At 45.5% G+C, this 126,448-nt stretch overlaps 2 protein-coding genes and 1 long non-coding RNA gene across 20 annotated transcripts; 2 read left to right on the top strand and 1 right to left on the bottom strand.

The window, feature by feature from the left end:
- Window positions 1–5,809: 5,809 nt before the first annotated feature.
- Window positions 5,810–7,506, bottom strand: PCBP1 (poly(rC) binding protein 1). The gene has a single exon (XM_043468971.1). The coding sequence runs from the start codon at window positions 7,225–7,227 to the stop codon at window positions 6,157–6,159; it is 1,071 nt and encodes a 356-aa protein (XP_043324906.1). The 5' UTR covers window positions 7,228–7,506; the 3' UTR covers window positions 5,810–6,156.
- Window positions 7,507–7,639: 133 nt separating this feature from the next.
- LOC122441882 lies at window positions 7,640–104,242 on the top strand. Of its 18 annotated transcripts, none has more exons than XR_006269475.1 (10): window positions 7,956–8,796; window positions 9,550–9,640; window positions 11,472–11,601; window positions 22,874–22,938; window positions 25,395–25,575; window positions 34,948–35,052; window positions 52,054–52,202; window positions 64,864–65,094; window positions 70,394–70,466; window positions 72,717–74,229. It is a non-coding gene; the product is annotated as an uncharacterized LOC122441882 (long non-coding RNA). The 18 variants fall into 18 exon arrangements; XR_006269481.1 differs by lacking the exons at window positions 22,874–22,938; window positions 25,395–25,575 and adding an exon at window positions 75,471–79,596 and having other exon boundaries at window positions 7,957–8,796; window positions 72,717–72,923; window positions 73,277–73,346; XR_006269477.1 differs by lacking the exons at window positions 22,874–22,938; window positions 25,395–25,575 and adding an exon at window positions 75,471–79,596 and having other exon boundaries at window positions 7,954–8,796; window positions 72,717–73,346.
- A 4,874-nt stretch (window positions 104,243–109,116) lies between these two features.
- ASPRV1 (aspartic peptidase retroviral like 1) lies at window positions 109,117–110,706 on the top strand. Its single transcript, XM_043470480.1, has one exon. It carries the CDS (start codon window positions 109,324–109,326, stop codon window positions 110,089–110,091), a length of 768 nt encoding a protein of 255 aa, XP_043326415.1. The 5' UTR covers window positions 109,117–109,323; the 3' UTR covers window positions 110,092–110,706.
- The last annotated feature ends 15,742 nt before the right edge of the window (window positions 110,707–126,448 follow it).

Genomic DNA, 126,448 nt, shown 5'->3' on the forward strand with positions numbered 1-126,448 from the left:
TAATGGGACAACCCAAAATGGTGGTTAGGGGCTTTCCTGGTGGCTCAGAGGTAAAGAATCCACCTGCCAATGCAGGAGACACGGGTTTGATCTCTGATTCTGGAATATCCCACATGCCAAGGGGAAGTAAACCCATGTGCCACAACTACTGAGCCTGTGCTCTAGAGCCTGGGAGCCCAACTACTGAAGCCCTAATGCCCTAAAGCCCATGCTCTGCAACAAGAGAAGCCACCACAATGAGAAACCCGTGCATCACAACTAGAGAAAGCTGGAGCAGCAATCAAGACCCAGTATGGCCAGAAATAAACATTAAAAAAAAAAACAAACCAAAATGGTGGTTAGAAAGCAGTTTGAGAGCCACATTGTTTGTGCTCAAATACTGGTTCTGCCTCCCATTGGCTCTGTAGCCTTGGACAAGTCATCTCATTGCCACGTGCCTCAGTTTCCTCACCTGTAAAGTGGCATCAGAATATGTACCTCACAGGGCCCTGTGGATTCAAGGAGTTAATTCATTTAAAGTGCTTGGAGCAGTGCTTTGCACACACCAAGCTTTTTGATAAATGTTAGCCAGTCCTGGAGATGTTGCTGGCATGGCTCAGGTTGCAGGCTGGAGAATGACCACATCTGACCTCACTGACGTCCGGTCGGGAGCCAGTGGGAGAAGGTTCTCTTAAGGACCCACTGAACAAGCCCTGAAAATGCTTTCTGAAATAGACGTAAACTAACAAATGATGGCATGTGTTTTCATCTCCATGAAGGCAGGTTTAAGAAAGTGTATCTATCTCCCTGCTGTGGCTGCATGGCTCGGGGAAGAAGTGACTTGGGGTCTTCCACCACCTGAGTGACTAAGTGGGGAATGAGTTTGCTCTCACTGAAGCAGAGCTGCCTCAGTTCCCCACCAAGATGTGCTCAGCCTCGAGGCAGATGTCTGGAGTCTTATGAGGCTGCTGGGAGGAGAAGGGGACAGCTAGAGTTATCCTCTCCTTAGTGTCCAGGGGACACTCAGGGGAGCCATAGCCACTTCATAGAGCCCTCACTGCTAGGGCCTGAGAGCGGGGGAAGGAAGGTGTGGGGGCCTGGGTCTGCTGGTGGGATGGCTTACTCCGCCTGCCTGTGTGTAACCTTCCCTGGCACGGACCCATGTGCCTTCCCCTCTACTGCCCTTTCTGCTTCCCCATAAAGTCTAAAGGTGCCAGCACCTTCAGGGATGTTCAGAGCAAATGTCTCTGGTAGTTCCTTCCTTTCTGCTTTCTCCTCCATCAAGACCTGGTTGAACAGTTATCCAAAATGCCAAGATGGGCTTGTTGCTGCCAGGTTTTTGTTAACTTCCCTTTTTCTTAAGAATTTTTACAGAAGGCATGTGTGTCAAAAATCAGTCCTGTGGCAGGAAGAGAAGCAGAGGTAGGTGCCCACGAAAGCAGTATCATTTCCCAAGGCAGCCATGGATATTATCTTACCCAGTTATTTCAGATGAAGGATTGAAACCCAGAAAGGTGAGCAATTTGTCCAAAATCACCTAGAGTCAGGACTAGAACTCAGGTCTCTTGCTCATCAGTATAAATTTCCTTGCAGAATTTTCATGCTAAAAGAGCAGGAGCCCCAGAACTCAGGAAAGTAATGAAGAGGACAGCCAGGGACAGATTATGAAGAAACAAATGCTTTTCCAAATGCAAGGATGTCCAAACAGAATGACTCTGTAGAACTGTAAGAAGCTGGCAGGCTTTGCACTAGTGGGAACAGATCCCAAAGGGTCTGGAAACTCCACTGAATTTGGATTTTCTTTTGAAGACCATGGGTGAAGGTGGGACTTGAGGGCCTTTAAGCAAGGGAGTGATGTGGTCAGATTGGAATCTTCAGGTGGCCAGGCCAGGCAAGGTGGCCAGAGGACTCGGCAGTGGGCAGCTTCTCTGAAGGTGACTGCCTATTTATATGTTTGGCTGGGTGCTGTCTTTTTGGCAGGAGGTGACAGGCCCAGCAATGCCGGACCATATGTGGTTCACTACTTGGGGTAGCTGGGGGGTGGGGTGAGGGTGGTGGTGGTGACGTGGATTCAGCTCACAAACCTCAAGCTCTTGGCAAACAAGTGACAGAGAATAAGTAACTGCTCTAGGGGGTGAACCCTAAAATGGTGATGTACTACCCAATGGTTCAGCTGGCTGGGGTGGGGTATATGGTGGTGATATATGTGTGCAGAGTGGGGCAATGGAGGGCATAGGGGTTGGGGGAAGACTAGCCTTCTAAATACAGGGGACAACTTCAGGGGTATGACACAACAGGTGCTTGTCAGGCTGTTTAGCCTCCTCCAGACTGTGGCAGTGGCTGTGGCCTAACAGCTGGTGGTAGGAATGATGGGGCTGTGAGAAGAAACACAGCAACTGCAGAGGGTGTGCATCCATTTTCAGTCCTCAGGCCAGAAAAGAATGGGATGGGCTCAAGCTGCCCCAAAGAGAAAGGGGAGGACTCTTTAAGTGCGAGTGCCCGTAAGAGAGGGGACAAAGTGGATTCAACTGTAATAGTCAAACCTGGGGGACATCTGACAGTCACTGCCCCAATGCTCTATATTTAGTCTTCTTAAACCTGCAGCTTTCATTTTCAGCTTTCTACTGCCTCCTTATTACTTTGCCTTTAGTGAGGTTTCATTCAAAAACAACAACAACAAAAAAGAGACCTTTCCCCCAGTTTTCCTCCATCAAGTTATTGTCCTATTTCTTTTCCTCCTTTGTACCAAGCATTTGAGCCATCTACACTCCTGTCTTCACTGCCTTGGTCCCCAGGCCCTCCTCTCCTGTAGCAATCTGGCTTCTCTGCATCTCTCTTCTGAAATTCTGTTTCCTAAGGATACTCATGACATCGAAATTATCTTCTCCAGTGTCCACTTTAATCTCCAAAATGACTGGAGGAAAGGTGATAAAAAAAACTATTAGAAATTAGACTTCAGTTTATCTTATTGACATTTATGTTTTTATCTTTTCCAAGCCATATTTCGAATTATGCATGTGTATAGTTTATAAATAAGCATAATGACTACAGACACAATTTATTGATAAATGAGCATGTAATAAGGACTTTTTCTAAAAGGGGTACACTTTAAGAAAATATTTGGATGACTGGGTTTCAAGATAAAGCTCAAACCCTTATTTTGGCATTGAAAGCTGTTTATAATTTAGTCTCAAATGATTCCACAACTTTTCCACCTCCCCTTCCCTCCCTTACCAAGTACTGTGCTCTAACTACAATGGGCTATTACACATCTCCCAAGTGTACCAAAACTTAAAGAGTTTTAGTTCAAAGTATTTTTGCACCTAGATGTCCAATAAATCTTAAATCTTGCAATTACTGCCTTATTGTCACTCCACTGGCCTTGAAACTTTCCTCCTTGACCATTTTCAAGGGTGCTATTCTGGTTTTTCTCCTGCTGCCCTTATTTCTTCTTCTTTGGCTGCATCCTTCATATTCCTTCCAAAAATACTTATTGAGCCCTTGTTGTATGTCAGGTATGGTGACAGGCACTAGAAATATAGCGGTGAACAATTAGACTAGATCCCTTTACCTCCAGGTTATACCCCAAAGCTCAGTCTCTAGCCCCTTCCTCTCCTTGTCTCCCTGTAGCTGATTCCCTTTGTCTTTTTTTTCCAGTTTGTCTTCTATTTCAAGCTACTTGTTGAGTATTTCTGCCTGCAAATACTCTAATCACCAGGTCTGACCTCTCATTCCATACATCGTTTTTTCTCGCCTCCTCAAGCAGTTTCAATCTCTCTTGCATTGGCAGCCCCTTCTATATGAATTTCTATTGATAACTACTTCCCTACCAATATTAGAACCTGCTTACCTGAGGCATTTTGCTTACTGCTGTTCTTGCCTTTATTCTAAGCTGCCAGTCTTTCTATCCTATCCATTCTTGCTACCTAAATCATTCTACAAATTACTGTCAGCTTTGCCTTTGAAGCAATGGGAAGAAGGATGGTTTGAGGAAAACGAGGCCTACTTTTTAAAGGGCATTGGCACCATTCCCCCAGCAAGTTTCAGGGACATCTTACAAACCATTTAGCTTGGTATTTCAGGGTCCAACCTAATTATCCCCTCGTATTCTACACAGACAAGAGCTCATTATTTCTAGAAGACATTGAACCCATTTCTGGGTCTTTGCTAGGGTCTCCCTAACTTATCCTGGCCCAAGACAACTACCTTCTCTCAGCTTATCATTTAGTAAACATTGCTTTCTTTCAATATTTCTTTGTCCAAAGATATTGTGAGCAGAAATGGGCCTTTGGCTTTTCACAATCTATATTGAAGTTTACTGTCTTGTAAGCACTGTTCTGTTTCACATATGCTTTCCCCACCCTTCCCCCACCCCCAAACCCAGGAGATGCTAATTTCAACAGCTCCTTCTTATACAGAGCTTAAGTAATTCACCCATGGCCACAGTGGCAGAATGTAAATTTAAATTCAGGTTTGATTCCAGGATTTGTGCTCCTTGTGACCACCTGCCTGACTTCACAGTAGATATGAAGTACATAATAGACCCCAATCTTACCTCCAGGGGCCCTGGGAACCAGGTCTGTACCTCGGAAAAAAGATGCCCTGCAGAGAAGAAACCTCAACAGGCATTTATGGTGGCTAACACTCCCCTCCCACAAGGATTTCTCTGTGATCTCCCACATTGCCTGGTTTGAACTACACACTTTGGCACCTAATTGTTTTCCTCATCTGCTGTTTCTTGTGTGTTTTTGTCTAATAGTAGAAAAATTTCCTCTCATCAGGTTCAGCCTAGAACTACTGGCTGACACGAGGCTGTTAGGCCTTTACAGCAAAATCTTCCTTCTCCACCGGTGAAGAGAATTAGTGGCACTAACTCTGAACCTTTCAGAGTCTTGTTAAAAATGCGGTCTTCTGATGAGATTTGGGGTGGGACCCAGGAATCTGCATTTTTAACATTGAGGTCATTCTTCGGCGGTTGTCAGCGGATCAGCCTACATTCCTGCCAGTGTGGACTGCCCCATTTAGACAGAATTATTTCCTGGTACAATGATTTCTCTAAACATTGTACAGTTGAAGAATTATAAGCTAGGTCTCCTTTGTTTCTGGATACGCCACTTGGCAGGTGTAGTAACATCCTGACAGGCTGCTTGCCACAGGTGCTTATGCTCGACACGTGCGCCCCGCTGGTACCGTCCCCCTTCAGTCCTGCTGCCCAAAGACCACCCTCTACGCCTACCACCACCCTGCAGCACCTACCCTCTCCCAAGCCCTTAGACCCACCCTAGCCCCCTTCCCTTCCCTCCACCTCAGCCCCTCCCTTCACCCCCAGCCCAGCCCTCCCCTCCCCCACCTTGTCTCTGGGCCCCCCAAGCTCCTCCCACCTCAGAACATTTTTTTGTTCCTGGCTAAGAGTTTTGCACATGGGATTGGGGGTGGGGCTGGGGCCGGGGCCGGTTGGACTAGAGGACACACTACCATTCATCAGAGGTCCTACAGAATGGGCATACTCTTCCAATCTGAGAAAACCCTCATGTTTTTTCTACCAGAGAAATGGGCAGAGGCCTCTCTCTGGAACCTAGCTAGAGGGATGTCACTCTCCAAGAGAGCCTTCCATCTCTGCAAACACCCCAAAGCAGGCCCAGCCTGCCGGGTTCCTTTGTTGGGACGAGAGGGAATGGAATCTTACCAATAAGATGAAAAGGGCTGGAGAAAATACCAGGAACGGGCCCACCTTTCTTCCTACAAAGGCCTAACGCTAAAAGGGGAGGAAAAAAAAGGCACCAACAAAGAGTTTAAGATAGCAGTTCCCAGCTTTTTCAAATATGAAGCATTTTTTAACCAATCCATTTTTTAATTCTTAAATTCTTGACATTACAGAACTAAACTGAAATTTATTAACATTCCACTCTTACATTTCTTATCGACAAACAGAAATAAAATTCATGAGCCAAAAACCCAAAACAAAACTAAAAACAGGGAAAAGCTTATAAAACTAAATATGGATCCCAGCATTAACAGCTGAACAGAGAATGTGATTTTTAAATTCTTAGCGGATGATAAAGTTGTGGAGAAACTGAACACTTACAAATTATTTAAAACCTGGAATCACTGACCAGAAATTACACAGTTGGATCATGGGAAAACAGCAGAAAGGGTTATGAGAGAACCTACACTGTTCTAGCTGCACCCCATGCCCTTCTCAGAAGAAAGCCTGGCATTGATTAGATATTGGGCCAGACTAATACTGGCAGCAGAACCAGTGATAGTAACCTGCCTACCAGAAGAGCCTTCCACTGGGTTGGCAATTTTGATCTGGGCCCCGGACATCTGGCGGATCTCATTAATGTTGGCGCCTTGGCGCCCGATTATGCAGCCAATTAAGTTATTTGGAATGGTGAGTTCATGGGTGGTTTGAGTAGATGCATCCAAACTTGCCCAATAGCCTTTCACCTCTGGAGAGCTGGAGTCAATTCCGGCGAATCCGGTCCCGCCGTGCATCATGGCAAAGTGAGACTGTTGTCTTGCCACCTGGTTCAGCTTGGCCAGATCGAGCGGAGAAATGGTGTGTTGTCCTTGAATCGAGTAGGCATCTAGAGGTGGTCCCTCCAGGTCATGGGTGGCATGGGGGTACCCCGCAGCGTCGCTGCACCGATCTTGGCCGCCCGCGCAGATGACTGGAGAGCTGGCCGGCATGGGCTGGTACGGAATGGTCATGACTCTCCCTTGCGGAGACTGGGAGAGCGTCTCCAGCATGACCAGGCAGATCTGCTTGACACACTCGGTGACAGACTGCGGCACGCCAGCAATGGTGATGGCCCGCTCGGTGGAGTTGGGCAGCATATCCCCCGCCACCTGGACTTGGGCCCCGGTACTCTCGCGGATCTCTTTGATCTTACACCCGCCTTTCCCAATCAGGGAGCCGCACTGGGTGGCCGGCACCACCAGCCTCAGGGTGACCGGGGGCCTGCTGGCCGCCGTGCTGTTGGTCATGGAGCTGTTGATATCTTCTTCCAGCTTGTCGATGATCATAGCGAAGGCCTTAAAGATGGCATTGGTGGGGCCGGTCAGAGTGATGATTCTCTCCGGGCAATTCCCCTCCGAGATGTTGATCCGCGCGCCACTCTCCTCGCGGATCCTCTTAACCGACTCCCCTTTCTTCCCAATGATGCTTCCTACTTCCTTTCCGTGCATAAGCAGCCGAATGGTGAGAGTCACATTTAGTCCACTTTCAGTCACACCGGCATCCATGGCGAGCGGCGGGCGGCGTTCGGGGGAGTTGGGCTCGTTACGTGGTCAAGTCTTTGGTGGCTGGCGGGGGGAGGGGAGGTGTAGGCCCAAAACTGCCGGCGCGAGGCGAGCGAGGGCCGCGGGAGCGAGCGGGCGCGGGCGGGAGGCCGCGGCGTCGTCGCAGGGGCGGGCGGCGGCGGCGGAGGGGGCGAGCGGGGCCGGGAGCGGCGGGCGGGCGGGTGGGCGAGGGCGCGGCGGTGGCGACTCCGGCGGCAGCCTCGGCGGTCTGGGCGGGGCGGGAAGCCCGCTTTCAACCCCGCGTACCCTCTGACCCCGGAAGTGCTTGCTGCGCAGGACCCCTTGAAAAAAAAATGAGGACCCATCCTTTTTAGGTCACAAGATTGCGCCAACCCCAATAGAGTAGTTTTTCAAAAACCCTCTTAATAGGCTAGCATTGGAAATAAAGCCCCGGTGGGCAGAAGCTGTGATTCCGGCAAAATTTTAATATGAACATGTATTTTATTAACCCCAAGAAGGCGCCGGCAGACGTTCGGAAATGGCAGTGTTGTGCTTGAGAGCGACACATTATTTTCCCGCCGTACAAAAGCGGTTTGAGTGCGGAGCGACACGGGCAGCCCTAGCCATAACTGCAGGCGGCTGCTAGGACGCCGCGGGTTTAAAACGTGCGCGTGAGGAGACCAGAGCGCAGGCGCAAGGGTGTGGGGAGGACGGGAGGGGAAGCCGCGGTCTTCCGGGGGGGAGGGGAGGCGAGACGAGGCCTCTGGGGCGGGCGCCCGCTCGGGCGGGCACGTGGGGCCCCTTCGTCCTCAGCGTCCGGGCGCCCCGCGCCAGTCCCCACCCCCGCCCCGGCCCTGTGGCGGCGGCCGGTGGGGAGAAAGACCAAAACCTATCTCGCGCCGCCGCCATCAGAGTCGCGGCTGTGCTGATGGTTTCTGGGAAGTGCTAGAAACGGGGCCATAAAGAGAATGGCGTCCATTTACATAATGCTTTGTCTGCATTTTGCAACTCTTCGTTAAGCCCGCAGAAACCCCACCTCCTACGCTGGTGTCGTTTTAGTCGCTGCCACCTCGTCACACGTTTAAGACAATGGCGTGCATTTATCCGGGCTCTCAGGGGGGTCCTGCGGTTCCCCCGCGCGGGTTACGCTCCCGCTGCTGCCTTTCGGCCCCTTCCCGGCTCAGCGCAGCCATCGCGCCCGCGCTGTCCGGGGGCGGCCCCCAACTGGGCCCGCCATCTTGGAGGACCTTTCCTGAGGGTGTGGAGCCGAGCGGCCCTCCCGCTAAGGAAAGGTCGCTGGGGCCGTTGGTGCGCCAGTTGTGATTTCTGCCCGTTTCCTTTTCCTTGGCTTGAGCCAGACAGAACAGGCCGAGTGCGCGGCGTGGTTTAGGATCCCTTAGGGAAAGCGGCTAACGTGGCGGTCCCTCAGTCCCCCCCCCCGCCTTCCCCGTGGGGGTGGCCGCCATATTTGCTGAACACAAAATGGCGACACGTGTCCTGGATTCGTCGCCAACGAGAAATTGGGGTCGGCCTGAAAACTTTAGAATGCGCCCCCTTCCCACCCCACCCACGGTATGGGGCCTTCTCCGCGCAGCGAGTGCTGTGACCACAGTGGGTTGAAGCCGCGTAGGCTGGTCCTAACCTCAGCGGGGAATTTTTTTGTTTTTTAATATTTATTTGGCCGCGCCAGGTCTTAATTGCGCCATGTGGGATCGTCAGTCTTCATTGCAGCATACAGGACCTTGTAGTTGCAGCATGTGGACTCCTATTTCCCTGACCAGGGCTGGAACCGGGGGGCCCCCTGCTTTATGAGCACAGAGTCTTAGCCATTGGACCACCAGGGAAGTTCCATCAGCGGGCGAATTTTAATACATTTTTCTCATTAATTTGCAACAGGGCCGCGATTAATTGTAGAAAGTAGGCATCATATCCAGTCCCTAGCTCGTTATGTTTAATAATGAATGGATAAGTGGGGATGCAGTACCAAAACATTTAGCAATCATTAAGGAATGAGATGAGAAATTACTGCTTTCCTAGACTTAAAGATAGGCTGTTGTGCTGGAGAGATAAAGAAATGGTATTATAAAGTTTCTTTTTAAAAAAAAAGCAATTTCCATGAAGCGTCTAGGATACCTATGACCATTTTCATAGGCCAGCTTGGCCAGTGAACCTCAGTTTACCTCAACTGTTAACTTGTAGACTAGAAGGGAAGGACATTTCTTGTGTATTTACCAGTGCTAGATCCTCAGCTAACCGTTTTACTGCATACTGTCTTTAATTTTTACGATGATTCTCTGAAGTACGTGTTCTCTCTCTTTTTAACAGATGAATTCATTTAGGCCAAGAGAGATGAAGTGACTAATTGAAGGTCACACAGTGTCCAGGATGGATTCCAGACTTTCTGATACACTTATTGGTGAGCACATTTTCAAATTTTTCTCTAAGTCAGGGTTTTAGAATTTAAATACTATTTGGACGTTTAGGTGAGCTTGTCATTTAAAGGAGCCCCTCAGGTAACTTCTTGATGCGTAGTCATGCCCTGTTTGTATCTGTTTGGGAATTCCCAGTTTTTCCTAGTGTGAGCTATGCCTGTCAGGGGCTCAGATGCCTTTTCCTTTTTAAATGTGTCTGGATGAGACTAGAGAGAAGGAAGTGATTCAGCCCTGAATGAAGGCTCAAGTATCTGTCAGTCCGGCCTGGTCTGTGGCACATTTGAATTTACCTGGCTCTGTGGGAGCAAACAGTGTCTCTGTATGACTCATTTGCTTCCTTCAGCTACACATGGGCATGACTTCCCCCTTCCCCACCCCAACCTCCACCCAGGTGAAAATAAATAAACTTAACTCTGGCGCCAGGCCCCCATTTCTTCCCAGATATTGACTGAGCGTGACAGTGTTAGATAATTCGCTGTCTGTGGACTTTTCAGTTCATTGTAACAAATAACTTGTGGACCAAGCAACAGATATGTGCCTAAATAGGGCTGTGTTGTATGGGTGGAGAGAAGGGCTTTCTGCTTCTTTTCACTTACACCAATCTTGTGTATTAGACTCTCCGAAGGGCCTTCATATTACTTTAGATAGTCCCACAGACAACTTTAATAGATAGGTACGTAACAGTAACAATGACAGTTATAGCACTAAGTGGTTACTGTGTGCTGGGCACTATTTGAACTTTTATTTTGTTCGTTCTTTCAGTGGTTCTCACATTTTTAAAAGCAAACTACTATGAAAAATATGTTTTACATAATAACTGAAACATACACACGCATTTATATAAAGAAAAAAAATTTGCAAAAACTACTTATACTACGTGCAGTGTACTCTGGTAATTTCTGTTCTCTACTTTTAAAAGGAGATGCATGTCAAACTAAAGAGATGAAAACCTTGTTAAAACTTAGACAACAAAAGGAGTAAATTACAATTTACAAAGTAATTATAATCAAGAATTATCCTAAAAAAAAAAAAAAAGAATTAACCTGATTCAAAGCATTCTGGTCGTCTGCCACCTGTTTTCTTTTCCCTAAAGAAAATTTTATCCACTGGGTCTTTCTTCCCAAGACTGCCTAGTGAAGTGAAGTCGCTCAGTCATGTCTGACTCTCTGCGACCCCATGGACTGTAGCCTACCAGGTTCCTCCGTCCATGGGATTTTCCAGACAAGAGTATGGAGTTGGTTGCCATTTTCTCCTCCAGGAGGTCTTTCCAACTCGGATTGAATCTGGGTCTCCTGCATTGTAGGCAGGCGCTTTACTGTCTGAGCCACCAGGGAAGTCATAAACATTTTCTTCCAGATTTCTTTAATCTCTTTATGTCTGGGACTTTACTCACCTTCCCAACAAAGCCTTCCCTTTCCCAGCTCTCAGCACCGACCTCTTCAGAGTCTTATAGCCCTTCCCTTGGGTAGCCCACATTTAGCTGCTGATGAAATTGTAGTGTGTCTTGCTGTTGGTAATGCGTTCTAAGGGCCTCAGGTGTTTTGGGTGACCCTGAGATCAGGCAAAGAGGGCACTGGACTTGGGAATTGGTGGCTCTGACCCCTAGCTCCAGCTCTGCCACAGGCTAGCTTTTAGGCTTCTACAATCAAGTTCATTTATCTGAGCCTCAGTTTTCCCATCTGTAAAACAGGAGAGTAAATGCTCTCCAAGGCCCCTTCTAATTCTGTCCAGATGATCTGAGTTATTTATCCCTGGGAGGGAGGGTTGTGTAAATGTTTTACTCATGTACAGTAAATTCTCCACTTCATTCCTCAGACCTGGCACTATCTTGTGGATATGTGAGTGAATTCCACACCTCCCATTTTACCGATGAAGCCACTGAGATACAGAGTAACTGACTAAATAGTCACCACCCCACCCCTGGAGCCTCACATGACTCTTTCAGGTTGGTTAAAGGGTTTAACAAGGTTGGGAAGGTGATTCAGGCTTTCACTTTGGAAATTGAAACGTAGAATTTTTGCTTCCTTTGACCTCACATAGATATGTTATATAAAACTTTTCAAGGTGTTATTTAATCATCACAGTCAGTTTTGCCAGTGAAAGACCCATCTTTGGATCAGAGTAGTCAAGCGACTTGCCCAAGGTTACACAGCTTGTTAGGACTCAGCTGGGGCTCTTGACTCCTAATTGTGGATTGTTCCTTTTCTTGGCTTCTCATACTGTGTCACTGACTTTAACACATGGGATAACTGTCTAAAATTCAACAAAATGTTTTCTATCCAGTCATCATTTTTCTGTCCCAGAACATCCACTTCGTTTGTTAGATTACTGACACTTTTGGTTCAAGAGACTCTCCTCTCTCTGGTTCTCTAATGTTTACATTTGTGGATTGAATATAGTTCCCTGTGCTATATAGTAGGACCTTGTTGTTTATCCATTCTGTATATAATAGTTTGCATCTGCTAACCCCAAACTCTTTAATTCATTTCTCCCCTACCCTGCCTCCCTCTTGACAACCACAAGTCTGTCTTCTGTGTCTGTGAGTCTGTTTCTGTTTTGTAGATAGGTTTATTTTTGTCATATTTTAAATTCTACCTGTAAGTGATATCATATTGTGTTTGTGTTTCTCCTTCTGACTTACTTTACTTGTATGATAATCTCTTAAGTCCATCCATGTTGTTGCAAATGGCATTGTTTCATTCTGCTTTATGGCTGAGTAATATTCCATTGTATATGTGTACCACTTGTTCTTTATCCATTCAGCTATCAATGGACATTTAGGTTGATTCTATGTTTTGACTATTGTGAATAGTACTGCTGAGAAGTTAGGGATGTGTGTATCTTTTCAAATTACACTTTTGTCCAGATATATGCCCAGGAGTAGGATTGCTGCATCATATAGATGCCAATAATTTTTTTTTTCATTTATTTTTATTAGTTGGAGGCTAATTACTTTACAGTATTGTAGTGAGTTTTGTCATACATTGACATGAATCAGCCATGGAGTTACATGTATTCCCCATCCCGATCCCCCCTCCCACCTCCCTCTCTACCCGATTCCTCTGGGTCTTCCCAGTGCACCAGGCCCAAGCACTTGTCTCATGCATCCAACCTGGGCTGGTGATCTGTTTCACCATAGACAATATACATGTTTCGATGCTGTTCTCTCGAAACATCCCACCCTCACCCTCTCCCACAGAGTCCAAAAGTCTGTTCTGTACATCTGTGTCTCTTTTTCTGTTTTGCATGTAGGGTTATCGTTACCATCTTTCTAAATTCCATATATATGTGTTAGTATGCTGTAATGTTCTTTATCTTTCTGGCTTCACTCTGTATAATGGGCTCCAGTTTCATCCATCTCATTAGAACTGATTCAAATGAATTCTTTTTAATGGCTGAGTAATATTCCATGGTGCTTATGTACCACAGCTTCCTTATCCATTCGTCTGCTAATGGGTGATGCCAATAATTTTAATATTAGCCTCAGTTCACCTGGTTTACTAAGGAAATGTGCTACAAAATTATATAACATATTTGAGGTAAAATTTCATGTTCTTTCATTAGGCAAATACTTACTGGTTGCTTGATATGTCCCAAACACTGAGGCTGTAAAAATGAATGAGATATTGTCCCTGCCCTCAGGATGTTTGTGGCTTGAAGGGTTAGACGAGTAAACGGATTCACAGTGTAATGTCTTAAAAGTATTGGGATATGAGTAAGCTTTGGTGCTTACCACGCTATGGTGTTATGGGTTCAGAGGAGGGCCTTTGATTCAAGCCTTGGAGAGGGAATCTGGGAATGCAGCTTGGAGAAGTTGTCATTCACTCTGAGTCCCAAGTTGGTAAATTGCATAGTGAAGGGTAGGGAATGGTATTCCAGGCAGAGGGAGCAAGAGCCCAAAGGCATGGAGCTCAGTCCATTCAGAAGTTGTAACCATTTCACGGAGACATGAAAGATATTTGCATGATTCACTTTGTGGTGGTTATTGTTCTGCTGTTTCAGAAATGTAGATATTGAGACTTGCCTATGTTCACTAGAGCACAGTTAAAAATTCTTATTTTGTAGCAATAATTCTCTTTGAAGATGAAGACACTAGAAATCACATTTCCTATCTAGAGATTTTAAGGGCAAAATGTAGGTAAAGCAGAGCTTTTGAATTAGCAAATAATGATTAACCCTTGATACAATAAAAGAAAGCGGCTACAATGGACAACATATCCCTTTCTCATCCAACTTTTGTTGTTTTTTTGTTCCCTTTCTTTGTTTTTTGGTTTTTTTCCTTTTGTTTTTAAAGGGGGGTCTTTGTTTAGCTGCTTAGGATGTTTGGTTAGAAAGTAGAGAAACGAATTCAGGAATAATTGCTACTTACAGCAGAACAAAAGAAGTTTAAGTAGCTCATTTCTCTGATAACACCTACTGAGCACAAGCAAGACTTGGTTAATGACATTGTTTCAGAGAGACAGTTACTTCCACCAGATAAAACATTTGTTCACCATTATTCACTGTGTAAAGTGTGTAGCGTCCATACTAAGAGCATTGATTTTGTTTTTTGAGATGTGAATAAAGCTGCATTAAATAGAAACCTTATGTGAATCCATTGGGCAATACTGGGATTTAACATAGATTAAAAGAGAAAAAAAAAAAAAAAAGAAAAAAAACGTGTTATGTGTGGTTTGGGCTTCCCTAGTGGCTCAGATGGTAAAGCGTCTGTCTGCAATGCAGGAGACCCGGGTTCGATCCCTGGGTTGGGAAGATCCCCTGGAGAAGGAAATGTCAGCCCTCTTCAGTATTCTTGCCTGGAAAATCCCATGGACCATGGAGCCTGGTAGGCTACCATCCATGGGGTTGCAAAGAGTCGACTGAGCGACTTCACTATATCACTATATGTGTGGTTTAGAGAAGAATGCTTAGAATATAGTATGTATGTTTGTGGTCATTTCTCAGTTATCTTAATCTCTCGGTAGTATTTGACACTCCTTCCTCACTAGTTTCATTTTGCTTTTAGGATGCCACTCCCTTGGTTCTCTTTCTACCTCTCTAGCCCCTTCTTCTCACATTCCTGAGCAACACCACCCCCCCCCCCCCCCCCCCCCCCACACACACACTTTTTGGCTGATTTCTTTCTCATCTCCTCAGCCTCCAGTGATGGAGTACTCAGATCACTCCTTGGATCCCTTCTCTGTGTATACTCATTTCCTAGGTTCTTTCTTTTAGGAATTTAAATACCATTTATACCTTAAGAATTATAAAGTATTTATTACTAGCTTGAATGTCTTCCTGTGAACTCAAAGAGTCTAATGTCAGCTGCCTACAGGATAATAGCTTCTTGAACTTAACATATTCAAAACATTAACCCTGGAACTTCTCCTCTCAAACCTGTACCTATGGCAGTTTCTCCCCACCTCAGTTTCAGTTTTATAGAGGACTCTTCCTTGACTCTACTCTTTTTTCCCCCCTTTTTTTGGGGAGCTGTGTCACATGGCATTCAGGATCTTAGTTCCCCAACCCGGGATTGAACCCATACCCCTGCAGTGGAAGCATGGTGTCTTCACTACTGGACCACGAGGGAAGTCCCTCTTGACTCTGTTTTTTCTCTTTCTTTGAGCATCCAATCCACCAGCAGGTCCTGTGAGCTTTACCTTAAAATATATCCAGAGTTTGAACACTTCTCACCCCCTTCCTTGTTTCTATTGGAATATAGTCTTCCTCCTTTTGCCCTTGGTCCCCCAGTCTAATCTTAACAGTGACCAGAGTAACTTTGTTAAAGTGTATATCAAATCATGCCACTCTGCTGAATACTGTCCACTGAGTCCCACCCAGAATAAACACTGAAGTCCTTAAAGTGATCTACAGGGCCGCATGGGATCTTCAGTATCACCTCTCCCAGCTGCTCTGACTTCGTCTTCTATCACTTTCCCCTTCTGCTCTGGCCACACGGGTCTCTCTGCAGTTGCTCCAACATGCCAAGCCTTGGGACCATAGTAGTTTTTTTTTCTGGAACACTTCTTCCAGATGTCATGTGGCCTCCTCCCTTGCCTCCTTCAGGTTTCTGCTCAACTGTCACCTAATCTGTGTAGCTTTCCTTGGCCATGTTATTTAGAATAAAAACCATCTCTACCCTCTGCCTTTCTTGTTTCCCTTCCTGCTTTGTTTTCTTCCTTAGAACTTACTTCTGTTTGATATACTGTCCATGCATTCATTATTTAGATATTTTGAATGCTCCCTACTGTGTGTCAGGCACTGTTTCAGGAACTCTCTTCTATAGTTTAATATTTGCCACCCATGATTAGAATGTAAATTTCACCCACTTTTTTTGTTCTTTGCTGTATTCCCACTTTCTAGAATAGTACCTAGCACATAGCAGTTGAATGAATAAATTTATTCATTTTTAAACAGAAATGTATTGAATAAATATTAGTAGAAGGTTGTGTACTAGATAATGAGGGTAAGATCTGTATGAACAAGACATTGTTCCTGCCTCAAATTGCTCACTCTAAAAAATACTTATTTTGAACTGTGCTTTCTAGTGGGATAAAATGATACATCATTTTGGAATCGGGGTGGTAAGAATGGGTGTGCAGTGATATGGTTATCTTCAGAGCCTGCTTTGTTAGGCTTATCAATAATTTGCACTGTTTGGGGGAGGGTACGATTGATTATACCTCACTGCATGACTGCCTTTTGGGGTTACAACGTCTCTTTGATCTTGCCTTGTTAGAGCAAGAGTTTCTTAAAAATCATATTAATCAGACTTGGTTCTTTTTAGGTCCCTTCTAGGAACCTTTTATTGTAACTGCTTCCTCTCAGGATTAGAGAAGGAGTTTACTATCTTTACCTTCCTGCATGTCTGAAAATTCTTTTCCAGAGTCCTTGGCCAGACACTAGCTATATGGTTGTGAACGTCTCTGAACCTCAGTTTCTGTGCCTGTCAAATGGAGATAATGATAAATGACACTAATCTTCTTGTGAGGATTAAGTGACTAAATAATATACTAGTTTTGAGGACAGGAAAGTGGAAAGGGGAAGGATGTAGAGAACAACTGTTTTTAAAAGTAGATACTGTATATCTGTGCTTTATTTTGAAAAACTTAATAAGCATATGTTTCTTTTCTAATGAGAGTAGTGGAGATTTTATTTTTAAAAACAAAGGCTTCATTATATTGTTTTCATTTTTAAAAATAGAAAACTTTTAAAAATAATATTTATTTTTGGCTGTGCTACATCTTTGTTGCTTTGTGTAGGCCTTCTGTAGCTGCAGCAAGCAGGGGCTATTCTTTGTTAGGGTGTGAGGGCTTCTCATTGTGGTGGCTTCTCTTGTTTCGGAGCACAGGGGCTAGGCGTGCGGGCTTTAGTAGTTGTGGCTCTCAGGCTTAGTTGCTCCTTGGCATGTGTGATCTTTCTTTACCAGGAATTGAACCTGTGTCCCCTTCATTGGCAGGTGGATTGTTACCGTTAAAATAAGCCTTATCCAATCTTTCCTGTAACCCTTATCCGTATTTTATAGAAACAGAGAGATAGGAAACTTGCTTAAAGTCACACAGTGAGTGGTAGAGCTGGGATTTGAATAAGCAGTCTGGTCCCGGAGCCCCTGCTCGCAGCCTCTACAGTCTACTGCTTCTATTCCTCTTTTACCCGTTTAAAGTACGTAGTTGGAGAAGGAAATGGCAACCCACTCCAGTATTCTTGCCTGGAAAAGTCCATGGACAGAGGAGTCTAGCGGGCTGAAGTCCATGGGATTACATGACTGAGCATGTGTGCACAAGGGTGGAGGGAAATGGGTTGGTAGCAATAAAGTGGTAGAACTAAAAAAAAAAAAAAATAAATAAAGTACGTAGTGTGGGTCAGCAGTGTGGGACTTAGAAGGGCCAGTCCTACTGAAAAATGGGGCAATTTTAACTACTAGGCTAAGAATAAAGAGACCTGGGATCTTGTCTTGACTCTGTCATCAGCTTGCCACACCTAGAACTTTACTTTTCTCAGCTTGTTGTCCTATTTATTAAACAAAGGAGTCTCTCTGGAGGGTCTCTGAGATAGTCCTTCTAGCTCTGATGTTCTGTGCCTGGGCGTATGAAGTGAGGAGGGTAACACTTGCTCAGCTCCTTGATTTGGCACAGTGGTGTTTGTGAGCTTTGAGGGAGTTTGCTTTGTGCAAATGGAGATGCTAGATTTCAGGGCAAAGAATGAGCTGCCTTTCTGAGGAAGGTAGATCGGAGCTCTTTTTTTGAGGCTGGTTGCCAAGGGAACCTAGCCTCTGGCCAGCGACAACCAGGAATTCTTTGGTTGAGAGTGGGGAACAGATAACTAAAACAAGCAGCACATTTAGGTTTCACTTTCCACCCCTCCACCCCCATTCCCCACAGCTAGCTGCTAGTTTTATACAGTTTCTATGTTAGGCATTGTTTTAAGTACTTTATAAAGTATCAGATTATTTAATCTTCTTAGTAATCGTGTGAGATGGGTACTATTATTTGGGTTCTAAATTTATAGACATTAAGAGTGAAGCAAATAGAGTTAAATAATTTGTCCACTTTTACTTAAGTGAAAAGTGGTACCACATCCACAAAATTGTACTGGCTTCTTGGTTGGAGCTTGAAAAAAAAGCAAAGGAAAAATTGTTTAGTTGCTTATTAGTGGTTTTTGTTTTATTTGTTTGCTTTATTTAGAATGATAGACTCTTGGCATTGGAAAGGGCCTTTGAGGTAATATAGTCAGTCTCCTTATCTCCAGTCTGCCGTTCAGTTACAGGATTGCTTTCTATAGTCCCCTGACAGATGTGATCATTTAAATTATTTTTGAATAGTTATGTTGCTGGGAAGCTCATCACTTCTCAAGGAATCTAATTATATATGTATTTTTTTTCTTTTCCATTATAGTTATTACAGGATGTTGAGTATGTCCTGTGCTATACAGTAGGACCACATTGTTAATCTGTTTTATATATAGTTGTTTCTATCTGCTAGTCCCAAACTCTTTATTTATCCTTCCTCTACCTGTTTTCTCTTTTGGTAACTATAAGTTTGTTTTCTATGTGTGTGAGTCTGTTTTGTTAATAAATTCATTGGTATCATATTTTATATTCCACATGTTAAGTGATATCATGTGGTATTTGTGTTTTTCTTTCTGACTTCACTTAGTACGATAGTCTCTAGGTCCATCCATGTTGCTGCAAATGGCATTATTTCATTGTTTTTTAATGACTTGAGTAATATTTCACTGTATATATATTACTTACATATATTTGTCTATTGATGGGCATTTAGGTTGTTTCCGTGTCTTGGCTACTGTGAATAGTACTGCTGTGAACATTGAGGTGCCTGTATCTTTTTTTTTTCATTGTCCAGAGAAATTTAACACGTCTATTTATAATTGTTATAAAGTTGAACTGCTGAAACTTGTTCACTGAAACATTTTGACTTGCATTAATGCCTTTATGTCCCTGCATTTGTATTAAAAATTCACACAGAAATGAAAATGGAAAAACTGCCAATACCTGATTTCTGTACTCTATTTTTCCACTTGCAAACATATACTTAGGTACTTTTTGACCCCATGGAGGAAAAAAATCTAATGTTCAGAACTACCAATAGTAGGAAGAAGAGGAAAAAATATTTTTAAAGAATGAAATATTTCCCATCAGAGTGGATGCTTAAGCATGTTTTCCATGTATGTGGCGTGCTAGCTGGATGTCAATTGGCATAATTGTTGCATGTTTGGCATGGATAACACACAGGTTGGTGTCTTCAAAACAGCCAACCACAGGTAGATTTCACTTGCTTCTTTCAAAGGACCACTAGCTGCACTCTAGAAGTGCAGATCTGTTTTGAAGTCCTGAGCAACTTCCCACACTGGAAGGAAAGTTTGTGAATCAGGAGTTCAGTGGACTTCTGATAATTCTAATTTCATGGAGTGCTGCAATACCAGGCCTGTAATGATGAGATTTCTTCACCCTTGCAATGGAGGGCGTACTCTTTGTGAGAGGCTTTGTGGCCAGTTGCTTCCTTGGTGCTTTACCACAAGTGAATTTGCAGGCTGTCTGCTTTGAGCCATGGTATAGAGAGAGACCTTCTTACTTAACCTCATTCCACTTCAGCTGGAACTCAGTTGCCTGTATATTTTTGAATTAGAGTTTTCTCTGAATATATGCCCAAGAGTAGGATTGCTGAATAATACGGCAACTCTGTAGTTTTTTAAGGAACCTCCAATTGTTTTCTATTGTGGCTGCACCAATTTACATTCCCAGTCACAGTGTAGGAAGTTTCCCTTTTCTTCATACTCTCTCCAGCATTTGTTATTTGTAGACCTTTTTAGTGATGGCACATTTTGACCCATGTGAGGTAATTCTTCATCGTAGTTTTTAAGTAAAAGTATTGATTTCTTTGGCCGCACTGGGTCTTAGTTGGGGCATACATGATCTTTGCTGTGTCATGTGAGATCGTTTGGTGCGGTGTGTGGACTCTTCTAGTTGTGGTGTGTGGGCTCAGTAGCTGTGGCTCACAGGCTTTCTAGTTGCAGCACACAGGCTTAGTTTCTCTGGGGCATGTGGGATCTTAGTTCTCTGACCAGGGATTGAACTGGTTGGTGTCCCCTGCATAGCAAGGCAGATTCTTAACCACTGGACCACCAGGGAAGTCCCTTCATTGTTGTTTTGATTTGTATTTCTCTAATAATTGGGCTTCCCTTGTGGCTCAGTTTGTAAAGAATCCGCCTGCAATGTGGGAGACCTGGGTTTGATCCCTGGGTTGGGAAGATCCCCTGGAGAAGGGAAAGGCTACTCACTCCAGTATTCTGGCCTGGAGAATTCCGTGGACTGTATAGTTCATGGGGTTGCAAAGAGTATTTCTCTAATAATTAGCAGTGTTGAACATCTTTTCATATGCCTATTGGCCATCTGTATGTTTTCTTTGGACAAATGTCTGTTTAGGTCTGCCCATTTTTTGATTGGGTGGTTTGTTTTTTTGTCATTGAGTTGTGTGAGCTGTTTGTGTATTTTGCCAATAAAGCCCTTGTCGAGTGTGTTATTTGCAAATATTTTCTCCTATTCTATAGATTATCTTTTCATTTTGTTTGTGGTTTCCTCCATTATATTGTTGAATAGCTCTTTTTGGTAGAAAATTATTTCTTGTTTTGAATTGAAATCTAATTGCTATGTGTTCTCATCAGTTATAGCCTGTATCTTCCATATCCAATTGTGAGAATATTTGAAGACACTCTTCCTATTTATAAGGAATATTTGCAGTTTTCTCATAGCATCTAAGCTTGCTTTCAGTTCAGATTGGTCAGCACAAAAGCAATCTGCCTCTGTCACTGTTTGCAAGTGCAGCCTTGCACTTCTTATGATTAGTTAGCACAAAATGTGGGCCGTTCCCACATTCTTGGAGCACGAATGGATAGTGAACTGAATCTATTCAATTCGCTGTGAGTCTGGCAGGTTTGCAGTTCTCTGCTCAGAATCTCTAGGCCATCAGGCTGTGGCTCCCGTATATACTGCCAGAGATCACAAAATGTCGGGAAGTTTATCCGGGCACTTGATGAAACTGCATTTACTTCGTCAGGCCACTAGGTGATGAGCAACTCGCAGACCCGACTGTCAGGGAGGGTTGTGTATAGGACAGTTTCTGTTTGTACTTGGAAACACCATCAGAAAGAAGTCACCTAGTAAATTTCACTAAATGGTTTTGCTTGGGGGGAGGAGAAACATGTCTCACATATTCTTTGTTTTTCTCAGCTTTGATTCAATTTTAAATATTAGTTAGGGAGGAGGGCGGCTGCGCTGAACAGCATTCCTATATCAGGGATCAAATCTGTGCCCCCTGCAGTGGAAGCACGGAGTCTTAACCACTGGACCACCAGGGAAGAAGTTCCTTAAATATTAATTTGACTAGGACACTTCGAGCGATTTTTTTTTTTTTTTAAGAAAAGGGGCCTAGATGCTATTTTCAAGGTCCATTTATGTATTTACTTTGTGTGTGTGTGTATCTTGTATCTTCATGTGTGAATGGTGTTAGCTAGGTTTAAGATTCTTGAATACTAGTCCTAGTCTCTACGAAGTGTGGCTTCCCAGATGGTGCAGTGGTAAGGAATCTGCCTGCCAATGCAAGAGACATGGGTTCAACTTTTGGGTCAGGAATATGTTCTGGAGTAGGAAGTGGCAAGCCACTACAGTATTCTTGCCTGGAAAATTCCACGTGCAAAGGAGCATGGTGGGCTACAGGCCATGGGGTCGCAAAGGGTTGGATAAGACTGAGTAACCGAGCACACACACTACAAAGTATACAGCTTTCTATTGTCTAATTTCTAGTGATTGAGATTAAAAGTCCAGTGTCAATAGGATCCTTTTCCCTTTGTAAGTAATAGCCATTTCTCTTTGAAAGTTTAAGTTTTTTCTTTATGCTTAGTGTTTTATCATAATAGAGTTAGATATGATATTTAAAAAAAGAAACTCTGCTTGCTACTTGATGAACCTTTTAGACTTAAAAAACTGTTTTTTCTCAGTTAAGGGAAGTTTTATTGCTTTCCTTGTGTCTGTTTCCAACCCGCTTACTTTGTAGATGAAGAAACTGAGCCCAGAAAGGTTAAGTGACTTACCTAAGGGTCATTCAGGTAGTTAAAATGAACCTCAAGAAAATAAACTGACTCTTTCAATGAGGTACACTTTCATTGTATTGAATATTGCTGTAGTGAGAGAGCCATCATGAACTGATTGGTGATTTTTTAGTGGGACGAGTTTTTCCAAGGGTTCATGAGGAGATGAAGAAGGAAGAGGAGGTGATAGAATTCTTTACTGTTAAAATGTGGCCCATGTGAATGACTGCAGAATTCAGAAATCCCCCCAATACCCCAGCTGTTGGAGATACCCCAAAGCTCTAAAATTTAATAAAGCCAAGAAATTTTCTGAATACTTGGAGAATTATCTGTTTAGTTGTCAGAAGTAGGATTATCATGGTCATTCTCTGTTGTAAATATTGGAAAATGTATAAATGACATCTGAAGGCTTGGAGACAGACATTATAAACTGCCTTATCAGTGGCCTGGTTTCTGTTTTGAATTCCAGCATGGTACCCTTTTCTGCTGGGAACCACCTGTTCTTGGACTCTGTTGATCTTTGGATTTCCCCAGCCCTTCAGTCCCTTTCAGTTTTGAAATGAAACCTACCCCAGAGGGTGAGGTCAGGTACCGAGAGGACTTTGACAGCTCACACCAGATTGTTTTCTTTTCAGAGCTGTCCGGTATGTGACTATGTGATGCGTGAGGCACAGCAGGCTGTGATAGAGACTAATTGATGGTGAGTCAGCTATTGGGTAAGACCTAGGCAGTGTCATCTCTTTGGGTAGCCAGGAAAACATGTAGACCAAATACATCGTATTTCATCCTTAGGAAGTTAAGAGCACAATCACCAGAGATCTATCATGATTTCTCTGCCTGTGGTTTATTGAAGAAGGAAAGGCTTTATTTCAGTGTCCTTACTCCTCATTTGTAGAACCGTCTTTCTTTTCAGGAAGGAGCCAAGTCCCTGGTCTCTTTCTGCTGTTCCAGAAATTTTCTGAACTTTCACGCTGTGCCTCCTGGAATTGCTGCTTTGATCTGCAGTGACTCCTCTAGATATGCCTAGACAACCTTTCACCATGCCCCAGCCCCTTCATAGAATGCAGCTTCCCCTCTTCCTTTTGCTGTGAATGTGGTTTCCATCATATTGTCGCACTTCGCTTGGTACCTTCATGAGTGGAACTGACGATCTCTTCAGCTTATCCCACACCAGCAAAATCAGCATCCCCTGATTTTGTCTTACTGTCCCCCAGTCTCATCCCCCAGCACTGCAGAGCTGCTTCCAGATCTTCAGGTACCTTTTCTGTTTTGAGATTGTTGCTGGCCGGCACGGCCACCCGATCCCTGTCTTTGAAGCTGGCATCTTCACACTCATTCTCTCATATTTGTTTAGAACTTAGGCGTTTCACCCTCCTCCAGGGGTTCTGGCCCAGTCTAGGGGATCTGTGGCCAGACTTGGTCTGGGGCCAAGGATTCAGGCTAGAGCATGGAATTACGGGGCTTGGTGTTAACTTCTCAAGACATGGAGAGATGGCAAGCCGGGAAGATTTAAACATCAAGGCCAGTCGAGGGTGGAAGAAACAGAAAGTTTAGTATTTGAAGTAAAGGATGTCCTTTGTAGGCTTCCTCTTTTCCAGCATTTCAAAACTGTGTTATTTTTTTTAGATCAGTTTTAGGTTCATAGCAAAATTGAGAAGAAGGTACAGGAATTCCCATTATTTTTTGAAAAATTGATCTTTACTTTTATAGACAATATAATAATATAGTCTAAAAAAATCAAAACGTGTAGATTTTTAAAAAAGTTTTTGAAAGTATTTTTACTTGAGATTGGAAAATGAACAGCTTCCACACTGTTCATTGGAAGATACACAGTATTCATGAATACAATGCTGGTCATTTGAGGAAAGGTACAGACTCAATTTCTCCTTCACACTTTTCTTTTAGAAAGATACTATAGCAAAAAGAAACTTCACCAGCACAAGGAAAACTATTTTCCCAATAAGTTTATGAAAACCTAAGTTACCCAGTGGAATCAAAATTATCCTCCTGCTGCCACCACCTTATAACTTCATGCTTATTAGAACACTAATAGCTGCACCAAAACAAAGAGTACATTTACTTTCAACAGTGAGGGTGATTCTTTAAAAAATGTAACAAAGATCTCTGTAAGTAGTGTCTGAAATAGACAGCTAATACTGGATTTAATATTATTTTATAAATAATTGTTCTCTTAGCAGTAAATTTAAGTCTACACATTCAGAGTAGTGTTAGAAAATAAATACTATGATTACGTACTATATGTTATGACAGACTAGTTTCAAAAAACAAAAACTCAACATCTTGATAAAAATTCTCATCAGATGGAGAAGGAAATGGCAACCCACTCCAGTACCCGTGCCTGGAAAATCCCATGGACAGAGGAGCCTGGTAGGCTATAGTCCATGGGGTCGCAAAGAGTCAGACACAACTGAGCGACTTCACTTTCTTTCCTTTAAAAAAAAAAAAAATTCTCATCAGAATAAAATGTGACTAAAATTTAAAACATTGTCAAAATAATACCACATTTAAAATCTTCCACGATTTACAGAAGTATGAATTTCCAGTTTTGGAGCACCTTTTTCTTTTGTGAATTAAAATATGAATATATTGAAAACTGTTAATTTCAAAACATTATAGGTATTTTAAATACTCCTGCTCCCCTATTTCAATTATTTCTATATTCCCAGAGGCAACCTGTTAAGTTTAGAATGTACCTCCCAGACTTTGTGTTTTCATACATATGTATGAACCCAGAAAAAATTTAAAGTGCTATTTTTGTGTCTTATTTACTTACACAAATGGGGTCACATTTTATGTATCATTCATGTATTTCTTTGATTCAGTAATGTGCCTTGACAGTATTCCATATTGGTACATGAAGATAGGTCTCATTCTTTTTGGCTGCCGTATAGTATTTCATAGACTAGATGTATTATGTTTTATTTACCTTTTTTCCTATTGAGGGACATTAAGGTATTTCTAATTTTCTCTTGTCAGTAATTCTTTTTGTGCTTTTTAAAACTTTTTTGGGTTTTTCTTTTTTCTTATGTAGTTTAAAATTTTTTATTTTTTTATTTTTTATTGAACTTTTTGTGGTTTAAAAGTCAGCATTCTGTTTCTAGGCCCTTTTTTTCCTTTTCTTCCTATACCCCCTAGGTGGTCTCAGCCTCTCTGACCATTTCAGTTACCATCTGCACATGGATGATGCCCAGATCTCTCTCCAGACCAGACTATCCAATTGTTCACACGGACAACTTCACTGGGACGTTTTGAAGACTCGGCAGAATGCAGCTCCTGCTCTTCCCCTCTTGCTCCTCCTCCAATGTCCTGTCACATGGTAAATAGCACCACCACCCATGCAGTTGCTGGGCCCAAAGCCTAGTAGTCATTCTAGGTCCTCCCTCCCCTTCCCATAGCTGACAGCCAGCCTGTCGTAGGACTTGTCCTCCCCAGTATTTCTTGGATCCAGTTGCTTTCTTCATCCTTGCCGCTGCCCTGTACTTTAGTTTTCTAATTTATAAAATATAGTATTTGTGAGGATTTATATGAATTAATGTATGTAAAATGCTTAGAACAGTGGATAGGCACCTAGAATGTGTTGTGTGAGTATTAGCTGTTATCATCATTGTTACTGTCCGCTGCTTCTTCCTCTTAATGTATCCACTTTCATTTCTGTCTCCAGTCTTGATTTTATTCTCCTCTACCTCCATTCCATTCTCCACACTGCAGCCAGAGTGATCTTTATAAAATGTAAGAATGATCATGATCTAACTCCTCTGCATGTATGTACTGTTACCACACTTAGAATGCTTTTTCCCTTGATTTTTGAATGGCTCATTCCTTTTTATTTAGATACACATACTTTTATTTTTTTATTATTTAAAAAATTTTTTGACTGTGCCATGTGGCATATGGGATCTTAGTTCCTCAACTAGGTATTGAACCTGCACCCCTGCACTGAAAGTGCAGAGTGTTAACCACTGGACCACCTGGAAGTCCCTGGATACCTACTTCTAAATGTCATTTCCTCAGAGAGGCTTTCCCCTGACCTCCTAATGATTATGAAATAGTCACTTATATACGTACATTCCAGCACATCACCTATTTATTTCTTTACATAGCACTTGCTAATAAGTGATATTTTTCTAGTTTAGTCACATATTTGTTTATAGTTGCCACCAATTGGAATGTCAGTTCTCTGAGAATAGGGATATTGTCTGTTTTATTTACAGCAGTAAAACAGGACAGTGCCTGGCACATTGTAAGCACTCAGTGAATACTTGTTAAGAGAATGATAAAACAGCTTCATATGTCTTCATACGTCTTCAAGACCGTCCTTGGTCTCTCCAGCATCATCTGCCATAGTGTACTCTCTACCTTGACCTCCCCAGCTCATCCCCTTCCCTAAAGGGGAAAGAAAAGTACACTTTGTTGCTGTAGGGACATTACATAGGCTGTTTAATCTGCCTAGAACATGCTTCCTTAAATGCCCTGCCACTGCTTGGGTATCTCCTATCGATCCTTGGCCATGGCCAAGGGGACTTGGCCATGAAGGGGGCATGAGTACCTAGGATCAAGGTTGAGGATCTGAATAGGTGGATTATTTGAATGTTTGATGGCAGAATAGCTGAGAGTGGAGTGCAGTCCTAAGCAAGCAAGGAAGGAAGCAAAAGGCTTTAGGGATAATAAGATGAGGCAAGGATGAAGTTGAAAGCTGAATCATTAGGTGAAAAACTTAGAGAATCTGGATCATGGGTGGAGTGTAAGAAGGGACAGGGCAAGCAGTTCAGGATTAAAGCCATAAATAATCTTTGGGATTACTAAAATTATCTTCTAGCATTGTTACTTCTTTAGTGTAAAACCAGCTGTTGGATTATAGGAAGGATCAGGTAGTTAACACATAAAAGTTTGAACTAAATTTTGTATTGCTTTGTGTTTTATATACTATATGGCTGATTCATATCAAAAAAAGAATATAAAAAAAAAAAATAAAGTCAAATCCCCAGAAATCCTATCTTATCTCACCCTGCCCCTGCTTTAATTTCTGCTCCCAGGAGCTTACCTTCCCTCCTTTTAAATGTATTAGGCTCAACTCGCTCATATTTTTAATAAGTTTCCTGTACAGAAGACTTTAGCAATCTCAGTGCTCCCTTCTGGTAGGCTGAGGGTACTCCCTTCAGGTATGGTGAGCACTCCTTCAGGCTACCTCCTCCCTTCAAGTTAAGCATAGGAGTTCAGGACTTCCTGCCTAACCTGAATCTGTGGAATTTCTCTCTGAAGTTTGAGGAGGGACATGGGAGTGTAGAATATAGGGTGGGACTCTCTTGGTGAGGCCTAGTAAAGAGTAGTGAAAGGCTGGCTGGGTGTGCATGGATGGTAAGATCTGAAGGTTGAAGGCAGTGGGCTTCAAAGTTTCTTACCTGGATTTGTCCTAGAGTTTATGGCAATGTTAGAGGGCTCTGATGTGCCAAGTAAGGAATCTTGGTGAGTAGGGCTAGTCATTACCCTTTAGAGGTGTTCTGTTTGTTTTTCTGTGTAGCCTGATGCTCTTCTACAGCCTGACCAATAGCTGGCATCGTGGTGGATGCTGAAGGGGAATCACTGGGATAGAAACAGTACTTACTGATTAGGGGTGTTGTCCCCTTTATGATGGTTGAATGGAGTGATTGTATGCACATACATCCAAGGCCCAGGCAGCTGGTCTGTGTGAGATGAATCCTCTGCACTCCCCTCCTAGTGCTTCCTGGGAAAACCCAGCCTAAGGCAGCTGGAGATCATGGCCATCGTCAGTGATTGCCCCAAGAGTGCTACCTGTCTTTGACTCCTCTGCTTTCTAATCCCCATGCTCTGATGTCCTGCCTTCTATTTTCTGCTTTCAGTTCAGTTCAGTTCACTCGCTCAGTCGTGTCCGACTCTGCGACGCCATGAATCGCAGCACGCCATGTCTCCCTGTCCGTCACAAACTCCCGGAGTTTACTCAAACTCAGGTCCATCGAGTTGGCGATGCCATCCAGCCATCTCATCCTCTGTCGTCCCCTTCTCCTCCTGCCCCCAATACCTCCCAGCATCAGGGTCTTTTCCAATGAGTCAACTTTTCGCATGAGGTGGCCCAAGTATTGGAGTTTCAGCTTCAGCATTAGTCCTTCCAATGAACACCCAGGACTGATCTCCTTTAGGATGGACTGGTTGGATCTCCTTGCAGTCCAAGGGATTCTTAAGAGTCTTCTCCAACACCACTTTGGGGGCCTTCAAATTTCATAAGCCCTTCTGACTCCTTTTTTACTTTATTTCCTGCCCAGCTCGAGTGTTGGCTGTATGCAGTCCCTTGGTTTTGACATTGCCAGTCAGCTTTCCTCCATTAGCCCTATTCCTAGAGCTATGGTTTTGAGTCTTTAATATATCAGAATTATCCATGGAGGCAAGTGTTGAGGAGTTGGATACTTACTTAAAATGCTGATTCCTGGGAGAATGGACACATGGATATGTACGGCTGAGTCACTCTCTTGTGCGCCCGGAACTGTCACAACATTGTTAATCAGCTGGCTATACTCCAGTATAAAATAAAAAAGGCAAATTCCTGGTCTTTACTCCTGCTATCCTGATTAAATTGGTATGGGTGGTAACCAGGAATCTGCATTTTGATTGGCCTTGTAGGTGACTCTGACACCATTCATCATCTACAGACCATATTTGGAGAAACTCTGACTTAGAGGACTCTTTTGACCACCTTCCCCTTACCCCTTCCCTAAAGGGGAAAGAAAAGGATTTGAACTCTTTACTTGGATCCTGAGGTCCCAGGAACCTTAGACTGTCACCTGTCATCCAGTGGGGACAGTGGATAACTGTCTCTGTGTACCTCATCTTCTCATTGCTGGTGGTAGGCACACATTCCCAGTGAGGCAGACTCTACCTGGTAAAAGGGCCTTAATGACCCGGTAGACTGCAGGTCAGTAGCTCTGGAATATACTGGGGACTTAGGCTTTGGACTGAGAAAGCAGGATGGAACATAGAGTTTGAAGGCTGCCAACTGCACTTCAGATTTGCCTCTGGGATGCTTCTTTCTCTGTACACAGTGACCGTGCCCTAATGTAGGCTGTCTTTTGGTCTCCAAGCTGTTGTCACTCCCTCTTGCAGCCATCCTCTGAAAAGCTTCTACTGTCCTCCTATAAAACAACCCAGCCTTGTCTCTCCTTTTAAAATCCCTTGTTGCATTCGTGTTACCTATACAGTCAAGTCCAGATGTCTCAGGTTGGAATAAAGTCTTGCATTTTGACTCAAATTGTGGCCTACAAGGCCTAGTAAGATCTGGTCCCTCCCTGTATTTCAAGTCTCATTTCAAGCCCTTCTTCCCCTTACCTCCTGCATGCATCATCACCTGCTTTCAGTTCTCTGTCTTCAGGGCCTTTGCCTAGAAAACTGTTTACCCTGTTCTTCACCTCATTATCCTTTGCCTTTAAGTTTCAGTTGAGCATTATCTCATTTTGGAGGTCTTTTTTGGCCTCTCTGTGTAAAGCAACACAACATCATTATTGCACCCTGTTTGCTTCCACTGGACCACTTATTGCTTTTTACTCGTTTTTCTTTCTTTCTTACTACACTGTAAGCTCCATGAGGGCAAGGACCTTCTTGCTCATGATTCTGTCTTCAGTGCATAGTGTGTAGAGGTACTCTATAAGGACTTGTTGACTAAATTGCCTTTCACCTTCTTATTAGTACCTGCATTGGTACTTTGTGGCTCTGCACAGTTCTTACCCTTGGCATGTGTGTTATTACCTCTGCCAGAGGCACCCTTTCTCTCATTGACTGATCATTGCTTCTTGTTGTTTACTGCTTCTCTGAGCAATTCCTGGACTTCCCCAGGCAGTTCTAATTCAATAGAGAAAGTACTTTGGTCCTCTTGAATGGATTTTTCACCCTGTATGATTTTCCTTATGTGGGAGATACATGGCATTGCCCTTGGTCTACAGATGACAAGCTAGAGGCTCTGAGAAGTGGATTAATTTGGAATAACCGAGATTCAAACCCTGTGAGTCTGTAGAGCCCTCAGTCATTCTGTCTCACTGTGCTTTCTCTAAAAGACACCAAATAGCAGACTCAGAGACCCTGAAGTGAAGGAGGTGTTTTTATTTTTTTATTTTAATTTTTTATTTATTTTTATTTTTTAAATACTTTTATTTATTTATTTGGCTGTGCTGGGTCTTAGTTGCAGCCTCAGGATCTTCCATATTCGTTGTGGCATATGGGAGTTTTTTTTGTTACAGTGTGTGGGATCTCGTTCCCTGGTCAGGTGCCGAACCTGGACCTCCTGCATTGGGAGCTCGGAGTCTTACCCATTGGACCACCAGGGAAGTCCCAAAGGAGGTGTTTTCAGAAAAAATTACTTAAGTAATGAGTGTGTGTGTGTATGTATGTATGTATATTTTTAATTTTCTGATCATTAAACACAGTAAAGGGTAGAAGTAGTTTCCCCTTATCAGAGGTTTTGCTTTTTGCAGTTTCAGTTACTTCAAGTCTGAAAATATTAAATGGAAAATTCCAGGAATAAACAATTCATAAGTTTTTAGTTGCATGTTGTTCTGAGTAATGTGATGAAATCTTGTGCCATCCTTCTCCTTCCTGTCCAGGATGTGAATCACCCTTTAGTTCAGCATACCTACGCTGTGCATGCCATAGGAAAAAACAGTCTATGTAGGGTTCGGTACTGTCCATGGTTCCAAGATTTGGAATGTATCCCACACGGATAAGGAAGGACTGCTGTATCATTGACAGACCATTTGTAAAGATAGGTGATAGAATGAAGGATGAACAAATTATTCAGAGGATGGTGTGTGTATTCCATTTGTTCATCAGTCATATCTTTGGTGATTCCTTGTGACAACCATAACATACAACCTAGTAGAGATGAGCCTAAGTGAAGCACTGTTAAATTCAAACTAAAGCAAATGTCAGTTATCATTCATAGTTGGGTTTCCCAGGTGGCACTAGTAGTAAAGAACCTGATTGCCAATGCAGGAGACATAAGAGATGTGGGTTCAATCCCTGGGTTGGAAAGATCCCCTGGAGGAGGGAGTGGCAAGCCACTCGCAGTATTCTTGCCCAGAGAATCCTGTGGACAGAGGAGCCTGGCGGGCTACAGTCCCTAGCGTCGTACAGTGTTGGACATGACTGAAGCGACAGCACACAGCACAGTTTCTTGGAAGTATTATGAAGGGTGAAATCTGAACATTGTTGTTGAGGGGGAAAATGTGCAAAAACTGGTGTGCAAAGCCTTGTAACACATTATGATAAAAAATACCTTACTGTATGTTGATAAGGGACTAGTTGATATGGTGGATGGCACCATATTATGTAGCAGTTAGAAAGATATACCCACCTTCTCACACACACACGTGCACACACAGACATACAGAGGTATGGAGCAATCTCTGAGGTCTTGTTAAGAGAAAACTAAATCTAGCAAGATAAGAGTTTATGGCATGCTAGGTATTTGTATGAAAAAAGGAGAGGACTCTACTTGCTATAAACAGACTACCTCTGGAGGTTTGTTTCTGTGTTTTTTAATCTTACTGTGTTGCTGAAATTTTTAACCCCTATATACATTGCCTTTTTAAAAAAATGTGATAAAAACACATAAAATTTACTATCTTATCTGTCTTAAACTTTACAGCAAAGAAATCCTTTTTTCTAGTGAATGATTCCCAATTTTATATCTTGGATTTTTGTATTTCAGATTTTTCTTGAAGTGAGACACATTTCTACTAAGAATAGGATAAAAAAAGAGGAGATTGTGCTCGAAATTGAAGATACCTATGTGTACCTTTTGTCTAACATCATTTACCCCTCCATTTGTTTACTTGCACCACTATTGCCCTGGAGATCTTAGTGCTCCTCCCCTCTTTGTTAAAGTGTAGTTGGTTTACAACATTATATAATGTCAGGTGTACAGCATAGTGATTCAGTATTTTTGCAAATTATACTCCATTTTAAGATAGCTATTATAATGGCTGTAATTCCTTGTGCCATGCACTGTATCCTTTTTACTTATCTACTTTATGCATAGTAGTTTGTAACCCCTAATTTGTCCCTCTCCTCTTTGGTAACCACTAGTTTGTCTTCTGTGTCTGCCAGTCTGCTTCAGTTTTACATATACATTGGAGTTGCCTTTTTCAATGACAGGTTTCTTGTGTGTTGATTTTGTCTTTCTAAATAGAGTAAATTCTTGCAAGCAGGAGGCATGTCTTATGATTATATCCTTTAGCGGTAAGCATAATAGAAGCTGCTCAATAACTGCATATTCAGGAAAGACTAGAGAGAGGTAGATAAAGAGAGAAAGAGACTCTTCCGCTGAAGAGATGATTGCTTTGGTTTTTCTCTGATTCACCTTATACTCTTCACTAGTGAAGAATTTCTTCCACTTGCAGACTAAATGTGTTTAAGATTTGTGTGTGTGTGTGTGTGATGTTACCTTCTGAAACCCCAGGAGAGGGAGCAGAAGCTGGAATGGGGCCTTGAGGCTGTGGCCTGATAGTAGTAATATAGTGATTCTTCTGTGTTGTAGCCTGGAGGAGAGTCTCAAATTTTTACCCTCAAACTAATTTCAAGTGTGGATATTCAGCTGTCACCTGGGTAGTTGGACCTGTATGTCCCTTAAGTGTCTAAATTTAGTAGCATATAATAGGAATGTTTGATAAAAGTAATTTGTCATTTTTGGTTTAAGTATATGAAAGCTCTTAACATAGGGCCTCGCATAGAGTAGGTATCCAAGAGGTGACAGATAGTGTTTGAGAAATGTTTTGAAATAGTCAGATCTTTCCCTGGGTCCCCTATTTCTATTCATGTGCCTCCATGGTTACCCTCAGGCTAAAGAAATAGGGAATAGCAACATGGATTCCACCTTTAGGAAGTTGCCTGTTTCTTGTTTGTGGCTTTATGCTCAAACCAGAAGTATATTCTGCTTCCACATATTTGAGAGCAAAATATCTGGACCTATGGATATACTCGAAACTGCATCCCAGTTGAAAATGTTCCTATCACACTGGCATGGCTGGTTACCTCGGGCAGCTTTCTTGGTGGAGACCTGGCCTGAGAATCTCAGTGGGGAAGTCTTTATCTCTAGGGTGTCACGGCATAGCCAGGGTAGCTTGTTGGGTCCAGGCATGGAGGGAGGGATAAGTAGGGGGCAAAAAGGGCTCAGCTCTGTGTCATTTTCTGTTCCAAGGAAGATGTGGGCACTGGTATGCCAGGGGCAGTGTTCTGGCCTGCTGTGGCTTGTCAGCGCCCTATGAATGAGTCAGTCTTGCTCTTGGCTGCCCTGCAAGGCATTTGGGGTATAGTAGGAGCGGGACTAGAGAATCTAAATCAGATAGACTTGCTTCAAATCCTAGAGATTTGCAGGGAGGAAATACACCTCCCGGGATGTTTCCCGTGTGCTGAGGTAGAGGAATCTGAATCTCTGGGGGTTTCCCTCCATCCGTGTTATGACCTCTCAGCTTTTCTTCATCTTAAGCTTTTATTCCTTTCACACTAACAGTGTCCTGGCTTCTGGGAAGAGCAGGAGGACGGGGAGAGATAATGAACTTGTGGGGCTCTGTGGATCTGCTGTCCTTATAATCCTTTCTGGATCAAAACGTAGGTGTGCAGAGGAGGGTGAATGAGTAGGTGGGAGAACAAACATATGCTGCCTGTACCACTTATCTGTCACTCAACCTAGACCCTTGCTTGTATTATCAACCTCTTTCTGTGTTGTTTTCTTTCCCATTTAGAGCATAACTATGTTGCCACATGTATTAATAATTTCACATGAATGGATCCATACCTTAATACTGTTTTTCTTCTTTAAAACTGTTCTGTAATCCTTTTCTCCTTTTTTCCCTAGTTTCATTGAGATGTAATTGATATATAACATTGTGTATGTTTAAGGTGTGCAGTGTGATGATTTGATATGATTACCACAATATGGTTAACACATTCATTACCTTACATAGTTACCTATTTTTTGTGTATAGTGAGAATCTTTTTTTGTTGGATTGTGTGTTATAGACCTCTTTTCATGTCAGTAAACATAGAATTAATGGCTGAATTATATTTCCACATATGGATATACCATAATGCATATTACTTAGTATTTAATCTGTTTATCTCATCTCTAATCAGCAGAGCCTTCCCTAATGCTCTTCAAGTTGTAACAATCCCCCTTCCTTTACCTTCTCCCTTCTCTCCTTTACTTTTCTTTATAGAGTTTAGCCCAACATGCTATACTACTTTTTTTTCTTGTTTATTGCCTAACACCCTTCATTAGAATATAGGCTCCATGAAAATAGGGATTTTTTTTTTTTAATCTACTTTTTCTATACCTATAGCTTAGTACCAGCTCCAGGTATACAGGTGGTGCTCAATAAATATTTGTTGAATGAATTTGTTGGATTTTTGGTATGCCCATTGAGGTTTTTATTTGTAATATTTGTGATATTATATACATTCTTTAGAAAATACTTTGGTACGTAATCTTTATATTCTTGTCTATGTATCTCCTTCGGATAAATTTCAAGAAATGGAATGACTGAGTTAAAGGATACACACAGGTAAAATGTTGGTTCATGGAGCCAAACTACACTTAAGAATGTTAACACCAGCAGTGCATGGGATTGCCTGTTTCTCCATATCATCAGTAACTCTGGCTTGTGTGTTTTTTGCTTTCCTCACCTGACAGATGACATGTGGTCTTGTCACTGTAATGTGGTAGTTGAGGCTGTGACTCTGGAGCTAGCCTGATGGGGACTGAATTCTCACTCAGCCACTTCTTATATGACCTTGGGTAAGTCATTTAACTTCTCTGTCCCCCTTTCATCTTTGGTAAAGTAGGGTTAATGATGGCACCTGTTTCATGAGAAATAAATCAGTTAGTCCAAGTAAAATGCTTTGAATAGTAACTGAGACATGGCAATAAATATGATTTAGTATACATTTCTGTGAATATTAAAGATTAAACATCTTTTATAAATACAAATCCAGTATCTTTTGGGCAGATGTATATGTTTTTTAAATCACTCATTCATGTCATGTCCTTTGCACATTTTCCTACTAGTATTTTTTTAAATAATTTGTAAGAGCTAAAGTGTTCACAGTTGTATATCGTGCAGATATTGTTCCCAGTTTGTCTTTCATTTTTCACCTTTGTGTATTTTTTATCTGTTTGTAAGAGTGTGATGTTTTCAGGTAGTCAAAGATAATCTTTTCCCTTATAATATATTTGCTGCTAGACCAATGTTTAGAAAAGGCATTCTTTCCGACTTCAAAATTATAAAAACGGTTATTGTCTTTGAGTACTTTGTGTGGATATATATTTTTAAATCTTTCAATCTTTGATCTGTCTGCAGTTTATTTTGATATGAAGATAGCAGTTGATCTGGCTCTGTTTTCTTTTCAGTAGTGTCCCAAACCCCTTTACTGAAGGAGTAAGAACAGGAACCTTTTATCTATTCTCCCCTCCCCTAATTTGAAAGTAAGGTATCCTAGCTATAGCAAATAGCAAACCTCCATTTTATTTTGTTTTGTTTCAGCTCGTTTCACTTTGGTTCGTTGTATATCATTTCAGCCACACCACATGCCATGCATGGGATCTCAATTCCCTGACCAGGGGTTGAAGCCATGCCCCTTGCAATAGAGGCACAGAGTCTTAAGCACTGGACTGCCAGGGAAGTTCCCGGATCTGCGTTCCTCTGGGATGAATTTGCTGTATAAAGCAGTTTGGGATCAGAACTCGGTTGACTATGTGATGAAGCTGCTGGGCTCACTGGTGTAGCATCTCTCCTGGTTCTGGAAGCTCCTACTAAGTGGATCCTTATTTGGAGACTGCTTTGATAGGGCTATTGTTAATTTGGAATGATAAGTTCTGTTAAAAAAACATGTAACTGTAGCAGGTGTTTCCTCTGTCCAGCCTAGGTATATTGATAGGGTATTAGTTGAGGAGCTGTTGAGTGGTAGTACACCCATCATGTTCTAGCTCTGTCCTCATCTTTTTGGGACCCTCGTCCCATCCAGTTTCTTGCCTCTGACTCAAAATGGAAGGAGGGTGATTCATACACAACAGAGCATCCACATATTTCATGGCAGCTACTATCTGCCGGAGATAATGACAAAAGGTAGCTAATTCATACATGGCATATACCAGGAACTGCTCTAAGCACCTTAACATTTATAAATTCTTGATGTGGTAGGTGCTCTGTACTGGGTTGCATGGTGTTCCCCTAAAAATTGTATCCACCCAGAATGTGATTTTATTTGGAAATAGAGTCTTTGTAAGATATAATCAAGTTATGAAGCCATTCCTCGATTGGGCCATAATCCAGTGCCTGGTGTTATTACAGTAAGTGGGAGACAACACAGACAGAAGACAACCATGTTGAGATGTAGGCAGGGTTTACTGGCACCTATTGGAAGCCGGAAGAGGCAAGGAAGGAGCCTTTAGAGGGAGTGTGGCCCTGCTGACACCTATATTTTGGACTTCTAGCCTCTAGAACTGTGAGAGGATAAATTTGTATTGTTTAAAGCCACCCAGTTTGTAGTATTTGTTACGACAACTCTAGGAAACCAATGCATGCTCTTACTGTCATCTCTGTTTTCAGATAAGGAAGCTGAGGCCTGGAGAGGTCAAATACTTGGAAACTCTTTAGGCCACTGCTCTGATCCCTGGGCATTCACTGCATCTTGTGCTGTTGTTCTTATCAGCTCTGCACCTTCACTACAGCCTTCTGCTTATGGTAGTGCTGGGGCTGAGCTGCTCAGAGGGCTCCTTTCTGTAACATAGCAGGCTGCGGCATTTCCCCCTCCTCGCCCTCTTCCTACTGTAAAGCAGAAATGCATACCTCTCAGGAGGCTTTTGGTTGAAGCCTGATGGTTTCAGCAGGTCTCTTTGTGGCCATACCCCTGCAGGTGAAATCAGACTTTCCTTTTCATTTCCTTGCAATGTCAGGGAAGTATCAGTGACAGGTCAGGGGAGGGTCACCAAGCTTCTTCTGGCAAGTGTTTTTATGCTTCCCATTTGTGGCCTGCTGTATTTCATAGAATTCCTGCCAGTAGACAGCTCAAGTCTTGTTTTTCTTTGGCACTTTCAGGATCTCACACATAGTTTACATGCCACGTCTCACAGTCTATGGCCATGAGCAGAGAAGGAGCAACTTCTTGGTAGCACTGTGAGGACCCTGGTCACTTGTTCTTGATTAACTCGACCCACTGCAGTGGCTCTCTGCCTTGATAAAAGGAATGGGAGGATAAGGGCATTGTTTGACCCAGCTCATCTCCCTGAACAGCACCTCGTCTGCCGTGGTCTCTTCTGTCGGCGTTCCAGAAGAGGTTTCCTCCCTTTGTCCCAGTGCTGGCCACAGAATCCTGCCTGTTTTCTCGTATAGACCTTTTCCTTTGGATCCTAATCTTATTCTTATTCTCAGCTCCTCTTACTAGACTGTGTATCTGTTTTGTTTGCTGCTGTATCCCAGGACTGAGTAAAGACTTGGCACTTATTAGCCCATCAAGAAATATTTATTGAATGAAGGAGTGAATATTGACCACAAAGTTTTGGAATCCTGCTTTTTCTTGCTTCATACTGAAGCCAGGCACTGGATTTAGAACTTTAGAGGTCTAAGCAATGGGAAGATTATAGTTGGTACTGTTGTTGTTGTTCAGTTGCTAGTCATGTCTGATTCTTTGGGACCCCATGGACTGCAGCATGCCAGTCTTCCCTGTCTTTTCACTTTCTCTTGGAGTTTGCTCAGATTCATGTTCATTGGAAGATTATGATGTTCCTTATAATTTCAGCCTTGAGTATATATTTCAGAAACAGTATTAAGCACAAAATAAGCATAAGGAAGTTTAGCAAAGTATAAGGGAAATCCAGCAAAATTTTGATATTTACCATAATGACTACCTGGATGAATAGAAAATAATTTAAAACATTCGCTATTGTTGTTTCTGCTTTCCCAGTTCCCTGAGCGTGTGCTGTCAGGTAATACTGCCTGAACCAGCCCTTCCCTGGCCTTGAATTTCACATTCATTTCCTCATAATTCCATCTGCTGAACCTGCCAGCCAGCCCTTTTCATCGCCCAGTGGTGTCCAGACCACTGAGAGTCCAGCCTGAGCTAGTGCTCTGGGTTCCCTGGGGCCTTGCCAAGAAAGTCACATAGAACGTGTACACTGCTGCAGGGCTCCTCACAGTGAGAATTTCCATGCTGAATTGGGATTTAGAGTCAGCATAGCATTTTAAAAGTTCTATTTATTTTATTTTTGGTTGCACTGGGTCTTTGTTGCTGCACATGGGCTTTCTTTAGTTGTGGTGAGTGGGCTGTCTCTTTGTTGCAGTGCCTAGGCTTCTCGTGGTGGTGGTCTCTCTTTGTGTGGAGCACAGGCTCTAGGGTGCAAGGGCTTTGGTAGTTGTGGGCTCAGTAGTTGTGGTTCACAGGCCTTAGAGTGCATGGGTTTCAGTAGTTGTGGCTTGCAGGCTCTAGAGCGATGGCTCAGAAGGTGTGGTCCACAGGCTTCGTTGCTCTGTGGCATGTAGAATCTTCCCAGACCAGGGATTGAACTCATGTCCCCTGCATTGGCAGGCAGTTTCTTATCCATTGCACTATCAGGGAAGTCCTTAGCTTAGCATTCTGTGCCAAGTGATTACACTTAGACTGTTTTTCATTGTAGTAAATTAGAAATATCAATAACCTCAGATATGCAGATGACACCACCCTTATGGCAGAAAGTGAAGAAGAACTAAAGAGCCTCTTGATGAAAGTGAAAGAGGAGAGTGAAAAAGTTGGCTTAAAGCTCAACATTCAGAAAACTAAGATCATGGCATCTGCTCCCATCACTTTATGGCAGATGGGGAAACAGTGGAAACAGTGGCTGACTTTATTTTTCTGGGCTCCAAAATCACTGCAGATGGTGACTGTAGCCCATGAAATTAAAAGACACTTACTCCTTGGAAGGAAAGTTATGACCAACCTAGACAGCATATTAAAAAGCAGAGACATTACTTTGTCCACAAGGTCTGTCTAGTCAAGGCTATGGTTTTTCCAGTGGTCATGTATGGATGTGAGAGTTGGACTATAAAGAAAGCTGAGCGCCGAAGAATAGATGCTTTTGAACTGTGGTGTTGGAGAAGACTCTTGAGAGTCCCTTGGACTGCAAGGAGATCCAACCAGTCCATCCTAAAGGAGATCAGTCCTGGATGTTCATTGGAAGGACTGATATTGTAGCTGAAACTCCAATACTTTGGCCACCTGATACGAAGAGCTGACTCGTTGGAAAAGACCCTGATGCTGGGAAAGATTGAGGGCAGGAAGAGAAAGGGACAACAGAGGATGAGATGGCTGGATGGCATCATTGACTCGATGGACATGGGTTTGGGTGGACTCCGGGAGTTGGTGATGGACAGGGAGGCCTGGCGTGCTGTGGTTTATGGGGTTGCGAGGAGTCGGACACGACTGAATGACTGAACTGAACTGAAATCTGTAATAAATGAAATGAAATCTGCTTCCATGATTCTGGATGTAGAAAGTCTGGAAATTTCCCTTTGTTCTTCCTTCCTAGATCACTGAGAAAGAAGTTAAAACGCAGGCCCACCTTGCCCCTATATTAATATGGGCCTTGTTGAGACCATTTGGAGTGGAGCTCAGGCCTCAAATAGGCTGTTTCAAGGCTATAAATGTAATCACATCCTGTTACTGCTTGATTCTGTAGAGTTTAAAATAGCATTGGAAACCTCCTAGGAAAAAAAGCTCCCCCGTAACTTCTTGGCTAAGGAAGTAGTATGTGCTGGCCAGAGCAGAAGGAGTAGCCAGGGCTCCCAAGTTCTATTCTGGACCTGTTGATGTGAGGTGTGATGTTCAGCAATCTGAGATGGTGTTCTGTAGCTCTAAGGTTTCTCATCCTTAGCACAGAGTTTGTGCTTTCAGGGAAAGAGGCCAACACACTGGTTTCCTGTCCTCTAGGAGAGTCTCATTATTAGAAGTCCTCCCTTTCATTTGAATTTCCATGTCCCTACTTTTTTTTAAATGAAGAAACATCCCCCACAGAGTTAATATAGGAACCCCAGCAGTATCATCCATGTTTTACTTGACTTCATTTTATCAGAATTGCTTTCCTTTTAGCAGTATGATTTAGATCAGCTCTTGTGAGGAATGGAAACTTTGATGGGGTTTAGGAAAAGGAAGGGAAAGTTTGTGTGGGGCACACACCTTGGACAACCAGAAAGGAACATGAAGGGACCAGGTACGTACTGAGCCAGATTGGGAAGAACAAACGTATCTCTGGAGAGCCAGATGTAAATTAGATGTTTTTGTGTATTTTCTCATTTAGTTATCATAATGCAAATCAGTGAAATATTATCTCCATTTTTGCACATGGGCAAACTGAAAGTCAAAGAAGTTAGGTAACTTGCCCAAGGTCAGACAGCTAATAAAAGGCTGAGTTAGGATTTATTCTCCTCAGGTCTGTCCAGTTCCAAAGCCCACGCTGTTTTCATAGAGCTCTTCTGTCTCTGACAAGATTTGAGAAAGGAGGGTGGGGAAAGAAGAGAAGATGGGGAGATGCCACCTTTCTTTACGTCATAGTTCTGCTTGTTTAGACGTGTTTAGCCAGAGCACCCTGTTTGTAGAATAGGACTAGGTTCTGTATGTAGATGTGCTGCAGCAACTTATGTGGGAAAATCACCAGTTGACTATAGGGAAGGATTAAAAAAAGCCTTTGTTCTTTACGTTTAGGTCTTCATTGTAGTGTAACTTACACTGTCAAAACACCACTGGTAACTCTGGTGTACAGTTTAAGAGGGCCTTCCTATCATCCAAATAAAATCTGTTGATGTGTTCTAGGGAATAAGCCATGATGGCGGCAGAGATGAGGGTGTGGTGTGGCCTTACTGCATGTATTGGGAGTTGGTGGCACCTGTTACATGACTATTACAGTGAATTATTACTGAGTAAACAAGAGGTGTCTCTCTTTTGCCTTTCCAAGGGAGACCAGATGGCGGTGAGTGTTGGCCCAGATCCAGGGGAGCCTGGCCTCTGGGCTGGCAGAGGAGACAGCTTTAGTGTCAGGTGATGAAATAAGAAGAGACAGGGCTGGTCTGTCAAGTGATATAATTTCAGGGGGCACCAAGAATACATCTTGCCCCTCAAAGACTTTTCTCAACTATTTGTTATTGCTTGGAATTCTACCAGTGACATTTTTTCCCCTTGATGTAAGCTTTTTGAGATCCTATTAAAAATGAAAAGACTCCAGGAAAGGGTTTGATTATGAAACATCTTGGTCATGTAAGTGGAAGTATGAATGAGTTCTTAAGATTGATTTCTGAGAACTAGACTAAGGCAGGGGCAGAAGGGAGAAAGCATTGTGCCCCTAGTCATAGTGATAGGAAGGATTCACCATTGAGATTGAGATTAAGGCCCTGAAAGGAGAAGTTGGGTCCCCAAGAACCATTTTGTGTTCTTTACAGTTTTGCCTGAGGAAAGACAAGATGCTGAGAGTGTTGAGAATGGAGGCTCTTGTGCTTATTGTGCTCAAGGAGGGGCTGGGTTTGAGCTTTCCCCACCAGTATGCTGGCTGTGCAGTCATGGTGTTGTCTGGAGAACAGCTGACGAGCAGAATGTGACAAGGAGTGTAGGGCCTTTGAGTCTGTGGTTTTCTCTGATGTCCTCAGACAAGGCCATCACAGATCTTAGGAAGCAGGAAGCAGCTTCCCAGAAATGGTGTAAAATGGTGGCGCAAAAGAAGCCACTGATGATGACATGGGTAGGGCGCTTCCTCTGTGGCCGCTGGTCATAGTCACCTTCTGGTCTTGATTTCCCAATGAGCTGTGCTGAGATCGGGCTTTACCAGGAAGTAAAATAATCCACGTCCAAAGCAGTGACAAAGCATTTGGGGTGTCAATACAAAGGTGCAGTTCTCCCTTGTTCACTGATTTGTGGAGCCAAAATAACTAAGTCAGAGATGCCAGCATAGCACCTATGAGTCACATCTTTAACTGTTTTGGATTGAATTCACTCCTGGTTGACTGTTCATTTTTCATTTACCATTTACAAAGGCTCTCAAAATGCCTTTGTGATTGGAATCCACACATCCCAGGGAGTCTTTGACAGACAGCTCAAATCTCAGTGCTTTTCTCAACTCTTCACAATTGAATTCATGGATGCCATTCACTCTCAGGCTTCACCTTTACTCTGTCCACATTTCTACCCACATTTCCAGAGCATTTTCTTTGGATTAGACTTTTGGCTTCATTCAGGCCTCTGAGGTTCTTTCTTCTTTTGGCACATTTCCCTAGAGGACCACCTAAAGAGTAGTCTCCACCCTTCACCTTCTAAAGTTTGATATAGTATGGATCATGTTCCTTGCTGGAATCAGCACAACTTTTTGGAAATTTCTGGTTATATCATACGTCTACCTCTCTCTCCAACCACCTCAGCCTCACATGCAAGATCTAGTCATGTAGTTGGATCTGCTGACCTTGAAAATTTTGAAGCCAGTGCCCCCCTAGGGAGGGACTCCTGGGCTTATTCCCTGAGTGACAGGTCTGGTCTACTAGTCTCTGCCTCTCTTCCGTTTGACCTGTATTTTGGCTTTTCCCCGGAGGAGCCCCTAGCCCTGTCCAGGACTATAACGCAGGGACTGTGGCCTTTGCTTTCCAGCCTCTTTCAGGCCGGGTCCCTTCTCCTTTTCTTACGGGTAGGCTTTGGCAGGTAGAGTTCTGCCCATGCAATGTTCTCCTCGTGTTGACTACTCTGAACTTTGTCTGCTGCTCTTTGGGCTGATTGGACGTCTTGCTGGTCTGTTTAGGTGTGCTTTTGGAACTAAGCTCTTAGGCGTGGCCAAGCCCTTGTCCTGAGTTTCATGTTAGCTCTCCAGCTGCCTCTGCCTCAGGAAGAGCTTTTAATATGCATTTATAAAGCTCAAAAAGGGAGATAGAGAATACAGCATTTTCTAGACTGACTTAACTAAAGAACCTTTTTTTTTCTTTGACTGAAGGAATGTTTGTTAAAATCTGGCAGAATGTGGTGGTTGGTGGGGCACAGTTTCGGAAAGTACAAGGCTTTATCCCAAACCAGTGGATGTCAAATGAAGGAATTCTAGGTGAAGGTAATGTGACAATGAGAAAAATTCTCTTGGGTAGGGAAGCCTCTCCTGGGGCTCCTCATTCAACAGATGTCCTCTGAGCACCTGCTACTCATCCGTCTCTCTGCTGGAATCACATCATGTGTTTGATTGCTTACTGTGTGTCTGCATAAGGCCAGCTCTGATCTGGAGTGGAGCCCCAGGTGGAGAAGAAGGTAGGGATGCTACATTATTTCTCCCACTTTTACATCCTCTTCTTTCGTCCAGTTGAAATGGGTGATGCCATCATGGCCACAGAAACCATTGGCTTCTAGATCCAAGGAAGGAGGGCTTCTTTGAGGCTTTTTCCCTGGCTTTGACCTCTTCCGGGATTTCTGTAGCACTTTTGAGCACCCCATCTCTCCCACTCTGGGACTAGTTCATCTCCGCACTAGTCTCCAGTCTCGCTGCTAGTTCAGGATTTTACTTTACATATGGGCATCAGTGCTAAGTGGGACGGAGCTCATTCTTATGGAATAGATATGACATTATAAATTTTCTACTTTGCCTGTGAAATCCCTCTTCTTTTATAGCTCATGGGCAGTCCAGACTACAATAATTTTTTTCACCCCTTCAGTGAAGATAAACCCATGTTCTGGGCAGGGCAGTCTTGCAGGTGAAGACTCATTTAAATCTGCTAGGGTGGGTGACTGAGTGCAAAGGACATAGCTGGAAAGGGAAGCCAGTTACTCCCTCTGAATATTATTCTCAGCCAGGATAGGAAAAGACCACTTGAAGCAGATAGAAGTCACTAAGACTCCTGATTCAGGCCTTTTGAGACCCTGGTATATATGTCTTTACTGTCATCAGTGAGATCTTTGTTTGGCTGGCCTTATTAACTCAGTTGGCTGAGCTAATCATAAACTAGATGGAAAGGCTCAGTGTTGAACCTTCCCTTAAGTTTGGTGTTCTCTGAACAGCAACAGATAGTATCCTCCACCCACAAAGCCCCACCTTAGAGGCCTTGAAGGCCTGTTGTCACTTGTCCATTTCTGCCACGTCCTGTGAAAGACCATGGTTTTAACTGTGAAGATCAGGGAGTGAGTTCACTTGCAGGAAGGGGGAAAGGGCTTGTAATGGACATTTAGAGATCTTAAATAGAGTCAGTCATTTGGTCAGTCTGTCAGTTCAGTTCAGTCACTCAGTTGTGTCCGACTCTTTGCAACCCCATGTATTGCAGCATGCCAGGCCTCCCTGTCCATCACCAACTCCCGGAGTTTACCCAAACTCATGTCCATCGAGTCGGTGATGCCATCCAGCCATCTCATCCTCTGTCATCCCCTTCTCCTCCTGCCCCAAACCCTCCCAGCATCAGGGTCTTCTCCAATGAGTCAGCTCTTCGCATGAGGTGGCCAAAGTATTGGAGTTTCAGCTTCAACATCAGTCCTTCCAATGAACATCCAGGACTGATCTCCTTTAGGATGGACTGGTTGGATCTCCTTGCAGTCCAAGGGACTCTCAAGAGTCTTCTCCAACATCACAGTTCAAAAGCATCAATTCTTCAGCGTTCAGCTTTGTTCACAGTCCAGCTCTCACATCCATACATGACCACTGGAAAAACCATAGCCTTGACTAGACGAACCTTTGCTGGCAAAGTAATGTCTCTGCTTTTTAATATGCTGTCTAGGTTGGTCATAACTTTCCTTCCAAGGAGTAAGCGTCTTTTAATTTCATGGCTGCAGTCACCATCTGCAGTGATTTTGGAGCCCAGAAAAATAAAGTCAGCCACTGTTTTCCCATCTATTTCCCCATCTATTCCCCATGAAGTGATGGGAGCGGATGCCATGGTCTTAGTTTTCTGAATGTTGAGCTTTAAGCCAACTTTTTCACTCTCCTCTTTCACTTTCATCAAGAGGCTTCTTAGTTCCTCTTCACTTTCTGCCATAAGGGTGGTGTCATCTGCATATCTGAGGTTATTGATATTTCTCCCCACATCTTGATTCCAGCTTGTGCTTCTTCCAGCCCAGCATTTCTTATGATGTACTCTGCATATAAGTTAAATAAGCAGGGTGACAATATACTGCCTTGACGTACTCCTTTTCCTATTTGGAACCAGTCTGTTGTTCCATGTCCAGTTGTAACTGTTGCTTCCTGACCTCCATATAGGTCAGTCTATAGGTATTTATAGTTATTAGTTGGTCTGTAATTGCAAAAGGCTTACTTTCCCCAACTAGTCTTTTCCTGTGATGAAGACATTTCCTAAGATTGTTTCCTTGGTCCCTTTCTCTGTTCCCTTCTTAAACTATCCCCGGTTAATGTCATCTATGCTTATCAAAAACTTTCAGATCTCTTATCTCCAACAGAAGTCTCTTTTCTTAGTTCCTGACTCATGATGACCAAACACTGTTGATACCATAACCTGGATGGCTCTTAGGCTTTTTAAACTCTACATGTCCCAAGCCAAATTACATTGTTTATCAAAGCATCCTCTTTTACCTATTCCCTCATTTCTTCTTATGCCTATTCCTTTTCCTTTGTTCCTTGATTTAGGAGCATCGCCATCCAGGGTGATGAGTAAACTTGCTTCTGAATCATTGTTTTGTGCTGGTCCCCCACCAGGAATTTAATAGGCTCTGAGTATAATGTAAGATGTTTAGGATGTGTCTAGATGGTTTGTTTATTTTTTCTTTTCCTTTTCTTAAATTTCTTGCCTGCAAGACATGTATAGTTGAATTCCATAGAGAAGTTAACAGAAAAAATAATTAAAGGTTAATGTGAGGTTTAGATTTGAAGTAAAATGGAAGCTCTGGAAAGGAAGCATCCAAGGGCTACAAACCTTTGAGAGGAGGCGTCGTGGAAGAGGTGAGAGTTGACTAAGGACACCTGAGGTGGGATAGGGACTGGAATACCTCTTTAGAAGCGCGTGCAACGGTGAAGGGATGTGGCTTGTTTCTTGTGCAGGTTGAGTAATCATCACCTCCCCCATGAGCTGCTTCTGCTCGGCACTAATATACCTTGTGCAGTTTGATTCTGTTTGAAAGGTTCTGAGGACTTGAGTATCCTAGTGTAATCTGTTAGTTAGCCTGGAACTGTCTTTTCCTTTAAAATTTTGGCTCAAAGCGTCGTCCTGCAACTTGTGGGAGCTCTGATTCCTTCACCCAGAATTCACCATGTTCCTGGGAACTCTTGTATTTATGGTCACTCTGATTTTGAGTTCTTGCTTCCATTAAATTCGTTCAGATTGTAGATGGTCTTAGTGTCTCAAATTGCTGTTCCTGTTTCCATCCACATTGACTCAGATGGTAGAACTCAGATATCTCCCAGCTCAAAGCCTTTGTTTGTGTGTGTAGCAGACTTTGTTAAAGTTTGGCGTAGTGGAGAGTATTTTACGTTGCCCCAAAGTAAGCAACTTGAATTCTAATACTGGCTCTCCCTGTCCCTTAAAGTGTTTTGTCCACCTTTGCATTAAAGATCCATCACTATTACTGTATGTGGCCTTGGTGTCTCTTACAATCTTCTCTCTCTTTCCTTTGCAAACTGTCCTTACTGTTACTACTAAGCACTGCAGATACTTATTACTCCTATTATGCAAAGCAGTTGAACTCTTAATTCTCTCTCCCAAATTCACCTCGTATAGCCAAGATCCACTAAAGGACTCCACTGAATAAAAAGCTCATCTACTTAGCCACACAAAGGATTTGTAGAACCTCTTATATGTACATTATCTTCTCTCTTTTGGAAGTATTTCTTGTTTTAAATACTACTTCTTAACCCAGAAATGGTTTTGCTTTGAAGGATCTGTGCAGAGGAGGTGTAAGAGAAAAGGGCAACATTGTGAATATAAGCAGGAACCTACATAAAACCTATTGTGGGCAATGAAAGAACTTGTCTAACTGGAAAGAAGAATTCTTGTTAGGGAGTAGTGCTCAGCATAGATTAGGAAGTCCAGAAATGGACCTATGTTCAGTGGGAAAGGATAGTGTTGAGGACAAATATCTAATCATTTAAAAGAAAATGTCTGTCACCTTCTTCTAAAATAAATTCTAGATAAATACTTTTATTTATTTTTATTTCTTGTTATTGAGTTGGCCAAAAAGTTTGTTCATAAACCCAAAAGAACTTTTTGGCCAACCTGATAATTATTTTTAAAAGTAATTTTTATTGTTGATTTGCAGTGTTGTGTTAATCTAAAGATTTTTACATAAAGTGATAAGTGTACTTGAAAATAGTTTTTTTAGTGTGGTACCAAAAGCAGAAACCATAAAGGAAAAAATGTGGTGGATTAGTTTTTTAAAAAATCACAACAAAATACCATAAGCAAAATAAAAAGTAGATGTCAGTTGGTTAAAAAGAGTTTTCAGCATATCTCTAATGTGTGCAAAATTCTTAATTTGTAAACTCTTATAAATTAATAGGAAAAAAACACAAGAAAGTGAGAAAAGTCATAGAAAAATAAGTATAAGTGATTAATAAAGAATATAGAAAAAGGCTGTTTCATTTATAATCCAGAGAACACAAACGGTAATGAGGTATCATTTTTCAATATCAGGCTGTATTTAGACTGATACATTTAAAAGGGAGAAAATATTTATTGCTGGTGAGGGCTGGAGGAAAGAAGAACTTATACTCTGTTGCTGGGAATGAATATTAATACATTTTCTCTAAAGTTCAGTTTGGTGACATGTATCATATTTAAGGTACACATGGTCTTAAACTAGCAATTCAACTTCTAGGTATTCATCCCAGTGGTAAATGTACAGAGATACATACTTGAGGATATTTACTGTTATAGAGTTTATAAAGCAATCAAAATAGCCATTGGTAAGGGACTGGTCAAATCAATTGTGGTATGTCCATACAATGATACATGAAGTAAATCTTTAATTATTGACACAGAAAGATGGCTGTAACAGATGCATGAAAAAATATATAGCATATGAACCTATTTCACTTGAGCTATAGCCATAATTAGGTAGATATATTTTAAAAATCATGCAACACATTAACAGAAATTATCTTTTGTGATTCAGAAAAAAAATAGCCACTTTAAAAAAAATAGGAAATAACGAGTTGAGAGAGTAGCATTGAAACATATACATTACCGTATGTAAAATAGGTAACTAGTGGTAAGCTGCAGTATAACACAGGGAACTCAACCTGGCTCTGTGACAGCCTAGAGGGTGGGGTGGGAGGGTGGGGGGAGGTTCAGAAGAGAGGGGACATAAGTATATTTATGGCTGATTCATGTTGTTTTATGGCAGAGACCAATGCAACATTGTAAAGCAATTATCCTCCAATTAAAAATAAATTTAAAAAATAGAACAATTATAACAATATCTGAAATTAAATAAATAGTAAATAGATTCTGACGAGGGTGATGGATGGGCTGAATCCAGGCAATTTTTTTTTAAAAAACCTTGTTGAGCTAGGTAATGATAGTGGTGATAAAAGAAAGTTTTATAGCGTGAATGTATGAAATGAATGAAGTGAAAAATTAGGTTAGGGAAACAAGTTAGGAAGCTATAGTGGCAGTGCAGGCCTGAAATATGAAATAATAAGGCATCAACTGGGGTAAGCAGTAGGATTATAAGGAAAAGAACTAATCTGAAGGGCACTTCATAGAAGAAACCACTGATCTGATCGTCTCTCAGGCAGGAAGAGGATAAAGAAGAAAAAATAAGTCACTGATAATGCCAAGGTGTCTGTCTACCCTGTGAAGTTGGACAACTACTCATCGTGACAGATATAGGGGTAACTGGAAAGGAGAAGCACTCTTTCTAGAAGAGGAGACAAACTTGTTTCTTGGGGTTGAACTTGAAGGGCTAGAGGTACATCTGAAAGGAAATGTTCTTTAGGCTGGGGATTCCCATTTAAAGAAAAAGTTACATGTAAAAAGAGAGGTAATAGGTGAAAGTGGGGGCTCTAAATTTGATGTCCTTAAATTCTTAGGGATGGGGTGGGTCATACTTGGTTCTCCCTTTGCTGTTAGCGGTCTTGACAGACTCTGGAGAGGAATGTGGCGTTGGTCTCATTTGGAACCTGAGAGCAGATCTTGAGGAGAGGTAGGATTGGGCAGTCATCATCATTATTTTAAAACCTCTCTGCCGTTTACAAAGGCCATTATGTGCAGCAGTTTATTTAACACAATCCTGTATACTATGTGTTATTTTTTTTTTTTTTTACTCCTCTATAGAACTGAAGTTCCGTTAGTAAAATTAGGACTCAAACTAAAGTATGCATGTGTGCTCAGACACTTTACTTGTGTCTGACTCTTTGTGACCTTATGGCTCCTCCTTTCTGTCAGGCTCCTCTGGCATGGGGATTCTCCAGGCAGGAATACTGGAGTGGGTTGCTATACCCTCCTTCAGAAGATCTTCCTGACCTTGGGGTTGAACCCATGGGGGTTGAACCCATGTCTCTTATTTCTCTTGCATTGGCAAACAGGTTCTTTATCACTGGCACCACCTGTAAAGCCCAAACTAAGGTAAGTGAAGTGAAAGTCGCTCAGATGTGTCCAACTCTTTGCGACCCCATGGACTATACGATCCATGAAATTCTCCAGGCCAGAGTCCTGGAGTGGGTAGCCTTTCCCTTCTCCATGGGATCTTGCCAACCTAGGGATCGAACCCAGCTCTCCCGCATTGCAGGTTGATTTTTTACCAACTGAGCTATCATTGAAGCCCAAAGATCTAGTATGTGTTTGCTCACTCATATCTGACTCTTTGCAACCTTTGGATGTAGCCAGCCAGGCTCCTCTTAACCGTGGGATTTTTCAGGCAAGAATACTGGAGTGGGTTGCCATTTCCTCCTCCAGGGGATCTTCCTGACTCAGGGATCAAACCTGCATCTCCTGTGTCTCCTGCATTGCAGGCAGATTCTTTACCCACTGAGCCATAGGATACAGGCCTCAAATTCTGTTTTTCATGTCTTCACTCTCTGTCACTTAGAGATGAATTTTCCAAAGAGGGAAAAACTAGAGCAAAAGCTGTAGCCTGGATATAGCGGTACCTACAATTAAGAGGTGGGAGGAAGATGAAAGCCAGGGAAGACACCATGGCACTCACAGTCACTGCCCTGTCCCCTATCCCTTGTAGGCCCTGACATTCCTCTAACCAGAGAATGTTGAATGTTCCATTGAATTCAAGGGGGAAAAGTCCTAATCTATTCATAAATAGCTTGAAGTATTTTAAGTAAGGTTGGAAAGTTTGGTTACAGCAGAGTTTGTGTGGTAACTTGGTAGTTCATGAGATTCTGGCTTCATTCTTTTGAGAGCATTACAATAAAAGTGTATTTACTTAGACCCATGAAGGAAGCGCTTAACTAGTAACATGAAAAAAGGGTTTCTTTGTGTGTGTGTGACGTCATTAGGTTTGTTTACTTTTGGAATGACATGGTAACTTACTTGTGTATGCACTAGCTGGTAGAGAGCCAAAGAAGACTGGCTTCAATGAGTAGAAAATCAGACATCTCTTAAGTCACTTCAGTTTCCCAATTGACAGTCATATTTATGGGATGAAATTGTTTAACTAAGTGGTCCTGATAGCACAGACACAAAAAGCAGTTGTCTCCTGTCAGAAGTTCTGGGTCACCAGGGTCCACTTTCGAGATGTTCTTGGGCAGTTGACAAACTGCTGTCTGCTAAGAGTCCTGTAGGGCATCCTTGCACCTGAGTGCTTGGAGCATAGTGGGCAGTCATAGTGCTTGGAAACAGTGGGTGATTGAGTGGGTGAGTGAGTGAGAGAGCGATCATGTGAAGGACTGAAGGAATCTTTCACCCAAGGCATGCTGAGTTGTATAAAGCATTCTTCTCACAGCCTCCCATTATTACTTGGCTAGGTGGTTTGGGAACAAGTCTTAAGACTCAAGATTTTGTAGCAGGGAGGGAAGAAGTGGCACCATGGGAAGTTTCTGCTCTGAGCTGGTGTCTCCACAGAGAGGGGACATTTCCAAAGCCAGTGTGCTAGTGTGACTTGAGTCACAGTCACATGATCTCTCCTCCTAAAGAAAATCAGGCTGCTGAGATGGTCTGTGGGGCAAGTGAGAGGCCCACGGAGGTAGGAGAGTTCCTGTTGGCAACCTGGATCTTTCTCAAAGAAGGCAGCTACTTTGTAAGTCGTCTGTAGGAGGCTCTCCACCATCCTTCCTCCTCACTGCTTGGATTCTAAATCAGGAGCCTTTCAGGCTCATCCCTGGTTTTTGCTTACCCAGCCTGGCCCTGCCCTCTGGCTGTGTGCCCCTGGTGATTTTTAGCCTGGCTGGAAATTATGCCCTCTACAAGGTTAAAGCAAATTGGGAGGTTCTGGCTCTGGCTCCAGGGGGGCCGGGGCCTGTCACCTGGCCCTGTCCTGTGTTTCCTGGCATGCTTTCCTGGCCACCTTTTTACCTTTACACAGTCCTCCAAGCCCCTATTTCTGCCTGGGTGAGGATTAAAGCCTGGCTTCTTCAGAGGAACTGTGGGCGCAGGAATGTCAGTACTTTAGAAGTATCTGATGCCAGTCCCTGTGTTGTGATTTAGGAGAATTACCAATTTCATATAGATGCTATCATGTTGAGGGTGGTTGGGAGACAAGGACATGGAGATTTTTCATATTCACAAAAGGATTTACCACTGTTTTTTTTTTTTTTTAAAGCATTAAACCTGCTTTTCAAAATCAGATTTAATTTTCATGCTTTAAATAATGTGCAGTTATTTGCATCAGAAAAAAACTTTGGAGATTTTCTAGACAAATTTCCTTGTTTCAGAAATGAACAAAACTACGGGAGGTCTAGGAATGGTGAAGCGGCGCCTGTGCTTTTGAGTGCTCAGATTATGTGAAAGGAATTGAAGCAGACACTGCGCGAGGGGAAGTCTCAGTCCCTCCTTGAGGAGCATCTCTTGGGCCATTTTTCAGGTAAGGGAGGGGAAAATGTGTTCTTTCCCCTGGAATGCTCTGCTCACATCCCTCAGATTGGGTAATTCCTGCCCCCATTGACTTTTACCTTAGTCTTTTCAGTCTGAACACCAAATGACACGGTAATGTCTTAGTATTTGATATTCTTAAGGCGGGTTTAAATAAGTAAAAACCTTTATTACAGGTTGTGAATGACTGAATGCAACTTTACTAAGTTAGCAAAATGTCATGGAGGATCTTCACAGATCCTGAGTTAATTGGTTGAGTAGATTGATTTATTGTTAAAATTATCCAGTCTGTAATAGGTACTTGTAAAGTCTATGCATTTATCAATTACTTATTAACTGTAGAGTTATGTGATAATTTGATATAAAGTGATAGTGTATGACAGGTATAAGACTAATGCTGTGGGAACTCAGAGAGGAAAGATTATTTTTAGCTTTTGGATCTAGAGAATCAGGGAAGTTTTGTGAAAACCTGTTTGTCTAACACTTGAAACAAACTTGCTTGTACCCTAGTCAGAGGTAGTGTTGATTACAAAGGGAAATCTATTCTCCTCATTCATGTTATTAAAATTTGGAATTAATAGCAACACAGTGTATTTCTTTTCACTGTTTCTTTGCTAATCTCTAAAAGTTTTCCAAAGAACAGACCTTTGGTAAATAAGAGGAGTCCACTCTCTTTTATTAGATAGTATCTCTGCAGCTGGCAGCTGGGGGCAAGGGCGGACTCAGTTAGGGAGGCTGCTCTTTCAAGAAGCTTGTTTGAAGAGAGGAGTGTTAGTGAAGGGGGGACACAGGATCTAGGGAGGTCTATTTATTATTTGAGACCCAAGCATGATCTTGCACTGTGGGGAAAAAGTTAGTAGAGAAGGAGAAGTTGAAGCTAGAAAAGAGAATAACAATTGTTGAGCAAGTCTCCTGGGGAGAAAGGTCTGCTGTATCCAGAGTGCAGGTAGAGGGATTAAACTTGAACTGAACAAAAAAATAATAAAAAATAAAAAGAATAAACTTGAACTGAACAAAAGCCAAGGCTGTCGCTGATTTTAAGTGTATCACCACCGCACCACCATCTATTGCTTTCCTACCTTTTGCTAGCACTCTGTTAAGCACTGTCAAGTCTCATGTGATCAGGGTGAGGGGCATGGTGTCGGGGCGAGGGGTGTGATGGGCAGAATGGTTTGGTAAGATTTTGGAGAGACATTTTCCTTCTGTTGGGCTAGGTGTTCTCTGGGCAGCAGAAATTGAGGTCATCTGCCAGGAGCAGGTGGGAGAGTGGGGATAGCAGCATGGTTTTTAAAAGCTGTCATGCTCATGGAGTGATCAGAAGACACGTGGGAGGATAACTGAACAGTGCTGAAGACCCAACTGATACTGGAAGCAGCAACTTTCTGGAGGGAGTAGCCCTCATGACTAATGATTGCTTTAGCGGTGCCCACTCAGCAACTTGGGGGTTAAAGCAGAGTATATTCATATTCAGATAGGAGCTGTGTTCTGTGGGCAAATGGAAGACTTGGAGTAGAAGGAATCTGGGATATTAGCAGCAGAGTGGTCATCTAGTTGACTAGAGAAAGAAGTGAATCGAGGAGAGGACTGATAGGCAGCCAAGTGATGAGGGAGGTGGGTATCGGGAGTCTGGAAACCTCAGTGGAGTTGAAGAAGCAGCTGTAGGTGAGATGAGGAGAGGTCCTTTGTATAGGAGAACATAGGAGATCGTCAGCAGGCAGGTCTGACTTGAAGTGGAAAGGCAGACTGATCAAGGAGGCAAAGTCCTTGATGAGCGAGAGGTTATTAACTTACAGCAATGAGGAGGAGGAGCATAGTAGTTTGGTATAGACCTCGGCCAAGGGAGGGTTTTTATTTTTGTTTTTTTTTTAAGGTTATAGGAATAAAACAGCACTGAGACAGACCATCTGTTTCTCCTTTGGAAACCACTGGGTACTGAAGGATGATTTTATGGCAGAATCCTTATTGTCCAGAAACCAAGTTCCTTAAGGAGTGTCAGGTTTCAACCAAGGAAAAGATGTCTAGAAGCATCTTTAGTCCTGCCTTCTGCACAGCTGGTTGAATACCATAGAGTTTTAGCACTGGGGAGGCAGGCAGTTCTGGCCAAATGGGACAACCTCCACAGAGTACTGGGTCTGTAGGCAGAGTTTGCAGCAACAAGGACTAAGTACTCTTGCAGGGAAAATCCCATTTGGCCACTAGGGTTTTCTTTCTTTTTCCCCACTGGGGCTTTTTAACTGTTCAGGATCAGAGTGGGGCCAATGCTTATCTTCTGTGTAAGGCTGACGGGAAACTTTAACAGTTTCTTGCTTTGAAATACTAGGAGTTATTGGACTCTTGAGCTTTCTATTCATGTCGGGTTTGGAATGTATTTTTTCCCTCCGCAGTGACAGCAAATAATGCCCTAAAGCCCACAATTTGAAAGGGTCTGGAAATACTCAGATTATTGTTTATAAAGATGTTTTTGGATTTTCAGTGGCTCAGGATTTCTTTGACATTGTTAGTACATTACTCAAACATTTAAGAAAGAAGCCTCCTAATAGATGAAAACGAGCAATCAAGTAAAATTTTCACATTTCTTTTGCTTTTTTCTTGATTAATATACACCACCACCACGGCTGTAAAACCAGATATGAACAGCTCAGAAAATGATTGCTTACTCAGCCATTTCACCACAGGAACCTGCTAAGCACAGCTCTGTGGTCCCCAGCAGAAGAGGCTGTGTGGCTGAGAGCTTCAAGTGCATTGCACCCATGATGGTACTTTATAAATTGTTCATAATTGCTTTTGCCACATAAAAATGAGAAACTGCTGTGTGACATAGCCAACATAAACAAAGATAGGAGACAGTCAACAGACTGGGAGAAGATTTTTGGGATGTATGTGATAGTGGATTAATTTCTGTAATACATAAAGGGTTTCTAAAAATCAGTAACGATAAGACAACAGACTGTAGAAAATGGGCAAAGAATACAAGTAGACAAGTCACAGCGGGGCAAACTAAATTTCATTTAAAGAAGTGCTTATTCTTAGCACAGTGTTCTCTGGATGAGAATGTTCATTGCATTGGTAAATATCCATGAGTAGGGATTGTGAAATGCTGTGTGGCCATGAAAACATTACAATAGCTTCTGTATCAGTGAAAAAAGCAAGTATACCCCACAGGACTGTGAAAATAGGGGTCAGTGAAAGTAGGGGTCCAGAGTTTTCTGGGGATAATTCCAGCTTTGTTTTTAGTTGATACATTTTATTAAATTTGTCACAAAATGTGACTTTTATACCAGTGTAAGGCCTGAATGTAAATAAATTAATATCTACCCCCCTAAAAAAGAAAAAAGCAAGTACAGAGCAATATGACCAGAATGTTGCTATTTATGTTTTTATTTTTTAAAAGGTCTGTTTACTTATTTTGCTTTTTGGCTGTGGTGGGTCTGTTTGCAGCACACAGGTTTCCTTGAGTTGCAGCGAGCAGGCCGCTCTTGATTGCAGTGCGTGGACTTCTCATTGTGGTACATGGGCTCTAGGCGTGTGGGCTCAATAGTTGCAGTGTATGGGCTCAACGGTTGTAGCTCTTAGGCTTAGTTGCCCCACAGTATGTGGGATCATCCCAAACCAGGGTTTGAATCAGTATCCCTTGCATTGCAAAGTGGATTCTTAACCACTGGACTGCCAGGGAAGACCCCTACTTATTTATTTATTTTTTTAATGTTTTCATTTATTTGATTTGGAATGTATTCATCTTGTCTTAAGTTTTATTAGAGGATTCATTTAGGTTGAACAATATTTAAGGCTGTCTTCTTTTTTTAAAACTGTATTTATTTATTTATTTTTGGCTTTGCTGAGTCTTCATTGCTCCACATGGGCTATTCTTTGTTGAGGGACATGGGCTTCTCAATGTGATGGCTTCTCTAGTTGCTCAGTTGAGTCCGACTCTATGCGACCCCATGGACTGCAGCAGGCCAGGCTTTCCTGTCCTTCACCATCTCCTGGAGCTTGCTCAAACTCATGTCCATTGAGTTGGTGATGCCATCAAACCATCTCATCCTCTGTCATCCCCTTCTCCTGTCCTCAATCTTTCCCAGCATCCAGGTCTTTTCTAATGAATTGGCTCTTTGCATCAGGTGGCCAAAATACTGGAGCTTCAGTTCAGCATTAGTCCTTCCAATGAGGGTTGATTTCCTTTTGGATTGACTAATTTGATCTCCTTGCTGTCCATGGGACTCTCAAGAGTCTTCTCCAACACCACAGTTCAAAAGCATCAGTTCTTCAGCACTCAGCTTTCTTTATGGTCCAGCTCTCACATCCGTACATGACTACTGGAAAAACCATAGCTTTGACTAGACGGACCTTTGTTGGCAAAGTAATGTCTCTGCATGTTAATATGCTGTCTAGGTTTGTCATAGCTTTCTTCCAAGAAGCAAGTGTCTTTTTAATTTCATGGCTGCAGTCACCATCTGCAGTGATTTCAGAGCCCATGAAGGGGAAAAAAAAGCATTAGCTGCTGGGAATTTGTAAAAATTATGGGAGGGTATTGGATAGGGGAGTCCAGGCAGCTTTTATAAGGACATGGACAGGGTGGTTGCAGCTGACATATGATTGCTGTAGTGCTGTGTAACTCGTAGAATGTTTGACAGTGATCCACTCCCTACCTGAAGATCTTTTCTATGGAGGTCTATTGGTTGGATGCTCCAGGAACTATCCTGATACTCCCCTTCCTGCCCAGTGGAAGCCGTTTTCAATTCAGACTCCAGAAGGGAAGCAAAACTTCCCAACAAAGGGCTGGTCATTCCTTTTCTTTCATGTAATTTACACAGACTCTGAGGACACTTCTCAAAGCCAAAGAGAGCTGTGGCCTTCACAGCCCTGCCAGCACTGAGTAGGGAATGAAGGGAGGAGAAGGAGAAGTTTTTCACAAGGTGTGAGACTTGAAGACTGCTCTGAGCAAGTACCTCAACGAATATTAAGACTCCAGTGAGTGCCCTAAAGATGCCAAGGTCTCCATGTAGCTGGATTGGGAACAGGGCAGATCCAGCCAGTGCCACACTAAATAAGCACTCTTGCTCATTCCTCAGGAAGAAAGACCCAGTTGATGGAAGAACCTGTTGTTTCTTCTTAACATCCACTTAATTACAAACTTTGAGGACAGTAGAGATCGTGGGCTTTGACTGCCCAGCATCATTCTCCCTTCTTAGATAAGAGCACCTTGATTTTCCTTTGAGGGATCACCTCCTTCTTATTCTCAGATCACTTATGGTGGAGTTAAGTCCATTCTTTGGCTCTAGGTGGAGGACACCTAACTGTGCCAGTCAGAGAATGGCATGGTCTCAAAATTCAGACCAGTTGGGACTCTGGATTTTCATTGAAACTGTTAAATGAATTCTCATTTCTTTTCCAACTAGGTTGCTAAGCCTCTAGAATGTATGTAATCCTGAGGTTGTTGGTGACCATCTTGCTACCTCGGGGGGGAAATTCTGAAGACAACACAGGTGAAAGCTGAGCTGTGAGATTGAGTAACGGAGACTAATGACATCTTTTGAGCACCAGAGATCTAATCATGCCTGAAGCTAGTCTAAGTCTGGATGTCTCATTTACATGGGTCTAGACTTCCCCCTACCCCCTTTTTTTTTCATTTTGAAAGTTTGATTTTGATTTTTGACACCTGTAGCCAGTTGAGTCTTAATTTGTGTTATGAATTATGTATAGTTCTCATTGTAAAGTGTGGTTTGGTTTTTCTTAACATGACCTTTTGTCTTACAGTGCTAAATTTTTAGTTTGCTATGTGAATCAAGTGAGACCATAAGGAACCTAGCATTATCTTCTCTATATGGAAAAAACAGGAAGGAGGGAGGAAATGGGAAGATGGGATGCTGAATTTAAAGAACCCTGAAGTCCCTGCTGCTAAGTTGCTTCAGTCGTGTCCGACTCTGTGCAGCCGCATAGACAGAAGCCTTCCAGGCAAGAACACTGGAGTGGGTTGCCATTTCCTTCTCCAATGCATGAAAGTGAAAAGTGAAAGTGAAATCACTCAGTTGTGTCCGACTCATAGCGACCCCATGGACAGCAGCCTACCAGGCTCCTCCATCCTTGGGATTTTCCAGGCAAGAGTACTGGAGTAGGGTGCCAGTGCCTTCTCCGTGAAGTCCCTAGGTACCTAGGAACCCTCAGGCCCTATCTGGTCCTTCTGTTCTAAGTGACCCTAGTGTTCTATGCTTTTCCCTTATAATACATCATCATAGTTAGTAATGATGTGTAATATTTTGATTAATCATGTAATAGTTTGATTAATGTCTCTGTCTCCCTCATTGACCTGGTAGTTCCATGAAGGCAACGATTTTACTAAAGGTTTTATCCCCAAACAACTAGTCCAGCATATGGCATTCAGCAAATGTTTATGGAATGAATTGCCATGAATAGTTATACGGATTGGACTGATCCTCCTTGATTATTGGGGTTAGGATTGTGGCAGAATTGGCAAAAGCAGGGAAAGCTGTCCCTATCCCCTTTGTATTTCCTACACTACCCACACCCCCAACACACAGAGGATTTTTGTCTTTTTTTTTTTTTTTTTAATATTTATTTATTTTATTTATTTATTTGGCTGTTCCCAGCCTTAGCTGCAGCATGTGGGATCAAGTTCCCTGACCAGGGATTGAACCCTGGCCCCCTGCATTGGGAGCACAGAGTCTTAGCCTCTAGACCACCAGGGAAGTCCCGGATTTTTGTCTTAAATGAGATAGTTAATTTCAATTTGGTTGGGAAAGCCTTTATCAAACCTTTAGTGCTTATGTTGTTATTAGAGCATTTTACTGAGGAATTAAATAGTGTGGTGGTTGACTTAATCAGTGGAAAGCCTTGCAGAGGAGTGGGTCAGATCTGTGTGATTAACAAGCAGTCTTGCTTGCTCCTTTGTCTTTATGAAATCATCTATTTAACTGGGATAGTCCACCCTCACTCAGGTTTGCCCAGAAATGTGTTGGAGACTGTAGGAAGGCCCAGGCAGTCAATGAGGAAGTTGGGGATGTTGGAGACTTGACTGTCTTAACCAGAAACAAATGCAGTAAAAGGTGGCCCTGGGAGGAGGGGACGGGTATCCTGAAGCTCACTCCTTCCTCCCTCCCCTCTGGACCGGGCCCAGCAGGAGCTCCAGGGCACGGTCCCACCCCCTGCCTCGCCACACAAAGCCTCCCCCTCCCAGCCGAGGCTGCGTTTCTTCCCTTCCCCCAGCCTGCTTTCCCTGAGATGAGGAGAGTGTTTCCCAAGGCCCATGTGACTTCTACTGGCAAGTGACGACTACAGACGGTTTACCAGTCAGTAAAACTGCCTTTTGTGCTGTAATAATCCTTTTCCTGTTTAAAACTCGGGGGATTTTCTACTGTTGCCAGTACTTTTTCAAGTCAGCAATTACAGTGTGGATTATGTAATGGCTAGGTATTAAAAATAGAAAAGACCAGAGTTTGCATCTATTTTAACCAAGTGAAAACAGAGCAGAGGGAGGGGAAAGGAGGAGGGGGAGAGATCAGAGGAGGAGGGGGACAGAAATTACACGACAGGAAGCAATGAGAGCTCATCACGTGACCAGACAGTCCACAGTTTACTCTGCCCTTCTGCCTTTTCTTGGCCTGGGTCCGCACTCCTGTTCAAGGCCTCCTCCAGGGAGGGGACCCTGCAGAGAATTCTGAGGACTCAGGACCCTCTTGGGTATTTCTCAGCTGAGCCTTGGGGTGTTTGCCTGCCTCTGACAAGCAAAGTGACCAAGAGGGGGAGGGATTGAATTTGGTGTTCTCTTCCAACCGCACCCCTGCCCCCAAGTCCAGGACTCCTGTGTCTTGATTTCCTTGGTCTTAGAGCTCTGCTTGTTTCTCTTGTTGCAGTGTTAGCATCATGGTATGGTTTATGGAGGAGTCTTGAGCATCCCAGGTCTCTATCAGTCCCACTCGCCAAAGCCACCCACCCATATATATATAAATATATATATTTATATATAAATATATAATGTAATCAAAACCCCTATATTCACTATGAAAAATGACTTCAGACCCTCCAGCCCTCCTGCTTCCCCACCCCAACTCCTCTTCCCACACTGGATTGCTACCTCTAAACCCTTCAGGTGGTGCATAGTAATTCAGAGGCTACCACTGATTTGTTCTTATGTGACTTCTCCTTGCTAATCCCCCACCCCTACCCTGAATCAGGAAATCTTTTTGTTTTCCAAGAGACCTACTGAATTACTTTTAAGTACCTCTAATGGTGAAATTTTCGGTGCCAGGTAGGTCTGGAGCAAGGAGGATATTTTTGGAAGGAGGACTTCTAAGAGTCTGACAGATCACGTCAAAATACACCAGGCTTTCTACTATGTCACCATTTATACAGAGGAACCCACAGAGGGAGGTTTTGAGTTAATCACTACTACATGGTCTTTGAGCCTACATAGAGCCTATCCTGAAAGTATCCTACCTCGTAGGTCTTGGGTGGCAGGGAGTGATGGGTACTTTGAAGAAGCAGCTCACTGTTTCCAAAGAGGGAACCCAGATGTGTTTGGTGGGGTTAGGGAGAGAGACCTAAAAGTCTAGATTGTCAATAGAGTCAGTTGTAGGCATTATTAGAAAGTTACTTCCTCATCATTACTTCTGTCTACTCTTGCACCTGCCCCATCACACTTCATTCTCAGAGCCTTCATCTGCACTGGGGGTGGAAGAGAGTGTCAGCAACTCAGAATAACACTGGTCCCAGCTCCTTCCAACTCCACCCAGCCCTGCCCAAAGTAGAGGGAGTGCAGTGAAAGGAAGAGGGGTCTAATTTGTAAATTTTAGGCATTATTTCATTAGATAGGAAGGGGAACCTGGGGACCTTCCTTAGGGCCTTTCAAATCATAATACCAACCTGGACTGGGAAATGTCCATGGGGTGGCATGTCTTTTGTTGGTTTTTAGGTCTTTGATTCTGGATTCCTGTTCACATTCTCACTAGAGGCTGACTTTGGTAAGGACTGCCAAACATCTGATATGGTCCAGATTTTAATTTTGCAACCCACTGTGTCCATTAATGCACTTGAACATGCCTGATCAAGTTCCTGGCCTTGGGTGTGGTTAGGGTCAGTGCTGCATCAGTCATCTGTTATCTGGACAGGCTGGTCACTCCTGACCAGGCAGTCAGCAGAAGTTGGAGGTTACAGTGAGTATCTGCCTTCCACAACCCATCCCACTCCTGAGATTTTAGCAAGGTAAGGAGTCCACTGAAGAGCCTGCCTTAGGGGCTGCCAGGTGCTTGAGTCAGTCAAGGACTAACTCATTAGCAGGTTCACAAAGGAGCCCTTTCTGCCTAAACTCAACTCTGTGCTGTGGCCTTTTTCCCATTCCCACCCCCATGGATAAGACCATAAGGAGACATCGTAACTTGGCCACAGCACCTGCCCCATCACACTTCATTCTTAGAGACTTCATCTGCACTGGGGGTGGAAGAGAGTGTCAGCAACTCAGAATAACACTAGTCCCAGCTAATTGGGTACACTGGTCATCCCTATCCTTTTTCTGAAAGGGGTCACCTTTTCTCTCATTAAAATACCCAAGGTATTTTCACCCCTCCACACACAAACACACACAGACACGTGTGCACACATAGAGGTGGTGCTTCTAGTGTCTGTTGCTTAAGATAGTGCTAGTTCACAAGCTGGTATGGACTGGGTAACACTTCAGTACAATTTAGTCGCTCAGTCATATCCGACTTTTTGTGACCCCATGGACTGCAGCATGCCAGGCTTCCCTGTCCATCATCAACTCCCGGAGCTTGCTCAAACTCATATCCATTGAGTTGGTGATGCCATCCAACCATCTCATCCTCTGTTGTCCCCTTCTCCTGCCTTCAGTCTTTCCCAGCATCAGGGTCTATTCCAGTGAGTCAGTTCTTTGCATCAGGTGGTCAAAGTATTGGAGCTTCAGCTTCAGCATCAGTCCTTCCAATAAATATTCAGGACTGATTCCCTTTAGGATTGACTGGTTTGATCTCCTTGCCGTCCAAGGGGCTCTCAAGAGTCTTCTCCAACACCACAGTTCAGAAGTATCAATTCTTCAGTGCTCAGCTTTCTTTATGGTTCAACTCTCACACCCATAGCTTTTGATTATATGGACCTTTGTTGGCAAAGTAATGTCTCTGCTTTTTAATACACTGCCTAGGTTTGTCATAGCTTTTCTTCCAAGGAGCAAGTGTCTTTTAATTTCATGGCTGCAGTCACAAGCCAGGGGGAGCGTTTAAATAGATTTAATTTTTATTTATCTGGCTGCATTGACAAATTTGAGACACAGTAGTGCTTCTGTAATATGGGACACTCATATGGGCCACAGAGCAAGGTATAAATGGTGGATCTCTTGCAGTAACTCCATGACCGGGGTCAGAGCTCGACAACTATCTCCCTTTACCGCACATAGTACCACACCCCTCAGACCTCTTCTTGGTCTGATTCTGACGTCAGATTCAGAAATAAGTTTGGGACATGAGCCAAGACAGGCTGAGGGTTGGGCCTCAGGACTCCACCTATTTGTCACAACTCCTCTGGCTGGAAGTACCAGGAGGTGGGAGTGAGGAGAGCTGGTGTAGCACCTGATATGCCTGCAGCCATACCTTGAGCTACTCTGTCATCCAGCAGAATATGGGGGTGGGGGGAGGGAGAGGAGAGAGGGAGGGAGAGGAGGAGAAAGGAGAGAGGGAGAAGTGAGGAGGGGAGGGAAGGGGAAAAGGATGAGGGGCTTGTAGCCAGGGCCTTGGAGCTGGGCAGAGCCAGATTGACAGGGATGTCTCTGTTTCCTTCTGGGACTGAGATTCAAGTGTTTAAGGTTCTAGTCTTGGGAAAATCAGCAGGGGATGTGCTAGCAGCCAGCTTTGGCCTTGGGATAATCTGAGTCCAGGCTGACCAGGGTCGCTAAACACAGAGCCGTGCCAGCCCTTCCTCTGTACCCTCTTTCCTTCCAACCAGACAGACAGGCCTGGGCTCCAGAAACTCTTGTTTTGTCACAAAAAGAAAGGTGAGGAACAACTCACTAGCACTTCCTGCCCTGAGGGGTTTGCATTTTAATTTTTTTTTTTTTTAAGTTTTTGTTTAATTATCTGGCTGCACTGGGTCGTAGTTGTGGCAGGTGGGATAAAGTTCCCTGACCAGGGATCAAACCCAGGGCCCCTGCATTGGGAGCATGGCATCTTAGCCACTGGACCACCAGGGAAGTCCCAGGGGTTTGCATTTTAAAAGGATACTTTCAGAGTATTATTAGTATCACTAAAAATGTTAACTTCTCCTCTAGTCAGTTTTGGTCATTTAAAATTTTTTATAAAAAGTAAAAACCTTAAAATTACTAGCATAAAATTTTCAGTCTTTTTTCCATATATACTGTATTTAATCTTCTTTTCTTCATTCCCAGAATTTTTTTTTTTTTTTGGCCACGATGTGCCCTGTATGGGATCTTAGTTTCTCAACCAGAGATGGAACTTAACACCCCCTGCAGTGGAAGCGTGAAACTTAACCACTGGACTGCCAGGGAAGTCCCTCATGCCTTTTGTTTATGATTAGTTTTGTTAGAGGTCCATTTTCTAATAACCAGCTTTTGTGTTATCTCTATTTTTTTTGTCTTCTATTTCATTGTTTTACTTTTTAATCAGTTTTAAACTAGTTTTGTAGTTGAAAAATAAAGGATCATTTTCATCTTATTAAGAAGGCCAGTTACCCAAAAGAATGGACAAAAGATTAAAAAAGAATTTTATGTGACTTATAAGACCTTATTTAACAGGTAAAATAATGCATTTTAGTGACGGACCTCTGGCCTTGAGTGGGGATGGGAGACATCTTAAAGTGAGTGCCGCCTGGAGGGAAACCTGGATTGCAATCTGGAGGCTGCTGCTCCCATCTGTGATTTAGTTACTGGTATTAGTCAAGGTATAGACCTCTGCTTCCTCCCCTGTAAATCGTGACTAATAAAAAACGGCCCCACCTGTCTTAATCATTCGCTGTATCAATTCAGGTACTGAGTGTGAGGGAGATAAAACACCTGAACTTGCTCTCTTCCCTCTGCCCCTAGTCTGTCTGCTACCGCAGGTGGCAGGGAGGGGTTGTGGGTGAACCCAGCCTCGCCTGGGAGAACTGCCTTACCAGGCTCTGGTGTGTAACCTTAAAGGAACATTATATTGAAGGGAAGGAAAGTATCTTATTCTCTCTTTAGCTCATTGTGCTTGCTCCCTTATCTCTTCTTCAGCTAGGTGTTGTTTTTGATTTTATTTTTAGGTGTTTTATAATTCTTTTTCTGTGGAGAAGTGAGTGGGAGGGATAGGTGTGCTGGAAACAAGCCCAAAGAACTGGGAGTCAGGAACCAGGTGTTCTGTATCTACAGTTCTCAAATGTTTCGGTCTTGGGACCCTTATTATGCTCATAAAAATTACTGAGGACTTTAAATACTTTTATTTATGTGGATTGTAGCTATAGATATTTACCATAGTACAAATATGAAAAAAACTTAAAAACTTAGGCTTTAAAATTAGTTGTTTATTATTTTAAAATAACAGTAACAAATTTTTTACATGTTAGCATACTTCTTATAAAAATATATTTTCTAAAAGAAAAAAGAACAGTTGTATTGTTTATAGTTTTGCAAATCTCTCTCTTTTTTTTTTTCTCTCCAGGCTGCTCCGTGTAGCATGTGGGATCTTAGTTTCTAGACCAGGGATTGAACCCACGCCCCCTTCGTTGGAAGCATCACTGGACCACCAAGGAAGTCCCAGCAAATCTCTTTAATGAATAGCTTAATAGAAGACAGCCGGATTCTCATGCCTGCTTTTGTATTCAATAATATATTGCTTTCCTTGGAGTAGATGAATGAAATTCAGCTTCATGTAGATTCGTATTTGGAAAAAGTAAGAGTATTTTAAGAGTCTTTTCAGATAATTGTGGATATCTTTTAATTTGAAGTCATAATATTTTGATAAAGACCTTTATTTGCTTTACACAGCAGTAAAAATTATATATTATACATTGTGTGTGTGTGGGCTCAGTCACTGACTCATGTCCGACTCTTTTGTGACCCCCTGGACTATAGTCTGCCAGGTTCCTCCGCCCATGTAATTTTCCAGGTAAGAATACTGAAGTGGGTTGCCATTTCCTACTCCGTGGATATGTTTTTTGATATGTCATCAGAATTGGACAGATGGCATTTTCTGAAAGGTTAGTTGCAGTGTGAGATCTGAAACCATATCAGTGAATTTCTCATACTCAGTTATATTAGGGCTTCCTTGTGGCTCAGCGGTAAAGTGAGCTAATGTGGTAAAGTAATGAGCTAAAGGTAAAGTAATGTGGCTCCTGCAGTGCAGGAGACATGAGTTCGATCCCTGGGTCAGGAGGATGCCCTGGAGAAGGAAATGACAGTCCATTCCACTGTTTTGCCTGGAAAATCCCATGGACAGAGGAGCCTGGCAGGCTACAGTTCATAGGATCACAAAGAGTCAAACACTTCTTGGTGACTAAACAGCAGCTATAGTAAAGTCTGTTGGTCTGTCTTGTGTGTTGAATGGGTCTTTTATTCATGCCTGATTTTCTAACATCATGCATTGGTCATTGGAAAATAATGGCTCAGTGATTTAGGCAAATCTTCTGAATGTAGACACATTTCAGTTCAAAATACCACATTTGTTATTATTACCACTAATTTCATCACCAAGTGTAGATATTGGGAAGCTGTCAAGCTCATTCTTTCAACAGTTTTCACTTGACAGCTCAAATTCTATCGGAAAAAAATACTAGCGGTTTCTTGATTTGACAAGTTCACTTCATTTTTGAGAACCCGTCTTCCAATACCCAAGTCTGAATTATCAAAGTTTGTCAATTGTTCTTTCTAATAAAAATGATGTTCCCCCCCAGAAGCAGGTAGTTTAGCTAGCTATGCAAACAATAACATAAATGCGTCCAGTACTTCAGCCCAAGTGATTTGTGCACAGGCTCATAACAAGATGTGTACTCAAGGGTCATGTTTTAATAAGATTAATAATTATTGCTCCATTATAGACATTCTTAGGTGAAATTGACCTTTTTATTAAAACATAAGTGCTTGGGAATGAAGAATATGACTTTGTTGATTTGTGTTAAGGCCCCAGCAGTTTCATCTCTTGTTGCTTTAGTGTTAGTACAAATGTCAACAAAGTGAACACTACAAAAAAGTCTTGGTATTATTATGGACTCCCCCCGCCCCCACCTCCGCCGCCACCCCGCTGCCCACAGGAGTCCAGAGATCATAATACAATAGCCACTGATCTGTGTGATCATGGGCAGTGATGGCTTGCGGGCTCCAACACCTCAGTCAGCCTTCCTGGGTCTCAGTTTCTTCAACTGCATGAGGGGCCTGGTTGGGTTGTTAGTTTCTCCATACTGTTGGACCCTATTTGCTAGTCCTTGGAGACACTTCTCCCCCAATAGCTGTGCTACAACTCTGTTATCTCTCCCTCTCTCATGTCTGATTTTCTCTCCATAGTTCCCCCTCAGCCCACCTCTTATAGTTGGGTGTCCTTGTTTCATGTGCTCCTTCACTCTCTGGGTGATCTTATCCCTTCCCTGGTCTTTAGCCATCACCTGCAGGCTAACAGCTTCCAAGTCTCTGTCTAGTCCAGCTATCCGTCCTGGGCTCCAGTTCTATGAGTCTAGCTTCCCTTTGTACCTCTTCACCAGTATGCTTATAGGCATGTCACTGGCAGATCTCATCATTTTCCTCCACACATTGCCTTCTCTTCCAGAATAGCCAGTCTTGGTTAATCCTTCATCCACCTAACCACTTAAACCAGAAGCCCAGGAGCTCTTCTCCCGCTTATCCAGTTCCCTTACTTCCATCGTCTAATCACCCAGGCCTGTCGGTTCTGCTCCCTAAGTATTTCCCCAGTCACTCGCTGCTCTCCAGTTCTTCCACTACTGCCTTGGACAGGCCCTCATCATTTCTTAAACTGTTGCAAGAACCCTCTCTCTGGTCCCCTCTCCTCCCTTTCAAACCTATACTCCAGCTTAGGCTGGAAACCATAACAGTTTTTGTTTTCCCATTAAATTCATATTGTGTACTTACGTGTCAGGCATTGTGCCGGATCCTGGGGATACAACATAGAAAAGACACCCAGAAGGCACAGTCCCTTGCCTTCAGCACTCCCAGTATATGAGGGGAGAGAAAATATAGAGGACACAGGAGAGCATGACACAGTGTTAGAGATTGGGGGGTGCTTGGGAACCCCTAGAAGCTTTAATTGAGGGTTAGCTAAGTTCAAGGGCTGGCCAAAGAACAACTTCCTGGAGGAAGCAACACTCAGACTGCACAACTGGGTGGGAATTAGCTAGGAGTGGTGGGAGTGTGGCAGTGAAAAAGCTTTCCTAGTGATTTGATCATCCCAATTTCCCTGCTTAAAGTGCCCTTCTGAGTGTCACCACTGCCTGTAGGATAAAGTTCAAATTCCTTACCATGGAACACAAACTTTGTGGCCTCTTAACCATTACCCTGTATTCGCCCTGAGCTACTTTCAGTTCCCCTAAACCCCGGCTCACTCCCTCACAGTTCTGGCCTTTGCATACAGGGTTCCTCACATCCTCCACCCTTCCCACCCACTCTGAGTTACCTGTGTCAGCTGACTCAGGAGACCTTCCCTGACCTCTCCCGTATAGACACTGTGGCTCCATCGCCTGTGCTCCCCACCTGTGCACACACCTGGACTTTATCTGTCACGTCATTAGAGCCCAGCCGAATGTCTCTGACTCTTGCTCCTACTTGCCAGTGCGAGATCCTAGGTCCTGCCTGGTTCCCACTTGCTCACCCCATGATCATTTTGGGGATCCTCAGGGTGTGTGTTTCCCATGTGCTGATGGATAAGGTTAGTTTAACCCCCTACCCCCACTCCCACTATCTTTTCCCTTTTTCCAGCTCTGCAACCTCCCTTTGCCCCTGCCACACCCCATGGAGCTATCAGATCTGCTGGACATTAACACACCCATCAGGCACACTGCACCTGCTAGGAGCCACTGACAGTCCTGTTGGCATGAAGTCAGCCAGCTCTCTAGTATCAGAGCAGGGCCATGGGGCTTCTGGTACCCCTATTGCCTTACAGAGCCATCAGTTTCAACTCCACAGGTACATCTATAAATCACAACTACCATCCTAGCTTAGAATTACCTCCTCCATTCCACAGAGCAAAGCTTTTGTCTCTGGGTCAGCTCATTGTACCTATCTCCTCCTCCCTTTAGAAAGAGTTCAGGCACCTCAACCCATCATGCAAATTTAGCTTCCCAAGGCACCAGTGTGCCAGACAGGTGTCACCTTCATCACCTTCTATCCCCAGGCTGAAGGTAAAAAATGTATGGATATTATTTATTTAAAATAATGGATTATATAAGCAATACTGAATATAGCTTAATCATTAGAAATCCAAGCAGGTTAGAGATTCATAGACTAATACTGATAAAGCTCCTCTTCCATCCCTACCCGTGTCTTAAAAGTTTACATTCCTGGTAGGTATTGATGGGCTAATTAATTGCTGGAAATGTTCAGACTTTCTATTTTGCATTTACACATATGTGTGGCTTGCATGAAACTTAAGAAAGGAATCTCTTTTTTTCTTCCCTGAATTTTCCCCCTTTCTACTCTCATATTCATGGAGCTGATTCTCTCTTGAGTCAGCTCTTCAGATTAGAAAAAGGAATCATCCTTCGGATGTCTCTGGCTTTTGTGTGTCAAAAGCTTGCACACTTAGGGAAACTTTAGGATGTGTAGACTAGCTCATGGAAGAAAAAGGATTCTCTTCCTCAGGATGAATGCTTTGACTGGAAACAAGATAGAAGAATGATTTCACCTAGGTGGCAAGACCCCAACTCTTTGCAGCCTTACCCTCTGCAGACCGGATGGGGGCAGAAGACAGAGGGGAGAAAGATCTGAGGTGTCTGGAGCCCTGCCCGGCCTTCTAGCAGTTCACCTGGGCAGGCAGGAGTGAGGTCCCAGAGAGTGATGGCCACATGGTGGGGCCAAGCTGGGGGGACCCAGGCAGCCTGGTCCAGGATCCCTGGCTGCCCACAGCGACCAAGAGCAGCAGAGGTTACTAGATCTGACCTCAGCCCACTTCACAACTGCCTCCAGTGTCCCATGTCTGGCACTTCTCAGTGTGCAGACATACCTAGCATTAAGCTTCCTGTTGGCAGGATGGAAACGCACCATAAACACTGTGTTGAGTTATAGAAACTAAAGTTTGATTTCTTGCACATCTGAATTTGTGAACTGAGATTTGTTCCTGTGGCTTGTACCATTCATATTTTGCCACTTGTGAAAATGATTTCATAATATATCTTGAAAATGTTTCCACAGAAGTGGATATATATTTATCTTTTTTTTAAAATAAAAAACTATTATTTTTTTTAAATACAGGCTCATAGTAGGAAATTCTAACAATACTGCAGGAGAAAGCAAAAATTCTCTAGTCATCTATTCCCACTCCCTAGACAACTATTGCTAACAGCTTCTTGAATGTTCTAGAAATTTCCCACGAAGATAAAGACGTGTCCGTTTCTATATAGCTCTTTTTATATATAAATAATCTCAAGCTACAGGTACTTATCTGCAACTCTTTTGATTATTTAACAATTTGACCTTTATTGTTAAATAAGTTCTATTATTTAAATAGATACAGTTCAACTTTCTTTCAGTGATGCCCAGTATTCCATAGAATGGATGTGCCACATGGTTTTAAATTTCCAGATTTTTAGCTGTTACTGATCAAGGGCACAATGAATATCACAATAGCTAGCATTTATTTATTTATTTTTTTAGCTAGCATTTATTGATCACAGATATTGTTCTTAGCATATGGAAAGTCATAACCCTTATATCAGCCGATTGAGGTATAGGCCCTTGTTATTGCCCCTGCTTCACAAATAAAAGGACTAAGCCACAGAAGAGGTCAGTAACTTTCCCTTGGTCACATATCTGGTGGTGCTGCGTCTGGAATTTGAACCAGGCATCAGGTCCCAAGCCTAAACTTGAGTACACCACAGCCCCGTGTGAATGCTGTACACCTGGGCTAATATCTCCATAGATGGGTTTGTAGCAGTTGCAAATGTTGGGTCAAAATAAATGCACGATAAACTTTAACAGTGCTAAGCGGTTAGAAGCCTATTTTATGAAGAGAGCTATGTTCTTCTTTTCAGAATCAAGTACAGAGGCCACTTGTTTCCTGAGAAGAGGTGGGGCTACACCTCTTGTGCCCAGAGACCTCACTAGGTAAGGCTGTTTTCTCTGCCATGGTGAGGGCTTCAGTTCTGCTTCCTATCTGGCCGCCTCTCTGGGCTAGACTGTGTTCCCAGGAGCCTCAGTAGCCATGCCTATGCCCTTTCACTAAGGCCACAGCCACAGGCTGCCAGCGAAGTCAGCCCCTGGACTCCTGTCCTCCCTGCGCCCTCTTGTCTCTCAAGGGCGAGGGTACCTCCCAGCTAGGAGATGGCCCAGACTCCAGTTTCCTGTTTATCTGAAAGAAGAGAAGCGGGTAGCCATCTAGAGAAACAAGTTGGCCACTGTTTACTTCCCCACCCGAAGCTCCTACATCTGACTGCAAGGGGCGTCAATGAGGGGCTTCCAGGTCTAGACCCACACTGGAACCTGCACAGAGGTGTGAGGTCAGAGTATGTGGTACAGCTTCTCCTTGGCAGTGGTTTTTATAGGACTGTGTCATGAGTGTTTAGTCACTCGGTCATGTCTGACTCCACAGCACCATGGACTGTAGCCCACCAGCCTTCTCTGTCCATGGGATTTCCCAGGCAAGAATACTGGAGTGGATTGCCATTTCCTACTCCAGGTGATCTTCCTGACCCAGGGATTGAACCTGAGTCTCCAGAATCCAGGTGGATTCTTTACCGCTGAGCCACCAGGGAAGCCCTAGGACTATGTCAGTGGTTCTCAAATGGGGGCCATTTTGCCCTCACTGGCACCAGCAGGGGGTATTTACCAATGTTTGGGGATGTTTTTCATTGTCACAACTTAGGGGCTGGGGTGGGGTGTGCTGCTGGCATCCAGTGGATAGAGGGAGGACACGGATGCTGCTAAACATCCTCTCAATGAAGGCACAGGACAGCTGTTCACGACAAGAGTTATCCAGCCCAAAATGTCAGCAGTGTTGAGAAATCCTGGGCTACAGAAGGGCAGACAGTGCTCAGCACATGGCTGTCACCGTGACATTATCAGTGGCAAACACTTAACATCTTGTTTACCTCTAGCTTGCCACTGTTTTAAAGTAGTTTATACACATGAACTCATTTAATCCCCACAACAAGTCTATGAAACAAGTTCCACTATTATCGTCCCATTTACAGATGAGGAACTGAGGCATGGGGCTGTAAACTACTAGCTCAAGGTTCCCATGGTGGCATCTAAGCTTGGCCTCTCTCAAGTGCTCATTGCAAGTGCTCCAGGACTTTCCTTCTCTCTCCGCTTCTTCCAGAACCTTGGATTGTTTATATCTGTACAAAGAGAAGAAAAGCAGTCAACTGGTCCTCTCTTTGACACCTCTGTTTCCAGTGGCATTTGTATTTTCTTTTCTCCAGAGAGTTTAACTGAAATGAGTACTGAGGGCAAAAATTATGGACAACCATGAAAATTTACTTGTTGAGTTTACACGAAAAAAATTCCTCATGTCACTCCTACAGTGGTCTCTTAGAACTCTTTCAGCCTCTGGGCTTACAGGCTGGGCTGCTTGGGAAGTAGATTTGCTTAAACACGAGAGCAAACGTTATCCTTTAGGAGGACAAGGAGGAGCTGGTGAGTCAGGTTAGGGACACCAGGGATGCCAGGCTGTTCTGACAAGGCCCATAGTTTGGATAAAGGGGGTGCTTCTCCAGATGAGGCCTCCAACGGCCAAGATGGGAAGTTGTAAATAGGATGAGGATGGCGGAAGGAGTGGGAAGGGATCTGTTGGATCAAAGCCAACTTTTCACCATAAGGAATACTTATTAATTATAGGATGCCACAGGATTGGCTATGCCTCTGAGTGTGGGAGCAGTAACCTTTGCTTTAAACAAACAGCCCCGTCACTCAACAGTAATTAGCAGCAACAATAGGCATCTTCACAAGACCAGATTGACAGGTGGCCCACAACACACAGCCTCAAGCCTGGCTGGGAACCCAGCTTGGATGCTACACCTGTGGAGCCAATCAGCCCGTGCTTGGGCAGCCCAAGAAGTACTGATACAAAAATGACATACTCATCCTTGGGCTGTTTGCTGGAAACTTGCTATGTACTAGGTACTGAGAAGGGGTTTCCCTTGTGGCTTGGATGGTAAAGAATGTGCCTGCATTGTGGAAGACCCAGGTTTGATCCCTGGGCCAAGAAGACCCCCTGGAGAAAGGAACAGCTACCCATTCCAGTATTTTTGCTGGAGAATTCCATGGACAGAAAGGAGCCTGGTGGACTACAGTCTGTGGGGTCTCAAAGAGTCTGACATGAATGAGCGACTAACAGTTTCACACTTTTTCTTTCAGGCTCTGACAGGAACACAAAAGAAATGTAAGACACAGACTATACCCACAGTCAAGAGAATTGAGTAGACAACATTAAGTTTGAAAAGTTGTAATAGCACAGAAATATACAGAATTGTCCCTCCATGTCCAGGCATTGGTTCCGGGAGCTCTCTCCTCATCCCTGGAGTTACCAAGATTCATGGATGCTCAAGTCGCCTGTATAAAAAGGTGTAGTATTTGTGTATAACCTATGCACATCTTCCCACATACTTTTTTTTTTTTTTTTTGGCCTGGCTTGTAAAATCTTAGTTCCCCAAGTAGGGATTGAACCCAGGCCTTGACAGTGAAAATATGGAGTCCTAACCACTGGACCTCCAGGAATTCCAGTATACTTTAAATCATCTCTAGAGTACTTGCAATAACTAATACAATGGAAATGCTATGTAAATAGTTGTAAATACAGTGTAAGTGCTGTGCAAATGATTGCCAGTGAGGGGACAATTTCAAGTTTTGCTTTTTGGAACTTTATGGATTTTTTTCCCACTTGAGTATTTTCAATCCTTCGCTTTTTGGATTTGCAGATGAGGGCCGTATATTACATATAAGGACCCTCAGAGCCAAATGGGAATTCTAGACCAGGTGACGGGAGAGGTCTGTATCTCACTGGTGTGTTTCTTGTAAAAGAAGTAGGAAACACAAGAAAATAAATCATACTAATTAATGCTTGTCAGAGATATATATTATAAACTATTTTGGTTATATCCTTTAAGATCTTTTTTCTGTGCACACACATGGATATAAATATACATACACATTCCATTACACAAATGGGTTCATATACGTTACATACTGTTCTGTGACTGACTTTTTATACTTAGCAATAAGTTGTTGACTGTTTTCCTTGTCAATAAATTAATGACTCTCTGGTATTTCACTATATACCTACCACAATTTAACCAATTCCTTATTATTGTCCCTTTAGGTTACCAACAGTGGTGGCCTATATATAATACTGACTCTGTGCATGTCCTTATTTTTAATCCTTAGGTTTTAGTCTTTAAGTAGAATTGTTAGATCAAAGGATATGCACACTTTCAGTGATTTTGATACATTGCCCAGTTGCCTTTCAGAAAGTTTATATCAGTTTAGGCTCTGTAGTCCTGTGAGACTATCTCTTTCACTACATCTTTCCCAACATTAGATATTATTATTTTTAATTGCAAATTTGATAAGCAAAATAGTGTTTCGTTGTTACTGCTTTATTTTTACTTATTATTTTATTACTTGGACTTTGTTTTGGACTTTTTTTACAGGCCAGTTAGTCATTGGTGATTCTCTTGACAAATTGTTTGATTGTATACTCAATCTAGTTTTCTATTGGTATATTCTTTTTTAAAATTTCATTTGTATTTGATTATTATTTAGTGTTACTAGGGTCTTCCCTGGTGGCTCAAATGGTAAAGAATCTGCCTGCAATGCCAGAGACCCAGGTTCGATCCTTGGGTCAAGAAGATCCCCTGGAGAAGGGAATGGCGACCCACTCTAGTATTCTTGCCTGGAGAATTCCATGGACAGGGGAGCCTGGTGGGCTACAGTCCATGGGGTCGCATTTAAAAAAAAATTTAATGTGGTTTATTCTTTTTGTCTTATTGATTGAAAAGAGTACTCAATGTATATTCAGACTGTTAACTCTTTGTCTATTTTATATTACAAATATTTTATCCTAGATTGTCATTTGCCATTTAGTTTTGTTCACTAAGCATTTGTAAAACTAAAATGTCCATGCAGTCAAGGTAGCCTGTATAGGCTTTCCAAGCCACTAGGTGGAGGTGGCTGTGGCTGGGAGCAGGGAAGCCCATTGGTGGCCCTTGCACTGGTACCAAGGTGGCAAAACAAGGCCCATAGTGAGGCCCCTTGGAGAGAATTGAGTTGTGCAGTTACAGACAGAGTAGAGGTGGCCACGATAATGGTGATCTTGGTGAGGCAGTGAAGAGGGAGGGAGAGGAATCTGGGGCAGCACATAGGGTGCTAATGGAGGGCAGAGGGAGCAGGTAGAGGATGAGCCAGAATGGGGAATACAGGAAGAGGAGGGGCTGGGGGTGAGGGGGAGCGACTGTTGATGGAGTCTCTGGATCTCTAGGCCTGGCCTGGTTTCTGTCTTTGTGTCAAGCACAGAGAGGCGTTCTCTGCTACAGAATTACAGATTGAGATAAATTCTCTCTTAATACTTTTAATTTTATCTTTTTGGGATTTTTATTTTTACATTAAAATCTGGATGAATTTGTTGTATTTTCATGAGTTGTGAGTTAAAGATTTAATTTTCTTTTCCCTAAGGATAGATGAAGTGAAGTCGCTCAGTCATGTCCGACTCTTTGCGACCCCATGGACTGTAGCCTACCAGGCTCCTCCGTCCATGGGATTCTCCAGGCAAGAATACTGAAGTGGGTTGCCATTTCATCCTATTTATCCTTGCCCTCCTGATCTGAAATACCACCTGGATCTTACAGTAGATTTCCATGTATATACCTGAGTCTGCTCCAGAATTCTCTGGTGTGTCCCAGTGAATTGTTTGGTACTACACTAGCACCATATGTCCTGATCACATTTTCCTTAAATATTGGGTGGGCCAAAAAATTCGTTTAGGTTTTCTTGTATGATGTTACAGAAAAACCCAAGTGAACTTTTTGGCCAACCCAATATATCTAATCAGTGCTAGTGATAAGGTATACTTCACAGTTGTTCTTTTTCCTCTCAGAATTTTCTTTGCTCTTTTAGGATGGCCTTCAAAATCATTGTGTCAGGCCCTGCTCCCTTGGACTGCACAGTGGGAGCTGGAAACACCAGTGACCCCAGTGGGACCCTTTGTATTCATCAGCACCAAATATACCAGGAACTGGATTTGATGAAGCTGGACTTCCTTATTGGTACAGAAATCACATGAGGTTTCTTTAGGAAGACGCCCCTCACTGCTATTGACTTGGGGGCATCCCCCATTCTCTGGCCCAAGGATATTCCTGTGGATTCTCAGAGCCCCTGTGTCCTTGCTGCTGTGGCTGCTACAGCTCCCAGCTATATGCTCCCCACTGTAGACAAATCAGCCTGTACTGGGGTTTTTTATTCTTCATCTTGCAGGGAATCCTGTGTTCAGTCGTTGCCGTCTCCAAGTCTTCTCTTCTCTAATGACTTCCTGTAGGTTAGTTCTGGGGATCTTTCCTTAATTGACTCTTAAATGTGTTTTACTTCTAGAGAATTCTTCATAATTGCCAGCATTGTGACGGCTTCTTCCTAGTTTCCTCCTCTTTCACATTTGCTAGGTTTGTTTTTTTTAATTAAGTGACTTTTCCAGGGTCCGTTTTTATTGAGGAGTAATGAACATAAAGTCACAAATTTTAAGCATATATCTCAGTGAGTTTTTTTTGTATCTGTACACCATGAAACTACCACACTGATCAAGGTAATCTTTTCAGAGTTAAGAAGCTGTTGGTGGGAGGTTGCATGGAGAGGGAGATCACGAGTGTGTCCCCAGGCTGCCATCTTTTTCTAGAACTGTGTTTAAAGAGGCTTAAGGAGGGAGCCTCACACCAAGACTATATAGTGGTGTGGAGAGCAGAATGGTTAGGAGTGATGGGTCATGGTTTGGTCATCCCCCTTACCAGCCATGGGACTTATGTACCTCAGTGTCAATAACTGTAAAATGGGAGTAGGTGATAGCTCTTACCTCACTAGTTTGTCATGAAGATTACACAAGGAAGTACCTGTCAGTGCCCCCAAAAATGTTAATTGTTGTTTTTGTTGTTATTAATAACGAGGAGGAGGAGGCAGTGGTTCTTAGTGAAGGGTACACATCAGAATCACCTGGGAGCACTTTTGCGAAAGTATACATGCTCAGTCTGGCCAGATGTACTGAGTCAGAGTCTAGATTTTGAATACCTCCCCAAGTCATTCTGTTGCTTATCTTGGTGAAGAACCACTTGGCTGGAGGCGGCCATGACAGAACGCAGGAAGATCAGTGGGTGGCTGCTGCAATAGTGAGGGCAGGAGGGGATTGAGCTGGACAGATTCAAAGCGGAGTGGAGAGGTCGCCAGGATGATGACCTTGGGTGGGGAGCAAGGAGGGAGGGGAAGGAGTCTGGGGTGACTCACAAGGTGCTGACCTGGATGGCGGCTTGAGTAGGTGGTGGATGAGCCAGAATCAGTAATACAGGAAGGGGGGTGGGGAGTGGGCCAGAGATTGCTATAATTCTTCTTGGGATTGTTGAATGGAGGCTTCTGGTGAAAACACCAAGCAAGTATGTGGATCTCCAGGCCTGGACCAGTGGTGTTTTTCAGGGAGTCACTGGTGGGAAGGAGATAGATCAAGCCATGGGCATGGTTGTAGAGTGAATGTAGAAGGCAGAAGAAGGCCAAGTTCATACTCATTCACCTCTGGGAAGGCGTGGGTCTATCTACTTCTTCCTCCCTCCCTTGAAACAGAAATGCTTATTTCTCATGTAACCGCCCCGTTGCTGAGGACTGCTGGGAAATAAAATCAGTCTTCTCACTTGAGGATGAGTAATCACTGTGGGTCACTTCCTTTCCTCACAGGTCTCAAGGTTTTCCTCATCTGCTGATCAAAGAGCTTTATCTTCCACCAGCATCCTCAGACAGCACATTCTCTGGTTTTCTTCAGGCCCTTGATATCAACCAGTTACGCTTTAGTAAGCGTTTAAACCATTCCAGTCTCTCCCAGGCCTGGTTCACCTTACTCATTACCACAGAACACTACCCATACCTTTCCTTCTGCCCTGCAGCTCCCTCTCTATTCCTGCTTGTGCCATGGTAAGCCCTGCCTCCTCCAGGAAGACTTCCCTGACTCCCATCCCTTCCAGGTGAAGCCAGATGTGGAGCTCTGAACAGATTCCCACTGGCTTCCCAGTTGGGTATGGGGGTGGCAGGGATGGGTCTCAGGAAGATGGGTCTCAGGATGGATGTGCACAAGGTCACGGCCTTTCAAACTTCTTTGATCACCACTTACAAACAGATATATAAAACTGAAGCAAAAGTTTTGTGAAAATAACACACACTCTGTGTGATCCATTTGGGTATTTTCTGTTCTGTTTATTTTTTAAAGAAAAATGCTAGTTGCAGCCCCTTAAACTGATTTCACAACCCAGTCATGGGTCCCAACCCAACAGGGTGAAAAACACAGAGTAAGATCATTAGTGCTCAGAACAACTCCAAACACAGCCGAGGGGCCCTCTCCAAATGTTGCTCTTCGGTTCCTCCACAAGCAGGCAGATGATGGCGCCAGCGGCTGTGTGCGCCTGGTGGCGGTCCACTGGGCAGTGCTCTGTCTGCTCTCTCTGTGGAGTCTCCTTTCAGGGCCCCTGTTGGTTGTGCCATAAAGTGGCCATGGGCACAGATACTTTTGTCAGTGCTGAGAGGTGGAAGTCTATGAAGCACTCCACACGCCTGACAGCAAGATGCCAGCTCAGTGTCAAGTGTCACAGGGCTGTGTATCTCATCCATTAGATGAGGCTCCTCGTGGAGGCAAAGCTTCCAGCCCCTCTGGGGCTCATGGTGTTGCTCACCTGGCTCAGTTGCTCAGTCATGTCTAACTCTTTGAGACCCCATGGACTGTAGCACACCAGGCTCCTCTGTCCATGGAATTTTCCAGGCAAGACTACTACAGCAGGTTGCCATTTCCTCCTCCAGGGTGTCTTCCCTACCCAGGGATCAAACCTACTTCTCTTGCGTCGTCTGCATTGGCAGATGGATTCTTTACTGGTAGTGCCAGCCAGGAAGCCCTACTCACCTAACAGGGCTACACATAACAAATAGAATAAGAGCAAAACATGGGGCTCTTGCATGCGTTATAGTAACAACGATAGAAGTGATGGCTCTTACTGGCCAGAGGGTGGATGATAAAGCCATCAATACACAAGGAACATTCCAGGTGCAGTGAATCTTGGAGCCCTCTCTCCCTCTGGAACTGGAAGTTAGTGAAAACAGAACCTGTAGGAGTAACTACTTCAAAACCCCTGCATTTAAGCCGGGTGCTTTATCTCTCTGAGAGCCTCAAAGTCTGTTGACATTTGTTTAGTACACTTTTCTAAGAAAAGCGGCTATCTGATTTCTCAACCCACTGAAAAAGAAAATAAATTGCCTGGACAGGTGTTGGTGGTAGGTCTTTTCTAGAGAAAGAGAGATGTGTAGGTAACAGGAAAGTAAAAGCCATGGAGAGGGAGAGAGAAACAGTAAACAGTAACCACAGTCATATGGTTGTCTCATTCCTTAGGGAAAGCTCCTAATAATGACCACTTCAGTGGGAAAAGGGTATTTTTTATTTTTATTTTTTTGGAAAAGGGTATTTTTTAAAGCATTAGTAAACTGTGGGCCACATTTGAGCAACCACTTTAAAGTGGTTAAAATAGTGTTTTGGCTGTTGAAGTTTCATTTTTCAGAAAACATTCATGGGAACCTCAGTTATTCTGGAACTCAGGTGCTGTTGAACTGCTGCTGGTCAGGGCTAGTTCGGAGTTTGAGGCATGCTGTGAGCTTGGGTTCATGGGCAAGTCCTCCCCATCCAGCCCTAGTCAGCCTCATAGCCTGCAACCCCTCCATTACTCTTACGTCAGGTTCCTTTGCTCACCAGTGTGAATTTGTGAATGAACTCTTTCCATTCTGAAAGCTTTTTGATACAGTTGTGGCTCACTGATATCCTGAAGGGAGATGTTCAGAAGGGACTGAACTGGACACTCCCTGAGGGTGGGGTGGGGCAGGACCTGATGCAGTGGCCTGAAGGACTAGTAGTTGTTGTTAAGTCACTGTTATGTCTGACTCTTTGTGGCCCCATGGACTGTAGCACACCAGGCTCCTCTGTCCTCTGCTATCTCCCAGAGTTTGCTCAAGTTCATGTCCATCGAGTCGGTGATGCTATCTAACCATCTTATCCTCTGCTGCCCCCTTCTCCTTTCATCTTCTATCTTTCCCAGTATCAAGGTCTTTTCCAGTGAGTTGGCTCTTGGCATCAGATGGCCAAAGTATTGGAGCTTCAGCTTCAGCATCAGTCCTTCCAATGAATGTTCAGGGTTGATTTCCTTTAGGATTGACCAGAGGGCAGGACGAAACTCCTGGGATTGGGGCTGGGATGAGTTTTTAGGAAGCAGTGGGGGGCCGAGTTCTACCCTTTTCACTGCTTTGCTTGAAGGCAGCCTGCTCACTGAGACAGAGCCAGGTTTCTGCTTCTCCCCCAACCTGTCCATTTGAGGCTCACTGGCCACCTTATCCCCAAATCTGCTTCTGTGAGTCACCCTGAGTGACTGCAGGAGTGCCCCAAGGAGTAAGGGGACTTAAAGAAAAGTCAGATTATTTCTGAGACAGAGATCACTTATTCCACACCATTTGAGAAAGCTACCTTTGAGTAGAAAGCAGTGGAGTTGGTGATTTGTCACACCCCTGGGAGGTTTCTGTCTTATTTATTTGTTATTTTTGCCTGTGCTGGGTCTTTGTTGCTGTGTGCGGGCTTTTCTCTAGTTGCGATGAGTGGGGCTCCACTTCGTGGCTGTGTGCAGACTTCTCATTGCAGTGGCTTCCCTTGTTGTGGAACGCTGGCTCTAGGGCACTCAGGCTCAGTAGCTGTGACACATGGGCTTAGTTGCCCTGTGGCATGTGAAATGTTGCTGGGCCAGGGATCGAACCTGTGTCTCCTGCACTGGCAGGCGGATTCTTAACCACTGGACCACCAGGGAAGTCTGAGGTTTCTGTCTTAACAATAGATTATACATAGTATGCAAGCATAATACAATTATATTATTAATATTTGCAAATGCTGTCTGACTATAAAATGATAATACCATGTCTCCCCATGGGGAGAATAACAATAAACTAAAATGACAATATCACAAATCTTTAAAAAGATTTCAGGAGTTTGCAAAGTCATTCACTGATGTGTCCCCAAGGCCTGAAATGAATTTGGGCTTGGTCAGGTGGTGGTTCTGAGATGCTGCCTAATGGAATTCTTTTTTTTTTTTAATTAGGAAAATAATGTGAAGGATAGAGAAAAAAACACTGAAGCTTAAGCACTGTAACTAGTGGAAATTAGATTCTGATGATGAAATCACAAATGATTTTAACAGGGAAAAGAAGGGGAATCAGCAAAAGAAGACCCATGAGCTTAGATTTTCAATGAACCCACTGTTTTTGCACATGTATGGGGTACTTGGTGTGTGGTACACGCATGTGAGAATGTCCAGAAGGAGCCAAGTCCAAAATTAGAAGAGATTGTACAGGAATCCCAACCAGCATAAAAGTTGACTGCTTCCTTATTGAAGTCAAGAGGAGGAATAAGGCAAAGATAGGCCCTCTGCTGGGGGGATGGGCAGAGTATTCATGTCACAGAGAAAAAAAAATCAGCCAATTCCCATTTACTCCCAACTCTGCCTCCCTTGAGAATAGTCCCCAGGCTGGGGAGAAAAAGTAACAAACATCGTATGGAATGAAATGAAGCTCCCAACAGTAGAGGGAGATGGTAATGGAACCTGCTTCCCCAGAGCAAAGTCCACCTGTCACATTTCCCCATCTCGGTTGACTCATGTCCCTGAAATAGTACTTCCAGGGAGAGGCAGTCTACCCAGAGACAGATCCATTTATTAGTCCTAGATTTAAACACAGATAAGGAAACCGAAAGCTGTCCTTTTCAGCAATTTTAAATCAATAAAGACCCACTGGGTAGGGTCTGCTCTAAGCTAAAGATGACAGCTCTGGTAAATGGCTTTGGGGTGACAAAGTGAGGGTTTGAAACAGTCTTATCAGGGTGGAAACAGCAAGGAATTTTGTAAGGGAAAGGTAGTATTTTATATTTGGGTTCAACGAACTTAGTCATCCAAGTAGGTACTGGGGTAGCCTGAGATGGGCTTGTGGAGGGGCGTGAAGAGGCTGATTTTGCACAAGCTCCCTGTAGACCAGGAGTGCTCACCAAGAAGGAAACATCCGGGGTGGGTCATCAGGATGGAGAGGGTCTGGGGACCTGGGAGCCCAGGGTGTTGAGACCAGGACCGTCAGCTTTGGGAAGAGTCCAAATACTTGAGAGTTGCCTGAGAGTGAAGGAGGGGACAAGGCTGTATGTCCCGAGAGCGGGCCAAGTGAGAGGGAAGCAGGCCTCGGCTCTGTCTGAGGAGGTTGTGTCCTCCTTGTCAGTGAAAGCTTTGTGCAGCCTTGGGATGGCCTCCCTGCAGGGACATCTCGGGGCGGATGCTTCTCCAGGTGGCCTGCAGATCCGCTTTGCCGTGGATGAGGAGTCCGCAGAGAGCACATTGGCCCAGGCACTTTGGAGCAAGGGGCAAACTGAGGCCTCGGGCTCAAGTCCTGCTTCTGCCACTCTGCCTGTTACTCTCTACACCTTGGTCCCTTCATTAAACACATGGATCATGGCAATAGTACACGCCTGCTAGGACTCTTGTGAAGTTTATGTGAGTGAAAGCAAGGCCCTTAGAACCACGCCACAGCCTTGCTAAGGGCTGTGTACCAGATAACCTCTGTGATTGTCATCTACCTGATGTCACCGCCCCCACCTCCCCAATCTGTCACACAATTACTAATCTACTGATCTCTGGGCTGGGGAAGTAGAGGCCAGTACTTTGGGTCCCTGCCTTCCAGAACTCAAAGCCCAGTGTGGAAGGTGGAGACCCATCACGTGTGAAGAGGGGGTTCGGGCAGCACAGGGCAAGCCTTGGGCAGGGTGTGTATGGCAGGCCGGGGCCTCCTTCCTCTGAAACGAGCTTCTGAAACCCTGACTTGGCTCCAGAGCATTTTCAGGTGTCCCAGGGCTGCTGTCTTGTCAATGCGGTACTCTCCCTGCCTGCTGGCTCTGGGGGTGGTGGCCGTGCATGAGGGCCCCTGCTGCATCCCATCAATGCTGGGACTGGCCAGGCTGGCTTGGCAGGTCCAAGGGTCTAGGGGTGCCCCAGGGCACCCAGCACAGCAGGGACCCACAGACCCTCTTCCTGAACTTTAGGGCCCCAGATGCTAAGCCCCCTGGGTGCCTCCCCGGGCAGTCGGCACAGCGTATCCCGGGAGACAGGTGGTATTGGTATCAGTCATCCCCATTTTACAGCTAAGCAAACAGGCTGGAACCTTAAGTGTCTTATAAAGGGTGGGGCCACGACTTGGACCCAAGGTTTCCAAGGCCAAAATTGGGTGCCGTTTCCATACCTCACCCTGGGCAAGACTCTAGTTGACTCAGCTGGGAACCCTGCCCTCCAGAGGACCTGGAGCCAGACGTCTGATAACTGACTACTCCAGCCAGGGGAGGGGCCAGAGGGCTCCGAGAGCCCCACCCTGCCAGGCCTGTCTCCTGCTCCCCGGATCCCTGCCTCGTCATGGGATCCCCCCACAAAGCCAGTGCCTGTCTGGGAACCCTGGTTCAGGGGACCCTCCTGCCAAGTGGTCCCTGCCTGCTCACTCTTCAAGGAAACATCTCTCAACTAGTGATCATTTTAGAGAAAGAAGGCAGTAGTTTAGGAAAAAGACCTGTTTTTAAGCAGTGGTGGCCTTCTGTTTTCCCTAAAGACATTTTTAAAAAGAAACAGTTTTAGGTCCACAACAAAATTAAGAGGAAGGTAGAGTTTTCCCATATACGCCCTGACCCCACACATACAAAGCCTCCCCCAGCACTGAATATTTCCTACTGGATCCATGTATTTGTTACAACTGATGAATCTATGTGGTGGCCTTGCTTCCCCCAGAGTTTCATCTGAACAGACTTGACATTGAAAACAGATATTCTGTGTGAAGAGGACGTGTGGAAACCTGTGCCTGCCCTCCTCTCTCTTGACCCTCTTCTACCGCCTCACCCAGATTCTGAAGAACCTGGATGTAGTTTATGCCCCGGATCTGAGATGGGGACAGTTAGCGCTACCCTTTGTTAATGAGCTCTGCTCCAGCTTATGCCTCTAAAACCTGAGTTCCATGTGCCAGGTTTTAAAAAATATATATTGTAAAGCATACACAACACAAAATTTGCCATTTTAACCATTTTTTGAGTGTACAGTTCAGTGGCATTCAAGTACATTCACATTGTTCTGCAACTATCACCACTATCCATTTCCAGAACTTTTTCATCATCCCAACCAGAATCTCTCCACTCATTAAACAATAACTCCCAACTTCCCTCCCGCTAGATTCTGGCAGTCACCATTCTACTCTGTCTCTGTGAATTTGTCTATTCTAGGTGCCTCATAATTGGAGTCATACAATATTTGTCTTTTTGAGTTTGACTTATCTCACTTAGCATAACGTCTTCAAGGTTCAGACATGTGGTAGCATGTGTCAGATTTCCTTCCTTTTAAAAGTTGAATAATATTCCATTCCATGGTATGTATATGCCACATGATTCTATGTTTAATTGTTTGAGGAAACACCATGCCATTTTCCACAAAGGACATATCATCTTACATTGCCACTGGCAATGTACAAAGGTTCCAGTTTCTCCATGTTCTTGCCATCATGGCAGGGTTTTTAATCTCTTGTTCATGATTGTGTCCCCAGAGACTAGGACAGTGCCCAGCACATAGTTCAGTTCAGTTCAGTCGCTCAATCGTGTCTGACTCTGCGAGACCCCATGGACTGCAGCACGCCAGGTTTCCCTGTCCATCACCAACTCCTAGAGCTTACTCAAACTCATGTCCATCGAGTCAGTGATCACACCCAACAATCTCATCCTCTGTCATCCCCTTCTCCTTCTGCCTTCAATCTTTCCCAGCATCAGGGTTTTTTCCAGTGAGTCAGTTCTTTGCACCAGATGGCCAAAGTATTGGAGCTTCAGCTTCAGCATCAGTCCTTCCAATGAATATTCAGGACTGATTTCCTTTAGGATTGACTGCACATAGTAGGTACTCAATGTTGAGTTGGATGAATGGGAGGCTTTGGTCTCTAGGCACCTGTGGAGCCCTTGTACTTGTCAACAGAATCTTCCCCTTTTAGTTCCTAAACTCCATGCGCAGAACCATGTACCTACTGCTTCCCCTCTCCTCCTCCACTGTCTGAATTCCTCCACTAATTTTTTTATTGGCATGTAATTGCTTTACAATGTTGCACTAGTTTCTGCTGTACAACGAAGTGAATCAGCTATGTGTATACATATATCCCCTCCCTCTCGGACCTCCCTCCAACCCCACCCCACATCCCACTCCTCTAGGTCACCACAGAGCACAGAGCTGAGTTCCTTGTGCTCTACAGCAGGTTTCGACTAGCTGTCTGTTTTACACATGACAGTGTGTATATGTCAAAACCCATCTCCCAATTCTTCTCACTCTCCCCTATCCCCCTGTGTCCATATGTCTGTTCTCTATGTCTGGATTTCTATTCCTGCCCTGCAGATAGGTTCATCTGTGCCATTTTTCTAGATTCCACATATATGCATTAATGTACGATAAAAATCTAAAAACTACTATATAACCCAGCAATCCCACTCCTGGGTATATACCCTGAGAAAATCATAGTGCAAAAAGACGTGTACACCAGTGTTCACTGCAGCACTGTTTACAATAGCCAGGACATGGAAGCAACCTAAATGTCCATCAATAGACAAATGGATAAAGATGTAGTACACATTTACAATGGAATATTACTCAGCCATAAAAAGGAATGAAACTGGGCCATTTGTAGAGATGTGGATGGACCTAGAGTCTGTCATACCGAGTAAGGTTAAGTCCTCCACCAGTTTTTCATTTCAACACACTATCTGCCCAACCCAGGCCGGCCTGGCCCTGCGCAGGAGGAGCGCATCTTTACTCAAAGGGCTACACTGCTCAGGACCTCCCGCCTCTGCCCCATCCTCCACAAGAATTCTCTTAGCTTCCTGACTAGGGATGGAACCCATGCCCACTGCAGTGGGAATAGAGAGTCTTAACCACTGAACCACCAGGGAAGTCCTCAGGCCAGTTCTTAAAACTTTCAAGTATGCTTTTTTTTTAAATTGACTCTTTTTACTTTACTCTTGGCCCTGTCCTATGTTCTTGGGAAGGCTGCGGGAGAACTTGGCCTTCCAACTGAACAAGAGGCTCCACTGGGACAAACTGAGAAGACAAGTACTGAGACCGCCAAGTGTCCTTAGGTGCCAAGCCCTCCGTGGGGCTATGGGAGAGGTGGGTCTGGGGGAGAGACCCATCACCAGCTTTGCCAGCCCTTTCTGCTCCTCTTCACTCCTCCTTTAAGGCCTCCAGGCCTGAGTAGGTTGAGAAGCACATCTAGCTGCTCAGGACTGGGAAGTTGGTATGTTTGCCTTGATTCCCATTCCCTCTTCGAAGGTTCCTAGCACCAGTGCCCTCACGCCCACCAAGACTTGTCCATCCCAGGAGGCACTGCTGCTGTGAACCTCGGCAAGCCCCTAGCAAAGTTCTCTCTCCTGGGTTGCCTTCCCTTTCAGCCAGCTGTATGTTGGGAGGTCTCATCAGTTAATTCCCACACAGGTGGTACATTTAAAATCTCAGAAAACTTGTATTTATAGGGGAGATTTAATAGAGAGTGTCAATCTCAAAGGGTAACTTGAAGGGTTAGCTCCTTATTGTGGGGTTCCCTGGGCAGGGTAGTTCTAGTGCCTGAGGGATGGAGAGAAGGAAAGAGGGAGGAGGGGAGGGAGCGAGGACTAACTGGTGGAAGGAAGGAACTGATGGGGTGTGATTTCTTGTTACTTTCTCAGAATTCCATTTATGCCATAAACATATGGCCACCTGCTCTGCCTACAAAGGCTTGGCTTTTGGGGGGCAGCTGGTCTCTACCGTCTTGAGTTTTCTTTGAAAAGTAAGGAAAATAAATTGTTGAAATGATGAGAAGCAGTGAAATATAGTATTTGGGTAGGGGAATTTTTTATTTCTTTTTCTTTCTTTTTTTTTTTGAGATACAATAATCCACAAACCACAACGTTTACTCTTTAAAGTGTATAATTTAGTGGTTTTTAGTATATTCATAAAGTAGCAGAACCATCATCACTATTTAATTCCAAAACATTTTCTTTACCCCACCCATTAGCAGTCACTCCCTACGCCCCACTGCCAACCACTAACCTACTTTCTGTTGCTATGGATTTACTTATTCTGGACATTTCATGTGAATAGAATCATATAATCAGTGTCATTTTGTGTCTTGTGTCTTTCACTTGACCCAATATTTTCAAGGTTCACCCATGTTATACATGTCAGTAATTCATTCTGTTTATTGCTGGAAAATATTCCATTGGCTGGTTATACCACATTTCATTTGTCATGAGGGATGTGTGGATTGTTTCCATTTTTTTGTCTATTATAAATAAATAATATTGCTGTGTACATTCACATAGAAGTTATTTTTTGCAGATATATGTTTTCAGTTCTCTTGGGTACATATCTTGTAGTGGAGTTGCTCGGTCATTTGGTAACTCTGTGTTTAAATTTTTGAGGAACTGCCATGGGTTGGGGATTTTTGATAGCTTTTTTCCCTTATTATAAATGTAATATACATTCATTGTAGAAAATTTACAATATACATAAATGTATTTAAGAAGCAGCTTAAGTGAAGTGAAAGTCATTCAGTTGGGTCTGACTCTTTGTGACCCTGTGGACTCTACAGTTTGTGGAATTCTCCAGGCCAGAATACTGGAATGGGTATCCATTCCCTTCTCCAGGGGATCTTCCTGACCCAGGGATTGAACCCAGGTCTCCTGCATTGCAGGCAGATTCTTTGCTAGCTTAGCTACCAGAGAAGCCCAAGAAGCAGCTTAGGTTCACTCTAATTATATTAATAACTATATTAAAAATCTATTAATACATTAGTAGGTTAATATATCTATTAATAACTGCCTTTAACATCAATATATTGGTGGTTTTGCTTATGTACATCATTTAAAAATTGTACTGTGCTTAAAATATATATAGTTTTGTGTCCTAATTCTTTCACTTTACCTTCTATTATAAGCATTTTCAATGTCAATACATATTATTATAGTGTGATTCTTTCTGACTACATTCTATCATCATTGGATGCACCATAACTTATTTACTCAACATGCTGTTCTTGGACGTATTCTTTTCCACATTTCTATGGTTATCGCAATTGGTGCAATATCCTGATACGTAAATGTCCATCCACATCTCTGGTAAGTTTTGAGATAAAATCTTAGAAGTGAAATTCTGGGTAAAAGAATGTGAGCATTTAAAAAAAAAGCTTTCACTTTGAAATAATTTTAGATTTGCAGAAAATTTGCAAAGATAGTACAGCAAGTTCCCATATTCCCTTCACCCAGCTTCCTCTATGTTAGTATCTTACCAGCCAGAGTATATTTGTTGAAACTAATCAGTTAACACTGGTATGCTACTATTAACTAAACTCCAGACTTTATTTGGCTTTCACCAGTTTTCTTAACCAATGCTCTTTTTTTTAAAAAGTTCATTTATTTTTAAATTGAAGAATAATTGCTTTACAGAATTTTGTTGTTTTCTGTCAAACAGCAATATGAATCAGCCATAGGTATATATAGCTTACTAATGTCCTTTTTCCATTCCATGGAAAATTCAAATTCCTATTGTATTTAGAAAATGAATACTTTTAAGGCTTTGGGTGTGTGTGTGTGTGTGTGTGTGTAGAAAAGTTGTATCAATTTTTATTCTCATGAATAGTATAGAAGGAAAAAGACTTTGCCAATCTAATAGACATGAGAGCAAAAACAGGAATGTGCCTTTAACAGGCTTTTTTCTGACCATGCCGCACGACTTGTGGGCTCTTAGTTCCCTGACCAGGGACTGAACCCAGGCCCTTGGTAATGAAAATGGAGAATCTTAACTGCTGGACTGCAAAGGAATTTCCCTAACATGCGTTTCTTAATTGTTAGTGGGTTTACAGATTTGTTCATATTTGGTGGCCAGTTGTACTTTTTGTTTTTGGTTTCCAATCACCTGTAGGGGTTTTTGTCCATGTCTAGGCCTTTAGCTTCCACCCAAGCTGACATCATACCAGTGTCAGGTGAGTTTCTAGAAAGTCATCATTGCATCCTGCCAAGTCATCAAGGCAGGTCCCTGGGCAGGGTGGGCCCCCCAGGTGCCCTCCTCCAGGCCTGTTTCTCCCACAGAGGCCTGGCCTGGGTTGTGGACCCAGGTGACATGAGGTGTGCTCTCCGAGATTAGGCTCAACCAGTGGCCAGGAGACCAGCTGTATGCAAAGAGCAGGACAGGGCAGGCAGTGACGTGTTGTCAAGAGCTCTGTCTTGGGATCAGAAGAATTGGGTTTTGTCCTACTTCTCTTACTACTTATGTGGCCTTGAGCGAGTGCAGTCCATTTACCGAGCTCCAGTTTTTTCCCTGTGGTTGATGGGCAGAATCTCAGGGACTGAATGGACAGTTGTGAAGACACTTGGTCAAGCGCTATACAAATGGGTGATGTGGTCAGAGAGAACCATGTAGTGAAGGGGCCTGAGCAGTGCCTTGTGTGGACAGTGCGAATCTCAACCCACCACCCTCCCGAGATCAACTTGTTTCTACCCCTGAGCTCCCATCAGGTCTGAAGGGGAGGGAATTCCACCGTGGTCATTCTAGGGCCCTTCCCAGGGAGGGTCACCCTGGAATCCAGGAGCCTTGTGGTGCTGCAGGAAGTGGCCTCCTATGGGCTGTCCACTTGCTTGGGCCCTGGTGCCCTGTGAGACTCCGCCTCTGCCTCCAGGTCATGAGTCAGGCTTCTGTGCCCAGGATCAGGTGTCTGGCCCTGAAACTCAAAGAAGACAGATCCAAGACCTTCCTGGAATGGCAAGAGAGAGGAAGAACACAACCATTAAAACACAAGTTAATATCTGGGAAGGTAATCTGGCCATGCTGAGAAGACACTGGAAGATATGTTCTCTTGTCCAAATGCAGTCACAACTCGTAGCGTGGCCTCTGACATGTCACCCATAGTCTCTGAGAATGTTTCCTTGGCTGTGCAATGAGCGGGTGGTTTCACAACCTCTACAGCAGCTGTGGACACGCACCGTCCTAGAGTCTGCCAGTCCTGGGAGGGGGCAGGTTTTCCTTTTTGTGATGTTCCTGGCCTGTCCCAGTCCCTGTCACGTGACCTGACCAGGAGTCCTTTAGCAGTGTGGCTGACAGACTTCCTGAGGCCTGCTGTTGGTCTAATCTGTGAGGGGTGTGCAGCTCTGTGTAATCTTCACGGTAAATATGCTCTAGCTCTGGGTTGGCCAGTGTTCTCGGTACACTATCTCATTTAATTCTCATTAATGTGTGTTGGGTTGGTCCTATCTTTCATGTTATAAGAGAGGAGACAAAGGTCAGGTAGCTTTCCCACAGCTGAATGGTGACTGAGGGGTGGTACTGGCTGACTCTGAGGATTCTAGGCTAAGAATTCTAGATTCTGTGCTGAGGATTCCAGCCGACTGGGTTGTGTCCCCTCTGGGCCAGAGGGAACCTGAGGGCAAATGTCCTGGGAGGCACGTGTGACCATCCCAAGAACCAATCTAGGACAGTCCTCCCGAGGAGACTCCCAGGTTCTCATGTCCCCCTGCATCCTGAACCGATAGGGAGAGAATATTGGGAGGAGAGTCAGGACTCCTGGGGAAGAGGGTTCTCTGAGGATGACAGCAAGCATCTCTCAGAGTTCTGGGGTCTCTGCCTGCACAGAAGGCCCAGGACCTGCCTGCACACCTGTCATGCAGAGGGCTCTCCTCGTTTCTCCTGTGTTTCTGCAAATGGGGTCCAAGGTACCTCCCCTGCTTCCTCCTTAGGCCAGAGTGGGGGTGACATCTGAACTTGCATCCAGTCAGTGGGCAGACACATGCATTGTCATTGTGCACCCACCAAGGGCAGAGACCTGGGCTCACCAGCTAGAGACAGGTGCAAGCCAGCCTACAGTGGTGCAGTGACACAGCAAGACCCAGCTTAGTGACTCTGTCACACGAGTCCCTCCACTGCCCCCACAGAGTTACTCCTACTAATTTCAACCTCTCTCCCCTTCACCCCAGGGGCTGAAAAATTGGTTGTCAAAAAAGAGAAGAGCTCTTATGATCCTCCAAAGATGCATTCTATCCAACTTTCCTGAAGAATTTGTTGGGTAATGGTACCTTCATCCAAATCTTAATTCAGATTTGGGGTTATATTGACTCATAAATCATGTTGGACCATTTCTTTCCATTTGTATTTATTAAAAGCCCTTCCAAGGTGGTACTGGGCCAGGTGCTATGAATACAACAGAAGTTCTAAAGGCCAGCCTTTATTTTCCAGGTGGAAAGAGGATAGCCCAGAGATACTAAAGAGCTCAGCCAAGGTCACACAGCCACTTAGGTTCCTGCCTTTTGGCCCCGTTGCTCTTTCAACAGCATCTTACGCAACTTACACTCTGGTTGGAGATGCAGGAAAGGCACCTGTGGAACAATTACAGAACTCTCATGGGGAGGAGAGTTCCCCTTGCTGGTGATTTCCCACCCACAGTGGGCTTGTTGCCAGTGTTTTTATGTTGTTTACTTATATATGCTTGTCTGGGGGAGGGGTTGTAATTTTCTTTTGAGACACTGGGAAATCCCATAATTTAAAAAAATTCAGTGAAATCTAATTCCTATATTTTTGTCCAGTTTGTGCTTCTTCAGTGTGTGTGTGTGTGTGTGTGTGTGTGTGTATTTTGTATTCTAGCACTTTCTATCCTCAGACGATTTCACATAGGCTGATCTGGGTGAGGGCTCTCTATGTGTGCTTTACATGGGGCACAATGACAGAGACAGAGCAGAGTGGGCAAGAAGTGTGGGGAAGAGGCAGCCGGTGTCCATGAGGAAAGGAGGCTTCATGCCGTCTTCCTCTCTGGGATGCTCCAGACCTGAGGGAGAAGGGGTCTGTCTGCCATGGTTGTGCCCTGGTGGGATGAGGTGGAGTCTCTGGAAAAAAGGAAAGAGGTCTGGTGAAAAGTTTCCTTAACCCAGAGATGTATAGGTTTTTGAAGGAGCCTGACAGTGTCAGTGTCATTCATTCATTCATTCAAGTAATTCTGGAGAAGATTCAACAAATAATGATATAAAATCACCTTTGGGCAAAGACCCAGTGTCAAGTTCCAGAAGGGACGTGTTTCATATCTGAGGGTATGTCTTGGTTCTGTTCTGTCCTCTCTACGAAAGAATCAGTCTGCTCTGGGCCCATGGCCTGCCTGAGGGCTTCCAGTCTGCCTCAAGGCCCCAGAGAGACTCCTGGCTGGAGCCTGGCCTCTTGGGGCTGTGGTGGGGGTGAAGGCCGCCCTGCACACCGCTGCCTCCTCAAGATCAGATTGGAGGGAGTGACGTGCCATGGGGCTGGCCTGGCTCCAAGAGAAAGCACCACCGCAGTTCCCCTGAGAAGCCAGTGGGCCGGGAGCAGGGCTTGGAGAATTGTGGGCCCCTAGTCCTCCCTGACGTACCCCTGACCTTCTGTCAGAGAAGATGAAAGCAACCAGGCCCACTGTCCAGAAATGAAACCAGTCTGGCTCTCACGAGAGACCAGCATAGAGTGTAAAGATGGAGACCCAGGGACCCTGGCACAGGCTGGGGCGCCCGCCTCAGGGGTCTCTGTCCTGGGTTGGGTTGGGCCGCCCCTGGCCACATGGTGGAGTTAGATGGGGACGGGTGGGTCACATTTCTGACTCCTGTCTCTTTGCAGCTGTGAATTGGACAGATTTTATCTTGTTTGTTTTGACCTTTCGTGAAGCAACAGCTGGAGGTGGGGCAGAGAGTGTGCAGGTTCTTCTTTTGGCCCATTTAGCAACTTCCTGTAATTTTTGAGCAAGGACAGGTATAACCCCTTGTGCCCTGAGGAACACAGGTTCCAACATATGCTGTGGCCTCAAGGTCATCTACTGACCCTGGCTCAGTCCAGTCAAAGGGAAATTCATTGTTTTTGAGGAAGCATGGACATTAAATACGCCACTGAGGCTGGGCCCTGCCATCTCCTGTTTTACCACTTCCAATTTACTTTGATTCATGGACCTAACATTCCAGGTTCCTATGCAATATTGTTCTTTAGCATCGGACTTTACTTCCATCACCAGTCACATCCACAACTGGGTGTTGTTTTGCTTTGGCTCCGTCTCTTCATTCTTTCTGGAGTTATTTCTCCACTGATCTCCAGTAGCATATTGGGGACCTACCAACCTGGGGAGTTCATCTTTCAGTGTCCTGTCTTTTTGCCTTTCATAGTGTTAATGGGGTTCTCAAGGCAAGAATATTGAAGTGCTTTGCCATTCCCTTCTCCAGTGGGCCATGTTTTGTCAGAACTCTCCAGAATGACCTGTCCATCTTGGGTGGCCCTACACAGCGTGGCTCATGGTTTCACTGAATTAGACAAGGCTGTGGTCCATGTGACCAGATTGGTTAGCTTTCTGAGATTGTGGTTTTCATTCTGTCTGCCCTCTGATGGATAAGGATAAGAGGCTTATGGAAGCTTCCTGATGAGAGAGAGACTGACTGAGGGGGAAACTGGGTCTTGTTCTGATGGGCAGGGCCATGCTGAGTAAATCTTTAACCCCATTTTCTGTTGATGGGCGGGGCTGTGTTCCCTTCCTGTTGTTTGACCTGAGGCCAAACTATGGTGGAGGTAATGAAGATAATGGCGACCTCCTTCAGAAGGTCCCATGCATGCACTGCTGGACACAGTGCCCCTGACCCTGCAGCAGGCCACCACTGACCCACACCTCTGCCGGAGACTCCTGGACACTCACGGGCAAGCCTGGGTCAGTCTCTTGTCGGGTCACTGCTCCTTTCTCCTGGGTCCTGGTGTGCACAAGGTTTTGTGTGTGCCCTCCAAGAGTCTGTTTCCCCAGTCCTGTGTAAGTTCTGGTGGCTCTATGGTGGGGTTGATGGCGACCTCCTCCAAGAGGGCTTATGCCACACCCACATCTGCTGCAACCAAAGCCCCTGCAGCAGGCTGCTGCTGACCCGTACCTCCACAGGAGACACTCAAACACTCAAATACAGGTCTGGCTCAGTCTCTGTGGAGTTTCCTGGTGCACATAAAGTTTTGTTTGAGCCCTCTGAGTGTCTCTGGTGGGTATGGGGTTTGATTCTAAATGTGATTTTGCCCCTCCTACCATCTTGCTGGGACTTCTCCTTTGCCCTTGGATGTGGGGTGTATTTTTTTGGTGGAATCCAACATTCTCCTGTTGATGGTTGGTCAGCAGAGAGCTGTAATTTTGGAGTTCTCATAGGAGAAGATGAGCACATGTCCTTCTACTCCGCCATCTTAAAAATAAATGTTAGGTCTGAACTGAACTGAGGCTGGGCCCAACTGATCAGTTATTCAGCAAATAATTTTGGGCATCTACTTTGTGCTTGTCACAGTGAGGGGCCTCCAGGCTCACGTCTCCTTCAAGCTTCACTCCTTTCCCCTTTATCACTCAGCAAGGCCCACACTTTACTGGTGATGACATGGCTCCCCGGGGAGAAAAACCACAGACTTGGCCTCTGCCTCTGAGTGAGGCGTGTGGCAAATTCAAGTGTGTCTGCTCTAGAGCCTTCCTCAAGTAATTCTGGGTACTTTCCAAACTCAGCAATTCCCTAAAGAAGGGGGGGGGGGGAGGGCAGGGGAACTTTCCAGGGTGAGGAACAGCACGTGCAAGGGGCCTGTGGTGGAAGATAACAAGGGCCCTTCAAAACCCTGAAGGAAGGCAGTGTGACGGGAAGAAAAGGGGACTTTGCAGGTTGGGGCTCCTTCTGGGCAAGTGGGCCCTCTCTGTGAGCCTCCTCTTGATCCCATCACTTCACCTAGGGCACCCCTTTTTTTCCTCAGATCTCAAATGTGGAAAGCCTTCCCTGAGTGCCTGGAGGCAGTCAAATCCTCTGTTAATGCCTGCTTATACTTCCTCTCGGGACCCTAGTGTCTCGTCAGAGGGAGCTCTGCCCTTCAGGGTTGGGGGTCTTTGATCTTCCGTGGCCTCTGCCTGGGGTGGACCCTGCCTGAGGGTCAAGCCTTAGCCTGGAATTGCCCTGAGGGGAGCACTGGCAGGAGAGTTAGCCCTGCTCCAGGAGCTCCGGGGGCCATCAGCCACAGGGCTACATGGCCCCAGCTGATGGGGGATGTGACAGGACTGCAAACGTGCCGTCAGTCCACGACCCCACATCCTGGGAACAGCCTGGCCTCGTGGTGCTGTGCCTTTCTCAGCCACCCAACACTGTCATGACCTAGAACTGTTCCACCTCTGCTCTGAAACAGTCCCCACGCTCTGATCCCAGCCTTCTCCCTCACAGACTTTTCATCCAGGACTCCATCACCCTGTCCTCAACCTCACAGAGTTCCCCAGCACCCGCCCTAGCCCATCCTCCCCTCCTACTCTCAGAGGCCCAGACCCTTTCATCACGTCAGGTACCCTCCCCCCAACCTGCCACCCCCTGCTCCTCTGTCCTTCCACTGCCCTTGACTGGGCTAGACATCTGGCCCAGGACAGACCAGCCTCCTGCTATCCTCGTTCCCCCGTGGGGACACTGAAGTGATTACAGACTCCAGGCCTCCACACGCAGCCACACCTCAGGCCTCCAGCATTAGTCTCCTTCTCCCCTGGAACTGTCCCAGACCCTCCCCGCCATCCTCCATCCATCAGCTCTCCACCACACGCCTGCCAAACAACCCCAACACCACATCTCTGAGAGATGGGGAGCCCCCGCTGTGGCCGTCATGGAGGCACACTGCTCAGTCCTGGGAGGGAGGCTGAGAGGTGTGGGGGGAGCTGTGTCCCAGCTGTAGCCAGTGCTGAGGCCGCAGGGCAGGGAGGGGCCCCCCACTTCTTCCCCAGGTGTGAGATGTCTCCTGCCTGCTCTCAGCCTTCTCTGCCCTCCCTCTCTCTCACAGGTGTCTCCCCACTGAATCTCGTCACTCCTAACTCCATTCCGCATCTGCTTCCTAGGGAATCTGGACGGACACCCCGCCTTCCTAGCTCGCCTTGGTGTCCCCCTGCACACCTCCTGAGACACAGCTCCTTGCCCGCCCAAGGCTAACCCTTCCAGCGGGGCTGTGGACGTCTCCTTCATTTGTCCCCCTCAGGCCCCACGCTCCTGGGAGCCAGCATCCCCTCTTCCCAACCTTCTCCTTCCCTCTGCTGCCCTGCCCTTGTCCTCACCAACTGGCCTTCCTTCGACCCATGTCCCTGGGCCACCAAGTTGCTAATATGCTTAGCAATAACTTCCATCCTCCCCACCCTTGGCTGGTGCTAAGCACGCCCTCCTCCCAGAGTTGTCACCCCTTCTGTCTCTCTGTCCTCCACTCTGCTTTCAGCCTCCTGCCTCTCTCACTGCTTCTCCATCTCCGGGCCCATGGCCATCCCTCCGATGCTGGTGTCCCCAGGCCTGAGGCGGGGTCCTCTGCCCAACCAATTCCCTCTCTCCAAGGGGTGATGGTTCCTAAATACTGATCTGTTGATGACTCTCAAATTCCATCTTTCAATCATGACTTTTTCCTGAAGTCCAGATTCTAATAGCCAACTGACAAAGGGACTTCTCCATTTGGTTGAACATCGACCTCAAACCCAGAACACCCCAGGATAAGTTCATAGTCACCCCACAAAGCCATTCCTCTGGGGTCTCCAGAGAGTGCTGCCACTGTCCTCCAAGTCACCCAGGCCAGGAACCAGGCAGCCCGCTTAGTCATCCCTTCCAGGTGGTCAGCAGGTACTCCTGCATTCCTTCCCAAGCTGTCCACTCCTCTCCCCAGAATCACCATGCCTTAAGCATTTTTTAATTGTACTTCTGATTCCATCACTTAACCCTGTACTCTGTATTTTTCCATTATATTTCTCAAATTGATCCTTCAGAAAGGCCTGTAATTCTGGATAAGGAAGAATTTCATTGCTCCCTGTTGCCTTTATCACCGTTTATCAGCATCACCATTTATCAAATTTTCCCTATGTGCTGATTAAAATCCCTCTGGATCATGCCTTTCTCTGTGGGCTTCTCTTGACCCTCGCGGGCTAGCCAGGGTCCTGGTTTCTGGCCTGGGTTCCTGGGTGGATGGAGAAACCCTTCACCAAGATGGTAGCCCTGGAGTGGAGCAAGTTTGAGTGCAAGAGCAGTAGTTCAGTTTTGCTTACAGGATAGTACCTGAAATTTATACATTGGAAGGGGCCATCAAGCTGGGAGAACTTTCTGGAGATCCCATTCAAGGCAGAGATGGGGGGAGGAGTCAGGTCCACACGTGTTCAGATCAGATCGGCTCCTAAGGGCTAACTTCCTAAATTTTTAGGAATTTTGTGAGACAGTTGTTAAACCTAGCTAATTTTAAAAAATTAAACTATACAAAATTACAATGAAATAAGTTCTGTTAAAAACAAAGATAAATACTCAAACTCATCATCTCCTAAGAATTTTACAAGGTTTTACTGTTTATGCTTTTTTTTTTTTTAACCTCTCTTTTGTCTGTGGAAATGCTATATAATGTTGTGTTACTGTGCTTTTCTTCCCAGCTCTGCATTCACTGACATCCTGTTGGTAGCTTGAAGTCAGCCATGGTGGGAATATTTACATCATTGAAATTCATAAATACCACAAATCAGGGCTTGATTGATTGTATTGTTGACTATCTAGACATAAGAAATTTATAAAGGAAATGTTAACAAGGCAGATTAAATTAAATTTAAATGTATGTTTTGCCAGTAGCCCCTACATTATCGAATGGCGCAATAAAATTTGAACACATGTTCTTCCAGTATTCAAAAACTATTATCTGATTCAGTAGGGAAGTTGGTCACACCATAGACAAATTCCAACATATGTTCTTATTGTTTCACTTTTTTTCTCACTAGATAGCACAAACAAAAATATCAACCACCATTCATAATGGAACTACACTCATTTTTCAGTTATAATTTTTGGTTGGTTATGGAGTCAGGGGGTTGGTAAAAATCAATGAAAGCATTATATAAGACTCCATTTGCTATATTCAGTTACAATAAAGAATACAGTATTTTTATTATTATTTATAAATTGCTAAATATCTTTTATGTCAGTAAAATTTATAATAAACTCATATACGTGTATATATATGTATACATTATTTTCTCTAGCAGGTCTGTTGTTTAACACTTATCAGCACACCACAGGGCAGATTCCTTAGGCTGAGGACTGATCAGAGACTTGACTCTTTGGAAGGATACTCAGAAGAGGGAGGGAATAATCGGTGAAAAGAAGCTCCGTCAATGTAGAGAGGAGGAGTGGGTGAGTGAGACTCAGGTGGAGGGATTAGTCTGATGGGCACAGAGTCCCCGAGAAAGGAGTGGGAGTGGACAGAACCTAGGGCTTACTATATTCTCTCTGCCTTGTAGGATGCAAGCCATATTCTGAGAGCATGAGAAAGAGAGGAAGCAAGGAGTGAGGTGGTTTGGCTGCAGTGGTCGGTGAGGGGCAGAGAAGGGACCTGCAAGGATGAGGCTGACTCAGAAAGACGGGGGACCAGGACAGCAGAATCCTAACTGTGAGCGTCAGAAGCAAGGGTGTCAACCAGGTTCCGGTTCTGGGCCCCTCCCTGCAGGACAGATTGTTTTATTAATCTCCCAGGATGATTCCAAGAGGAAACGGAGGCTGGGAGAGGCTAAGTCCTTTGTCCATGGCCCAGAGCTGCTTAGTGGCTGAGTTGGGATTCGAATGTAAGCAGGGTGGATCCATAGACAAGGAGCCTGCATAGCAGCGCTTGCCGCCTTAGCAAAGCCCTTCAGACTGTGCAAATTGGAAGTGCCCTGGCAGAGAGGTTGGCAGTGCAAGAGTGGCATGTGTCAAGGGCTCAAATGCATTGCCTGGCAAACAGGCCTGGCAATGTCACCTCACATCTCTGGTCCCAGCCTAGCATCTACCTCCCAGCATGCTCCTGACATCACTCCACAGTGTCTACTAAGGATATTTTTTTATTATAACAAATAGGGACTTGTGTTATTTTTTTATATTTTTGTTATTTTCTTTTCTAATAATTCATTTTTATTGCTAGTTTTAAAAAGTAAAGCATAGGACGGATTGTAAATGCACAGGGCCTTCACTTTCATACATTTGAGAAGCACTGTCCTAACCCACCCTTCTAATCATGTTGCTGCCTTGCAGGAATCCCTTAGTGATCCCCACTGGCTACGGTAGAGGTTTTAAATGGTGGGGGCAGGGGACCAGTTCATGGTTGGGAGCTTAATTTAGTGTGTCAGTACCAGCATTTAAAAAAGACAAAGTGGAGTAAAATAGAAAACATGAGTGTATCACATATGGTAAATGCATTTTACCCGGTTCAATTCCTGTCTTGGGAAGATTCCCTTGGGATCTTCCCAAGAAGAAGGGATAGGCCACCCACTCCAGTATACTTGGGCTTCCCTGGTGGCTCAGATGGTAAATAATCTGCCTGCAGTGTGGGAGACCTGGGTTCGATCCCTGGGTTGGGATGATCCCCTGGAGGAGGGCATGGCAACCCACTCCAGTATTCTTGCCTGGAGAATCCCCATGGACAGAGGAGCCTGGTGGGCTACAGTCCATGGGGTTGGGAAGAGTCGGACACAACTGAGCGACTAAGCACAGCACATACACATATGTAAATGTATTTTTCATATGTTATAATGCATATGTATGCTGGAGTATGATGAAAAATGTCTTCCTTACTATGATCACAGTAACAGGTTTGAATAACACCAGTCTACCTGGTAAAGACAGCACTGCTAGCCTGACTTGCAAAGTCACAGAGGAGAGGCAATTGTTGAGGGAGAGCAGGTAGTGCTTCTGGGGAAAAGAGTGAAGGTGAGCAGGGTCTAGAGGATGGATGAGCAGAGGGAGTGATAGGAGTAAAGACCCTCAAAGACCACGTCCTTCATGCTTAGATCGTGCTGGTGCTCCAACTAGGAACTGGTCTGGCTCTGGCTTCTGGAAGCTTGCAGATGGCATGAAGACTATAGTCCCTGAGATGGGAGCTTAGAGGATGGAGCCCTTAAGTCTGTCAGGGAAATCAAAGAAGACTTCCAGAGGTAGCAGTAGCTTAGCTGACTTCTGAGGGAAGAGTTAGAGTTCACCTGGAGAATAGGGCTGTGGGGAAGGCTTGCCCAGCCAAGTGAGAGGCTTGTGAAAAGGCAGGAAAAAGCCTCTCATGTTTGGGGAACTACAAGCCATTTGGTGTAGGTGGACCATGAGTTAGGGAGGGGCCTCACATGCCCTGCTGAGAGTCAGGACTTTGTTCTGGCCTGAGGCGCCATGGAGGAATTCAGGGCAGAAGAATGACATGAGTAGTCTTCCATCTCAGGACTCTGGCATCCCCGGGAGAGTGGATTACCAGGGAGGGGACAGCTGGGATGGAGACCTGTGGGATAACTATTACAGTAGTTGGGCTTGAAGTAGGGCAGTGGTGGTGTAGAGGGCAGGCGGACCGGGATGGGGGTGGGGATGGAGGTGGGTGTGGGAGTTGGGGTAGGGACTCAGGAGGAGCCAGCAGAGGAGGCAGGCGGTGAGGATGAATGAATCGGGAAACTGGCTCCACGGTGGTGACTTTTGCCCAGATAAAGAAAGAACACATGAGGCAGAGCAGGTCTGGGAAGACAATGTGTTTAGTGTTGAAAGTGGACTTGTGGGGTGCACGCGGCAGTGGAGCGGAGAGTTAGGTCAGGGGTACAGGCTGGGGAGATTGTAGAATGCCAGGGGAAGGTGCCAGGAAAGACTAGGGGAGTGCTCTTTGAGGCACAAGATCAAAAAACTTGGGTCCCAGGAGCCAATGGGGCAGGAGAGACCTAGGAGGAAAAGCAGATTCCCTGAGGGGCTCCTGGGATGCGGCCATTGGGAAGTCACTGATGCTCTTGGCCAGGGTGCAGCTCCGGGAGAAGGGGGCAGAAGCCAGGGGCTTGGGGAGTGAGTGGCACGGACACAGTGAAACAGAGGGAAGCAAGGTTGCTCTAGACCGCGCGGCGCCTTGTGCAAGGTAGACCAGCTTGGTGACAGAGGGACACGGGTGGCCTTGAGTCCCATGTGCCCACAGTGGGGCACGTGCAGGCCTTGGTCCTGTGAGTGTGGACCAGCCCTTCTAGAAACTGACTGGGGAGGAAGGAGAGGAATGGTCATTAATCAAGGGGGGGATGCTGGACCAGCGAGGGACTCATTTTTAGGATGTGAGAGCCTGGTGCCAGCTGACTCAGATGAGGGAGGAGAGTCCATGAGGAAAGAGTATAGGCAGGAGCCTGCAGCCTGCAGGAAGCTGGGTGGCGGCCCCGGCAGGAGGGTCAGGGCTAGTGTTGTTGCCATGAGTTTGGGGAGCAGGACTGTATGTTGAGCCTGGACCCTAGGCCCCGTGTGCCAGCTGGTGCTGCGGACAGGAGTTAGCTGAGAACCTGTGCTCTGGGGCTGGGGAGAGGATGCCCAGCAGGGACACCGACCCTGCCTGTCCTGGGTCACCAGTGGCTCCAGTGCCCGAGACTGGGTGACACACCGACCCCGGGGCAGTGGGTCCAGAACTGGGCAGGCCAGGCTGAGGATGGTCTTGGCACAGAGCTTTGGTTTACTTTTTTTTTTAATTTGGTTGTGTAAGGTCTTAGTTGCGGCATGCAGGATTTTTAGTTGCAGCATGTGGGATCTAGTTTCCTGACCAGGGATCGAATCCTGGTCCCCTGCATTGGGAGCATGGCCCCCTGCATTGGGAGCATGGAGTCTTAGCCCCTGATCGCCAGGGAAGTCCCTTATTTACTTACAATTTTACTTTTTGTTATGGAATATTTTTGAATATACCCCAAAGTTGTGGGAAACTCAAACTCTCTTATACCTATCATTTAGTTTCAACAGTTATTACTATTGTCAATGTTACTATCCCTTCTTTAAGTACCTTTTAGAAATTTTTAAAAAAAGACTATTTTTTAAGGAAGTTTTAGATTCATAGCACAGATTTCTCATATACTCCCTGTTAAAAACTTTTTTACTTGAAAATAATTTTAAACTTATAGAACTTGCAAGAACAAGTTTATTTATTTTTAAATAACCTTTTTATTAGAGAATATATTCTCAGAATGAATATAGAAGAAAATTAAGGTCCTTATGATCCCACCACCCAGACAAAGGTACTGTCCTTGTTTTGTTGTATTGGGTTAGCCAAGAAGGTTGCTTGGATTTTTCCATAAGATGGTAAAAAAACCTGAACCAACTTTTTGGCTAACCTAGTATCTTCTTCCAGTCTTTTTTCCATGTTTATACACATATTTTCAATTGGACTGCTGTATCTAGAAACTAATTGCCTTCCTGTCTTGTGTGTTAGCCCGAAGGCCTTTGCCCCCAAATCCCTGCACAGAGTGAGCTGAGAGCAACAGCAGTCCATCTGAATTTGTGATGTGTGGTTGCCCTCATTCCCTGGTTTCAGCTCATTCCCTCCTCTCTAGCATCCCTTTACTTTTTGTTTTTCTTGGGTAATACTTGTAGATTTCTGGTGGGAGGAGGTGCCCAGTGCTCCTTGGACCACCATCTTGCCTATCTCCCATTCTCATCTCTCCGGAATTAGGGCACCTGTGTCTGAGTCTTTCTTCCCCACTCACCTGAGAACTCTGTGAGAGCCGGGCTCAGATCTGATTCATCACCCAACGTGAAGCAGGGTTAGCCTCAAGAAATAGGTCTGGAATGGAATCAACCCGCTTCTTCGGCACTGCCCATCCCCATCTAGCTTCAGACTAGACTCAGAGCCTTACACTCACTCACAGCTGCCAGCATGGTGTGTGGCCCAGGGTAGGTGCTCGATAAATGGCTGTTACTGCTGCTACTAATAACCTGGAGATTTCCATCCGTGTCAGGGCTCCCCTGGCATTTCCATCTTCCCTTTCCTGCCTTCCCTTCCTTCTTCTGGATGGTAAAGCAGAGACCACTTTGACAAGCCAGATGGAAGGGGCCACCCATTGTCCCCCATTTTCTGTAAGTCAGGAGCAAAGCTGAGTTGGCAGTGGATTCCAAAGCAGCAGCTCCTGTGCCGAGGCTGTTTTATACGTTTGCATTCCTCAAGATACCAGTTATCATTAGCAGCAATTAAAGCTATTTTGGGATCAGTTCAAAGCTGCCTTTGAGGTATTTTAAGTTGGACAAAAGTCCTCCACGTGTCTAGATTTAAGCTGAGTGTCCTGATGTCATTAGAAGCCCATTTGTACTTGGAGATTACAATCTGCATACTTTGATTTTTGTGAACGTTTCATAAATTTCAGGACTGTTTGTTAAAAGTGAGTTCGTCTCCAGAGCTGTTTGTACTACCTGATGAGTCCTGCTGCCAACCTCAGTTAAATGGAGGGGACCATGGGGATGGGAAAGAGGGGGATCTTCTGGGGTCTTCCCTTAGATCCAGTCCCTGTCGCTAGAACCCCTGCCCCTAGGGAGGGTGGCGGAAATCAGAGAAGGAAGGGATGAGGGCTTGGTCCAGGGTGGGGGCACCAGGAATTGGGAAGAAGGCGGAGCCTTCTTTGGAGGGTCTGGGTTGGGAGGAGGGGAGTGGGGAGGCCTTCCAAACACCTTAAGTTATCTTCATAGTTGACTGAAAGATAAAAACATGGGAAGAACTGGTTTTGGCATATTGGACTTCTAGGGAGTCAGCCAGAAACTTGTGACCAACTGATGTTTGGTCCTGGCCTTGACCCTGGGTCTGGAGGGCTGACAGTGGCTTTAGGCCTGGGATCACTGTTCCCTAAACATCTCTGGGACCCTCCAGTGTGACGGTCTTGCAGGCTGCTGACAAGGGGAGTTCAGCTGGTGGGTTGAGTGGGGTGACGTCCAGGTGGAAGGCTTTTAGACCAGGTGGTAGATGAGTGTCGAGGGGGACGCAAATGGGAGAAGGTGGTTCTGGAACAGTGAAGAACTGGGGCAGGGACCCGGGGCAGGAATACTCTGTCCCTGAGCTGTGCCCAGGACCCAGGGTGGGAAACACACAAGGAAAAGCTATCCTGCCCGTGCGCTTTTGGCCACAGGTGATGTGAATGCCAGGTGAGCAGGACTGGCAGTCCAGGGGCTGTGGTTTGGGGTTAAGGCACCTGCCAGCACTGTGGGTTTTCCCTCATGCCTCATCCAGATGCCCTAGGATTCTGATCTGAATCCCTAACTAGATTTTCATGCACAATTCACTGCTCTGCTCCTCTTTCCAGCTTGAGGACCTGATGCCACCACCCACTGAAGCAGGACACCGGAAGCAGCTGGGTCCCCACCTCCCAGGAGCTGTGCCATCAACCCTCCCCAACTCCACATTCACATCAACCCCAGGACAGGGCCTTGGGAGGGACGGGCCAGGTGGGAGCTGCAAGGAGCGAGGCAGGCCTGGGGGAGTTTGCTTGTGGCGGGAGAGCCTGGAGGTAGGAGGAACAGAGGGCCTCGTGTCTTTGGCCCCGCACAATGAGGGCGGTGGGTGGCGGCAGAAGGCGGCGTGACCCACTTTTGAAGCGGTGCGGCTGTGACTGGGGCTGCTTCAAGTGGTCAGCCTGCACACACACGTTGGTCTTAAACTCTTCAAAACCAGGCTGTTAACCAGCTGTATCCTGTTTTCATTAGCATGTAAGCCACGGTGATGGGACCTGCCTAGTTTTCTGGGCCAGTAAGTATGCCCAGGGGCTAATAAACTGCAGGTGCCTCCAATAAATATGGTTTTAATACTCAGTGTAAATGTGTGTGCAAAGAAATCTGTGAAATGAAAGGTGGGAGCTGAGGTCTATATGCATGTTACACAATTGCTTAGTTGTTTTGAGCTGAGAACTATAGTGTGACTGTTTGTGTTTGGTGTGTTTACATGCGCAGGATGTGAGCACAGTGTGTGTGTGGGTGCATTTTTGTGGACGTGTGTATATGTGTGAGGGCTTCCCAGGTGGTGCTAGTGGCAAAGCAGGAGACGCAAGAGACATGAGTTCCATCCCTGGGTCAGGAAGTTCCCCTGGAGTAGGAAATAGCAACCCACTCCAGTATTCTGGCCTGGAAAATCCCTTGGACAGAGGAGCCTGGCAGGCTTCAGTCCACGGGGTCATAAAGAGTTGGAAACAACTGAGTGACTGAGCATATATGTGTGATGTGTGGTAAGGAGGGTGTGTAGTATGTGTGTGGGTATGTATGTTTCTGTTGGTGTGTGTGTGTGTGTGCTAAATCGTTTCAGTCATGTCTGACTCTGCACTCCAACCCACACTGCAGTGGGCTGCTGTGTCCTCCAGGTGATCTTCCCAACCCAGGGTGCAAACCTGTGTCTCTTACATCTCCCGCCTTGGCGGGAGGGTTCTTTACCACCAATGCCACCTGGGAAGCAGGTTCAATCCCTGGATCGGGAAGGTCCCCTGGAATAGGAAACAGAAACACACTTCAGTATTCTTGCCTGCAGAATCCTATGGACAGAGGAGTCTGGCAGGCTTCAGTCCGTGGGGTCACAGAGTCGGATACAACTGAGTGACAGCATGTGTGTGATGTGTGGTAAGGAGGGTGTGCATGTGTGCATGTACATGTGTGTATAAGTCCATGTGTGTGAAGTCTCATCAGATGGGCTGGAGATACAACCAGCTACATAATTTACAGGGCCTGGAAAAATTTTGCGTGGGTCTCCTTGTTCCAAACTACTGGGAATTTAAAGTCAGCAGCACATCAGACCAACCCTGGCCTTTCTGAGAGCAGAGTCCCTGGGACTTCACAGGTTGGATGCTCATGAAGCCGTCCCCGCTTACAGAAAGTGCACCTTCTGTCTCCCCTCAACCTTCTTTGTTGCCTTGAAAACTCCTCAAATTCGTGTCTGCTCTCGCCCCATCCAGTTCCCAGGGTGACCTTGATCTTGGGAGTGTAGGGCGCCAGCCAGGCAGCTGGAGAGGAGCTGCAGAGCCCCTTATCTTGGCACAGCAGGGGCTGGTGGTGCCTTTTCTGCCCCTCCTGGTGTTACATCTGGGCCTCACCTGGAGCCCTGGAATCTGTAGGGTGTCTCTAGCCTCTTTGCTCAAAATGACCTCCTGAGAATGCCAGGTCCCCTCCCAGCACCCCCCCCCCAATGCCCACCCTGCACCTCAGGACCCCCCTAATCTCAGAACTTGAGGAGTTGGGTTCCTCTCTGGGCCCCACTGTGCCCCAGCAGTGGTCAGGCAGAAGAAACAGTAAAGAGAACGGGCATGCAGCTTCTGGGGTGTCCCCACTGCTCACCAAGGGCTTCAATTCTCAGGGGCCCCCGATGGGCCCTTTCATGGGCTTATAATGCGTCACACGCCACTCCTCCACCCCTAGGGCATGGGAGGGATGAAATGGCAAAGGGGAGGCAGGGAGTGGGGCCAGCAGAGCTCACAGCCCCAAAATCTCAAGGAGGGGTGTGGAAGGTGGGGACCCCGTAAGTCCTTCCTGTTTATCATCCTGATTTACCTCCTCTTGGGATAAGTGCCTGCCTCCAAGCACACTTTGGAGATGCCAATGGGTAATAATGAGGGTGTTCCCACCCCAATACCTATATTTGTCAATAATTAACCACGATTTCCTGGGACCTGGGAGGAGGCAGTGGCGTCTGTCCTGCCCTGGCTGGGCTAGCGCATCAGTTCAACACTGACACGGCAATCCCAAGGTTCCTGAGTGGTTCTGAGGTATTCCAGGGATGGGCCTCTCCCAAGGCTGAAGGGAGCCGGAGAACTGAGGTCACCATTTTCCTGATCTTCATGAGAGAATCTCCCTAATCTCAACCCTTGCCAGCTCGCCTAGTAACCATGAGACCCCCTGTGTGCTTCTGTCTTGGGGACCCCAGGTGGGACTGTGTGGACAGCTAGCCTGGAGGGGTTCGCTGAGGAGGGCCTCAGGTCCAAGGACCCAGAAGAATAAGGGCTGTGGGGGAGCGTGAGGCAAGCGGGGCTAGAGAGGGGACTTGTGCACAAGTGGCTGGGCAGGAGTGGAGATGCTAGAAGCTTGTTAATCACTGGCTCTGGTGCTTTGCCTGCCCCAGAGGGAGTGACCAAGGTCCGCAGGCAGGAATGTGATGACAAGCTGGCTTTCCAGAAAAAGGGGGGCTTGATTTAGAATTTGCCAATTTCTGTGGTATAAATGCTCCCACCATGTCTGGTTTCAAGCTACCAATTGGTTTAGGACTAACTCAGGGGAGGGGGGATCGGGATGGGGAATACATGTAAATCCATGGCTGATTCATGTCAATGTATGACAAAAACCACTACAATATTGTAAATTAATTAGCCTCCAACTAATAAAAATAAATGAAAAAAAAAAAAGACTCAGAAAATTTTCAAATATTTAGCCATCAGCTCTCACTGCCTGCTAGATCACTGCCCTCATCAGAGGCCATCAACAGCAAAGCCCCAGGACCTAGCTGGATGCCTCTCTGAGCCCAATACACCTGCTTCCCTGCCTTTATTTGCAAAATGCCCTTACATGCATTGGGCAGCTTGGGCCTGAGACAAATCATTTAGCCATTCAAGCGCCTTGTTTTTCAGAACGGTGGAGTGCAGGCTGGTCTGCCCTGCAGGTTGTCCTGACGCTCACTGCGGGGATAGACGTTGAATGACTTGGCCAAAGTGAACACCAAACCCAATCAAGTGAGGACCATGACCCAGGTGCCAGGGACGTCCTATTTCCAGACAATGGCAACAGGGAGACCTGACGTCACTGGCCACCATGATGGTCTGAAAGGCCACAGTGGGGGCGTCCAGCAGTCATAGTTGCTAGTTGAGAAGCCACCTTACTTCTTAATTCCCTTGGTCACATGGCAGCCTCCTAACTCACTCCCACTTCCAGGGGACCAGGGGTTCAAGGTGATGAATACCAGGGAGCCACAAAGCCACTAAGGTCAGTTACCTGGGCCACAGAACAACGCCCATTCCAGGGACTGGGAGTCCATCCACAAACATCCACTTGCAGAAGGGGCTTCCTGGTCTCGTGGGTGCAGGGCCATTTTTCTGGGTGCAGGTTTTGCATTGTGCAATCCTCTGGGAGACCCACCTGCCCAGTGACTCCACTTCCCCCTCCTCTGGGTTTCTGGAATGGCACGATGGCCCCACCTCAGCCAGGCAGCTGTGATGAGAGGTGTTGACCCAGCTGCCTCTGTGCTGGCTCACTGCGTCAGGTGCAAGGGGCTGACACAGCCACAGGGGCTAAGGGTCTTCTGGCATAGTCAGAGGCCCTGGGACCGACCAGGGGCAGGGCTGGAGCCAGGGTCCTCTGGAATTCAACCAGGCTTGGGTGATCAGTGGGACAGGGAGTTGGTGAGAGACAGGCTCTGGGCCAGGAAAAACAGCCCAGAGCCACAGGTGTGCTGCTGGTTCTTGCTCCTCTCCTGTCTTCATCTGTCCTGTTTGGTGACAGCACTCAGCAGGCTTGGAGCCCAGTAAAGAGCCCCAGAGTCAGTTTCTACCAGGCCTGGAGGCAGTTGTACATGCGCAGGACACAGACTTAATGAATGAACCACACAGCCACGGTTGTCACCTGGGAGTGGGCACACTGGTGAGGCCAGAGTAGGGCTCTGTGGAGGGGCAACACTTAAACAGGGTCATAAGTGTGGGTCCCCCAATAGCCCCAGTCAGACTCCAGCCATGAACTCCCAGATCTGTCTTCTGGGTATCCATGGGGTGGCCTGGGACGGCCCTCCACCCTCCCACCCCCAAGCCCAGCAAGAGGTCCCACAGCCAGCCTCCTCCATCTAAAGCCATCCAGACTCTCACTGCTGGCTCTGCCAACAAAGTGGATGCTTCCCCCTCTTGGAATAAAAAGGGTGGAATTCTCTGGCTGCTCTTTCCACAAATGCCCAGATGAAGAGGTGGTCTGAAGAACCTGGGGAACAGACTCTTATAAAGGCTTCTGGAAGGTGAGAGGGGAGAAGCCAAGGAGGGGGCCTGCCCAGAGCTAGAGTCGAAGCCCGACTCCAGATTCTGGCACCCACTCCCAGAAGGCAGACTGACTCTGAATTAGGTGTGATCAACGAGGGAAAACTACTGTAGCAATTGCATTCATGGAAAATGTGTGCATGTGTTCCCTCATTTAAAGAAACTATTTATGGGCATTCTTGATTCTGGGGACTCTCCATCTCTCCAGAGAATCTTATGGGATTCTGTACTTGGTTCAGAGCTCATGAGAAACACCCAGCCTCTCACTTCACACAGAGCAGAAACACAGTAAATGTAAGCTCCTTCCCCTTAGCCACTCAAAGGGGATCACTCAAGGTTGAGGGCAAAGGGGCCTCCCCAGTCTAGAAGTTGATGGTCTCTGGTCCCTGCCTCTGGTCCCCTGACTCCACCTTCCTTCTCCAGCTGATGACAAACACCTGGATGTCGTAACGTCGTCCTGTCCTCATCTGTTATTCTGGGACACAGGCTGGGGAGGGTACCTGAGGAGGCCCCCTCTGACCCAGGCTGGCCTTCCTTGCAACGTGGGCTGCCCGCGGCCTGTCCAGTTGATGGATGCAGAAGGGCGGGGCACTGATCCTGCCCGTCGGACAGGATGCTGGAGGGAGGAGGGTAGGAGGAGCAGGGGCGGAGCTTCCAGAACAAAGGCGAATGGGGAGCCTTGGGGGCCCAGGCTGGGTATCAAAAAGGCTCTGCAGAGTGAGCAGGCCACAGCTCTGCACCCAGCAGTCCGTCAGACAGCCTTCGCCTGGTCCCTCCAGCCTGCCAACAGCGGGCACCCAGCAACAGTCTGCTTAGAGAAGCCTTGTTCTCCAGCGTGATTGCGCTGACACTGCTCTGTGGCTTTCTCTACCTGCCGTGGGTTGTTGCTGCAGTTCCAGAAGGGAGCAGAGGGATGGCTGGGAGCGGAGCCAGGAGCCGTGAGCGAGCCTTCGTCCCAGAGCTTTTCGATGGAGCCAACATGGCCCCACACCTCTGGCTGCATCGCTTTGAGGTCATCAACGACCTCAACCACTGGGACCACATCACCAAGCTGAGGTTCCTGAAAGAGTCTCTCAGGGGAGATGCCCTGGGGGCCTTCAATAGTCTCAGTCCCGAGGACCAGGGAAACTACGGGGCTGTGAAAGAGACCCTCCTGAAGACCTTTGGGGGGCCCGAGGCTGCCCACAGCCACCTGCCCAAGGAGATCGTCTTTGCCAACAGCATGGGTAAGGGCTACTACCTCAAGGGGAAAATTGGCAAAGTGCCCGTGAGGTTCCTGGTGGACTCCGGGGCCCAGGTCTCCGTGGTCCACCCGAGCTTGTGGGAGGAGGTCACCGATGGTGACTTAGATACGCTGCGGCCCTTTGAGAATGTGGTGAAAGTGGCCAACGGGGCCGAAATGAAGATCTTGGGCGTCTGGGATACGGTGGTGTCCCTGGGCAAGCTGAAGCTGAAGGCAGCCTTCCTAGTGGCCAACGCAAGTGCGGAGGAAGCCATCATTGGCACCGACGTTCTCCAGGATCACAACGCCGTCCTGGACTTCCAGCATCGCACATGCACACTTAAAGGGAAGAAGTTCCGCCTTCTGCCGGTGGGAGGGTCCCTGGAAGATGAGTTCGACCTGGAGCTCATAGAGGAGGAGCCCTCCTCAGAGGAGGGGGGGCAGCAACTCTCTTGTTGAGAAGCCCCCTTTGCCTCACCCCTCAGATATTGGCGGGAGGACCCACTGTGGTGGAGGGGACAGGCACCTCTCCTCAGGGGGCCACTGGACTTGGCCAGTCCTCTAAAACCAACTCCCTCCCTCCTGCTCCCCACTTTCCTGCTCCCCTCCCCTCTCCTCCCTCTGCAGGGGCCTTTATCTGCCCTGGTTAGGGGAAGCTTCCATTGGAAAAGGGACGGGTGAGGAGAGCAGGCTGGCTGTCTCAGAGGGGAGGGGGTCCTTGTGGTTGTCACACTGCTGTTGGTGGCAAAGACTTGGAGGCTAGAAGAAGGTTCCAAGAAGGCTACAATGATGGTCTTAGAGAGAGGACTGGGGGACCCCTTCAGCTCCCCCAAGATGTGGCTTGATCACCTGTGGGCCAGGTAGTCTGACTCGACTGGGCTAGGTCCTGGCTGCAGGGTCCTTACAAGTAAGACCCAACCCTCAAGGCCAAGGTCATGGCTGCTCTAGGATTCTTCACTGTTGGGTCTTCCCACCTGCAAACTGTTTCCTTCTGTCATTTGCTTTGAAACCCACTGTGTCTTGTGCCAATAATTCATGACTTCAAACAGCAATAAAGGATGACTCATGGAAAAACCATGTAATGTGTTGATTGGGGAATGAATGCAATGGATGTGAGAGGTTGGGGCAGAGAGTGAGTGGTGAAGAGAAGGAAAGCTCAAGTATTTTCAGAGGGTCTCGCTGGAAAACAGAAGAGAATACATGTATAGAAACAATATAGCTTGGATTTTCCAAGACAACCTCGATTTCAAATAGCTTGACTTATTTCCTCCATAATTCTTGTCATGTCCAATCTAATCCTGATTCCTCTAATCATTACAAACTGCAATATTTTAGTATCCAACATGCCTCTTATGCCCAAGAGTGACCCTCAAGTTGTGGTCTTGATTGGGGATTGGAAAATTATGATTATTGTAAACAACTGATAAAGTCTCTGCCTGGAAATAGGTTCTTAACAGCCACCTAGGAGCTGGGACTTGGAGGCAGAAAGCATGATTGGGGGCAAGTGTTACCCTGCCTGGGGCAGCCCAAGGGCATTCTGCAGGATAGTGGAGGTGGGGTGGGGGGAGGACACTCCAGATCAAGGAATGGGGTACATCTCTGTTAGGGGATCTACCTCATATTTGCATCCAGTTTCCTGCCCCTCTCTCTAGAACTCAGCAGGACTGGGACTCTGAAAACTCCTTGGTCCAAAGGGAGACTAAGGGTGCAAAGCTTCAGGAAACTTGATGGGAGGTGGGAAGGGTCTTCTCCCTACATGAGGGTGGAATGAGCCTCTCCTGGGAGTTTCCATCTGGACATTCCTGAGGGAGAGGGGAAGAGCCTGAGTGGGAGTCAGAGGTGGGGACGAGCTTTATTCTAAGAAGACTTTGGGGCCTTGATCTTGAACCTATCTGAGACAAGAGTGGTTGCTCCTCCCTCAGATTCCAGCTATGATTCTCCTGGAAGCTGCGGCACCCCCAGTCTCTAATCCCCTTGATTATGAAGCCCCTTCCCTGGGCTCCCCAGCATCCTAACAGGGATCGGCTACATCAGCCGCAGGGCGCATGGGCCAGTAGCGGGTGCTGGATCAAGAGGAAGTTCTTCCTCAGGAATGTGAGGACCAGAGAAGTGGTGGCCCATCCCTGGCCCTTGCCTTGGAGCCAAGGGGAAGGGGAGAAGGAGGTGGGTCTCATGGCATTCAGGTCCCCCACTCCCCATCTCAAATTTGGTTTTCAACGCCTGACAAATACATCTTCTCTCCTAGGCCAAACCCTCCCCAGAGGGGACAACCTAGGTGGCACCTCCCTGTGACCTATTTTCCTCTAGGTCCCTCAGATCCTAGCCACCTGCTGGGCTGGAGGAGGGAAGGGAAAGAGTGGGTGGGAGGTGAACAGGTGAATGGGGAGTTGGGTGCCAGGTCAGAATTTCAGGGCAACACCCAAGTTGTCCCCTCCCTGTGATTCCCCACGGACGCAGGCTGCAGAGCCCTGCCTGTGTGAACAGGAGCAGGATGGCCTGTGTCCCCGCCTCAGAGACCCTTCGTCTCCTGCTAGGAGTGAGTCTGTCACCAGGCTCTCAGCCAGCTCTCTCTCCTAGGGGAAGCGAGCACCCCGGTGGGCCCAGCCAGACTGACATCACAGCACAGGCCTCCTGGAGGAAGGTGCTGAGAGAGGGTTCCTCTTACCTGGAGACTGGACTGAGACAAGACAGGTGCTGTGAGTGTGAAGGGAACCTGGGTTGCAGGATGGGGACGCTCTAGGGGGAGGGTGGTGAGCAGCCGGGTACCGTGGGTTTAGGCCACACATCTCAGAGGGCTTGATCTCTGGGTGGGGAGTTGCACCTAACTTGTATGAAAGTGTTTGAACTGTGAAGGAGCAGCAAGATTCACCTGGCTTCTGGGAACAGGACAGAGTAGAGCAGCAGCAACAAATTCAGCTTGGCAGCCATGGCAGCATTCAGACTTCCGGTCTGAACTTGAGACAGTGAATAGAAGACAGACACAGGTGAGGCTGTGAAGGTCTAATCCTGGCTGCCCATCAGAATCCCTGGGAGGATCAATAAAATCTGCTTCTTCCTGGTGGTCCTGAAGTGCAGCCAGGCTCGAGAAGGCCTGGTCTTAATCCCAGCTGTATCCACCTCATTGTGACCCATAGGGTGGTCCCTGGGCCAGCGGAAAGGCATTGTGAGCATCACCTGGAGTTGTTAGAAATGCAGGATCTGAGCCCCATCCAGACATGCAGCAGAACTTGTACTGAACAAAATCTCCAGGTGATTCTTATACACACAAATGTTTGAGAATTCCTGTCCTAGAACTTCCTGATGCCTCTAGTTAAGGGGCAACTCATGATGCCCACCAGACACCCTCTTTAATGATGACCCAGGTGGCTCTGGGGTAAAAGAATCCTTCTGTCAGTGCAAGAGTCACAGGAGATGTAGGTTCCATCCCTGGGTCGGGAAGATCCCCTGAAGAAGGAAATGGCAACCCACTCCGGTTTTATATCTTGCCTGGGGAAATCCCATGGACAGAGGAGCCTGGCCCGCTACAGTCCGTGGGGTCGCAAAAGAGCTGGACACAACTGAGCGTGCATGCAAACCCCATATACTAAAATGCCTACTAAGTCTACTAACTTTGCTAGAGAATTCTTCATGCTTTTTTTTTTTTTTTTAATTAAATTAGTTCCCTGACCAGGGATTGAACCTGCACCCCCTGCATTGGAAGCACAGAGTCTTAACTACTGGACACCAGGGAAAGCCCAATAATGACTCTTACAGTGAAAGAAAACAATTGTTCTCTGGTTCAGGATCCAAGCCAGCCACACACTGCATTTAGGGGTCATGTCTCTTCAGTCTCCTTTAATTTGAACCAGTCCTCAGACTTTGTCTTTCATGATCTTGACATTTATGAAGAGCCTGGTCAGTTATTTTGCAGAATGTGAACCTACATTTGGGTGACTCTGATATTTTCTCAGGATTAGATTCAGGTTATGCATTTTTGGTAAGAATACCCAAAAGTGGTATTGTATCCTTCTCCTTGGATCATATCAGGTGATGTGGGACACCTATTTATTCTATTACTGGTGATGTTAACTTGAATTAGCTGGTCAAAATGGTGCCAGATTTCCCCCTGTAAACTACATGTATTTTCCCTGTATAAATTTTTAAAATATTTATCTTCTTTATTACTTATTTATTTGTCTGCTCCGGGTCTTATTTAGAGCACACAAGATTCTTTAGTTGTGGCATGCATACTCCTAGTTGCGGCATGTGGATCTAGTTCCCTGACCAGGGATCAAACCCAGTCCCCCTGCATTGAGAGTGCAGAATTTTGGCCTTTGGAGCACAGGGAAGTCCCTTCCCTGTATAATTAATGAGTGTCTTCCAGGCTGATGCTCTGAAACTATACAAATAGCCTTTCTCATCAGTTACCTATTAGACCCTTGATGGTCCTTGCCTGCCAATGGTGATTTTCTAATTCTACCCTCCTACATTTGTTAGCTGGCAGTCAACGCTGAAGAAAAGTTTTTCCCTCCTGTTTGTTTATTTAAATAATTGTAGACTCACAGACTGTTGTTTTATTTGGTGAGCTGTACTCTGTTACTGAGAGGACGAGATGGCTGGATGGCATCACTGACTCCATGGACATGGGTTTGGGTAAGCTCCGGGAGTTGGTGATGGACAGGGAGGCCTGGCGTGCTGCGATTCGTGGGGTGGCAAAGAGTTGGACACGACTGAGCGACTGAACTGAACTGAACTCTGTTACTATCATTCTGATGCTCACATTGTTTTAAATTTGGCCTTGGGAAACTCTTCAACTAGTTTTTGTCTTTCTGGGACAGGTCCCTACCATCATCTGAGCCCTTCTTTATTTTCTGTCACAAGATGTTCTAGGTTCATCTTATACCTTCCCTGAACCACCCCTGAAACTGGTCATTTCTCCAAGAGCCCTGGTTCCTTTAGGTGGAGTCTGGTATTTAGAAACCAGGAGCTGGGTGTTGGGTATGCTTGTTACTACTAGGGTGTCAATACTCTTAGATCCTCTCAGTATCAGAACTAAGAAAAAAAATAGTTCATCTATGTATGCTTCTGTATGTATCTCTCAATATATATATTTAAAATTTGAGTTCATACTGAACCTCCAATTCCAACCCAGCACCATAGAGTTTATTCTAATCTCCCTCCTTTCCATATTTGCAACTTCTTTCTCCAGTGAGAAACTTGACTCCAGGTTACTTAGTTGCTCAATCCTAAGTACCCAGAGAGTAGTTTCAGAACTGCTAAACATAAGCCTATGAAAAACAAAGCCAGAAGCAACCAGTTATTAATCACCTACTCAGTGCCAGGTGTGGGTGGTCCTTGGCAACAAATAAGAAAGATAAACAATCAAATCAGACTGCAGTCATCACAAGGCGAGTTAAGGCTCCCAGGTGTGCTTAGGTGCCCGTCTGTGGCCATTAGTTTACCTTGAGGACATAATGTGTCCATCAGGAGGGCAGTTGGAGTCAGAGACCAAAGGCCACATGTCCTTCTCTTACAGCAATGCTGAGGGACTGGCCGGCCTCAATGCCCCAGAGAGGTGACCTGGTCTACCCACCTGGTCCTCAGCCCCTGAGGAGACACTGAGGCAGCTGTCAGAGCTGATGCCACATGTTCTGGTCCCATCAGTCACTGTCCTGGCCAGAATCTACTGCTACCAAGCAACCCTGGGTAATATATGTGGCTTCCCTGGCTTGGTCGCAAGGAGGACAAACCTTGCTCAGGCCACTATGACCACCCACTCCACTTGGCTGTTGCTTCTCACTGTGGGCTCATAAATTGGTTCTTGAGTTCTGATTGCTCAGATTTTGTGGACCAGCCTTGCCTAAGCCTGGATGGGGGTGAATTCTCCACCTGCTGCTTGTGGGACTTGCCTAGGGCCAGGCTTGCCCTGCCCTGTCTCTCTGAGTTCCAATTAGAGCATCTTCCAGTCCTCTTCCCTGGTGGTTCAGAGGTTAAACCATCTGCCTGCAATGCTGGAGACCGGGTTTGATCCTTGGGTCAGGAAGATCCCCTGGAGAAGGAAATGGCAACCCACTCCAGTATTCTTGCCTGGAGAATCCCATGGATGGAGGAGCCTGGTGGGCTACAGTCCATGGGGTCGCAAAGAGTCGGACACGACTGAGCGACTTCACTTCACTTCCAGCCCTGGGAAGGGTGTGAAGGAGCCCTGCCCTCCAGGGATTCACAGTCTGAAGAGGAGGAAGGCAGCCAGGCAAAGGAAGCCCAGTGTGGCGTCCCCTCCTCATGCCCATGTGCGCAGGGGCTCAGGGAGGGTCATGTGGTGGGGCTGGGGGTCAGGAAGGGCTCCAGAGCAGATCTTTAAGTTGAGTCTTGAAAGACAAGTGGTTCTTTCCCAAGACGATGCAGGGTAGAGAGAGAAACGTGAGGGGAGGGAGGGAGACAAACTGGGCTGGTGCTGGCTAACGGGGTTGGGGACAAAGGGGCAGGGTCCTAAATGGCCTTTGAGGAACCTCCAGAAGGCCAGGAATAGCCAACGCTGGATTTCTTCAGCTCTGAGATGCACTCAATTCAAGGGTGCATTATAAATTTAGTATTTTTTGAAGAAAGAAAAACTAAACCTCGTAAATGTTAACGTATGTATCAATGGTGTAGCCCAACTTTAAAAGTGGTAAAGTGTGTTTGTGGAGGATGAGGTGGTGGTGGCACAGTGGGTCCTAAAGTAAATAGTTGGTTTCATATCGAGTACCAGCTCAGATCCACACCGCTGCCTGCCCGGAGGCACTGAGAAAGATTCTGGGACTGTGTACAGACACTGCCAGCAAGATTGCATAATTGATTGGTGATGTCTGTCCTGGTGCTTCCTCCATCGTGTGCAGTCAGGGGGCTTCATTCTCAGATAAGGGGAGGGCAGGGAAGTGACATGTTGACATCTGCATTTGTAACACATCTGAGCCTCTCTGCAAACTCAGAGATGTGTGGGAAATGCCACTTAAAGATATTTTCCCCCAATATTAAAGCTAATTATGTCTTACTCTGAGTCCCCATTTAACTAGGCTCTTAAGACAGTCACTGTCAGTCATTCTGGGGACATTCCCTGCTCTGGATTGGGGAAAAGCCCCAGAATCTTAGGCAGCACTGAAGCCTTGCGAGAGAAGGGCTGCAAGTCACAGATGCCCGCGTCTCTGTCCACAGGTTCCTTTGGGCCACGTGGCCGAGCTGATGTCTGTGCCATGCACGCTTGTACAAGAGGCCCAGGTCTCAGGTCCCGCCATTAGGGACACCAGGCTGGCCACTCCCTGTGCTGTCTTGTCACTTCTTTGGGATGAGGCTGCTGCGCGGTGTGTGGGTGTCTCTTCTCTCCAGGACTGACTGCGGTCCACCCCCTGTCCGGCCAGATCTGTCCTCATCTTTTCTCACTCACCTACAGGCCTCCCCCCACCTCCCTTTCAGGACACTCGAACATATTGTCATCCGTGGGTTTGGGCAGGTACAAAGGATGGGTAAGGGACGTATCTTCTCTCTTACAGGTGACATTGGCTTTTGGCCCAGGGACGTAAGAGAGTCCTAAAACCCTGGTTACTTGCTCTAGATGGAACAATCAACAACAAAAGCGCACATTTGTATTCTCCTGTCCCACTACCCACAGATGGAGCACAGGGAACAAGTCGGGGTGGAGGGAGGCTGTCTAGGATTTTTGTGGGATTTTTGTGCTGCTCAGTCATTGGCTGATGAGGCTAAGCAGGCTTAGTGGGGAAAGGGGCCGATAACATGGAGGAAGAACCAGCAGGACTTGGGGAACCTCAGTGACGGGCTGTGAGAGGGGTACAAGTCTACATAAGGCAGCAGTTTTACCCTCAGGGTGCAGTTGGCAACGTCTGGACGCAGTTTTGGTTGTTACAGCTCTGGGGGTGGGGAGGTTGCTGATGGCATCCTCCAGTGCACATGACCCCCCCCACCAACCCGACCCCCCAGCACAGAATCCCCCAGCCCTGTGCATCAACAGTGCTGAGACGGAGAGACTGGCCTGAGGTGACGCGTGGGTGCTGAGTGGACATTTCTTTCTAAGTGTCACAAAACCCCTACGGTGTAGGTTTTACCCCCCTTTAACAGATGGGGAAGTTGAAATTGGGAAAGGTTAATTTGCTGTGCTGCTCTCACGGTAAATGATTGAACTGAGGTTGGCACTGAAGCCTGCCTGCCTTTAGAATATTCAGTTCAGTCCACTGGAGCGGTTTGGACAAACAGATTTGGCTAAAGTGAATTTAGGTTGTTTGCATCTATTATAAATAGAGCAAGACAAGACAAAGTGGGTGAAAATGAATTTGAATAGCTGAAATGTTCAACAAAGAGGTCTTCATTAACTAAACAGTGTGTAAGGTATTTGCAGAACTCACTAACCTGTTAACTGTGGTTGGAAACATTCATTGATTCTATCGCTTTATGAAAAAATTCACAAAAGTCATCAAACATGTAGAGCAGACGTATTGGTGTTAAAATAAACTAGGAAGGAAAACCCTCCCTTAAACCTCACCAAAATTCCACAGTCTTTTTTTTCTGATTGTTGCTTATTATTGCTTGATGAGCTTTTCATTATTTAATTCCTTTTTTCCCTTTCTTTTACAAAAGCAATACTGCTCATTTAGGAAAACCAGAAAATTAGGTCAGTCCAAAAATATATGAAGAAACTTTGCAAAGAGCCTTGTACCCACTCACTCTGCCTAGGTCAGATGTGGCATATTTTTCCAGACCTTTCTCTGTAGACTTTCATATGGATGTACTTCCCTTCATTCTTTCTCTTTCACTCTCTAACTCTTGGTTTTCTTTTTTTAGCAAAAATAGGATTATGCAGTACTTTCTGTTTTGTAAACTCATACTTTATTTGGCCAATTCCCTATTTTTGGACATTCAGATTGTTTCCAACCTTTTGCTGTTACCAACCTCACAATACAGTGATCAAAAGAGCATACTGCAACCACATGTGACACACACAAGCCTCCCAGCTACACTGGTAAGTGAAAAATATGCCAGACACAGACATGTATGGTGTGATTCCATTTACAAAATATTCTAAAACCAACAAGCAAAACTAAACTGCAGTGTGTACAGATGTCTACTCAGGAGGGAAATTATAAAGGCAAGAAAGGATATGATTACAGCAGAAGCAGGGTTGCCCTATCCCTTTGGGTAATGAGGGTTCTATGTTGGGAAAGGCATTTGGGGGTGCCTGAGGGCTGACAGTGTCCTGGTTCTCGACTGGGTCGTATCTGTATGGGTGTTTATAATAATTCACTAAGCAATACATTTATGTTTTATGGACTTTTATCCATATGTGTGACATTTAATGATAAAATTTTTAAATGAACAGAATTAAAATATTAATAATTGGCTAAAATATTAACTAGATATTTAAAGCAGAGAGTAAAACTATTCTGAAACTTAAGCAACATACTTGAAAAGGCACAAAAGAATGTGCTCCTCTTCTATGCTACATCAGAATTCCAGTTTTTGGAAAATAAGGTGGAATGTGTTTTTTAGACCAAATTGTCCCTCAGGCATAATTGTTTTCCTCTCGACTTCTTCTAAACCAAATTATTTTCTATCAAATTGCTTTTTTTTTTTTTGGCCAAGTCATCTGGATTATTCTAAAGCTCAGGCAATTTCCACGACTCTCATCATGCTGCCTTCATTGTGCTTTGAAGGTGATAATGTCCTTAACATGTAGGAGAAACCTCACTCCATGTCTCACCATCTGCCTTTGGGGCACATGACTGTGGAGACTATTGTCTGCTTCTGCTATGAATTAGAAGTTGGCCTCTTACTCATTCACTCGCTCACCCATCCATCCCTCCATCCATCCATTCAAGCATCCATCCATCCAGTGTGCTGGGCACTGGCCTAGGTGCTAGGACAGAGCCACAGAGTCAAGCCTCTGCTTTTGCACAGCTGTATTTGAATACCAAACAGACAAAAAAAATGACTTGTCCTGTGATGATAAAGAGAAATGAATCAGGGTGGGTGGGTGGTGGATTGAACTGATGGGGGATATGCAGTTTTATGCCAAGGGGGTCAAGGAGTTCTCGTGGGTCAGCTGATGTTTGTGCAGAGACCTGAGTGAAGGGAGGTGGCCAGGCTAGCCTTCTGGGCAGAGGCCCAGCCCCCAGGCCAGGGCAGGTGAAACAGAATGAGTGAGGGGTAGGATGGTAGGATCTGAGCTCAGGGAGGGTTGTTGTTCAGTTGCTCAGTCGTGTCCAACTCTTTGTGACCCCATGAACTACAGCTTGCCAGGTTCCCCTGTCCTTCACCATCTCCTGGAGTTTGCTCAAATTCATGTCCATTGAGTCAGTGATGCCATCGAACCATCTCATCCCCTGTCATCCCCTTCTCCTTTTGCCTTCAATCTTTCCCAGCATCAGGGTCTTTTCGAATGAGTCAGCTCTTTGCATCAGGTGGCCAAAGAATTGGAGCTTCAGCTTCAGCATCAGTCCCTCCAATGAACATTCAGGGTTGATTTCCTTTAGGATGGACTGTGCAATCTTCTTGCTGTCCAAGGGGCTCTCAAGAGTCTTCTCTAGCACCACAGTTTGAAAACATCAGTTCTTTGGCTCTCAGCCTTCTTTATGGTTCAACCATAAAGATTCTGTCATATACTCTCACATCCATATATGACTACTAGAAAAACCATAGCTTTGACTATACGGACTTTGAAATCGGCAAAGAGGTGTCAGGAAGGGTGGCTGGGACCAGGTCAGGTGGGGACTCAGATGTGCTGCTGAGCCAGGTGGAGTTCGGCAAGGGGGTTCGGGCCATTAAGGAAGGCTGAGATCTGAAGTCTGTTTTGAAATGCTCGTGGATGGGGGTGGGGGGAGCCTGGGGTGGAGTGAGGGGAGCAGAGCCGGGAGGAAGTTTTGCTGGGCCCCGTGCTGTCTTGAGCCTAGCCCCAATTCTGGGGGCCCCTACTTGCTCTGGTTTCCCCTGTGGGCCTCTTTATGAGACCCGAGGGCTTTGCTCTGTGGTAGCCCCTTCACAGTGGAGGCTTGGCATCCAGCCCACCTGGCGACAGCCCCCTGTGACTGGTGTGTTCACGACTGAACACAGGAGCCTCTGCTGTCTCTTCAAATGCATCTGTCCACGACGACACCCCCCACAGGTCCACGACACCCCTCACGGCAGCCTGTCAAGAATGACTGGACCCTGATTCTGTCAGGCGGTCTGCATGCCAACTTGCTATCCAGGGGTCATCGCAGATGTGGAGAACGTGCCGGCCACACTCAACTCCAGGTTCCCACAGCTGTATTGAATGGTCCAGGGCTGAAGACAGTGTTCTGTTTACACACTCGGGCACCATCTTGCAGATTGTGTCCACTAACCTATGGTCCACTTGGTGGGGCCATGAATAATTTGTTAATAAAATGCTGACCTTTGTGGGTGATTTACTTTTTAAAAATATGCACTAGCGTGGATTCCAGGCTAGTCCTATAAAAACACTATTCTCATTTGCTTTCAATCCAGTGAACTTTCTTGAGTTGGGAAGAAAGAGTGGTGTTCCTTCCACTTCTGACAGGTGACTCAGACCCAGGTCAACTCTGCGGCTGCCTCCAGCCTCTGCGGAAAGTCCCGGAGGAGCCCAGTTTCTCTAGATGAGGTGGGGTTACCCTCCGCCCCGAGGCAGCTCTCTTTTATACTTTGGCAAATTCATTTCCACTACTTAAAGAAAAACACTTCACCTTCCCTGTCCTCATTGTTGACCCTCATAACCTCACCCTGGCTTAGTCAACCTCACTTCCCCCTGCTTGCAAAAGAAAAGACCGGAAACTTTTTCATTATACACAGGCAGTGCTCCTATATGACCATCCTCTTTGTTCTCTACAAGAGTAAATCTGAAATGACTTCCAAATTTACATATATTAAAGTAGGAAACTTTAAATAAAAATCAAGGTGACAGAAAAGACTAGGGGGAATTTAGAACACTAATTATAAATCACATGGTCTCACATAATTACTAAAGGTGAGGTGTGCATTTGACTCTGAGCTTCCTGGCAGCCAAAGCAAGAAGAGAAAGATGATCAACTTCATGATTCACCGTTTCTCTGAGGAAACACACACCCTTTCTTCAGGGAAAGAGCTGGGATACTTGCACTGGGTTCGAATTTTTGCCCTGCCTTAAAGGATCTGGAGTGAAGTGAAGTGAAAGTCGCTCAGTCACATCCAACCCTTTGTGACCCCCTTGGGATTCTCTAGGCCAGAATACTGGAGTGGGTGGCCTTTCCCTTCTCCAGGGGATCTTCCCAACCCAGGGATTGCACCCAGGTCTCCCGCATTTACCATCTGAGCCATAAGGGAAGCTCAAGAATTCTGGATTGGGTAGCCTATCCCTTCTCCAGCAGATCTTCCTGACCCAGGAATTGAACCGGGGTCTCCTGCATTGCAGGCAGATTCTTTACCAACTGAGCTATCAGGGAAGCCCTTAAAGGATCTAAGTGTGGTGAAGAGAGAGGCCCTGCCCTGATGATCTGTTTCCATTGGTGCCTTTTCTAGGCCCCATGCAGGTACTGCCTGGTGCTGGTCTGCACTTGACCGGCAACTGCTTTGACTCAAGCTTTTAACTCCAAAATTGCAGAGAATGTCACCATGTCTGTAGTTGCTCAGAGTTCACACCTGAAGTGTGGCTTTTCCTTGACTATCTGGCTAGCACTCTAGCTATGATTGGTCTGAATTTGCTGTTAGAAAGATGCATGCAAAGGCCAGGACTTGAGGATCTAGCACTCTTTTGATGAGTTACTTGAAAACGTCTCTCAGAGCCACCCCTGCACTGCCTGCGTTCTCTTTGAGGGTTGCCCTTACCGGGCTGGGGGATTCTGGGCTGGTTTTTTTTTTTTTTTAAATATTTATTTACTTGGCTGCGCTGGGTCTTAGCTGTGATACACAGGACTCTATAGTTGCAGCACATGAACTCTTAGTTGCAGTATGTGGAATCTAGTTCCCTGACCAGGGACTGAACCTGGGTCTGAACCTGGGCCCCCTGCATTGGGAGCTTGGAGTGTAGCCACTGGACCACCAGGGAAGTCCCATTAGGGCTAGTTTTGCCTTTTGAACAGCACCCCCGGTGAGGGACCACCTGAAAACTGGCGCCTCCCCCGCAGTCAGTCACCTTCTGTCCCTAAGTCAGCCTTTCTCTGCTCCTCCTTTCAGTTTAACCACTTCCTGCCCACAATTTGTTGTCTAAACAGCACAGTCAGAGTGACATATTTGAACACTTCCCTACCCTCTAGTGTAATTTTACCTTCCAGGATGATTTCTTTCGGAAAGTCAGAACTTTGTTTCCTGAAAATCTGTTACATTCCTGACACTCCTCCAGCTTCTATCCTTGCTAAGTGAACTAACTGTCATTGTTCAGAGACACTAAGCTTCCTGACTGCCAGGCCCTGGACTTTCCACACCATGTCTCCCTTAATCCCCTCAACAGCCTCAAGAAGTTAAATACTATTTTATGTTCACTATGCAGACCCAGGAAACTAGGGCCAGGTCACCCAGAGTGGAAAGGGTGGGATCCGTCTGACCAGAGTGTGTGTGTTTGACCATCACCTGGGACCCCCTTCCGAGGCATCTAAGGGACATGGTGCTCCTCCTGAGGACCTCTCCTCCCACTTGGCCATCCTGCTTGTCTTCGTGGATCAGAATTCGGTCTGGTGTTTCATGAAAACATCTCTGCCTTCTGGGCGATGGGAATATCAACCAGGCAAGGCAGGAGTTGGTCAGACATTCTGTTTTTAACTGAATAAACTTCCCAGCAGGTGGATGTTGGGTCTCCTATCCCCCGGCCCTCTGTGTGGGGCTGGGGACAGCCTCCAGGCGTCTTTTCTCCCAGGTCATGCTTTCTCTGAAGGTAGGCGGAGCCTTGATACAGAGCTCTCTGCTTTGACTGTCCTCATCCACCTCTGCCCCAGGTGCGGCCAAGAGCAATCTACAAAAGAACACCCCACCACCACCCCAAGGCTTCTCAGGGGGCGCTAGTGGTAAAGAATCTGCCTGCCACGCAGGAGACTTAAGAGATGGGGTTCAATCCCTGGGTCAGGAAGATCCCCTGGAGGAGGACATGGCAACCCACTCCAGTATTCTTGCCTGGAGAATCCCATGGACAGAGGAGCCTGGCGGGCTAAAGTCCATGGGGTCACACAGAGTCAGACATGACTAAAATGACTTAGCACCCATGCCAGGGCCACAGTGAGCCTCTTCAACCCACCAGGTTCCCTGGCCTTCAGCTCTTCCGTGGTCTTGGGGCCACTCCCTTTGCTCCAGTGCTGGCTCTCGCCTCAGCTACCCACCAAGTCTAGAGCCTGTGTTCATAGAGACGCTGACTTTGCTCAGAAGGAGGGAGGTTGGCGGAAGCTCCAGCCAGACAGAAACTACCCTCCCATCCGCCTGAAGGAGGGTCCCTCACGCTCTTCCTGCATGTGGCTTCCTTTCCCTTTGGGCAGCCTGTCACCCCTAGTCAGCAGCCCCAACCTCTTCGTCTGGGCTCCACATGGCCACTCCAGAAGTCTCACCTGGGACTGAGGGGGCAGAGAGCTGACTTTCCACCCAGTCAATGCTGAGCCCTGAACAGGACTTCCTGTGGGGCCCTTGAGCCCTGGAAGCTGACTCTCCCAAGCAGAAGGGAAGGCCAAGAGGGCTATATGGCCAGGCCTGCTAAACCAGGGTCTCTGTGTAGGGAGCTTCGGTGTGCCCGTCCGCGTCTAGGTCACATGACACCTAAGAGGGGGACAAAGCAGTGCTTGGTGATGATGGGGTGATGGGGACTCCAAGGCCAAGCAGATCTGTATGTGGTAATGCTGGTAGAATCAGTAGAGTGACGTCATGGGGTCTTCAACCCAAAGGACATGGTAGAGAAAGAGCATCTTTAACTCTTGGACAGACATCCTCCTTCAGGAGCTGCCTGGGTTGCTGCCACGGGCTCCGTGTTAGGGTCCAGAGAGGGTGGTTATTCCTCACTGCCAGCTCAGAGAGGAGAGATCTAGGAGAGGGTGATGACCAAGCCATGACAATCCACAATAGTCTTGTGCTTTCCCTGTTTCTGCCCCACTAACTGGAGCTGAAAGTGACTCCAGAGAAAGTAGGTAGCTACATTCAAAGGCTTAAAACAGAAAAGGTGACTATGCATGAAAAACCAATTAGAACTTGACACAATTGCAATTTGCAAAAATTGAGGCAAGGGAGAGCGGGACTCTGGCCAGAGGTCACCAGCTCCGTGGACTCAAGGCAAGATGCCTCGGCCCTCTCTCTGAGTCCTCACCTGTGAAGTGGGCATAATGATGGCTCATCCCCAGGGCTGTGAGAGTTCCTGGCCAGGATCGAGGGGCACAGAGCAGAGCACTCAGTGCTCAATGAGCACTCAGCACATGTGAGTTGACCATGGGCCCAAATAGCAGAAGAGGACTCTTTTCATCAGGCTACTATGAACAAACAAAGTCAGGAAACCTTGAAAATAAGATTTGTCATCTTGTGGGCGAGGTTCTCTTTATGTGAGAGCTGTCTTGGTTCTCTGTGGTTTAAAGCTTCCTCTCTCAGCCACAGTAAACAGGGGTCCTGATGTGAGGCAGAATGTGGCTTTTGTCCATGGTGCTGGCGATTTAGTTTTGGTGGATTCAGTTTGGAGCCTGTCCACACAGATGGACCCAGGACTCACACGTCCTAGGAAGGCCTACCATATAGCTCTGCTTTTTGGGGAGAAAACAGAAGAGGTAGGCCTTAGCTTTTCCCAAGTAGAAATACCAGAAGGATCCTTTTTCATAACACCCTCAAGTCATCATAGTTCACTTTTGGGGCACAATAAAAACCTTTCAAAAATTTTAGGTGGTTTTAGAATAAGAAGCCACTGGCCAAGAAGAAGAAAGACACCTTTTTCCTTAACTGAACAAGTGCTCTGCTGAGGGAACAATGGCAGGTCAGGGCGGTGTACTCAGCTCAGCAGACTTGCCTGGCCAAGGACTTGAACACGAAGCCTGATGCTCTAGAAAGGAGCTCCGAGAGGGCAGGGGGGTTGTGTATTTTGTTCATTGGTATGTCTTCAGCTCTAAGATAGAGCCTGGCTTAGCCCAGGCACTCAATCCCTGTTTGTCAAATGAATGAATAGAAACGGACTTCCCTGGTGGTCCAGGGGCCAAGACTCTGTGCTCTCAATGCAGGGGGCAGTTCAATTTCTGGTCGGGGAACTAGATCCCGCATGCCATAATGAAGACTGAAGACCCGAGTGCCACAACTAAGACCTGGCACAGCCAAATAAATGATTAAAAAATAATAAATATTTCAGAACAACAGCAACAACAAGGGAAGTCTGAGTGACTGTTACAGCCAGAGGAGTCTGAAGGAGAGATGATTGGGATTTAACATGTGTCTTTGGTAGGATCGTGGATCAAGAAAAACAAATGAAGTCCAAACAAATTTTTAAAAAATGAATGAATAAATGTGAATTAATCAAAGGGTTTAATATGTGAAAAAACAAATTTCCTAAACTGGGTGTGTTTTCTCCTCTCAGTGACTTGTCTTTCCTGGTGCAGTGTCCCCCTTTGCACCCCATCACTCACCACGGGCTCCCAGCCACACCCCAGCCCCAGGAGCTCTCCCTTCTCCATCACCTGCCTGGTTGTACTGACTCTTCTCTTTGCCTGCAAGGGAAAACTCTTTCTCCAGGGCCCAACTTGAATGTCACCACTTCTGTGATTTCTCATAGCCAGTCCCTGTATGACTTTATCCCACCACCAACTGTATTGCATTGAGTGGTGAGTACATTGCCCTCTTCCACACCGACCATGGGCTGCCAGAAAGACAGGGTAGTCTGGTT

Source organism: Cervus canadensis, chromosome 5, assembly GCF_019320065.1.
Source record: "Cervus canadensis isolate Bull #8, Minnesota chromosome 5, ASM1932006v1, whole genome shotgun sequence".
Lineage (NCBI taxonomy): Eukaryota > Metazoa > Chordata > Mammalia > Artiodactyla > Cervidae > Cervus > Cervus canadensis.

Coding starts and splice junctions, on each gene's coding strand:
- ASPRV1 (XM_043470480.1), top strand. CDS start 109,324: ATGGCTGGGAGCGGAGCCAGGAGCCGTGAGCGAGCCTTCGTCCCAGAG.
- PCBP1 (XM_043468971.1), bottom strand. CDS start 7,227: ATGGATGCCGGTGTGACTGAAAGTGGACTAAATGTGACTCTCACCATT.